At 46.8% G+C, this 134,289-nt stretch overlaps 2 protein-coding genes and 1 non-coding gene across 5 annotated transcripts; 2 read left to right on the top strand and 1 right to left on the bottom strand.

Annotated features, from left to right (window-relative positions):
- Positions 1–35,744: 35,744 nt before the first annotated feature.
- Positions 35,745–45,508, top strand: OSER1 (oxidative stress responsive serine rich 1). Of its 2 annotated transcripts, XM_070801727.1 has the most exons (5): positions 35,773–35,902; positions 37,786–37,894; positions 39,617–39,733; positions 42,585–42,698; positions 44,682–45,508. In XM_070801727.1, the coding sequence occupies exons 3-5, from the start codon at positions 39,657–39,659 to the stop codon at positions 45,364–45,366; spliced, it is 876 nt and encodes a 291-aa protein (XP_070657828.1). In that variant the 5' UTR covers positions 35,773–35,902; positions 37,786–37,894; positions 39,617–39,656; the 3' UTR covers positions 45,367–45,508. The 2 variants fall into 2 exon arrangements, with proteins under 2 accessions (XP_019827994.2, XP_070657828.1); XM_019972435.2 differs by lacking the exon at positions 37,786–37,894 and having other exon boundaries at positions 35,745–35,902.
- Positions 45,509–55,779: 10,271 nt separating this feature from the next.
- Positions 55,780–132,730, top strand: JPH2 (junctophilin 2). Of its 2 annotated transcripts, XR_011570228.1 has the most exons (7): positions 55,780–56,655; positions 81,333–82,113; positions 123,477–123,595; positions 125,500–126,227; positions 126,945–127,038; positions 127,683–127,858; positions 128,827–132,730. XR_011570228.1 is itself a non-coding variant. In XM_070801726.1 (6 exons), exons 1-5 carry the CDS (start codon positions 56,277–56,279, stop codon positions 127,023–127,025), a joined length of 2,088 nt encoding a protein of 695 aa, XP_070657827.1. In that variant the 5' UTR covers positions 55,781–56,276; the 3' UTR covers positions 127,026–127,038; positions 128,827–132,730. The 2 variants fall into 2 exon arrangements, 1 of the variants encoding a protein (XP_070657827.1); XM_070801726.1 differs by lacking the exon at positions 127,683–127,858 and having other exon boundaries at positions 55,781–56,655.
- Positions 67,437–67,509, bottom strand: TRNAG-CCC (transfer RNA glycine (anticodon CCC)). Its single transcript has one exon. It is a non-coding gene; the product is annotated as a tRNA-Gly (tRNA).
- Positions 132,731–134,289: the final 1,559 nt, after the last annotated feature.

The raw sequence follows: 134,289 nt of genomic DNA, 5'->3' as shown, positions 1-134,289 counted from the left end.
ATTCATGGGTGTGTGCATACTAAGTCGCTTCAGTCGTGTCCAACTGTGTGACCCCATGGATGGTAGCCCCTGGCTCTTCTGTCCATGGAATTCTCCAGGCAAGAATACTGGAGTGGGTTACCATGCCCTCCTCCAGGGGATCTTCCTGACCCTGGACTTGAACCCAAATCTCTTACGTCTCCAGCATTGGCAGGCGGGTTCTTTACCACTAGTACCACCTGAGAGGCCCCCGATTCATGGAACTTTACATAAATTCCCTAATATATTCTTGCTTGCCTTGCTGTATTTTATTTATCATTGAGCAAATAGATTCAAATAGAAACGTTAGCTTCTCAGTTTGCCCTCTACTGCCCACCCCAGGTCATGCTACCAAGGGCCCTTGAGCCCATCACCCCAGATCAATTAGCATATCTCTGGTGGAACCAGTGTCCTTTCTTCTACCAGATAACAGCAGTTCTGTGGTCCAAGAGTTTCCTTTTTGTGTTGGTTGCCAGGAACCTTGAAACCATGTTCTAGTTGCCACATCAACCTCCCTGGTTCAGCAAAATCTCTCTCTTTTTAAAAAATGTAATCAATTAACTTATTTTTGGCTGTGTGAAGTCTTTGTTTCTGCTCTTGGGATTTCTCTAGTTGTGGCAAGTGGGGCTACCCTCTAGCTGTGATGCTAGGACTTTTCATTGTGGTGGCTTCTCTTGTTGCAGAAGGTGGACTCTAGAGCGTACAGGCTTCAGTCATTGTAGCACGCCGGCTTAGTTGCCCCAAGTAGGCATGTGAAATCTTCCCGGACCAGGGATCAAACACACGTCCTCTTCTTTGGCAGGTGGATCCTTAACCACTGGCTAACCAGAGAAGTTTAGCAAATTCTCTTTTTATGAAAGTTTTATTTCTTCCTTAAAATGTCTTGTTCAGAGTTTAATTTTGCAAAGGACATGATATGTCTTGGAAAATTCAAAAATCTATGAATACAGGAGAGTAAGACCTTAGAAATTTGATCAGTGTGGAAAATCTCGGCCCCTATCTGTATCTTTGACCTGAATGCATACAGAGAGCCTGACTCAGAGCAGCCGCATTGAAATATGTATTATTTATCTCAACAAACATTAATATTAATCGTGTACTCACTATGTGCAAAACACTTTTTGAGGCAAAGTAATAAGACAGACACTGGTTTGTTGTTTGCATTTTTCACTTAGCAGCACATCTTGGAAAGAGTTTCCTACCAGCACAGGTATAACCCATACTTTATAACAGTTCATGCTGTGTGGATGCAACATAAATTGATGAATATATGTGCTGTCTCCAGTCTTTTGTTATAAAACAATGCCGCAGTAAATATCCTTATTCATATAAACTTATGCACATGTTTGAAGATAATCTATATGATAAATTTAAAATTGGAATTGCTGGATCAAAAGTATGTCTTTGCCAAAGTTCCCTCTGAAGAGGCTGTACCAGTTTATGCATGCGTGTCTGCTTCAGTCTCTTTGCAACCTCATGAACTGTAGCCCACCAGGCTCCTCTGTCCATGGGATTCTCCAGGCAAGAATACTGGAGTGGGCTGCCATTCCCCTCTCCAGGGGATCTTCCCAACCCAGGAATGGAACGCTTGTCTACTTCATTGCAGGCAGATTCTTTATTGTTTGAGCCACTAGGGAAGCCTATACCAATTTACACTCCCCTACTAATGGTCTATGAAACTGCCCATTTCTCTACACCCTTGACAACAAAGCATACTTTTAAACTTTTTTTTCATTTTCTATGGGTGAAAACGATATCTTGTAGTTTTTATTTGCTTTTCTTTTTTGACTTTTATTATAAAAAATTCCAACATATGAAACAACAAAGAAAATAGCTCAATGAACACCCATGAATCAATCACCAAGACAGAATCATTGTTAAAATTTTACAAGATTTGTTTAATTGGGGGTGGGTTGGTGCAGTGAGGACTTGAAGTATTTTGAAATAAATTATATGATATTTTGAAATAAATTGTATAATATTTCATTCATTAAATATTTTAGCATTACTTTGTATCTAACCTAGGTCATTTTTAAACATCATTTTCACATTTAAAAAGTTAAAAATAACATCCTAATATCTAGCTTAGACAGTAAGTCCCTTACATATGAATGAGTTCCGTTCCAAGAGCATGTTCATAAATCCAGTTTGTAAGTCTAACAAAGTTAGCCTAGGTACTCTATTAACACAATCGGCTATATACTACTACACTGTAACAGGTTTATAGTATCTTTCACATATAAATAACACATAAACAAACAGAAAATGAAGAAAACATTTTTAATCTTACAGTACAGTGCCTTGAAAAGTCATAGTACAGTACCGGGCTGTAGTACAGTAGTACAGTACAGCATCTGGCATTTGGGGCTGGCATCAAGTGTATGGTCAAGAAGCGTTACTGACCAGAGGAAAGAAAGCAGGTGGGAGATGGTAGAACTGAGGGATCAAAACAATAGGAGACAGAGGGCAAGCTGCAGTTTCGCTCAGGCCTGAGGTCAATGACACAGGTTCTGGTTCTTCGCTGGGTTCAATTCTACCTACCTTTCTGAAAAAAGGATCCAGCGATGTCTGGGTAGGAGCTCTCTTTTTGTCATCAGAGATGACACAGTAGCACCGGACTGCATTGTAAACAGCGGTTGCAACCTTCACGTCCCATTCTACATTCAGGTCCTATATCTCAAAAACTAACAATGCCTCCTCGAATAAAGAAAATCCTCTTGCCATTTCCTGCATTGTGGATCTCTTTGACTCTTCAGTGACTTCTTCCTCTTGTCTCTCTGCGTCCTTTCTTTGGGCCTCCAATTCCATCAGGTCTTCATTGGTAAGTTCCTCCTGGTGCACGGCAAGGGGTTCAGTGCAGCTGTCCTCTTGCAAATGTAGTTTGAAATAAAGATACTGTACTACTGTACTCTACAATACTGTACAGTAGAGTACGCAAAAGCACAACCACTTGTAGAAGATTTACACGTGTGACAGTGTACACCAGACATATGAACTAGGTAGCGTGATTGGACATGTGAATGCATGTTCGAATAAACTTTGAAAGTTCACAGCTTGAAGGTTCGTATGTAGGGGACTCACTGTATTTGAATTTCTCCAGCTGTACCAGGATGTCTTTATTCAGTTCAGTTCAGTTGCTCAGTCATGTCCGACTCTTTGCGACCCCATGAATCGCAGCACGCCAGGCCTCCCTGTCCATTACCAACTCCCGGAATTCACTCAGACTCACGTCCATCGAGTCAGTGATGCCATCCAGCCATCTCATCCTCTGTTGTCCCCTTCTCCTCCTGCCCCCTAACCCTCCCAGCATCAGAGTCTTTTCCAATGAGTCAACTCTTCGCATGAGGTGGCCAAAGTACTGGAGTTTCAGCCTCAGCATCATTCCTTCCAAAAAAATCCCAGGGCTGATCTCCTTCAGAATGGATTGGTTGGATCTGTTTGCAGTCCAAGGGACTCTTAAGAGTCTTCTCCAGCACCACAGTTCAAAAGCATCAATTCTTCGGTGCTCAGCTTTCTTCACAGTCCAACTCTCACATGTCTTTATAGCTGCTTTCAATCAAGGATCATGCAAAACAAGTTCTGTTCTAATTCTGTTAGATCTCTTAAGTCTCTGAATCTAGAATGGTTCTCACCACTCTCCTCCAACATTGACTCATGAAGAGACTGGACTGGTTGTCTTGTACAATGTCCCACTTTGGGATTTGCCTGATTGCAGGATTCTTTAACTTTTGGTGCGCCCCCACTTGCCCTGCCCCCTGTATTTCTTTAAACTAGTCCTTAGGTCTAAAGGATAGATTAGATTGAGGTTAAACTTTTTGACGTCAAGAATTTAATCAACACATCATGGGTGTTGCTGTTTGCTTTATCCTGTCTCTCACCAGGAGGTCCATGATGTCTTGCTGTCCCATTATTAATGATGCCAAGTCTGATTCAAGGGTAAGGTGGTGATCATGTCTCTCCCCAAATGTCTATTTTTCTTCTTCCATCAGAACCTGGAGTATCCAGTTTCTCATCCATGGATGGTCCTTGACTGAGTCAATAATTGGAGGTTGAACCGTGATTTTCTAATTTTGTCCTTTCAGTAGCATTTCTCAGCTGGCATTCTTCATTTGAATTTCATTAATTATGACTGGAGTTGACCATCCTCTCAAATGTTTAAAAGCCGTTTAGATTTCTCTCCCAGTGAATTACCTGTGTTTCCATGGGGACCTGGGCAATTATGGCACAGCGTGATGAGGGCTATGACCAAGATAGGAACATGGGGTTCAGATACAGCTGGGAAGGGACCATGGATCTGCCCCACCTAGATTCTGGACATGCCAGGGAAGGCTCTCAGGAGATGGAGGCTCCTGGTATGGGTTCCTCCAAAGCAGACCTTGAGACAAGAATTGAAGGAGAAGCAATTGATTTGGGAAATGAAGGAAATCCTGGAGGCAAGGGCAGGAAATGAGACAGGAAATCAGCCAAAGAAGGCGTGTTATCAAGTAACTTAGCACTGTGAATGTCTAGAGCTTAGTTGCCATGGGCAAATTCTAAGACCATTGTAAAGTACCTTGGCATTATCTGCTAAAGGAAGAGAACTCTTGTAATTGTACACCAAGTCCAGTTTGTCATTGGTTAAACGTTTGTCCTTGGGGGAGTGTTAATTTCCCAGCATTTCAGGCCTGCCTTGAAGTTGGCAGAGTGGATTCTAGTGACCACAAAAGCCCTTAGGCAACAAATGTGGGTGCTGCTAGCTGGGGTCAGCCAGCATGCACCAAAATGGTAAAAGTGAAGACATTAGGGCACCACCGGCATCTGCAGGGACCTCTAAGCAGAGACTTAAAGGATGCGGAGACAGGAGCCTGTTGAAGAGAAGATGGGGAACGGGATGTGTGCTCCAGGCAGAGAGAGCAGCAGGTGCCAGAGCCCAGAGGTGAGAGTTAGGTGAGCCTGAGGGACCAACGGACTTTCATGTGGCTGAGGGCAGAGGTGAGAGGTGAGGCCAAGTCAGACCTGTTCGCCACTTTTAGGACTTGTCACGTCATGCCGTCATGCCGTAGGCACTGGGGAGTCACTGGAGAGTTGGTTTTTAAATTTATTTTTGGCTGCTCTGGGATTTTGTTGCTGCACACAGGCTTCCTCTAGTTGGAGAGAGCAGGGCTGCTCTCTAGTTGCGGTTCGCAGGCTTCTCCCTGCAGTGATTTCGCTTGTTGGCAGAGCACAGGCTCTGGGACCTGCAGACCCTCCGTAGTTGCGGCACGTGGGCTCCAGAGCCCAGCTCAGTAGTTGCGGCACACGGGCTTAGTTGCCTCATGGCATGTGGGATCCTCCCAGACCAGGGATTGAACCCATGTCCCCTGCATTGGCAAGCGGATTCTTAACCACTGGACCACCAGGGAAGCCCACCTGGAGAGTTGTAAGCAGGGAAGTAACATCAGTTTAGGTACCAGAAACGTGCATACTGTCATGCCAATGGACTAATTCACATTGGAGGCTAGATGTTCCTTCCTCACTAGTGATGGGACTCCTGTCCTTCTTCCATGACAAGTAGGGATGGACTGGGCTTGAATGTGAGCTCAGGGCACAGTGAGATGGAGAGTCTTAGGGAAACATTTCACTTGGCCCCACTACTGGCAGATTTTAATGTATAATATATGTTTTGTACTAACAGCTCTGAGGGTTTCCCACGTGCCAGACACTGTGCTAAGCTCCGTACAGTCATTGTCTCAGTCGAGGTGACATTTTTACCATTCTGATAACACAGATGAGGAAATTGCTGCTCAGGTGGATGGAGTCATTATTAGGTCAAAGCCAGCAGCTAACAAACACCCAAGTCCATAGAAAATGGAATTATGATTGTCTAGACAATTGAGGGTTAAATATATGAGTAAATCCTTACAAGGGGACAATTTATATTCATTATAGGAGGAAGGTTACAGTTAAAAATGAGTTACAATGATATAAGTTACTATAAATTTTCTATGTAGCTTAGATTACCATAAATGTAAAAAGAAAATAAAAAGCAGGTTACCAAAAAAGTAAGTGGAATTCAATTTAAATTTTAAAAATATATGAATCAGGGAAGGATAGTCAATAAAAGTGGTTCTGTGGTTAGACTGAGGTGGGTGGAGACAGAGGTAAGAAGAAATGATGAGTGATTTTTTTCCTTCTTAATTGGATTTGCTGGTTTTCCTACCATTATTGTCTGAATTTTGCATCACCACAAAAATTCATATGTTGAAGCCCTAAGCCCTAGTGTGACTGTATTTGGAGGCGGGGTGTTTATGGAAATAATCAAGATACCTAATAGGACTGGTGTCTTTTAAGAGGAAGAAACACCAGATCTCTCTCTCTCTCTCCCTTTTCGAGCACCACAGAAAGGCCATCTGGGGACATAGTGAGGAGGTGACCTTCGACAAGCCACAAGAGAGATCTCCCCAGAAACCAACTGTAGCAGGACTTTGATCTTGGACTTTCAGCTCCCAGAACTGTGAGAAAGTACATTTCTGTTTTTTAAGCCACCAATTTGTGATGCTTTGTTAAGGCAGCCAGAACAAGATTAATACACCTACAACAGAAATGCATAATTTAAATATTTTCAAAAGAATTCAAAGTTGATTTAAAAAAAAAGATACTGCTGGATTTCCCTTTACTCCTGGAAGCAAAGCTGGTTTTGGTTCCCACACTACAGGCTTCAAAGAGGGAGGAATTAACGTGGTTTGTGTCTGACTCTCTGCAACCCTATGGACTGTAGCCTGCCAGGCTCCTCTGTCCATGTGATTTTTCTGGCAAAAATACTGGAACGAGTTGCCATTTCATACTCCAGAGGATCCTCCCCACCCAGGGATCGAACTCGCATCTCCTGCATCTCCTGCATTGGCAGTCGGAGTCTTTACCACTGAGGCATCTGGAAGCTGCTCTGTGTCCTATAGCCAGGCCCTTTACAGAAATCCCACAAGAAGAGTACTAATGTCCACACTTGACATGGTAAAACAGGCTCAGCAAATATGAAATGCCTAATCTCACATCACTATGTAGGGACCAGCCGAGCTCATGCTGGGCTCCAGGTCTACCGGATCCCCAGATACACCTGAGTTCTCTTCTCCTCCTACCACTGTCTGCATGGAGCAGGTGCTGAAATGGTCACAGACATGGGTGGTGTGGAGGTGGCCGACATCCTTCGGCCAGTAAGCATCAGTCAGGAGATTTTCCTTCCAAGTTCTGGGTAGGATGAATGGTTCTCCTGAAAGTTATTAATAGAAGTCACCTGAAGGAATTCACTGGGGAAAATCCTAACAGCAAATGCACCTAATGGCTACGTTTATTACATCAGGAGCCACTGACTCGGGAAGCTACAGGGATCAGGGAAATGCCATAAATGCCGTAAATATGAGGTTAACCAGGTATGAACCCACAGGGCGGGGTGGAGGCTGTGGCAAGTCATAGACCACAAGTCCCACCCTATGGGGCCAGACGCTTCCTATACTGCCTTACGGGAAAGCAACCCCAGTTGCCAGTTATTCTGGGTTTTCAAGAACTTGGAAATGCAGAGGTTTGTGGGAAATTGTTCAATTAAAATTTTTTTTTGTAGATCAAAAAAAAAGCCACAGGACAAGCATAACAAAACGACTTGTGAGTCAGAGTTAAACTCTCATACAGTTAGTTTGAAGCCTCTATTTTTGATAATTTAATTTTCCCACAATCCTGGAGGCAGTGTGTTAGTTAATGTAGCACTAGCCACTGTAACAGCTAAACTGCCAAGTCATAGTGACTTTATGCAGTTGAGGTTTATTTTTTCACTCATATTGTTCCAGTTAGCAGAAGGTGAGGAGAGAGGCAGGGAGTGCAGTCAATCTGCCTCTGTGGCTTCAAAGATCACCCAGGCATTGACATCCAATGGGCATTGATCACTAACGGGCAGATGGTGAAGAGAGAAAACTGAAGACCAGATGAGCACTCCTTACTCTGACCACCTACTGTTGGACAGAACGCTGTGGCCACCTCACTTGAACACAGATCAGAGCTGGGTATGTAAGTCCCTGGCCTGTGGCAGCCACTTTCCAACAACTCTATTCTGTAGACTCATCCACAGATCTTATCCATCCCTGCCTCAGGCAGTTATTATCATCTCTGGTTTATCAGTGGAGATCCAAATCCCAGAGAGGCAAATCGACCCATGAGAAGTCACATAGCCAGGAGCACTGTCTTTCCAATCGAGGAATCATTTTTCTATCTTAACCTTTCCCAAACTTGCCATCTCGTGAGCATATACAGATTGTTAATATACAGATTCCTAGCCGTCATCCCAGACCCTGAACTGAATGTCTTGGGGGAGAATGTGGTAACCTGTACTTTCACTGAGAATCCCAGGATGCACCCTGGAATTGTCTGGGGAACTTTGTGAAATGCTAATCTCTGGGTTCTAACGCCTAGAAACTCTGATTCAGTTGGTCCATAGGGAGGGTCCCTGACATGGACCTGTTGTCAAGCTCTCAGGTGACTCTGATGTGCAGCCAAGACTCAGAAACACTGCCTCTGGTCCCCAGTCTAATGGGGCTGGGGGAGATTTACAAACTAAAGCAGCAAGAGAGAGGAAAGAAGGAAGGGAAGCAATGAGGGAGGAAGAAAGGGAGGGATACCACGTGATTCTCAATCTTCAGAATCAGCATTAAAAAAAACAACAACTTTTGGCCACACCACATGTGAGATCTTAGTTCCCCAAACAGGGGATCCAACCCATACCCTCTGAGGTGGAAACATCGAGTCTTAACCACTGGACCGCCAGGGAAGTCCCAGAATCAGCATTTTAAAAAAAACTCTTCAAATGATTCTAACATGCAATCCATGTTGAGACCTACTGAATAAATGGACCAGAAGATTCTGATTCAGTAGGTTTGGGGTGAGCCAAACTTTCCTTATTTTTAAAGTGGAGACTGTGATTCCACTGCTCTAGAGCTTTGCTACTCAAAGTCTGAGCTGAAGTATCAGTGCATCACTGGGAACTTGTAAGAAGTGCAGACTCTCAGGCCCTACCCTCGACCTGCTAAATTAAACCCACAATTCAACAAGACCCCGAGGAGACGAGCACATACATGAATGGGAGAGGCACTGCTCTCAGGCTCACAAACTTTTTGTCGAGAGGACAGCAGTTTAGTCCTTCAATCAGGGCCGGTCCAGCTTCTCTCCCATCTCCACTCACCCCCTTTTGAGGCTGCAGAACCTTTTCTAGTGTCACCAGCATAGTCTATCCTCAAAAGGTAGACTATTCTTAAAGGGCTGGGCCTTGCTGCCCGCATACCATGGGCATCTGCTCTTGGACACTTGGTTAGAAGGTCTGGGCATGCGCACTGGTTGATGACTCAACAGGGGGCTTGCAGATCCCTCCTCCCAGGGCAGGACATCACAGATGTGAGACATTGACTTGAGGACCAGATCGTGGTTGCTTCACAGGAAGATCTTTTTATGGACTCCCCTGGTTTTCCAGGGGCTAAGAGTCCACACTTCCAATGCAGGAAGCCTGAAGTTCGATCCCTGGTCAGGGAACTAGACCCCACATGCCGAAACTAAGAGTTCATATGCCACAGCTAAAGATCCTGAGTGCTGAAACTAAGACCTGGTGCGTGTAAATTAATTAAATAAATATTTTTTAGAAAGAGGAAGACGATCTCTTTAGATCTGCAGGTTGGAGAAGGCAGACTTGTTTTGTGAGGTTCTGGGGCCAATCAGAGGAAGTCATAGGGATGGAGGTTGCAGTTAAATAGAAGGAAAAGTTTCAAACGAGCAGGAAGGGACTGAGTCAAGCAGAGGGAGCCTCTTGTTCTTGGAAGTTGAATGGCCTTCGTTCAGAGGCAGCTGGATGCAACCTCTGGATTGGATGTGAGCTTGGGGGAGACCCCTGCTTGAGGCTGAAACATACAGCCTTCCCTCCCCGGAAGGCAGGGAGGCTCGGTCAGGAAGTGAGAGGACCAAGATAATTCAGGGTTCCACTGTGCCCGTCAATCGTGAAGGCCATTTGGCTAAATACACACTATTTTTTGGTGCATGAAATAATTTCGCTGTACGTCTCCACTAGTTTGAAAGCTCAGTGAGATCAGTGGCTGGGCCGCTGGTGGGGTCCACAGCACCTGACATAGAGTCTGGCATGTGAGAGCATCTGCCCAGAAAATGTTTGTTGATGTAAATGTAAAGTGGCTGAAAGTGAAAAGTGAAAATGTTAAAATGGCTGAAAATAAGATTTAATCTTTTCTGTCTGTGAATGGTAATTTTTGTGCACTCCTTTTGTGTCCTTTAAAGCGGTTTTTGTCAGGTGTTCAGACTGAATTTTTCTTGTTTTCTCATTAAGTTCTAATTTTTTTTCATCTAGCCTCTCTCTACATGGTGAGAGAGGCCACCGGAATGGAGAAACAACTGAAATATCCTAAATGGCCCATGAGAGGGAGTTTGCTAAATCATTGGTGGGGGGCAGGGAACTTCCTTATCCATCCTAGGGTTAAAACTCCACACTGCTAATGCAGAGGGGCTTGGGTTTGATCCCTGGTCAGAGAACTAGATCTCCCATACCGAAAGTAAATATCTGGCATGCTACAAAGAAGACTGAAGATCCCACATGCTGCAACTAAGACCCAGCACAGCAATATTAAAAAAAATTATTCCTGAACTCTCTTCCCCCAAAGGCTATTCACCAATATATATTAAAAACTTCGTAGCTGGAAGGAGCCCAACAAGACATCAACAGCATGGTCTCTGGGTGTATGGTAGTATGAGTGTTCTCCAGGAATTTTCTATATGCTAGTTTTTGCTTGGCTCTATCTTCTGACTTTTTCTGTTCTGAGCATCTATTACTTTTGAGTAAGAAAAACTAGCCAACAGGAGCTGGACCTGTTCTAAACTTGATTTTCAATCTCTCATTTATTTTAGCCAGCTTTATCTAATTGACTGTATATTGTCACCTTGCTTATTTAACTTATATGCAGACTACATCATGAGAAATGCTGAACTGGATGAAGCACAAGCTGAAATCAAGATTGCTGGGAGGAAGATCTATAACCTCAGATATGCAGATGAAACCACTCTTATGGCAGGAAGCGAACAAGAACTAAAGAGCCTCTTGATGAAAGTGAAAGAGGAGAGTGAAAAAGTTGGCTTAAAACTCAACATTCAGAAAGCTAAGATCATGGCATCTGGTTCCATCACTTCATGCAAATAGGTGGGGAAACAGTGGAAACAGTGACAGACTTTATTTTTTGGACTCCAAAATCACTGCAGATGGTACTTCAGCCATGAAATTAAAAGATGCTTGCTCCTTGGGAGAAAAGCTATGACCAACCTAGACAGCATATTAAAAAACAGAGACATTACTTTGCCAACAAAGGTCCGTCTAGTCAAAGCTATGCTTTTTCCAGTGGTCATGTATGGATGTGAGTTGGACTATAAAGAAAGCTGAGCGCCGAAGAACTGATGCTTTTGAACTGTGGTGTTGGAGAACACTCTTAAGAGTCCCTTGGACTGCAAGGAGATCCAACCAGCCCATCCTAAAGGAAATCAGTCCTGAATATTCATTGGAAGCTGAAACTCCAATACTTTGGCCACGTGATGCAAAGGACTGACTCATTTGAAAAGACCCTGATGCTGGGAAAGATTTAAGGCAGGTGGAAGCCTGGCATGATGCAGTCCATGGGGTCCCAAAGAGTCAGACATGACCGAGTGACTGAACTGAACTGATCTAATTGACAATGTTTTTATTTGTGAAAATTTCACATTGGAAAAAAAAAGTTAATGTTACCAATAACCAATGAGCAAGGAAGCTGATAGCCAAAGAAGTAAAGGGCTTTCTGTGTCCCAGAGAAGCAGCTGGTCAGGGGCAGAATGCAGGCCCTGACTTGCTGATGGGCACTCTTTCCCTCACCGCGCTCCTTTCCCTGCCCTCTGGGAGCCTCCGACAGCGCTCTCTCTCTTCTTGTCTTCCTCCCTCTCTATTTCATTAAGTCACAATTCAGAAGTGTTTCAGATATCCATCATCCATGGCTTCACAGGCTGGCCATTCTGCTGTGTGGGGTCTGTGTGGATTCCAGAGACCAGACAGAGTCCTTAGCCCAGGCAGCCTCTTTCATCTGCCCTTTGCTGTGCTGTGCTGTGCTTAGTCTCTCAGTCGTGTCCGACTCTTTGTGACCCTATGGACTGTAGCCCGCCAGGCTCCTCTGTCCATGGGGATTCTCTAGGCAAGAATACTGTAATGGGTACAATACCCAGAAACTGAACCCGGTTTCCTACATTGCAGGAAGACTCTTTATCAGCTGAGCTACCGGGGAAGCACTCATCTGCTATTACTTCCTGTAAAACCACAGCAGGCTGCACAGCAAATGCACCGAACTGCTGACGGAAGTCCTGCCCACCCATCTAGCCCTAGGACAGGAGCTGTCTGCCCACTTCATAAAGCTTTTTTAAAATGTGTTTATTTTGGCCACTGTGCACAGCATGCAGGATCTCAGTTCCCAGACCAGGGATGGAACTGGTGCCCCTGCACGGGAAGCCAGATTCCTAACCACTGGACCACCTGTCTGCCCACATTTAAAGTCTGCTTTGGGAGCTCTGCGAAGGCTGAAGGCGGGCCTATGTATTTCTGCCACCTGGGACGTTACCTGGGAGGATCCAGGTAATACTGAGAAATCCTCCACAGGCACTTCCTCTAGGCTGGCTGTGGCTTGCTCTGAGCCAAGTAAAAGGAATGGGGCTCTTCTTCCTTGGCATTTTGGGTTGGGCTTGGGTTGGGCTTGGGATGGGGCTGTAGCCCTTTTTTCATTTGGATAAGGCCCAGTGGAGGTCAAAGCTAATCAAAGCTATGGTTTTTCCAGTAGTCATGGATGAGAGAATAGGACCATAAGGAGATCAAATCAGTCAACCCTAAAGGAGATCAACCCTGAATATTCATTGGAAGGACTGATGCTGAAGCAGAAGGTCCAATACCTGATGTGAAGAGCTAACTTACTGGAAAAGACCCTGATGCTGGGAAAGATTGAAGGCAAAAGGAAAAGGGGGTGACAGAGGATGAGATGGTTAGATAGCATCACTGATTCAATGGACATGAGTTTGAGCAAACTCTTGGAGTTAGTGAAGGACAGGGAAGCCTAGTATGCTGCAGTCCATGGGATCACAAATAGTCGGATATTACCTAGCAACTGGAAAACGACGACAGTGGCGGGAACGTGAGAGTGTCCCTGCTGCTCCAGAGCCCATGCCAGCAGCCCCAGGCTCTGCAGAAGCCCCGTAAAGGCTGACCATGCTGCCTGGGAGATGCATGGGTGAGTGGATCTCAGGTTTCACAGCTGAGAAAGGTGCCTGAGGATTTTTTTTTTTTTTCCTGGCTTCTGGGCAGATGAGTGCATGGCAGGTGTTCCGGGGGCCCTAAGGTCAGCCTGGGGATACATTTTGTCCTGGAGCCCTGGTCTGTGGTGAGGCATGTCTCTGGGCTAAAATGATTCTCGGAGGTGGCTCCTGGGCCTGGGTGTCTGCTGGGAGAAGGTGCTTTGCAAGAGCAATCAAGAAATTCTGAAGGCAGAGGATGGGGGACTTGAACCTGAAATACTGGCAGCTTTTCTGTTCTGAGCATCTATTCTTTTTGAATAAGAAAAACTAACCAATAGGCACTGGACCTGTTCTAAACTCTATTTTCAATTTCTCATTTGTTTTAGCCAGCTTTATCTAATTGACCATATTTTTATTTGAGAAAATTGTACCCATGGGAAAATGGACCAGACAGGAAGCAAGTTAACACAGACATACAAACCCCATCTAGGGTTTGTGGGACACCTCAGTTAATTTATTAACTTTATAAAAGGTAATGTATGCGGAAGCACCTTGGGCAGGAAACCATCTCCCACCAACTCAGAGAAATGTGTTAAATAAAAGTGACCTTATAAAAGGAAGGGCAGCCACAACAGACAGACTTAAACACACTCATCTCACTGATAGAGAGGGTGTAGGGAGGTGGGCCTGAGTGTGTAAATGGGCGATAATCTTTCATTCAGGCAACTTATCAGTGTGTTGCCGGAGACTTTAAACAGTTCATACCTTCTCACTCAAGTGTCCCAGGTATAAAATTCTACTCTAAACAAATAATCATTCTTACATACATATACACACACACGCGTTTTTATGTGTGTGCATGTGTGTGTGCCAAGTTTCTTCAGTCGTGTCCAACTCTGTGCCATCCTGTGGACTGTAGCCCACTGGGCTCCTCTGTCCATAGGATTCTCATGCCCTCATCCAGGGGATCTTCCCGACACAGGGACTAAACCCATGACTCTTATGTCTCCTGCAGTGCCATCTGGGAAGCCCTTTGATGTGTGTGTGTGTGTGTGTGTGTGTGTGTGTATGTTAGTAGCTCAGTCGTATCCGACTCTTTGCAACTGCATGGACTATAGCCCGCCAGGCTCCTCCGTCCATGGAATTCTCCAGGCAAGAATACTGGAGAGGGTTGCCATTTCTTTCTCCAGGGGATCTTCCCAAACCAGGGATTGAACCTGGGTCTCCTGCATTGCAGGCAGACTCTTTACCATCTGAGTCACCAGGGAAGCCCCCTTTTATGTGTATATGCACACAAACAAGGGTTTTTCAGCTCAGAGTTCTTCTCATTTTTATTGTTGTTTTTATCGAAGTATAATATACATACAAAAAAAATGCACATGTCCTAAGAGTACAGTTTGATGAATTTTCATAACTAGGAAGGCCCATGGACCCAGCACCCAGATCGAGAAACTGTATGTTATGAGCATCCCAGACAGCCCCTCTGCTCTACTCTTCCAATCACTTCTGCCCCCCACCCCCACCATGTAACCTTGACCCTAACTTCTTTTTTCTGACTTTTAAGAGCATCGATTAGTTCTATTTTTTGCTTTTTATATAAATGGAATATAAATGGTATGTGCTCTTTTTCAGAGTTCTTTATTATGAAAACTCACACACATACATCACACACACACACACACACACACACACAACTGTCCGAAAAATAAAGCAATGGTTAACTACAGAAGAAATTATATTTAAGTAATGGACTAGAATTCAGTCATTAAAATTAAAATTAAAGTCATTAAACTTAAAGTCATAAAGTCATTAACATTTTGGGGAATATTTTGTGCCTTGTAAGATGCTTCCAATAGTTAACAGGAAAAAAAGCAGAATATAAAACTGTATATAAGTTTATCGGCAATTAAAATAGATACACTAATAATAATAATAATAACAGCAGCTGACATTTGTTGGACACTCACCAGGAACCAGTCAATGTCCTCTTACATCACTCACTCAGTTCTGCCAAGTCCTCTGAGGTAGAGCTGCTATCATTAGCCCCATTTTTCAGAGCAGTAAATGGAGGTACCAGGCTTGGGCAGCATGCCAAGGCCACACAGAGGGGTAGATGTGGTGAAGTCAGACTTCTAACAGGGCCAGCCTGGCTCTTAGGCACATCACAACACTGTGACAAAATGCAGATGGGGGTCATCCCTGGGTACCGGCACTGGGGGAAAAAGTCTGCCGACGGCCACAGAGCCTCCCAGGGCTTCTCTCCTCAGAACCTGAATCCTGTGCAGAGGGGCACTGGGGGAGGGTGTCGCAAATGCGTGGCATCTGATGACCGTGCCCCAGAGAGGCTGCCTACAAACTCCTGGCACCTGGGAAAGGCTCTGTCCCCAGCCTGATGAGGTCTGGCCGATTCAGCGTTTTCTTCTGTTGAGTGAGCTGACCGCCTTGCAGTCAATTCCTTTTCCACTCAAGCAAATCAGAGTGGATTCCTGTATGCTCTGACACAGGTTCATCCAAGGCAGTGAAGGGGAGGTAAGAAGCGTGGTGCGGGAGGCCCCGGCACGGCAGAAGGGCGGAATAGAAGCCTGGGGAGGAGACACAACAGGAGAAGCAGCGAGGTTGGCCCTGGATGCAGGGACCACAGAAACTGGGAGGGGACTGAGTTAAGGAGGCCACGTCCAGTGTCGGAAGGTGCACAGAACTCGAGCAACGTTAAGAATTGAGAAAGGGGCTGCTGGATTCAGCAGCAAGGAAGCCTCTCCTGCCCTTGGCCACAAGCACTTCAGTGCGGATGGAAGTCTGGTTGATGAATGAGAATCAAAGAGGAAGAGACATTGACTGTGGTTCTAAAGGGGAGATAAGGACAGGTGTTTAAGGGAAATCCAGGTAGAAGGGGGCTCTGTGGGTTTGGGTTTTGTGGGTTGTTTTTTGTTTTCATTTTTTTTTTTTAATATAGGAGAAGACACATGGTGTGTTTACACGTACAGAAAAAATAGTGTGAGTTTCCCGAGAAGGTACGAGAGACAGGCACCAGAGTGACACTATGCTGGGGGGCTGGTCTCGGAGGGAAGACCCTCTGAGGAGGAGGAAGGGGAAGAGAATGGCTGCAGAGACAGGCAAAGACGAAAGGACGAAGGACAAGATCTCCATTGGCGTCTGAGGACACATAAAAAAAAAGGTGCACTTGTTTTCGTGTGAAACCTTTTTCTTTTCCCTCAAGCAGAATAAGACGCTCATGAATTATAGGTAAATGTCAACACTTGAGAGGGCAGACTGGGTTAGAGCACAGGCGGGGCAAGGAAAGGATTCTCAGGAGTCAAGGCTGAGCCAGGAAACCTTGACACAGCAGCTCAAATGTATCAACAGAGTAAGCTGAAGACTCTTTATCAAGACACAGCTTCATTCAAATTAAAAACAAAAAACAAACAAAAAAAAAACCGCCCTTGTGAAGTTGGTAGCTAAGTATGAGAGCCTCGAGGCTTTAGCTCAACAGCTTCAGAGCAGGACTTTTTAAATTTGCTGCTCTTGTTTTGCGTAGGTAAGACAGGGACAGGATTCAAAAATCAGAACACAAGGTCCAGGCAAAGAAGTCTGGCTGCCCCCACCCCACCCTTCTCTGACCTGCTTCTCTTGCTGTCCTGCACGTATTTTCATTCTTTATTCAGACATGAGTAACACAAATAAATATTCTTAGCTTGCATCTTTTCCCCTTCCTTCCTCCCTCTTTCTCCATTTCTCTTTTTCCTTTCCTTCCTTCCTTCCTTTCCCTTTTTCTTTTTACTGCCTGTATCTCGGAGGGCTCTCCTAAGTCCATGGAGAGCTTCCCATTTCCAGCTACCTACACTCCTGCACGCGGCTGCACCACAGTTTGGGTGTCTAGTCTGTACAGATGGACACCTGGGTTGTTTCCATACTTTTGCTCTTACAACCAATGCTGCAATAGCTAACATTTACACAAGTCATCGCATAGACGTACAGATGTCATCTGCAGGGTGGGGTTGCTAGACTTGTCACTTTAATACTGTAATCATGCAATCCCTCCAGCAATATCTGAGTTGCTTACTGCCCCCATGGCCTACCTCCAACCCCACCCGATGTGCAGTCAAACTTTGGGATTGCTGCCAACCAGAGGTTAAAATTGGTGTCTCTGTGCACTTTTAATAAGCATTCATCTTTTGCAAATTAAAACTGAGCATCATTTCATGTTTGTCACTTGAATTTCTTTTTCTGTGAACTATCTGTTTACATCCTTGGCTCCTTTTCTCTGTTTTGCTGCTGCAGAAGTTCTTAACCAGGGTTTTTTTTCAGAGGGTCTTGTGACTCAGATAAGGCTAAGAACTAAGGGATAAAAAGAACAATCACCCTAATCCAATACATATCTTGTGTTATACATAAGAGGATTTTTTTTAAGTTTTAAAAACATTTATTGAAATTTAATACATATACAGAAAAATGTAATTATACTATGTCACAGCTTGATGAATCTTCACAAACTGAACACACTCCTATAATCGACATGAGATCAAGAAACAGAATTACCAGCACGCCAGGAAATAAGTAATCCTCAATAAATAATCCCTCTGGTCCTCACCATTTACAGACTCTTTTCTTCTGTAGTTTTATTGCTTGATTCTATTTCTTGACCTTAATACCTTCCTGATGTCATCATTCAGTTTCCATGACAAAGCTGAACGAAACTTGAGCAAGAAGGCAAGTGATTCACAACTCTCAGTCTTCAACAGTTTTGAAAACCCACTCTACTCTGTACAAGGGTTTTATCACAATTACAGAAGGGACGATCTTAGGGCTCCCCCTGCTGGTGACCAGTTCAGTTCAGTTCAGTTCATTCGCTCAGTCGTGTCCGACTCTTTGAGACCCCATGAATCACAGCATGCCAGGCCTCCCTGTCCACCACCAACTCCCGGAGTTCACCCAAACTCATGTGCATCAAGTCGGTGATGCCATCCAGCCATCTCATCCTCTGTCGTCCCCTTCTCCTCTTGCCCCAATCCCTGCCAGCATCAGGGTCTTTTCCAGTGAGTCAACTCGTCACATGAGGTGGCCAAAGTATTGGAGTTTCAGCCTCAGCATCAGTCCTTCCAATGAACACCCAGGACTGGTCTCCTTTTAGAATGGACTGGTTTGATCTCCTTGCAGTCCAACGGACTCTCAAGAGTCTTCTCCAACACCACAGTTCAAAAGCATCAGTTCTTCGGCACTCAGCTTTCTTCACAGTCCAACTCTCACATCCATACATGACCACTGGAAAAAGCATAGCCTTGACTAGATGGACCTTTGTTGGCAAAGTAATATCTCTGTTTTTTAATATGCTATCTAGGTTGCTCATAACTTCCCTTTCAAGGAGTAATTTTATTTTTAAAATTTAAAATTTTTAATTTCATGGCTGCAATCACCATCTGCAGTGATTTTAGAGCCCCCCAAAATAAAGTTTGACACTGTTTCCATTGTTTCCCCATCTATTTCCCATGAAGTGATGGGACCAGATGTCATGATCTTCGTTTTCTGAATGTTGAGCTTTAAGCCAACTTTTTCACTCTCCACTTTCACTTTCATCAAGAAGCTTTTTAGTTCTTCACTTTCTGCCATAAGAGTGGTGTCATCTGCATATCTGAGGTTATTGATATTTCTCCCGGCAATCTTGATTCCAGCTTGTGCTTCTTCCAGTCCAGCGTTTCCCATGATCTACTCTGCATATAAGTTAAATAAGCAGGGTGACAATATACAGCCTTGACGTACTCCTTTTCCTATTTGGAACCAGTCTGTTGTTCCATGTCCAATTCTAACTGTTGCTTCCTGACCTGCAAATAGGTTTCTCAAGAGGCAGGTCAGGTGGTCTGGTATTCCCATCTCTTTCAGAATTTTCCACAGTTTCTTGTGATCCACACAGTCAAAGGCTTTGGCATAGTCAATAAAGCAGAAATAGATGTTTTTCTGGCACTCTCTTGCTTTTTCCATGATCCAGCTGGTGACCAGTAGTTACCAGGAAAAGCCTCCCATCTCCTCTCCAGGCTCTTGAGGATGCAGTTTGGGACTCGAGTCGCTGTAGACTTTCTGTGAACCAGTGCACAGGGGTGTCAAGTACAAATTGCCACTTACCTCTACAAGGATTAAATCATCTGCTGTTGCTGCTGCTGATTTTCAACACCCCCTGAAAGGAGTTCAGGGTGGAGAGCAGAAATGGGGCACTCTGCTCTGGGAAAAAATGGCAGAACAGGTCTTCAGATAGTTGGACACTTTGAGGAGCCCACTTTATGAGCCCAATTCCTGTATCTCTTCAAATCTAGAAAAGCACTAAAATCCTTCATGGTGACAACTACTCCTCATGATTAGCAGAAACTCTGCAAAAAGTATGTACTCGATTGCATGTACACCAAAATCACATATTTACTAACCTTCCCCCTGCCTCTTTGAGCCCTTTCTCAGAGCTGTCTGAAATGCTGTCTCCTGGGCTGTAGTCCTCATTTTGCTCCAAATAAAACTTAGCTCACAGCTCTCCTGTTCTGCATTTTTTAAGTCAGCAGAGGGATACAGTGAGGTCACTTAGCAAGGCAACCAGAAATCCCCTTTCCCTTCCCATTCCCTCAGTCAACATCTGAGAAAGGCAATGATAACTAATGGACCATAACAGCTTTGGGGGCTAAGAACAGAATAAGAAAGTGCAGTTAATCTTTGCTTCCCCACCTCTTGCCTCAGTTCAGTTCAGTCGCTGTCGTGTCTGACTCTTTGTGACCCCATAAATCGTAGCATGCCAGGCCTCCCTGTCCATCACCAACTTCCAGAGTCCACTCAAACCCATGTCCATTGAGTCGATAATGCCATCCAACCATCTCATCCTCTGTCGCCCCCTTCTCCTCCTGCCCTCAACCTTTCCCAGCATCAGGGTCTTTTTCAATGAGTCAGCTCTTTGCATCAGGTGGCCAAAGTATTGGAGTTTCAGCTTCAACATCAAGTCCTTCCAATGAACACCCAGGACCGACCTCCTTTAGAACGGACTGGTTGGATTTCCTTGCAGTCCAAGGGACTCTCAAGAGTCTTCTCCAACACCACAGTTCAAAAGCATCAATTCTTTAGCGCTCAGCTTTCTTTATAGTCCAACTCTCAAATCCATACATGACCACAGGAAAAACCATAGCCTTGACTAGACTGACCTTTGTTGGCAAAGTTAATATCTCTGCTTTTTAATATGCTATCTAGGTTGGTCATAACTTTCAAGGAGCAAGCGTCTTTTAATTTCATGGCTGCAGTCACCATCTTCAGTGATTTTGGAGCCCCCCAAAATAAAGTCTGACACTGTTTCCACTGTTTCCCTATCTATCTGCCATGAAGTGATGGGACCGGATGCCATGATCTTAGTTTTCTGAATGTTGAGCTTTAAGCCAACTTTTTCACTCTCCTCTTTCACTTTCATCGAGAGGCTCTTTATAGTTCTTCTTCACTTTCTGCCATAAGGGTGGTGTCATCTGCATATCTGAGGTTATTGATATTTCTCCCGGCAATCTTGATTCCAGCCTGTGCTTCTTCCAGCCCAGCGTTTCTCATGATGTACTCTACATATAAGTTAAATAAGCAGGGTGACCTCTTGCCTATTCTTCCCCAAACAAGGGACTGTTGTGAAGGGCCCTGCTGACTAATATTAACTTGTCAAAGGAGCCAACAGCCCAAGTTATGGGTCTCAAAAGCCAGCAGGCAAATAATTATTTACTGAGCAAGATGATGGATTGATCAATTGGCGGGCTCTCACTCACGCAGTAGATTCTGTAGCATACTCTGTGCCAGGTACCCTGGTCACATGATGCAATGCCACCGACGATGGGGAAATGTGAGGGCCAGGGGAGCACCAGGTATAGGGACATTCAACCCTGCAGGGGAAATAGAGGTTGGGGTGGGGCGGGAATGGGGGAAAGCTGGAAGAAATATGCTTCTTGCTCTCTGGAAGCTTAGAATCTAGTTAGAGACACAAGAAATGTATGAATAAAAGGCTAAAAAAAACTAACTTGAGGCGGTGCCTGGAGTTGAGAAATGTCACTTGGGACTCCAGGCACCTCACTTTGGAGCCCTGGAGATGGAGAGGGGCCCTGGGCTGACAAAGCTGAGAAGGGGTAGACAGAAGAGCTGGAAGCCCTTTAGTTGCTGTGAAGAATCGAAAAAAAAAAAAAGATGTCTAGGAAGCCATCAGGCCACTAAGTGGGATCTCAGGGAGGAAAGAGCTGGGAGGGTCATCGCCACCCAGGATATGTCCTTAGGGCTGTGGGTCCAAGAACTCTGCCGTGTCAGGGGCCCCAGATCTGAACAAATTCAAGGACATGGACTCAATGAATATTGGCTGGTGACCTAGAGATCTGATGCCAGTTTATTCATGTACAAAGGAAAGGTACCTTCCCCACAACTGGAATGCTTACTGCTTGCCTCCCAGGGTTCCCCCCACCTTTTAAAAAAAATATTTGGCAAAATATGAATGGCAACCCACTCCAGTGTTCTTGCCTGGAGAATCCCGTGGACAGGGGAGCCTGGTGGGCTGCAGTCCATGGGTCACAAGAGTAGGACACGACTTAGTGTCTAAACCACCACCACCATGAAGTCTTAGCTACTGGAACTCCAAGGAAGTAACCCCCAGCCCCACTTGTTTCTTTCCTCCTGATAGTTCCCACCTCTCCAGCGGAGGGGGGAGGGCCTTACCCTCCCTATGGCTTCATCGGCCACCTGTGTGCTGACTCCACAATCTCTTTCCAGTCCAAATCTCTCACTTGAACTTCAGACCCGTGTCTCTTCCTGATCCTTGGACACCTCCATGTGGCTGCCCCCAGAATCTCTCAAGGTCAATGTGTCTAAACTGAGCTCATCATTTAGAAGTATTCTATCACAGGAAGGTACAGCCCATGTGAGAGCAGACTCTAGCCTGAGCACCTCTGTTCAAATTCCAAATCCACCACTCAGCAGCTGTGTGACCTTAGGCACACAAGTTACTTAGCTTCTCTTGGCTTCAGTTTCCTCATCTGGAAAATGAAGATGATCCTTATTGCCAAATTCAGACTTAAATTGAAGAAAGCAGGGAAAACCACTAGACCATTCAGGTATGACCTAAATCAAATCCCTTATGATTATACAGTGGAAGTGAGAAATAGATTTAAGGGCCTAGATCTGATAGAGTGCCTGATGAACTATGGAATGAGGTTCGTGACATTGTACAGGAGACAGGGATCAAAACCATCCCCATGGAAAAGAAATGCAAAAAAGCAAAATGGCTGTCTGGGGAGGCCTTACAAATAGCTGTGAAAAGGAGAGAAGCGAAAAGCAAAGGACAAAAGGAAAGATACAAGCATCTGAATGCAGCATTCCAAAGAATAGCAAGAAGAGACAAGAAAGGCTTCTTCAGTGATCAATGCAAAGAAATAGAGGAAAACAACAGAATGGGAAAGACTAGAGATCTCTTCAAGAAAATCAGAGATACCAAAGGAACATTTCATGCAAAGATGGGCTCGATAAAGGACAGAAATGGTATGGACCTAACAGAAGCAGAAGATATTAAGAAGAGATGGCAAGAATACACAGAACTGTACAAAAAAGAGCTTCACGACCCAGATAATCATGATGGTGTGATCACTGACCTAGAGCCAGACATCCTGGAATGTGAAGTCAAGTGGGCCTTAGAAAGCATCACTATGAACAAAGCTAGTGGAGGTGATAGAATTCCAGTTGAGCTATTCCAAATCCTGAAAGATGATGCTGTGAAAGTGCTGCACTCAATATGCCAGCAAATTTGGAAAACTCAGCAGTGGCCCCAGGACTGGAAAAGGTCAGTTTTCATTCCAATCCCAAAGAAAGGCAATGCCAAAGAATGCTCAAACTACCACACAATTGCACTCATCTCACACGCTAGTAAAGTAATGCTCAAAATTCTCCAAGCCAGGCTTCAGCAATATGTGAACCGTGAACTTCCTGATGTGCAAGCTGGTTTTAGAAAAGGCAGAGGAACCAGAGATCAAATTGCCAACATCTGCTGGATCATGGAAAAAGCAAGAGAGTTTCAGAAAAACATCTATTTCTGCTTTATTGACTATGCCAAAGCCTTTGACTGTGTGGATCACAAGAAACTGTGGAAAATTCTGAAAGAGATGGGAATACCAGACCACCTGAACTGCCTCTTGAGAAACCTATATGCAGGTCAGGAAGCAACAGTTAGAACTGGACATGGAACAACAGACTGGTTCCAAATAGGAAAAGAAGTACGTCAAGGCTGTATATTGTCACCCTGTTTATTTAACTTATATGCAGAGTACATCATAAGAAAACGCTGGACTGGAAGAAACACAAGCTGGAATCAAGATTGCCAGGAGAAATATCAACAACCTCAGATATGCAGATGACACCACCCTTATGGCAGAAAGTGAAGAGGAACTAAAAAGCCTCTTGATGAAAGTGAAAGTGGAGAGTGAAAAAGTTGGCTTAAAGCTCAACATTCAGAAAATGAAGATCATGGCATCTGGTCCCATCACTTCATGGGAAATAGATGGGGGAAACAGTGGAAACAGTGTCAGACTTTATTTTGGGGGGCTCCAAAATCACTGCAGATGGTGACTGCAGCCATGAAATTAAAAGACACTTACTCCTTGGAAGGAAAGTTATGACCAACCTAGATAGCATATTCAAAAGCAGAGACATTACTTTGCCAGCAAAGGTCCTTCTAGTCAAGGCTATGGTTCTTCCTATGGTCATGTATGGATGTGAGAGGTGGACTGTGAAGGCTGAGCGCCGAGGAATTGATGCTTTTGAACTGTGGTGTTGGAGAAGACTCTTGGGAGTCCCTTGGACTGCAAGGAGATCCAACCAGTCCATTCTGAAGGAGATCAGCCCTGGGATTTCTTTGGAAGGAATGATGCTGAAGCTGAAACTCCAGTACTTTGGCCACCTCATGCAAAGAGTTGACTCATTGGAAAAGACTCTGATGCTGGGAGGGGTTGGGGGCAGGAGGAGAAGGGGACGACAGAGGGTGAGACGGCTGGATGGCATCACCGACTCGATGGACGTGAGTCTGAGTGAACTCCGGGAGTTGGTGATGGACAGGGAGGCCTGGCGTGCTGCGATTCACGGGGTCGCAAAGAGTCGGACACGACTGACTGATCTGATCTGAAGGATAATCACATGGGCCCATTGTGAGAATTAAAATGAGTCTTCTGAAAAGCTAAAGGAAAAGCATAGGATAAGCTAAAGAAGTATTAGCTTTTGTTGTGATATTGCACTTAATTGTGGTTCTTCGTCTGTCCTTTGTCAACTGGATTCGACACTGACATTAGAAACAGGCAACAGAAACTTCCCAGGAAGTACAGTGGTTAAGACATCACACTTCCAGGAGGAGCTAAGATGGCGGAGGAGTAGGACAGGGAGAACACTTTCTCCCCCACAAACTCATCAAAAGAACATTTGAACGCCGAGTAAATTCTGCAAAACAACTTTCGAATGCCGGCAGAGGACATCAGGCACCCAGAAAAGCAACCCAAGTCTTCGAAAGGAGGTAGGAAAAAATATAAAACACAAAAAAAGGGACAAAAGTGGGAGGGACGGAGTTCCGTCCCAGGAAGGGAGTCTTAAAAGAGAGGTTTCCAAACACCAGGAAACCTTCTCACTGCCGAATCTGTGCTGAGCCTTGGAAGCACAGAGGGCAACATAACAGGGAGGAAAAATAAATAAACAATTAAAACCAGCACATTGCGAGCCCTACGGTAACTCCCCCAGCAGAGAAGCAGCGCAGACGCCTGCACCCGCCATTAGCAAGTGGGGGCTGGGCAGGGAGGCGTGGCGCGGGCTGCATTGCAAGAATCTGGCCTAAATACCCCGAGCGCTATCTGAGCGAAATAATTTGGGCTACCAAACCAGATTGTGGGATATCTACCACGCGAAAAGCCAGCCCTAACCTATGACATCGCCAGGCCCGCGCACGGAACAAAGGACTGAACAGAGATAGCCGGCGGCAGACCATCCCCCTCCGGTGATAGGCAGCCAGAGCCGGAAGGGGACAATCGCAGCCCCAGAGAGACATTATCTATAAAACTGTAAGCAGGCTTCTTTGCTAACTAAAACTTCTTGGGGGTCTGGACGGTCAACATCTGCCTGAGAAGGTGTGCCGGTGCACACCTAGATAACCGAGCAGCAGGGAGGTGATAAGTCGCAGCAATCGCGCGCGCCAAACACCTCATCACCTGAGCTGCTCGGATCTGGGAAGGGCACAAAACGCAGGCCCAACTGAGAGTCTGCACCTCTGAGGACTACCCGAGTGCCTGAACCTGAGCGGCTTGGACCTGGGAAGTACAGGCAGCCCAGGGCCGGCCGTGGATGGTTCCCGGCGGAGCAACCTAGAGCCTGAGCAGCGTGGGCAGAGACTACAGGCGCCGTGAACGGGGGGCAGACCCAGTGTGGCTGAGGTGCTGCGAGCACACGCCAGTGTTATTTGTTTGCAGCATCCCTCCCTACCTCCCCTCAGCGCGACTGAACAAGTGAGCCTAAAAAAAAAAAAAAAGTGTCCTCCACCATCCCCTTTGTATCAGAGCAGAAACCAGACACTGAAGAGACCAGCAAACAGAAGAAGCTATAACAGAGGGAACTGCATTGGAAGCTACAGGCAATAGATTAAAACCATGTGGTTACTACCAACTACATAGGAAGGGGCCTATAGATCTTGAGAAATATAAGTCGGACCAAGGAACTAGCCAAAAATGAACTGAACCCACAATACTCACAACAAAACCGGAGAAAGTCCTAGATATATTTTTACTATTTGTACGATCATTCTTTCTTTTTTTTTTTTCAATTATTTTAATTAAAAAAAATTTTTAAAGTTCTCTATTATTCCTTTAATTTCCACTTTTATAACCGATTACTTTGCAAAAAAAAAAAAAGAAGACCCTTTTTTTAAAGCAAACTTCATATATATATATATTTTTTTATAATTTTTTGACCTTCCCCCCCCTTTTTTTTTCTTTCCTTCTTTAACATTGTATTTTTGAAATTCCAAACTCTACTCTAGATTTTTAACTTTTGCTTTTTGGTATTAGTTATCAATTTTGTACCTATATTTTCTTTATAATTTTTGCGACCTTGTTTGTGTTTGTTCATTTTTTCTCTTTCTTTTCCTTCTTCTTTTCTTTAACATCGTATTTTTGAAATTCCAAACTCTACTCTAGATTTTTAATTTTTGCTTTTATGTATTTGTTACCAATTTTGTACCTTTAAGAACCCAATCTTCAGTACCCATTTTTCACTAGGGAGCAAGATTACTGGCTTAACTGCTCTCTCTCCCTTTGGCCTCTCCTTTTTCTCCACCAGGTCGCCTGTGTCTCCTCCCTAACCCCTCTCTACTCTACCCAACTCTGTGAATTTCTGTGTGTTCCAGATGGTGGAGAATACTTAGGGAACTGATTACTGGCTGGATCTGTCTTCCTCTTTTTCATTCCCCCCATTTATCCTCCTGGCCACCTCTGCCACCTTCCTCCTTCTTCTCTTCTATGTATAACTCTGTGAACAACTCTGAGCGGTCCAGTTGTGGAATGCACGTAAGGAAGAGATTACTGAATAGCCCACTCTCTCCTCTATTGATTCCACCTCATCACATTTGGGTCACCTTTAACTCCCTCCTCACTCTTCTCTTCTCCATATAACGCTGTAAACCTCTCTGGGTGAAACAAGTTTCAGGGCAAGACATACCAAGCAAATTCTACAGCAGCAAGGAACACAGCCCTGAGCTCCAAGATACAGGCAGCCCAAAGTCACCCCAAAACCATAGACATCCCATAACTCATTACTGGACATTTCATTGCACTCCAGAGAGAAGAAATACAGCTCCACCCACCAGAACACCAACACAAGCTTCCCTAACCAAGAAACCTTGACAAGCCACCTGTACAAACCCACACAGAGCGAGGAAACGCCACAATAAAGAGAACTCCACAAACTGCCAGAATACAGAAAGGACACCCCAAACTCAGCAATTTAAACAAGATGAAGAGACAGAGGAATACCCAGCAAATAAAGGAACAGGATAAATGCCCACCAAACCAAACGAAAGAGGAAGAGATAGGGAATCTACCTGATAAAGAATTCCAAATAATGATAGTGAAATTGATCCAAAATCTTGAAATCAAAATGGAATCACAGATAAATAGCTTGGAGACAAAGATTGAGAAGATGCAAGAAAGGTTTAACAAGGACCTAGAAGAAATAAAAGAGAGTCAATATATAATGAATAATGCAATAAATGAAATTAAAAACACTCTGGAGGCAACAAATAGTAGAATAATAGAGGCAGAAGATAGGATTAGTGAATTAGAAGATAGAATGGTAGAAATAAATGAATCAGAGAGGATAAAAGAAAAACGAATTAAAAGAAATGAGGACAATCTCAGAGACCTCCAGGACAATATTAAACGCTACAACATTCGAATCATAGGGGTCCCAGAAGAAGAAGACAAAAAGAAAGACCATGAGAAAATACTTGAAGAGATAATAGTTGAAAACTTCCCTAAAATGGGGAAGGAAATAATCACCCAAGTCCAAGAAACCCAGAGAGTCCCAAATAGGATAAACCCAAGGCAAAACACCCCAAGACACATATTAATCAAATTAACAAAGATCAAACACAAAGAACAAATATTAAAAGCAGCAAGGGAAAAACAACAAATAACACACAAGGGAATTCCCATAAGGATAACAGCTGATCTTTCAATAGAAACTCTTCAAGCCAGGAGGCAATGGCAAGACATACTTAAAGTGATGAAAGAAAATAACCTACAGCCCAGATTATTGTACCCAGCAAGGATCTCATTCAAATATGAAGGAGAAATCAAAAGGTTCTCAGACAAGCAAAAGCTGAGAGAATTCAGCACCACCAAACCAGCTCTCCAACAAATACTACAGGATATTCTCTAGACAGGAAACACAAAAACGGTGTATATACTCGAACCCAAAACAATAAAGTAAATGGCAACAGGATCATACTTATCAGTAATTACCTTAAACGTAAATGGGTTGAATGCCCCAACCAAAAGACAAAGACTGGCTGAATGGATACAAAAACAAGACCCCTACATATGTTGTCTACAAGAGACCCACCTCAAAACAGGGGACACATACAGACTGAAAGTGAAGGGCTGGAAAAAGATTTTCCATGCAAATAGGGACCAAAAGAAAGCAGGAGTAGCAATACTTATATCAGATAAAATAGACTTTAAAACAAAGGCTGTGAAAAGAGACAAAGATGGTCACTACATAATGATCAAAGGATCAATCCAAGAAGAAGATATAACAATTATAAATATATATGCACCCAACATGGGAGCACCGCAATATGTAAGACAAATGCTAACAAGTATGAAAGGAGAAATTAACAATAACACAATAATAGTGGGAGACTTTAATACCCCACTCACACCTATGGATAGATCAACTAAACAGAAAATTAACAAGGAAACACAAACGTTAAATGATACAATAGACCAGTTAGACCTAATTGATATCTATAGGACATTCCATCCCAAAACAATGAATTTCACCTTTTTCTCAAGCGCACATGGAACCTTCTCCAGAATAGATCACATCCTGGGCCATAAATCTAGCCTTGGTAAATTCAAAAAAATAGAAATCATTCCAAGCATCTTTTCTGACCACAATGCAGTAAGATTAGATCTCAATTACAGGAGAAAAACTATTAAAAATTCCAACATATGGAGGCTGAACAACACGCTGCTGAATAACCAACATATCACAGAAGAAATCAAAAAAGAAATAAAAATTTGCATAGAATCGAATGAAAATGAAAACACAACAACCCAAAACCTGTGGGACACTTTAAAAGCAGTCCTAAGGGGAAAGTTCATAGCAATACAGGCATACCTAAAGAAACAAGAAAAAAGTCAAATAAATAACCTAACCCTACACCTAAAGCAACTAGAAAAGGAAGAAATGAAGAACCCCAGGGTTAGTAGAAGGAAAGAAATCTTAAAAATTAGAGCAGAAATAAATGCAAAAGAAACAAAAGAGACCATAGCAAAAATCAACAAAGCCAAAAGCTGGTTCTTTGAAAGGATAAATAAAATTGACAAACCATTAGCCAGACTCATCAAGAAACAAAGGGAGAAAAATCAAATCAATAAAGTTAGAAATGAAAATGGAGAGATCACAACAAACAACATAGAAATACAAAGGATCATAAGAGACTACTATCAACAATTATATGCCAATAAAATGGACAACGTGGAAGAAATGGACAAATTCTTAGAAAAGTACAACTTTCCAAAACTGGACCAGGAAGAAATAGAAAATCTTAACAGACCCATCACAAGCACGGAAATTGAAACTGTAATCAAAAGTCTTCCAGCAAACAAAAGCCCAGGTCCAGATGGCTTCACAGCTGAAATCTACCAAAAATTTAGAGAAGAGCTAACACCTATCCTGCTCAAACTCTTCCAGAAAATTGCAGAGGAAGGTAAACTTCCAAACTCATTCCATGAGGCCACCATCACCCTAATACGAAAACCTGACAAAGATCCCACAAAAATAGAAAACTACAGGCCAATATCACTGATGAACATAGACGCAGAAATCTTTAACAAAATTCTAGCAATCAGAATCCAACAACACATTAAAAAGATCATACACCATGACCAAGTGGGCTTTATACCAGGGATGCAAGGATTCTTCAATATCCGCAAATCAATCAATGTAATACACCACATTAACAAATTGAAAAATAAAAACCATATGATTATCTCAATAGATGCAGAAAAAGCCTTTGACAAAATTCAACATCCATTTATGATAAGAACTCTCCAGAAAGCAGGAATAGAAGGAACATACCTCAACATAATAAAAGCTATATATGACAAACCCACAGCAAACATTATCCTCAGTGGTGAAAAATTGAAAGCATTTCCTCTAAAGTCAGGAACAAGACAAGGGTGCCCACTTTCACCATTACTATTCAACATAGTTTTGGAAGTTTTGGCCACAGCAATCAGAGCAGAAAAAGAAATAAAAGGAATCCAAATTGGAAAAGAAGAAGTAAAACTCTCACTATTTGCAGATGACATGATCCTCTACATAGAAAACCCTAAAGACTCCACCAGAAAATTACTAGAACTAATCAATGATTATAGTAAAGTTGCAGGATATAAAATCAACACACAGAAATCCCTTGCATTCCTATACACTAATAATGAGAAAACTGAAAGAGAAATTAAGGAAACAATTCCATTCACCATTGCAATGGAAAGAATAAAATACTTAGGAATATATCTACCTAAAGAAACTAAAGACCTATATATAGAAAACTATAAAACACTGGTGAAAGAAATCAAAGAGGACACTAATAGATGGAGAAATATACCATGTTCATGGATTGGAAGAATCAATATAGTGAAAATGAGTATACTACCCAAAGCAATTTATAGATTCAATGCAATCCCTATCAAGCTATCAACGGTATTCTTCACAGAGCTAGAACAAATAATTTCACAATTTGTATGGAAATACAAAAAACCTCAAATAGCCAAAGCTATCTTGAGAAAGAAGAATGGAACTGGAGGAATCAACCTACCTGACTTCAGGCTCTATTACAAAGCCACAGTTATCAAGACAGTATGGTACTGGCACAAAGACAGAAATATTGATCAATGGAACAAAATAGAAAGCCCAGAGATACATCCACGCACATATGGACACCTTATCTTTGACAAAGGAGGCAAGAATATACAATGGATTAAAGACAATCTCTTTAACAAGTGGTGCTGGGAAAACTGGTCAATGACTTGTAAAAGAATCAAACTAGAACACTTTCTAACACCATACACAAAAATAAACTCAAAATGGATTAAAGATCTCAATGTAAGACCAGAAACTATAAAACTCCTAGAGGAGAACATAGGCAAAACACTCTCCGACATACATCACAGCAGGATCCTCTATGACCCACCTCCCAGAATATTGGAAATAAAAGCAAAAATAAACAAATGGGACCTAATTAACCTTAAAAGCTTCTGCACAACAAAGGAAACTATTAGCAAGGTGAAAAGGCAGCCTTCAGAATGGGAGAAAATAATAGCAAATGAAGCAACTGACAAACAACTAATCTCAAAAATATACAAGCAACTCCTACAGCTCAACTCCAGAAAAATAAATGACCCAATCAAAAAATGGGCCAAAGAACTAAATAGGCATTTCTCCAAAGAAGACATACAGATGGCTAACAAACACATGAAAAGATGCTCAACATCACTCATTATCAGAGAAATGCAAATCAAAACCACTATGAGGTACCATTTCACGCCAGTCAGAATGGCTGCAATCCATAAGTCTACAAGCAATAAATGCTGGAGAGGGTGTGGAGAAAAGGGAACCCTCTTACACTGTTGGTGGGAATGCAAACTAGTACAGCCACTATGGAGAACAGTGTGGAGATTCCTTAAAAAACTGGAAACAGAACTGCCTTATGATCCAGCAATCCCACTGCTGGGCATACACACTGAGGAAACCAGAAGGGAAAGAGACACGTGTACCCCAGTGTTCATTGCAGCACTGTTTATAATAGCCAGGACATGGAAACAATCTAGATGTCCATCAGCAGATGAGTGGATAAGAAAGCTGTGGTACATATACACAATGGAGTATTACTCAGCCATTAAAAAGAATACATTTGAATCAGTTCTAATGAGGTGGATGAAACTGGAACCTATTATACAGAGTGAATTAAGCCAGAAAGAAAAACACCAATACAGTATGCTAACACATATATATGGAATTTAGAAAGATGGTAACAATAACCCTGTATACGAGATAGCAAAAGAGACACTGATGTATAGATCAGTCTTATGGACTCTGTGGGAGAGGGAGAGGGTAGGGAGATTTGGGAGAATGGCATTGAAACATGTATAATATCATGTATGAAACGAGTCGCCAGTCCAGGTTCGATGCACGATACTGGATGCTTGGGGCTGGTGCACTGGGATGACCCAGAGGGAGGGTATGGGGAGGGAGGAGGGAGGAGGGAGGAGGGAGGAGGGTTCAGGACGGGGAGCATGGGTATACCTGTGGCGGATTCATTTCGATGTTTGGCAAAACTAATACAATATTGTAAAATTTTAAAATAAAATAAAATTAAAATTAAATAAATAAGCAACACAGATATAATGTAAAACACAGGGAAATATAACCATTATTTTGCAATAACTTTAAGTGGAGCTTAATCTATAAAAATACTTAATTGCTATGTTGTACACCTGACACTAATACAATATTGTATACCAACTAATCTTCAGTTTAAATTTTTAGAAATAAAAATAAGACTTCTAAAAAAAAAAAAAAAGACATCACACTTCCAATGCAGAGATGAGTGCATGTGGACTTGATCCCTGGTCAAGGAACTAAGATCCCATATTCTGTGCTGTGTGGTGTGGCCAAAAAAAAAAGAAGAGAGAGAAATAGGCAACAATACCCATTCAGTTGCTCAAACTAGAAAGCAAATTGTTATTGTTGACTTCCTCTCCCTGCCCCTACTATTCACATGCAACTTCTGATTTTTTGAAAATCAAAAGCTTTGATTTTAAAATAAATTTATTTTCAATCAAAAGTCATCTTCCTATATAAATTATTTCTGCAGTATAATTTGATGGAGTTAAGTCTCCTCTATTCAATCACTTTCCTGGAGAAGGAAATGGCAACCCACTCTAGTATACGTGCCAGGATAACCCCATGGACAGAGGAGCCTGGTTGGCTAGAGTCCATGTGGTTGCAAAGAGCTGGACACACTGAGCAACTGAGCACGCATTCAATTACTTATAAGATTCATGTAACAAGAAGGAAATACACTGTTGATGAAATTTTACAGCTACCTTAGCTTTCTGATGGGCTTCCCTAGTGGCTCAAACAGTGAACAATCTGCCCACAATGCAGGAGACATGGGTTCAATCCCTGGATTGAGAAGATGCCCTGGAGAAGGAAACGGCTACCCACTCCAGCACTCTTGCCTGGAGAATTCCCTGGACAGAGGAGCCAGGCGTGCTACACAGTCCACGGGGTTGCAGAGTTGGACATGACTGAGCAAATAACTTTCATTTCATAGATTCTGATTAGATGGCATTACTGTGTGCCTTAATACCAAGTCAATTTCCTGAACAGAAAGTCTCCACGTAAGTTCAGGGCCTTTTCTATGGCTAGAAAGATCCTGTGTTGCTGATGTAAGCGGCAGACTGGGATTCTGGTTCCCTCAGGTCATGTGGTTTGTGGCTTCTCCGTCATTCTAAGTCAGGAGGTACCACACAGTGAGTCAGGCCTGTATCTAATGACTTGAAATTTCAGGCCACATCACTGAGGTATGAGTTAACAGACTTTTGTAGAGGCTCTCACCTTCCAAATACTCCCCGAGAAGTGAGCCACATCCTCAGAAAGTATCCAACTTTATGATGGAAACATGCTTACCTAAAATGAAGCATTTAAAACCACTTTTTGTTTTAATATTTTAATGCCATATGGGTATAAATAAGATAAAATGAAGAATTCATCAAAACTGTATGGAGCACCTACTAACTTCCAGGATCTGTCTTAAGCTTTGGGAATTCAACTCATCTAGATACAGTCCTTGCCCTCAAGAATGTGTGGTTTTATCTGAAGCAATATTTTCAAACAGCTTAAGAACACATCTTTGGTCATGATGAAATTCACTCGGGAAATTCACTGAGGGGAAAAAAATGCATCATATTTTCCTGTTTCTTTTTTTTTTTTTTTAATAATTTTGGCCATGTGAGGCAACTAGAGGGATTTCAGTTTCCTGACCAAGGACTAAACCCTAGCCATAGCAGTTAAAGTGCCAAATCCTAACCACTAGACCACCAGGGATACTTTCCTGTTTCTTAATCTTTTCTAAGAGATGTTGAGAGATGGGCAGCAGTGGATGGCCAGGCTTTTGAGACTGTTTCAATCCTTATTTTGTCACTTTCTAGCACTGTATGACACAGGAAAATGGGCGACAGAACAAGTTACCTGAGTCCCAGTTATCCTCATCTGTAAAATGTGCAAAAACCACAGGAATATTAAATGTGCAAACATGTGCATGGCTGTTGCATAATGGAGGACAGCCATTATTAGCATTATTAGGCTTGATGTTGGAAGTTCGCAATTAACAGGTTTTTTTCATCCGCTGTCAGTTACTGAGCCTCTCCCACTAACAAGGAGATTTAGAATGTTTTACCCAGCGCCCATGGCATGCTTTAACAACCTTATCCAGTGACCTGTACATGGGTCAGGCCTTCCAAGATCTAGCTGTAGGTAGGTTAAATATATATTTTCAGCAGCCTATCTAGCTAGGTGATTATAGCTAAGGTATTGGGGAGTGGGAGGGTCCTGTTTTGGTTCTGGTGACAACTTCACATAAAGGTTGGGCCAGGACCAACTTTAGCTCATTCTATTGAGGAAAGCCATCTTTTCCCATATAGCGCTGATAGGTGCTCCGAGAGCTGCAGACGGGAGCTTGGGTGCGGTGAGGAGACATACAGCGAACAGCGAACTCCGAACTCCGAACTCCGCAGAACCACTCCTCCTGATGGAGGGAGTGGCAGCTGAAGGGAAGCCCACACCTTCTCAGCCTGTCATGAGTCATACAAATAGACAAGATACCTAAAAATCACCTACTTAGGTGACCTGCCTAAACCTTTTCGCAAAATTTAGTATGCAAGTGCGTCTCTCTGTCGAAATGGTCTACAGTTCTCCCCAGATTCTCAAAGGAGTCCATGGCTGGAAAAAAAAAAAAAAAACAAAAACAGAGATTCGCTGAAATAGTCCGAATGGAGAAACTGAGGCCCAGAGATAAAAAAGTGAGTTGCCTCAAGTCAAACAACAGGGGTATAGTAAAGGCATTTCAGTTCCGATTCCGGTGTCACGTTCACGGTTCTGACCGTGTCGAATACCTCCTTGATTTCTCTGCAGCCCTGGAAGATCCTTGGGAGGCGAGGGCTCTCGTCGGAGCTCTGGAGATGTCGCAGCAAGTCCAATTCGGGCGTAGAGGGGGCTCTCGCCAATCGCTCAGACGGGGTCCATTGCCGTGAAGATTCCCCCATCATGGCCTCACCCGGAGGAATCCCGCACCTTGTCAATTCCAGGCACCAAACACCAGGAGACCCGCAGAAGTGGAGGCGGCTGGCTGGTGAAGCACGCCCACTCGCTCACCTGACCAAGCTGAAGAAGCGGGCAAGCCCCAAAATCCCATCCCCAGCGAACCCTTCGCGGAGGGAGGAGCCAGGGAAGAGAATAACAGGAAATGACGTCAGGCGCACGTGTTTCACGAGGGGCTGGCGCCAGGCTTTTGAGACGCGCGGCCACGACCTCGCGCCTGCGCAGCCGCTGCCCTCCCCCGTCGCCGATTCCCCGAGATGGGAGGAGAAAGAGAAGGGGGCGGGGCGCGTGCCTGGGTGACGCAGGCGCAGTGCGACTTCGGAGGCGCTGGTCGTCCCTCCGCGGATTTGGATCCGGGTCAGTCAGGCGCCGCGATCTGGGAAAGACGTTCTAAACTGACCGGACTGGCTTACCGGAGCGCCCCTGCTGCGAGAAGGTGAGTACCCTGACGTGACGCGGACGCGCCGCGTCACCGCGTCTGGGCCTCCCGGCCCGGCCTGGCCACGGGCGGCTTCCTTTGGCCCTCCCGCCGCACGTCGAGCCGCGTCGCCCGCCGACGCTGGCCGCCTGGGCCGGGCCGTCCGGGCCGGGCCTGCGCCTCTCCGCGCCCCCTCGGCCACTGCGGCCTGGCCCTGCCAGAGGCTCTTCTCTCTCTCCCCTTCCCGCCTCCGCGGCCCCCGCGCCGTGCCTCCGCCCTCTCCCGCCGGTCCATAGCTTCCCCTTTTCGCCCTCCTCGGCCGCCCTTTGCCCCTTCCCGCCCTTTCTCGCTGGTTCCCGAGCCCCAGTCTCGTTGGCTGCCTCTTCGGCTCTGTTCCCGCCTCCTTCTGGATCCCTCACCCCTTTGGCCCGACGCAGGCCTCTCATCTTGGCCGGGGGAGTATCCTCAAGGGGAAACTTTGCAGCGGGAGAGCCCGGGCGGGTTCGGGCGCCAGACAGATCCCCACTTTCCGAACCGCCCCCCCAGGCCCTGACCTTTCCCCACCCCATCTTGTTTAACCTCGACCGACCCAGTTTCTGGGTGAAAAGAATTAACTTTGTGCTCTAGCAAAGCACAAAGCTCTTCTACACCGAGGGTGTAGAAGTTGAGTGGGTACAGAGAGACATGAACGTGTTTTGTCTCCGGGGCCGATTGTTGCAACTTCGTCTTGTTCGCGTCTTCCAGAGTTGCTGGACAGGATTTTCTTTTCCCGGACTCCATGCTTCCTGCTGGGCTGGGAAATTTTCTAAAAGCTTTATTTAACATTGTGATGACACGCTTACGCGCGGATCCTTTATTGATCGTTCTCAGGTCTTTTCAGGGTCCGGGAAATTTGGACCTAGGCTTGTGGTTGTTAGGTGGGCTTGGTTAAAATTGCAAGATATAAATAATATTGTGAGACTTACTCTTCGTTTGAAGTCAGAGAAAAGTCAGGAATTTGCCCTTTTGATGGATGAACTTAGAAGGATTTTGTGTTTTTGTTTTGGTTTTTTGAAAGGTTAAGGGAAACTCCGAATCCCCGTGTGATTTGACTTAAAGTAACTTTAAAAGTTTGACCTTTGCGGGGATTGTTCAATTTCAAGAAGATAGTGCAGTAAAAATCGGCAAGAACGCCTCCCATAAACTTAATGAAGATAAATCAAGTGTAAGATCCCCGGAGTTGGTTGTGCAGCTCTCGATTTGAGTGAATGGGAAGAGGGAGGAGCATGGTAAAGCCTTTTAAAGTTACAGACACGCTACTGTTTAGCTGTTAAGGTCATACCTGAGATTCACCTTTGCTCTGGGTTAATTTAACTGAGGGAAAAGATGAGTAATCAAAATGCTCGAAGTCTGAAAATAGTTTAAATGGAACTTCATTCCTAGAGTTTTAGTCGGTAGCCAGTCTTATTCTGGCCTGTTTTGGTTTGTAAATGATGGCTCTTTTAGTGTGCCAGTAAGAATGTTAGTGGAGTTTGTATTAACATCTGGAGGTCACTTACAGTATATAAATTAGCCCTGTATAATTAAAAGTTCCATATCTGAGTGCAAAACATCTTAGCACAGTGTTAGGGCAGGAGTGGGGTTCATAGTCCTGAGTTCACACCTACATGCCTGAGCATCCGGACTAGTGCTAAAAGCACAGCGTAGGGATTCTGTCAGTATTTGCGGAAGGAATGGATTCCTGCCTGTAGAATTCAGCAATGCATGTGTAGATGTGATGTGTGCTGATTTCTAGAGAGGCCCGGAGAGGGATTGTGTGGGGTCCAGAGGAGTGGGGAGACTGGCTCATATGATGTTCCTCTGTGAGGGCCAGCGTTTGGTCATAAAGTAATTGAGGAAAACTAATAAAAACTTTATTTTAGTTCTGCCAGCAGGAGGAATTTGTTTACAGCCTACAGACAGCACCGTTTTAGATGCTGTGGAGCTTCAAAAATAAGAGAATATCTGATCTTTGGCCATCCCTCTCCCCAGGTATATAGAAGACGTTATTGTGTATCTGGGAGAGGATCCTCCTCTAAATCTAGAACTGAATTAGTAGCCAGTGAAATACGGAATTGATATTGTTTCTTCACAGTGACGTACTGGTTAAATAAACCAGCAAAAATATCTGTGGGGAGTGTATTTCAATATTTTAAGAAGTTGAGGTGAAAACTAGATAAATTCTTTTGAGACTGTTTTCAGTGTTCTCAGAGAAGTCTGCCTAAAATACCTTCTACACATAAATAAAACAAATAGTCTTGATTAGTTGCTTCCTAATTCTGTCTCTGGTACTGCGTGGTTACATTAACAAACATATTATGACACTCTGACCTTTAGAATATTAGAGGTCTCACAATAACATCAAACCCACCCCTGAGAAATGAGCAGATATAAAATCAAAGAGGCTCCAAGGATCCAGGCACTATTCACTGGGAGAGTGCCCAGGGCGGGGTGGGGGTGGGGGGGATGGGGTAGCAGGTTAGAAATAGAGAAGGTGAAGTGAATGCTTAAAAAATTCCTCATTTTCTTATTTTTTTGTTTTACTTTTTTCTTTCTGATTTCCAGTAATATGTTTATAGAAACCATTTTCATTCTGGATTTGGTATCAGGAAAGTTTTTACCCTAAAAGTAAAAAAAATGGAGAGATTAGAGTCAGTGAATTGATTAACTTCTCTATTGTATCTCGTTGTTTTGGTTGGTCTGGGGCCCCCCCCCCGCCCCTCCCCCCCACCTTTTTGGTTTAAATATAAAAATCAGGGTGGGGGAAATGGAGAACTTTGGTTAATCAAGCTAGTTGATTAGGTAGAGATCATTTAAAGGCATATCTGTAGAACAATTTTAGTTTTTTTCCTTTATTTCCTGTCTCTTCAGCTACCTTTAAGATTTTGAGTTACAAGTAGTGTAGTTCATCTATTTTTGTGAGAGAGTATTAGAAGCTAAAGAAAGCAAAGGTATCAACCTTATAGATAGTGTGTGGAGTAGTCAGTATCATTGAAACAAGTTTGTAATCCTGCCTTGACAGTGGTAACAACTTGATATCTATCTGTATGATTATTAGGATGAGTATAAATACTCATATCTGCGTCAGGATTGCTTTAGAGAAATGCTGTCATGTGTCATGTAGTTATTCTTACCTGAAATGTTTAGAGTTAGATGAGACAAATACTCAGTAGTGGGTTTTTTTGTTGTTCAAAAATTTTTGTTGAAGTATATATAGTTGATTTATAATATTGTATTAGTTTCAAATACACAGGAAAGTGAATGTTTGCATATACATATATACACTTTTTAAGTAGCATTTTAAAGATCAGAATCTTGTAGACTAAGCTTTTCCCTTTTTATTTCCAATGCAATGATCATCTTTTCTGTAGGTTTCTAGACTTCTACAACTGGAAGGATTTCCCTTCCTGTTAAAAAGTATACAGAAACACAGATTTTAGGTAATGGTGATCTAATTTCCAAAACTGTGAAACAAGATGTTGTCTTCAAGTATTTGGACAGTTTAAATACCATCATAATAAACACATGTTTTCTGTATCATTTCATTTGTCTCCTCTTAAGAAATAAAACCTGCAGTTTCCTAATCATTGAAACTTCCTTTTAGAAATAGAAATTTGCACTCTATCCCACTAAGAAGCAATGGTAGTATCAGGAATACAGATTTTAACCTGTTTTCACTTTGCTCATTTAATTTTTCTTTTCTATTTTTTTTAGTATTAACGGGAACATCCATAATAGTGTAAAAACTTTCACAATGAAATCGGAAGCCAAGGATGGAGAGGAGGAGAGTCTACAAACTGCTTTCAAGAAACTAAGAGTGGATGCATCAGGGTAATTAAATATGAAGTATATTATTGGGGAATTGTTTACTAGATTTAAGTAGACATTTCCTCAGGGGAGCTCTTTCTCTTCTAAAGTTTCTTTTTATTTGTAGGAAGTATAAATGTTAATAGTGTGATATTTTACCAAATTCTGTATAACATTGTTATAAAAGAAACTCTTCTGTTAAATTTTGAGAAGTAGCTGCTCATTTGTATTCCAAGGTTGGGAATTATCCTTAACTTTAGTAGAGTACCGCTTTCCCTGCCCCCTGCCTCTTTTTAATCACACATTAGCAGTCAGTGTCCCATCAGAGAGTTCCTCCTACACCTCTAGGGAATCACAGTATTTTTCACTGAAAGTGAGTTGGTTCAATAGGAATCTCTGCAGACATTGTCAATTTCATGGGCTCTGATCGCTGAGCCTATCACTATGGAAACCTCTATTCATTAGGGTTCTGTCACTGAGATCAATAGTCTTGGACCCTTTGGTCAAACTAATTAGAGCACCTGCAGACCAGCTGCTGTCTGAATGTTAATATTTTCACCCTTTGCAAAATGTTCTATGCAGGACTCTTTTCATCCCCATTCTTTGCCCCAGGCCAGAAGATATCTTAAATTTTAATGGATATAACAATATTTCATTTCATGAACGGAAACCCAACTCAGCAAGGAGCAGTAATGACTTAAAATTTATTACTTATTTTACTATGCCCTCAATACTGAAGTACTCTGTACATATCATCTAATCCTCACTACCAACTTAGAAGATAGACAGTACAGAGTATACTGTATAGTTTACAGAGGAGCTACAGATGAATTGTCTTATAAAAGGTCACATTGGTAAGACGTGGTAGAGCCAGAATTTGAACCCAGATAATTTTTCTCCAGAACCTCTGCTCTTAACCATTTTTGTGAAGACAACATGAAGAAACACATTCAGTGCCTGGTGCATAGTAAAATTAAATAGATGTTAGTTGTTACAGCTGCCTGCCTATTGCTAATCCTGTTTTTGACCTACCAAATGAGAAAATTTATACTCATAGATTTGCACAGCAGCTGTTACAGGTGCTGACATTGTTTCCATGATACAGCAAGTATCTTCTAGTGATTTTGCCAATATGATCATCTTGCCATTAGAATTGATTAGTATTTGCTATTTTGGGAAGCAGAAACAAAGCAGAGAAACACATAGTTCCAGACTCTAGTCATAGTGTAATTTTCTGTGATTTCTGGTATAGACTATGCAAATCTATGCAATTTTTTAATCAGGAAAATACTTACAAATGCACAGGTATATGTAAATCCCTTAGTGTATAAATTTACTTAACTCTTGATACACAGACTTCTTTCCTGGTATTTTCATTGGAACATAAAATTAAGCTATTTCTGTGCCCCTAAAAATTACTTGGAACATAAAATCTTTTAAAATACTCTGTACAGTTTACGGTCCGATACTGTGTATTTGTAGCCTGCAGTCTACTGTGTGTGAAATTATAAAGAGGAGGAGCAGTGGAGAGCATTTCAGAAAACCAAGTAAGAGTGCAAGGGGTGAGTCATTACTGTGACTAGGCAGAATAAGACTTGTGTAGTGTGTCATGCAGTTCTAGTTGGTTGTTTGGAATTGTTGCTGATTTACAAATGGAACATGTGAGGTACTGACTCATAGGCTAACCAAGCCTTGCCAAGGAATTCAGCATGATCCTGTTGAACAGGTTTTGGTTCCTAATGGTATTTGTCTTATCAGGATAGACTCTATATATTTAATTGCAAAACAATATAGTTCTTTTTTTCAGACTGTATATATATATATCTTTAGCATAATACATGCTTATTTAAATCATAAAATGGATAAAAAAGTAAAAATCACACCTTACCATTACCACTGTTAGTATCTAAATCATCTGTAATATCACTGTTTTTACACAGTTGAAATCATAATATATGTACAGGTATTCATCCATGCTGTTTTCCCTTAATATTATAAGCATTCTCCCATGTCATTAAAGTTCTTTGTACGCTTTATTTTTAATAAATTCCTAATATCCCATTGTGTACCAGACACCACTAATTTTATATAGTATGGTATTTTCTGTTATTAGACATTTAGTTATTGCCAGCTTTTAAATTATGTTTCAGTGAGTGAGCATCTTGTTACTTAGTAGACTGTCTCTTTCTATAGGATACTGCAGTGCTGCAGCATGTGTAGTAGGAGCCCTGTGTGTGTGTGTATATTGAAAAGGTCCAGAATAATTTGATGTTAAATGTTAATGTTGATTTCTGGATTGTGAAATTAGAGTTGATTCTTTTCTCTTTTAAATTTTTTCATCTTCTTTACTGAGAACCCACGTTACTTGTGTAGTTTTAAACTGTAGAGATTTAACTGAATAATATTTCAGGTTTATTGGTTGTAAAAATCAGAATATTTTTGTATAAGTCGTATACTATTTGAAAAAGGATTCATTTAGATTGAGTCTCCCAGAGTTAGATTGAGTCTCCTAAAGTTTATCCTCCTGAACTTAGTCTCCACAGCTCTGGTTTGCCCACATAAAGTAAGCGGTCAGTGTCATTAGCATTCTCCCTGGACATACGGCCGATCTGCCCCAGATAAACAGTCTATTTATATCCCACTGCTGGTTATACTTAAGAATCATTCTTTGGCTTACAGTTTTGCAACTGTGAGCTCTTAGGGATCCTCCAAATTTGGTTTTGAAGGACAGTTTACAGTGAAAGCTGAGCAATTCTTGAGAAAAGCAAACTGAAAAGGCAATAAAGGTATTAACACAAGTTTCATTTGGGTTGGTGAGAGCAGTGTGTTCTTCTTGCGTGGTTTTCTAAGCAGTAAACTCTGTTCTTGTCTTCAGGTCCATAGCATCTCTGTCTGTTGGAGAAGGCGCAAGTGTCAGAGCGTCGGTCAGAGCAGCAGTAGAGGATGCCAAACCTAAGTCCGCATGTGCGTCTAAAGACAGTTGGCATGGGTAAGAACTTCTCACTGCACATGGTTTTTATCCCAGCACCTTAACGTGGTACTGGATTTTCTTTGCTGAAAATTCAAAAGAGAATGTCTTATGATACAGAACCCAAGATGCACCAATTAAAGAAGAGTCTTTCTTCTCATTGTGAATTTGCTGAGACTTGCTGTCTGGCCTGGTTCATAGTCAGTTTTTATAAATGTTCTATGTGTGTTTGAGAAGAATGGCTCTCCTCTCATCATTTTTAGGTTTTATAAATGTCCATTAAAGTAAGCTTTTAAATGTCTTATTTATAGGATCTTTTTTCAAATAATTCTGTTGGTGTTGTTAGCTTGGCCTATTAATAATTGAGGGGCTTGTTGAAGTCTCCCCCAGTGGAGTACATTCGTTTATTTTCCCTGTAAGTTCTATATCTTTGCTTTATCGTTTTGAAGCTGTTTTGTTTATAGCCTAGGTTCATGCCAGTTTAGAATGTTTTCTTCCTGATGAATTGAGACTTTTACTGTATTTAGTGACCTTCTTAATCCCCCATAATGGCTTTTGTCTTAAAGTCTGTTTTGTCTGGAGTTAAACTTACATTTATTTTGATTATTGATATATTTGGATTTGTTCTGCTCTTTTATGCTGTTTGTCCTGCTTTTTCTTTTTTATTTCTTTTGTTCCCACCTTCCCTGTCCTCCCCATTTGAAAAATTGTTTGAAATATGTTTGTTTTTCTCCATACCAGTTTTCCTTTCATTGGTTTGGAAACTACATACTTTGTTTCTCTTAGCCCTCCTCCTCAGAACTGTTTTGCTCCAGTCCCCTCCCAACCTGGTACTTCAGTTCTGTCAATTATTTTTGTCTCACCAGTTCAGTTTTATTTACCCTACTTCATTGTATTTAATTAGAGAGTGTTGGTTTAGATTCATCTCATGTACACTTCCTTTACTCTCACCATTGTGGCATCAGACCTTCCGTATAGGGTCACTTTCTTCCTAAAGAAGTCTGTTATTTAGTTAAAAAGGCGCAGTGGGGGTGTTTGCTCTCTGTTAGTTGTCCATATAGAATGTTTCTCTGAAAATGTCTTTATTTCATCCTTTTTCTTGAAAGTTATCCCTGCTTTAGTGAACCTGAAATCGTGGTCTTAGGTGGCAGTTGTTTTCCCTTAGCACTTGAAGGTATTGTCTTCTGGCTTCCATGTTGTTGTTGAAAAGCCTACTTTCAGACTTAATTTTTCTTCTTTCGGCAATAATCCATCTAGTCTCGAGCTGGTTTTAAGGTGTCCCTGTTGTTTTTGGTTTTCTCCAATTAGTTGTCCTGCTTGTGTGCTTCTTGTGTTTGTATTCTCTTGCATCAGTTCAGAAAATTGCTCGGCCATTATCTCTTTCAAGTTTGCTTGGCAATTTTGAACTTTTTTCTCTTTGCACAATTCTTATTAAATATTTTTTATAAAAATTACATAATGTGCCTGATAATTCCCAGTATCTGAAAACTTGAGAGTGTCTAAATCTGTTGTTCAGCTGTTTCCAGTGATAGAAATGAATTCTAAATCTGTCATTCTGTTGAATGAGTGATTATTTGTAGCATTAGCTACCCCCCCCCCCCCCACCCCGCCCCGCCCCGTGGTGGTACTGAAACTGCCTTGTTCAGAGCATGGAGCCCAGCATTGAGGTTTTTCTAAGTTGTCTGTGCAGGGTGCTTCCCCAAACCACTGGTCAGAGGTTCCTAAGACAAGGGTTGGGACAGGGCAGACAGGTCTTCTGCACCAAATGTTTGGTCTGAGAAACGTGACTTAAAACTACCCTTCACCTCTCCTATAGTAAGGGGGTGTTGGAGTTTTTGAGATGCACAGGCTCGGGCAGCTTGACAGTGGAGGTGGGCACACGTCTTTGTGGAGAACTTATTTTCACTCATTCACCAGAGAGGTGGCAATTTCCCAACTATCTTAAAAGATCTCTTTAGAAGAACACTGTATCCCAACATCCTCTTGTGTGTTTTTTCCTCTTAGGTCTACAAGGAAGTCTTCACGAGGAGCAGTGAGAACCCAGCGTCGCCGCCGTTCCAAGTCTCCTGTCCTTCATCCTCCAAAGTTCATACATTGCAGTACAATAGCTTCTTCCAGCAGCCAGCTCAAGCACAAAAGCCAGACTGACTCCCCTGATGGCAGCAGTGGGCTGGGAATTTCAACCCCTAAAGAGTTCAATGCAGGAGAATGCTCATCTTCTCTCGATACTAATCACACAGGGGCGGTTGCTGAGCCTTTGAGAACTTCGGTTCCAAGGCTCCCATCAGAGAGTAAGGAGGAAGATTCCTCTGATGCTCCCCAAGTCTCCCAAGCAAGTCTCCAGGCCAATGATCTCTCTGACTTTCAATCAGTTTCCAAGCTAAACCTGGGCAAGCCATGTGTATGCATAGGCAAGGAGTGCCAGTGTAAGAGGTGGCATGACATGGAGGTATATTCCTTTTCAGGCCTGCAGAATGTCCCCCCCTTGGCCCCAGAACGAAGATCCACACTTGAGGACTACTCTCAGTCGCTTCACACGAGAACTCTGTCTGGCTCTCCCCGTTCCTGTTCTGAGCAGGCTCGTGTCTACGTGGATGATGTGACCATTGAGGACCTGTCGGGCTACATGGAATATTACTTGTATATCCCCAAGAAAATGTCCCACATGGCAGAAATGATGTACACCTGAGAGCAAGAAGCTCCTTACTGTGCTTTAACCAATGAAGGGTTGTCAGAGAGTTAGTTAACAGCAGACCTTGCAGCTACTTTGTGTGAGAAGACATCTCCTTCTGCTCACTGTGCTTGCAATAAAAACTTTTCTTGGCATCTCAGTCAGTTAATCTTCGTTCTTTAAACTTAACTTTCTGAGTTCTTACATACCCACCAAGGTGAGCAGATCATTTAGAAATGTCCCTGGGGGTGAACAAACGGTCATTGCTTGACTGGTAGCAGCATATTTATGGTGAAAGCCTTTGAAAAAACCGTGCATTTTTCAGATGTGTGTTAAGATTTGGGTGCCAAGGAAAATGAAATGTGGTTTTGTAACTGGACTGAACATTTGTCATGCTGTAATTGCCAGCCCAGCGGTATTAGAAGTACATGACAGGTTTAAACCATGTCTGATTTACCTAAGATTTATTGTGTCTTTAAAGGTTTCCTATGTTATTGTTAAGCCAGAGATCTAAGGTTTAGATTCAATATAAATAAACTGGCTGGCCTGCCCTATATTGTTTGAGAGAATCATTAACCATCACCAAGCAAACCCCTGCTGGTGCTCTTCGCCCTGAGACACGTCACATAAGGTTTCTTCCGTGAGAAGCAGCTTGGAGTGGGCTGCTGCTTTGTGGGAGAGGGGTGTGATGTTGGACACTGCCATGTATCTGCTCCATCTCGCATTCTGGTATATATGGCATGTTTCAGTCACTTGCAGTATAGCTCTCATACCTCAGTTTCAAATGTTCTGGATGGATATCTCTTTGTACTGCCCTCCTACCCCAGCAGGCCCCAAAGAGAATTTTATCCATGCCGTGTCCTGTAATTAAAGGCCGACCAGGCCACAGCTCCCTCTAAAGTTTCGAACAAAAGTCTGTCCACAGTTTCCACTGGAGGAAGAACCCTCTCTTTTCTGGGTGGTTCCAAAGTGACATGCTGCCATATAAGGCAAGGGTACTAGTTTGCCATTCTCTTCTCGGATTGAATGTATCCAATGAATATACTCCAGTGTTCATTGGAAGGACTGATGCTGAAGCTGAAACTCCAATACTTTGGCCACCTGATAACAAAAAACTGACTTATTGGAAAAGACCCTGATGCTGGGAAAGATCAAAGGCAGGAGGAGAGAAGGGGACAACAGAGGTTGAGATGATTGGATGGCATCACCGACTTGATAGACATGAGTTTGAGCAAGCTCCAGGAGTTGGTGATGGGACAGGGAAGCCTGGTGTGCTGGAGTCCACAGGGTTGCAGAGAGTTGGACACGACTGAGCAAGTGAACTGAACCTAGGCCATTAGGGCTTCTGGTTATAAGGGCACCTATGGCCCCTCCCCCCACCCACTCCCCAACACAGCTAGTGTTTTGCTTTACCTTTTTTACTAGAAAGAAGTGGAGTAAATTGAGCTGAACATGTTACTTGAACTAAAATAGTTCTAAGTCTGTTAAGTCTTTTAAGGTTTTAGTTTGCTTTTCAAAGCAGCAGTCCAATTATTAATTCTGTATATTAACAGAACAGTCACAGGAGAAGGGTGAGTGAGGCCCGTTTTTTATTCAGAGTTGTTAGGAGGAGAGTCATAACTGAAAAGGACCAAGTTCCAATGGCTGAGTAACCTGTTGGAGAAATCCACACTTGGACAAAAACTTGGGAACTCCAGATTTGCAGGAATGAGGTGTAAGATTTACATCTCAGTCAGAATCTTCCTTTAAACGTGAATCTTGGAAGTCCAAGATCACTCAAACCCAGTTGGGCCAGCTTTAATATGTGTTCCTAATTGGGACAGTTGACCATTTGTGAGTCCAACTTACGGGACCAATGTTTGTTTGTCAGATGCATCCTGGAAAACAGATTCAAATTGTGGTTTGAGGGATTTTTACTCTGATGTTTTGGAAAGTAGCATCCTGATGTGTAACTTCATTGAACATATCTTCACTGAGTGCTGTCAACACAGTCATGCTATACCAGGTGCTGGGAATAGGACATCATATCCTTGGTGGAGAAAATGCTATGGAGAGGAGGATTAGGAGAGAGCAAGGGCTAGGGCAGTGGGAGGAGTTGCTGTTTCATTTGGAGTGGTCAGAGAAGCTTCCGTGAGGAGGTGACATCTGAGCTGAGACCTGAAGATAACGAGAGTGAGCCATGTGGATATTTGGGGGAAGAGCATTCCTGGCAGCATTCCTTGAAGCAGGCGAGGTCACAGAAGCATGGGTGATGGGCAGATCATGGAGACCCTCTTGGGTCGTTTTAAAGGCTTTGGTTTGTGAGGAGACAGGGAGCCTTTGAGGGGGTCTGGAGGACAGGAGAGACATCAGACTTGTCTTTTATAAAGACCACTGGCTGCTCTGTAGACTAAGAGGGGAGCTAGGAAAAGGAAAGGAAGGAGGCAGTCAGGAGGCTACTGCAGTGAATCAGACAATGATTTCAAGTGGCTCAGACCTTGGCAGTGCAGGAGAGAAGACCTATTCTGGAATTATTTTGAAGGTCGAGCTAAAGGGATTTACTGATGGATATAAGTGATGGATATAAGGATATGGGCTTCTCGGGGTGCTCGTGGTAAAGAGTGAGTGAAAGTCGCTCAGTCATGTCCGACTCTTTGCAACCCCCTTGTCTGTAGCCCCCGAGGCTCCTCTGTCCATGGGGGTTCTCCAGGCAAGAATACTGGAGTGGGTTGCTGTTCCCTTCTCCAGGGGATCTTCCCAACCCAGAATCGAACTCAGGTCTCCCGCATTGCAGGCGGATCCTTTACCATCTGAGCCACCAGGGAAGTTCAGCGGTAAAGAACTCACCTGCCAATGCAGGAGACATAAGAGACATGGGTTTGATCCCTAAGTCAGGAAGATCCCCTGGAGGAGGGCATGGCAACCCATTCCAGTATTCTTGTCTGGAGAATCCCATGGACAGAAGTGCCTGGCAGACTTCAGTCCATAGGGTCTCAAAGAGTCAGACACGACAAGCAATTTAGCATGTGTGCACATAAGGTATGAGAGAAGGATTGAAATTAAGGATGATTCCCAAGGTTTAATACAGTGGGAGTTGGCTGGAGGAGCAGATTTGGGAGGAGACTTTGGGAGTTTGGTTTTGATATCATGTAGAGATGCTGAGTCGGTGGTTGGATATGCAACTGAAGATCAGGGGTGGGACAGGCTGGAGATCCAAAGTTAGGAGCCATCAGGGTGTGGGTGTTACTGAAAACTCTGCTGGCAAAGGAGATCACCTAGAGAGTAAATGTGGATTCTCAGTAAAAGGACCAAGCTCTGGGTCATTTCCAAAGTCTAGAGCTCAGGGCAATGAGGAGGAACCTGCAGAAGACTTGTGTGGGAGCAGCCAATGAGGCAGGACAGAACCGAGAGACAAGCCCTAGGAGTAGAGTGAAAAAGCATCTCAAGAAGGGGGTTGTCAGCTGCCAAATAAGAAGGAAAGATGAGGGCACGTAGTTTGTGAGGGTGCTGGGCACAAAAAGATGAGCTGGAGTGCCAGGCAGGCACTTAGGAGGTATTCAGGCTTCTTTTTTTTTTCTTTTTTTTTGGAATGAAGATAATCTTTGCTTCAGACAGCTCATAGGTGGGGGAAGGAGTCAGCGTGTCGGAAGGCATGTAACCCAGCCAGATAACTTGTCTGGGAAGGTGAGGCTTCTTTAACTAAGTCTTCGGTGCTGAGAAGGAACGTGAGACCCGAGTAGATTTCTGTGTGCATTCCTCTCTGTTTTGGATTTTCAGTCCCTTCCTCTCCTCCCTCCCTAGGAAGCAGTCACGCTAGAGAAATTGAGGAGACAAGGGAAGCAAGTGACTGCACCTTCTGACCCAAGAACAACACTGTGGAGTGAGAAAAGCCTGCGAAAAAGAGAGAATGGGATAGCTACCTTTTAAAGCAATTTAAAATTCGTTCCAAGTTTAGTATATACGTTTCAAATGTAGAACTTGGTTTTTCTAAGAAAAATCTGTTGTAATGCACATGTGGCCACAAGGGGTCTCCCTTTCCCTGAAACTCACTGGTTTAAAGGGAGAGGCAAAGAAGTGATGGCTGGTCAGGTAAGGCCGGTACCAAATTGACCGAAAAAAATTGACCGAAACTTCTGGCTGTGCTGCACGGCCTGTGGGATCTTAGTTTCCCAACCAGGGATTGATCCCGTGCCCCCTGCGTTGGAAGCGCAGCATCTTAACTACTGGACCGCCAGAGAACGCCTCACTTAAACGGTCAAGAAATCAGTGTCCCTTTGCCAATAATATAATTTATCAGTTTGAAAAGGGGAAAACCACACAGGGTAATGTTGAGTAAATACACATTGGGAAAAGTAAGGAGTGCTTCAGTGTTAAGGTACTTAATATTTAAGGGGTGATTCTTCCCTTAAGCTTCCCTGGTGGCTCAGAGGTTAACGCATCTGCCTGGAATGCGAGAGACCCAGGTTCGATCCCTGGGTCGGGAAGATCCCCTGGAGAAGGAAATGGCAACCCACTTCAGTACTCTTGCTTGGAGAATCCCATGGAGGGAGGAGCCTGGTGCGGTACAGTCCATGGGGTCACAAAGAGTTGGACATGACTGAGCGACTTCACTTTCACTTTCTTCCCTTTGGTAATAATTTTATTAAGCATGATAGTGTGAAAAGCAACTTATTTTTTAAAAATTTATTTTATTCAAGTATAGTTGATTTACAACAGTGTGTTAATTTCTGCCATATAGCGCAGTGATTCAGTTATATGTACACATGCATTCTTTTTCATATTCTTTTCCATTATGGTCCATCACAGAATATTGAATATAGTTCCCTATGCCACAGTAGGACCTTGTTGTTTATCCACTCTATATACAATAGTTTGCATCTGCTAATCGCAAACTCCCCCCACATCCCTCCCTCACCCTGCCTGCTGCCTTGACAACGGTGAGTTTATTCTCTACGTCTGTGAGTCTGTTTCTGTTTCATAGATAACTTTATTTTTTGTCATATTTTAGATTCCACACATAAGTGATATCATATGGTATTTGTCTTTCTCTTTCTGACTTACTTCAGTTCAGTTCAGTTCAGTCACTCAGTTGTGTCCGACTCTTTGTGACCCCATAAATTGCAGCATGCCAGGCCTCTCTGTCCATCACCATCTCACGGAGTTCACTCAGACTCAAGTCCATCGAGTCAGTGATGCTATCCAGCCATCTCATCCTCTGTCATCCCCTTCTCCTCCTGCCCCCAATCCCTCCCAGCATCAGAGGAGTCTTTTCCAATGAGTCAAGTCTTCACATGAGGTGGCCAAAGTATTGGAGTTTCAGCTTTAGCATCATTCCTTCCAAAGAACACCCAGGGCTGATCTCCTTCAGAATGCACTGGTTGGATCTCCTTGCAGGCCAAGGGACTCTCAAGAGTCTTCTCCAACACCACAGTTCAAAAGCATCAATTCTTCGGCGCTCAGCTTTCTTCACAGTCCAACTCTCACATCCATACATGACCACTGGAAAAACCATAGCCTTGACTAGACGAACCTTTGTTGGCAAAGTAATGTCTCTGCTTTTGAATATGCTATCTAGGTTGGTCATAACTTTCCTTCCAAGAAGTAAGCGTCTTTTAATTTCCTGGCTGCAATCACCATCTGCAGTGATTTTGGAGCCCCCCAAAATAAAGTTTGACACTGTTTCTACTCTTTCCCCATCTATTTCCTATGAAGTGATGGGACCAGCTGCCACTTACGGAGTGATAATTTCTAGCTTCATCAATGTTGCCTCAAATGACATTATTTCATTCTTTTTATGGCTGAGTAGTATTTCCTTGTGCATATGTACCACATCTTCTTTATCCATTCATTTGTCGATGGACATTTAGGTTGTGAAAAGCAACCTATCTTGTGAGGATAATATTAATAACAGCAAACATTTGTTAGGTATTTAGTGTCTTCTGAGCCATTTTACAGGCTTCCCCAGGTGATGCTAGTGGTTAAGAACCTGCTTGCCAATGCACGTAGAGGTAACAGACCCAATGCAGACTTCACTGGGTTGGGAAGACCCCCTGGAGGTGGACACGGCAACCCGCTCCAGTGTTCTTGCCTGGAGAATCCCATGGACAGAGGAGCCTGGTGGGCTATGGTCCATAGGGTCACAAAGAGTCAGACATGACTGAAGTGACTTAGCATGCATGCACAAGTCTTTTTACACCATTAACTCACTTAATCCTCATCCAGCCATATAAGGTAGATACTATTATCCTTGAAACTGAGAATCCTTGGGAGGGATATTCAAGAGGGAGGGGACATATGTATACCTATGGCTGATCCATGTTGATATTTGGCAGAAAACAACAAAATTCTGTAAATCAATTATCCTTCAATTAAAAAACAAATAAATTAGAAAAAAACCCTGAGAATCCTTTGAGATAGGTGCTTTTACAGACAAAGAATTTGTGACTTAGAGAAATTAACAGATAGTCCAAAGCCACACAGCTTGTGAGGGTCAGACCTAGGATCTGAACACAAATCTAATTCCATAACTATCTACCCTACACAGTGAAGGCATGGATCTGTACATTATTATGAAACTGTTTCTTAATTTGAAAACCTACAGTGGTTCTTTACTGGGAATGAGAGTCAGATTTGTCCGAGGAGATTTTAAAAAGAATGCAAGTGCTGGAGCCTCCTCCCAGGACAATCTGGTAGGTTGGGGAGGGGGTGGGATTCCGGAATCTGTTCCCATTTTTACGTATCACAAGTGATTTTTACGTGTACCAGCCCTTGGGAGGAACCACTGTAGGGAGGCGTATGGATGAACAGTTGCTACACTTGGAACAGCTTGCTAGGACACAGCAGCCAGCCGCCCAGCCTTAGAACAGGATTATGCCGATTTGCTGGGCATTTAAACTACAAAGGGTTTTGAACTCAGAGTCCTCTGGCTTCCAGTTGGAGATGCTCTTTCCTCTCCCCTGGAGAGCGGAGGTGGAAAGAAACACGCGGTTTTCCAGGGTTGGTCAGAAGTGGCAACAGCAGAGTTCTACAGGGGCAGCATTGAGATGGTCTCAGCAGTGAACTGGGAGACCAGGCTGTCAGGCAACCTGCGGGGCAGGAGGCTGGGGTGAGTCAAAACCCAGATGAGACAGTCTTTATCTGCTGCTTTTTGCTGCATGTCTGCTTGGCAAAGAGCTCCGAGGCTGGGTGTTTCTATCTGGGGGTAAAATGTGGGCCGAGAAGGGTTCTTTAAGGCAGGGGACTGTGAAGAAGGAAGGAACCAAGTGGTAATAAGAACCAGGATCAGCTAAGGGTGAAGGGAGAGAGGCTTGTCTATCCATTTCTTAAACAAGGACACATCTTTGGTGGTGACTTGGTCTTCACAACCCAGATAATCACGATGATGTGATCACTGACCTAGAGCCAGACATCCTGGAATGTGAAGTCAAGTGGGCCTTGGAAAGCATCACTACGAACAAAGCTAGTGGAGGTGATGGAATTCCAGTTGAGCTATTCCAAATCCTGAAAGATGATGCTGTGAAAGTGCTGCACTCAATATGCCAGCAAATTTGGAAAACTCAGCAGTGGCCCCAGGACTGGAAAAGGTCAGTTTTCATTCCAATCCCAAAGAAAGGCAATGCCAAAGAATGCTCAAACTACCGCACAATTGCACTCATCTCACATGCTAGTAAAGTAATGCTCAAAATTCTCCAAGCCAGGCTTCAGCAATATGTGAACCGTGAACTTCCTGATGTTCAAGCTGGTTTTAGAAAAGGCAGAGGAACCAGAGATCAAATTGCCAACATCCGCTGGATCATGGAAAAAGCAAGAGAGTTCCAGAAAAACATCTATTTCTGCTTTATTGACTATGCCAAGGCCTTTGACTGTGTGGATCACAAGAAACTGTGGGAAATTCTTCAAGAGATGGGAATACCAGACCACCTGAACTGCCTCTTGAGAAATTTGTATGCAGGTCAGGAAGCAACAGTTAGAACTGGACATGGAACAACAGACTGGTTCCAAATAGGAAAAGGAGTTCATCAAGGCTGTATATTGTCACCCTGTTTATTTAACTTATATGCAGAGTACATCATGAGAAACGCTGGACTGGAAGAAACACAAGCTGGAATCAAGATTGCTGGGAGAAATCTCAATAACCTCAGATATGCAGATGACACCACCCTTATGGCAGAAAGTGAAGAGGAAATAAAAAGCCTTTTGATGAAAGTGAAAGTGGAGAGTGAAAAGTTTGGCTTAAAGCTCAACATTCAGAAAACAAAGATCATGGCATCTGGTCCCATCACTTCATGGGAAATAGATGGGGAAACAGTGGAAACAGTGTCAGACGTTATTTTGGGGGGCTCTAAAATCACTGCAGATGGTGACTGCAGCCATGAAATTAAGAGACGCTTACTCCTTGGAAGGAAAGTTATGACCAACCTAGATACCATATTCAAAAGAAGAGACATTACTTTGCCAACAAAGGTTCGTCTAGTCAAGGCTATGGTTTTTCCTATGGTCACGTATGGATGTGAGAGTTGGACCGTGAAGAAGGCTGAGCGCCGAAGAATTGATGGTTTTGAACTGTGGTGTTGGAGAAGACTCTTGAGAGTCCCTTGGCCTGCAAGGAGATCCAACCAGTCCATTCTGAAGGAGATCAGCCGTGGGATTTCTTTGGAAGGAATGATGCTAAAGCTGAAACTCCAGTATTTTGGCCACCTCATGTGAAGAGTTGACTCACTGGAAAAGACTCTGATGCTGGGAGGGATTGGGGGCAAGAGGAGAAGGGGACGACAGAGGATGAGATGGCTGGATGGCATTACTGACTTGATGGATGTGAGTCTGAGTGAACTCCGGGATTTGGTGATGGACAGGGAGGCCTGGCGTGCTGCGATTCATGGGGTCGCAAAGAGTCGGACACGACTGAGCGACTGATCTGATCTGATCTGATCTGAAGTGGCCTAAGTCATCGTGGGTTTCAGAGTATGACAGATAAGTTTGGAGTCAGATAATAATAGTTGAATGTTCTCAAATGCCTTCTGGGCTTTTTTTTTTGGTGATTTCTATCCTCCTCACTGCCACCCCCACCCCCCCATCTCTCACACACACAGACACACATACGCACAGCTTCCTGTGCTTGCTGGCTCCTCTCTTTCACAGAATTACTGTGCTCCTATTAACCCTGGGTTCAGCTGGGATTTCCATTTTTAAAAAATAAAACCCTAAATCTGTTATTTATTTATTAGTTTTGGCTGCACTGGGTCTTTGTCACTGCTTGAGGGCTTTCCCCTAGTTGCGGTGAACGGGCTTCTCATTGCGGTGGCTTCTCTTGTTGCGGACCGTGGGCTCTAGGCGCTCAGGCCCAGTAGCTGTGGTGCATGGGCTTAGTTGCTCCAGGGCATGTGGGATCTTCCAGAACCAGGGATCAAACCTGTGTCTCCTGCGCTGGCAGGCGGATTCTTAACCACTGGACCACCAGGGAAATCTGAAATTTCCATCCCTAGGTCTTGGCCACTGTCTCTCATCATGGAGATTTATTTGTCCCTTTTCCTGGAGTTCGGTGGGAACCTGAGGGCTGGTCAGCCCTTTGCTGTTGACCTTGCCCTAGGAGCTTTCTGAAATCTGGCCTCCCAGGCTCTCAGGAGAGCACAGCAAGAGAGAGCTCGGAAAGAGAATTAAAAAAAACAAAAACATGATCGTTGAGTATTTCTAAGACGATCTCCTGGCGATACAACCAGTCCTGCTGTGTCTTGGAACTAGAGAGCAGAGGGTGGGCTCCTCGCCCTTGAGAAGAGAGAAACGGAGTGATCCAGATGATGCTTCTTGAACGGGGCTCTTCCCAGGGGTTTTCCCAGGGTGCGGGGGGCAGGGCGGGAATTGGGTTGTGTCAGACTTAGATTCACTTTATCTAACCCCACTCTGTTTGCAGAACTTCACCTTTCTTCCCGAGTTCCCTCCTCCGCTTTCAAAAGCATATGTGACCCCATGCCCGTTCCTTTCTCTTTAGGTCACCAGATTCCTTTATGGGGTTGGCAGCGATGCTCTGATAGCCCCGGGTCCTGTCGGGGCATGTGAGTGGCGCTGGGGCTGAGGTTCGCCAGCTTCTACACTCAGGGGGATTTGAATGTGTTTCAGGACTGGGTCTTCCTCTCCCCTCCCTGCTGGACACTCAAGGGACCGGGAAGGTGGAAGGGAGCTCTTCTTTACACAAGAGAAGAAAAGCTGCCCGATCCGCCCTCCACGGCTACCCACACTTGGTTTCAGCTTCCCTTCCTCATCCCTCCAGCCACTCCCCGAGTCTGAAGCGCCAGCCCAGTTTGAAACACCCCTCCCGCTTTGAAGGAGGCTGGGCCGGCCGGGGGGTTATTTTGGGAGCAGCCTCTGAGATCCAATGGCCTTGTTAGGGCAACACTGACCTTTCCATCCCAGGAGGAGGGTAGGATTGGAGGGGGGCGGGGCAGGGCGCGGAATCACAGCCCGGCACACCCAGGGGGGTGGAGGAGAAGGGGGCCAGCGGGCTGCCGGGAATTCAGCCTCTGGGCTGGGGGCTGTCACAGAGGAAAAGTTCTCCTTTTTGAAGACAGACTGGGGACCCCTCCACCCCACCCTTCCCATTGCACTTCTTAAAGAGATCACAGCACTTTTTCCTTTGACTCCATGGGAGCCAGGTTGGGGACACTCCGTGGAGACTTCAAACCTTTCCTTTCCACTTCCTCCTCGGCTGGCAGCCTTCCTCTGGCCGACTGAGTGGGGGCCTCCCAGGCATGGCACTGACCGCCCGACCCAGTGCTGACTTGGCTCCTGGGTTCCTGCAGCCTCGGGTGGCATCTCGCTTCCCTCCTCCCGGGGCGCGGTGAGTCAGGGGGGCGCCCAGCCCTGAGCTGCTTGGAGAGAGTTGCTGGCACCCCCTCTCCCCATCACCTTCTCCCCCAAAGCTGGAGAACGGTGAGGAGGTCCGGGGCTACGATGAGATGAGCGGGGGTCGCTTTGACTTTGATGATGGCGGGGCATACTGTGGGGGCTGGGAGGGGGGCAAGGCCCACGGGCACGGCCTGTGCACGGGCCCCAAGGGCCAGGGGGAATACTCGGGCTCCTGGAACTTTGGCTTTGAAGTGGCGGGTGTCTACACCTGGCCCAGCGGAAACACCTTCGAGGGATACTGGAGCCAGGGCAAACGGCATGGGCTGGGCATAGAGACCAAGGGACGCTGGCTGTACAAGGGCGAGTGGACACACGGCTTCAAGGGCCGCTACGGGACCCGGCAGAGCAGCAGCAGCGGTGCCAAGTATGAGGGCACTTGGAACAACGGCCTGCAGGACGGCTATGGCACCGAGACCTACGCGGATGGAGGTGAGCCCGGCCTGCAGCCTGCAGACCTGGGGAGGGGCCAGATGGGGTGAGGAAGGTGGCGCAGAGTGGGGCAGGAGGAGCCAGGATATGATTTGCTGTGTGGCATTGGGCAAGCAGCTCCACCTCTCTCTGCATCCATTTCATTGACAGGAAAAGTGAGGCTAATAACGGAGCTGTCGAGAAAATTGGCAGACATGCTTGGTACAAGGCCTGCCATAGAAACACACATTCAAGACACATTCAATAAGACACCACTGCGACTGTGGCAGGCTAGGTGTACAAAGAGCTCTGGAATATGCTCCAGAAGAACTGGTGTCTAATGTCAATTTTGCTATGAAAATTATTTTCAGCCAGTAGATCATGAAGTGTTCGTTCATTCATTCATCAATCCACCCCCGCACCCACTCATGCATTTACCCATCCATCCATCCACCCACTCAGCCATCCATCCACTCATCCATCCATCCATTCACTCATCCATTCATCCATCCATCCATCTACTCATCCACCCATCCATCTATCCACCCAAGCATACTTTTGTTCAGTGAATATTTCTGTAGTACCACATTCACCAGGCATTGTAAAAAGGGTTAGAGGTAGAGAGAAGTAGGGTAGAGTCCATGGGTTCAAAGATATGCTTGCAGACAAACACTTATATGCAAGTACTCATAGTGTGCCGTGGCAGTAAAGGGAAGTTAGGTCTGAGGAGGTCATTGGAGGCTTTAGAGGAGGTGACATCGGAACTGCATCTTGATGGGAAGATTGTGTTTGTGAGGCTTGTAGACAGTGGTCTCAGGTATAGGACAGGCTCCTGACTGGGTTACCTACTGCTGGCTATCTGGTGAGGGCTCAACCTCCAATGTACCTGGATGTTAATAGGTTGTTAACAGAGTTTTCGTGGCACAATGGCTGGCTGGAATTGGACTAAATCTGGCTTCACATTTCCTAATTTGGTGACCTTGAGCTGTTTGCGGAACCTCTGCAATTCAGTGCGATTCAGGTGTTTATACTGGTCACTGCACAGAGCACTGGGGGTGAGCAGAGAGCAAACCTCACATGTTCCAGTTACCAAGTGGAGATGGTCCCCGCAGGCTTGCTGGGCATCAATGAGCCAGGCAAAGTGGTGCAAATATGCATGTGCAGAAAGTTCCTCCCCTTCCCTACCCTATTCCTCCTCCCCACACAGTGTGTGTTTGTGTGTGGGGAGCATGGATATGAGTCACAGGGGCAAGCAATATTTCTGGGAAACTACAGGCTGATGTCCCAGTATGTCTAAAATAGGGAAAACCCATTCATTCCTTCATAGAGTACCAATGATGTGTCAGGCGCCCTCCCGCAGCAAGTCCCAGGGTCCGAGGCAGTGAGCAAGCAAAGTCCTCAGGAAGCTCCCTGTCTAGTGAAGAAAACAGAAATAAACAGGAAAACAAACACAGATGCAATTTCCAAAAGTTACCTGTGTTACGGAAAAACTAGCAGAGAGGGAAGAGGGTAATTTTTTTTTTTTGGAGGGCGGGTGTCTGAGTACTAAGGTAGGGAGGACGGGAGAAGGAAGGAAAACCCCAGGCAGAGGGAATGAGATTGAAGAGGCTCTGAGGCGGGACTGGGCTTGGCACGTACGAGGAACAGCAAGAACGCCGGGGCAGTGGGAGAGGCGTGAATGAGGGGCACAGGCTGGGCTGCCGGGGCTGCTGCTGGAGATGTGGGCGGGCCAGGGCACGAAGGTTTGCAGGGCCCTGGGTTTTAGCCTAGGTGTGTCCAGGAGCCCTCCAGGCTAGGTCATCGGGAGGTCTGCCCCTCTGGTTTGTCAGAAGCCCATATTCTCCTCTCGAAAGAGACAGCCCCACATCCAGGGGGTCTGGAAACCTCAGAGATCCTCTCCCCCAAGCACAATCCTCCAAAATTAGACGTGGCCACTGCTTCGGAAAATCTCTTTAATCAACCTGTCATCAGTTTTCCCAGGGGTTGTTAAGGACCTGCCCTTTGCCCCATCCTGGGTAGCACTGAGGGGAATGTGGACAAATAAGATCCTGGGATTAGGGACGGCTGGGAGCCGGGCAGCCTTGGATCACCACCCTGCCCCTATCGTATTCTCTTGTCTCTTGGAGCTTCAGTTTCCTCATCCCTAAGATGGATTTATGCTAACCTCTCCTAAGCTTTCTCATGGGATGAATGTGCAGTTGCCATTATTACTATTAACTATCACTAATTCATCCAGTAAATATTTATTGAGTGATTATTAGGAAGCCAGCACTGGGTGGGCGGTGGCGGGGGATGGGGAGAGTGTAGAACTGAACAGGATGGGAGAGGTCACCCCGCCTTCCAGGGAATGTAACAAAAAATTGTGTTGGGTGCCAAGCAGGGACATGCTGGGGGCTAAGCGAGCAAGAAGCGGGTGGCTAATGAGACTGAGGCACTCAGGGAGGCCTTCTGGAGGAGGTGACAAGTGGGGCTCTGAAGTACAAAGTCAGCCAGGTGACAGTGGTGAGGACGCTTGCTCCGGGTGGTGAGAACACTGTACAAAGACTGAAGACCAAAGCTTGCTGTCCAGCGGAGATCAAGCTGAGATTTGTGTCTCATTCTCAGTTTTGAGAAGCATTGATCCAAGTGATAACACGTCTGCTTTCCTCCATTCCCTGGCTTACCTTGCGGTCTGGTGTTACAGGTGTCTGCCTGCTCCAAACCAAAGAGTAGCTTTCCAAACTGGAGCTGTCCACCCATTTGGCCAAATCAACTTAGTGGGTCATGACCTGCATTTTAAAAGAAAGGAAAGTATAGAACAGAACAGAATAGAAAATATCAGAGTGTTTCATAGAGAATGAGATTAAAGTATTGATTCCTGAAATGTTTGTTCAGTTGGAGATTATATATCTATATTTTGTGTATCGAAACATCTGTTTATATGTATATCATGATTCAAATGTATTTTTTGTTGCAGATCACAGTCAAAAAATAGGAATATTACTTTTGTAAAGTGACTTGACCTGACATCTTCATGGCTGCCCCAGTCATTCCTAAACGCACAGACCTTCCCTCTGCCCCTCTGCTTGTTGCTTTGGCTGGAAGTTCCAATTCTCTGGTAGGAAGGGGAAGGTAGTCCAGGCAGAGGAGTCTTCCAAACCCTGCCCTAAGCCTCCTGGCACCCCTCCCCCATCTATAGCCCCACATTCCTCCCCTGGCCATATATAGCAAAGCTAAAAATAGCTGCTGACTTAAAGCCCAAAGCCAGCACACCCAGCCCTTAAGTAGTAATCCACAGCTGCATGGCTGCCTGGCGGTTCCCACCCAAGACCCACAGACTCTAGGACTTGAAGGGCCACTAGTGATCTTGGTTTTCCTCTGATCTTGACCTGGGCCTGAGCCTAGGATTCCAAGGCCCACGAATGGCCTGAAACTGCAGGACTCTGTGCGTGGACTCTCTGTGTTTTTCTGGGAGATATTTCCTGCAAGAGCCATCAGATTCTACAAGTAATCTGGTGCTCAAATAAATTCCAGGACCATGGATCTAATTCAATAATCCCCTCCCCAAAATGTGCAGCAGGAAAAACAAGCCCAAGGTTGACATTTTTTTCCTCCTAAAGCTAATAATAGTTAACATTTTTGGAGTATGAACGATGTGCTTGGTCCTCATCTGGGCACATGGCAAGCATTGTGTTACTTAAACTTTCACTATAACCCTTACAGGGAAGTATTATTATTATTACCCCTATTTTATAGACAAGGACACTGAGATCGACAGTCCTCTAACTGATAAGAGGCCGAGATGGAATTTGATCATCATAAGTGACAATTAAATATTTTATACTGTAAATCAGCATTTTAACAAATGATAAACAACTACACAAAATAATCAAGACTGGCTACATAGTTTAGGGACACGGTGCACAACAAAAATGCGGGGCCCCTTTTTCAAAATTAAGAATTTCAAGATGGTGACATCAGAGCCTTAAACCAAGGTCAGGGCCCTTCTGAGCTCAGAGTCTTGTGTGAGTGTACAGGTTGAATGCCCATGAAGTTGGCCTTATTAAGACCAAGTAGCAACAACTGTCTTCTCCACTATTTGTTGAATCTTTACCAGTTTTTATTTTTTGGCTCCATTGGGTCTTAGTTGTGGCACTCGGGCTTAGTTGCCCCAAGGCTTGTGGGTTTTAGTTCCCCAACCAGGGATAGAACCTGTGTCTCCTGCATTGGGAGGTGGATTCGTAACCACTGGACCACCAGGGAAGTCCCGAATCTCTATTAGTTTTTACCAGACTCCGTGACAGTAGTAATAACCATCTCTACCATTTATGGAGTCTTTACTAGTCTTTATCAGACTATGTGCTAAGAATCATACATGTCTTATATTATTGAGGCTTCTTAATTCTCTCTTCTACTACACTGCTGCTGCTAAGTTGCTTCAGTTGTGTCCGACTCGGTGCGACCCCATAGACGGCAGCCCACCAGGCTCCCCCGTCCCTGGGATTCTCCAGGCAACAACACTGGAGTGGGTTGCCATTTCCTTCTCCAATGCAGGAAAGTGAAGAGTGAAAGTGAAGTCACTCAGTCATGTCTGACTTTTAGTGACCCCATGGGCTGCAGCCCACCAGGCTCCTCTGTCCATGAGATTTTCCAGGCAAGAGTACTGGAGTGGGGTGCCATTGCCTTCTCAGTGGCTTTCAAATTTTTATAATTATAACCCACTTTAACATATGTATTTTCTATTATAATTCAATGCATACATATAAAAATGTAAAACTGAAACAAGTCATTATGAAGTAATATTTCTCTCCCTGTATGCTATACTTGCTATTTTCTTGTATGTGATCTTATTGATAGAATTGGGCTTCCCTGGTGGCTCAGCTGGTAAAGAATCCACCTGCAATGTGGGAGACCTGGGTTTGATCCCTGGGTTGGGAAGATCCCCTGGAGAAGAGAAAGGGTACCCACTTCAGTAATTCTGGCCTAGAGAATTCCATGGACTGGATAGTCCATGGGATCACAAAGAGGCATCATGACTGAGTGACTTTCAATTGATAGAAATGTTATTTTCTCTTTTTGAGAGAATTAAATGATGCATTGTTATACATTAAATACTTAGAACAGAATTAGGCCTGTGGTTAGTGCTTTGATTATTACATGCTGAAGTGATGATATTTTTATGTGTAAGTGTGACAACTGGGTCAAAAAGGGAACCTTCTATGCTCTGGGTACAGATTTCTTTGTTTTTCCCAATGCTGACGGCTTCAGCTCATTTTAGCCTAAGTGAACACGGGAGCTAAATGAACTTTCCAAGCTAGAGCCCTAAGCAGCTCAGCTGGTAAAGAATCCGATGCAATGCAGGAGACCTGGCTTCAATCTCTGGGTGGAGAAGATCCCCTGGAGGAGGGCATGGTAACCCACTCCAGTATTCCTGCCTGGAGAATCCCCATGGACAGAGGAGCCTGGTGGGTTACAGTCCATGGGGTCGCAAAGAGTCAGACACGGCTGAATGACTAAGCACAGCACAGAGCCCTGAGTAATATCTGCTGTCACATGACCTGGGTCTGTGACATGTGTTCCTTGAAGAAACTTAACTTTCATATTTCTTTCTATATTCGCTCCCCAAAGGAATATCATTTTTATTGATCTAGGTGTCTATCTTTGTGCCGATATCATGATAGCATGGTTACTGGAACTTTAAAATAAGTTTTTATTTATTTTTGTTGTAAATTTTTTTTGGGTATAGTTGATTGACAGAGTTGTGTTAGTTTCAGGCGTACAGCAAAGTGAATCTGTTATACACCCACTCTCTTCTAGATTCTCTTCCCACACAGGCATAGAGTATTGAGCAGAGTTCCCTGTGCGATGCAGTAAGCCTCTCTTAGTTATCTGTTTTGTATTCAGTAGTGCATATGTGTCAATTCCAATCTCCCATAAAACAAGTTTTTCAATCAGAGTAAATCCTCCGACTTCTCTTGTTCAAGACTTTTCGGGTTATTCTAGATTATTTCCATTTCTGCGTACATTATAAAATCAGCTTGTCAATTTCTACCAAAAAGGCCTGATGGAAATTTGATTAAAAACACATTTGATGGATCGTGAGGAAGTATATTCAGCACAACGTCACAAGAACCAAAGGCAATTTGTAAAGAAGTTATTATGTTAACTTTTCACTAGAGAATTTGAGAGACTCATCCATACAGATCTGTGCAAACTGTTGATCTTGTTGCTTTTTTTAAAAAACTATTTAATTATTATTTTTGGCTATGCTGGGTCTTCGTTGCTGCGCATAGGCTTTCTCTAGTTGTGGCGAGTGGGGGCTACTCTTTGTTGCAGTGCCTGGATTCTCAGGGCTTCTCATTGTGGTGCCTTCTCTTGTTGCGAAGCATGGGCTCTAGACGTGCGGGCTTCAGTAGCTGCAGCTCGTGAGCTCTAAAGCATTGGCTCCGTAGTTGTGGCACCCAGGCTTAGTTACTCCAAGGCAGCTGGGATCTTCCTGGACCAGGGATCAAACCCATGTTCCCTGCATTGGCAGACAGACTGATAACCACTAGATCACCAGGGAAGTCTTTTGTTGCTTTTAAATTCTTTTTTTCTATTTTTTGGATCCTAGTTAGTTTTCTGACAATTGGATGCATTGTTCATACTGATGCATTCATTACATCCCTTTTATTCTGTCAGTTCAGTTCAGTTTATTCCCTCAGTCGTGTCTGAGTCTTTGCGACCCCATGGACTGCAGCACGCCAGGCCTCCCTGTCCATCACCAACTCCTGGAGTTTACTCAAACTCATGTCCATTGAGTCAGTGATGCCATCCAACCATCTCATCCTCTGTCATGGCCTTCTCCTCCTGCCCTCAATCTTTCCCAGCATCAGGGTCTTTTCAAATGAGTCAGCTCTTCGAATCAGGTGGCCAAAGTATTGGAGTTTCAGCTTCAACATCAGTCCTTCCAATGAACACCCAGGACTGATCTCTTTTAGGATGGACTGGTTGGATCTCCTTGCAGTCCAAGGGACTCTCAAGAGTGATTATGAGTAAAATAGTTAGAGAAAAATGCATTTGACTTTTACATCAATTTGGAGGGAGTGGACATCTAAACAGCAGTGAGCCTTCCAATCCATGGACATGGTATATATCCTTTCTTACTTACGTCTTCTTTAATTTCACTCAACAATGTTTTAGCATTTTCAGTGTCTTGCACTTTTTTAAAAAGTAAAATTAACAAGTATTTTATTTCTTATGATATTATAAATGGCATTTAAAATTTCCTTTTTCCTATTGTTCATTGCTAGGTTATAGACATAAAATTATTTTTGTACATTAGCCTTCAGTCCTTTTACATTACTAAATTAATTTCTTAGTTTTGGTGGGATTTTTTGGGGTTTTTTCCTTCAGATTTAAAAGGAACGTCTTTTAGTTTAAAAATTCTTGATCGCTGTTAAAGCTTAAGTGTAGAAGACCTAAGAGAATCTGATGGGACTAAAGGCATGTGTTACTTAAGCACTTGGGGCTTCAAGTGGCCAGATCTGGGTCCAAGTCCAGGTGGAGCCACCTCTTCATTTTACACACATGGGCATATCGTATGGCCTCTTTTATCTTCCATTTCCTTTTTTTCCACCAAGGCTGTCAAAATCTCCCTCAAAATATGGCTGAAACAATGAAACGAGATAATCCATGAAAAGGGCTTAGCGTGATGCCTGGCTCAGAGGAAGGGCTGAAACGTACACCTTCTTTTCCGAGTTTCCTTCGCAGACCAAAGGGCGAACTAATTCAGGATGGTCTGAACCACAGCTGCCTCTGGGGAAAATATCAAAACCCAGCTTTTGACTTTGGAGCACTTAAGCAGCCAAGCCTTTGACTTGCTTAGCTCTGCGCTGGGCCCTGCCAGTGCAGGTGGAAGCCACGTCAGGTGGATTCCACTGCGAATGTAGAATCAGCATAATTGAACCTCATCTTGAAAATCTCACATCCCAGTTCACAGCCAGGGGTCAGCGTGACAGGCAGCTGGGCTACTGTGATGGCAGCTTCTTGGCATTTATCTGGGCCTCCAGGGGAGCAGAGCGGACCCTGAGTAAGACAGGGAAGTGGACGTCATTAGTCCTCCTCTCTGCAGCTTTGTTCTCTCGGATGCATGTGTCCAGCTGGCCAAATCTCCCCAGACGTGCCCCTGTCCAAGGCCAGGCCCTTGGCATTCATCGAGCTGGCATGTTTCCAGTGCCTGCTAATTCCGTGTCCCCAGCAGCTGTTCCCTGGACCAGCCCTGGCTGCCACACCTTTGTGAGGAATGTCCAGCCTCATTTTCTAAGGGCCCTGGTTGAGGGCAGAGTGTGGGGTGAGGGAGACAGGCTTGCTTCCTGCCCTAGACCTAGTTCTCTCCTATCCCTTCCCAAGCTGGAGCCACAGAGTAGGTGGGTTAAGTCTGGTCACGACTGATTCCCCTACTCACTCCTGCATAGTGGTCACTCCTGAGTCTAATGGCCCAGACCTGCCTGGCAGAATCCATAGGGCAACCCAGGGACAGTAGGAACTCCAGAAGCCCCTCCCCCCTGGCAAGGAGTGAGCACCTCGTGCCTGGAAGCATTCAAGCATATGATGTGCTGCTGACCACTGTTTGAACTGTGTGGAGTGGGGGCCACCCCAAGGCCTGACGGTGGCCCACAGCTCTGTGTTTCAAGCACCATATTTCTCTTTCTTTTATTTGTAATACAACTTGAATCCTTTATGTATATCATCTTAACAAAGTGATCAAATTTCACATTGCTGATGACAGGACAACCTGGCAACAGGGCCCCTTGGTGGGATGTACAGAGAAGGCTGTCACTTCCCTTGTGTAATATTCCTGTGGGGCAAGTGTGGAGAGAGGGCTGTTCATGCAGAGCCTAGGAGGCCATGGTAAGAATCTGGCTTTGATCCTGAGAATAATGGGGGCTATAAAAGTGACATGGTTTGGGATGGACAGGTATACACTGGTATATTTAAAATGGATAACCAGTAAGATCTCACTGTATAGCAGAGAGAACTCTGCTTAGTGTTATGTGGCAGCCTGGATGGGAGAAGAGTTTGGGGTAGAAGGGATACATGTACATGTATGGCCAAGTCCTTCTGCTGTCCACTGAAAACTATCAGAACATGGTTAATTGGTTATACTCCAATATAATATAAAAAGTTAAAAAAATTTTTTTAAGTAATATGAGGGAATTTCCTGGTGGTCTAAAGGTTAGGACTCTGATTCCACTGCAGGGGGCACTGATTCCATCTCTGATCAGGGAACTGAGATTCCTGCATGCCTCATGACCAAAAAAACAAAAACAAAAATGACTTGCTCTGCTTTTGTTTAAAGGGATTGCTTTGTGTTGGGAGACTGGGGGAGGAGACGGTGCAGAAAGGTAGAAGAATGGAGATCGATTAGAATCATTTATTGCAATGATACAGTTCAGATGCCATGATGCTTTGGACCAGCCTCTTGGGGCAGCAGAGGTGGGGAAAAGTGGTTGAACTCTGTGTCAACCACAGAGTTTGAAGGTGGAACTGATAGATTGGCCTCGTGGGTTGCAGAGAGGGTGTGTGGAGAGAAAGAGGAGTCAGGGAAGGTTTCAAGGCCTGAGCTGCAAAGGATGGCATTGCCCTGAGCTGAGATGGGATGAGGATTCAAAGAGGTAAGGTCAGGAGCTCAGTGTTGGATACTGAGGGTGAGGGATGCCTGTTACACAAGCCACGTGGATGTAAGGGTTGTGCGCAGGCCTGCACACAGACAGGGGCCTCGGAGCGACCAGTGGGGCGTCTGAACCCAGACCCTCTCCCCTTGATCCCTTTGCGTCCCCCACCCTCAATTATTCCTGGCTTCCTAGGCCTTCAGCATGGCCGAACTGACCCAGGACCTGGCAAAGTTGCTTTCCTCCAGGCTCCAGGATTGTCAGCATCCAGGCGGTGTCACTTGATTAATCCCCTGACTCCTGTGCAAGCTAGGAGAGCAGCCTCTATGTGTGGGGGTGGTGGAACCCTGCAGGTTACCGGGACCTGTTATATACACCCACTGCAAACCAATCCTGATCCCAGGAGCTGGTCGCCCATGCTCACAGTCCCTCCACTTTGGGTCCCCTGGTGGTAATCTTGGAAAGTGGAAGACAGTGGAGCTTTGATGGGAGGGAGCATTTGGAGGCCATGGGAAGAGACATTGGTGCCACCTTGCAGGCGAGCCAAAGAGCAAGGCCTTGGGATGGTTACAGCAAAAACGGAATGTTGTCTATACAGTCACCCAAAGGGACTGTTCAGTGAATCCATGAGACCATGCCAGGAAGGACTAAAACCATTAAAAAGACAGAGTTCCAGTGGTTAAGACTCCATGCTTCCACTGCAAGGGGTGTGGGTTGGATCCCTGGTCCAGGGAACATAATCCCACATGCCAAGTGGTATAACCCTCTGAAAAAAATAGAAGTGAAACTATACTTCAATAAAAACTTTTTTTTTTTTAAGAGAGAGAGGGGAGGAAAAAAGAGACAGATTCACCTATATTTATACAGAAAGGAATCTAAAGCATTTTAATCAAACAAGAGCAACTGGACGAATATTTATTGAGTGCCTACTGTGTGGGGGGCAGTGTTCTCATTGAGAGGGAGAGTGGTAGCGTGGGGAACAGCTAATCTTTTAGTCCGCTTGTGCTATGCATAGGCTTGTAAATAAGCAGAAGAAATCCTGGAAGGACCAAAATTGTTAACAGTGATTACTCCTGGGGAGACAGTACAGAGAATTTTTTTTAATAATTAAAGAATATGTATTTATCTATTTGGCTGTGCCAAGTCTTAGTTGCAGCATTTGAGATCTAGTTCCCTGACCAGGAATCGAACCTGGGCCCTCTACATTGGGAGTGCAGAGTCTTAGCCACTGGACCACCGGGAAAGTCCCAGTACAAAATGTTTTAGTTTAAATACTCCTCAATTGTTTGAATTTTATGCAGTCAACCTGTGCAACTGTGTGATATTTTCAGAAGTGCCTTCCCTTCAACAGATGAACAACACTTATGCTAAGAAGCCTTCAGGTACGAAAAGACTTTGGGAGCTCTAAGCAGAGCCCCCCAGAATCTAGGCTCAGATCCTAGATAGTTTCCCTTTGTTCCACCCCACTCTGGGGTAGGCTGCTCTTCAAGGCAAGGCAGGAGTGAAAGGGCAAGCCAGGCAGGTGATCTGTTCTTTAGTCCCAGCTGAGCCACTGCCTGGCTGTGTGACCTTGGGCAGGTCCCTCTACCTCTCTGTGCCTGAATTTCCTCTCCTGCATAATGAGGGGCTGAACCACACTTACTCCTAGAGGTAAGTCAATTTCTCTTATGTGCAACATCAGCTACTTGACTGTGGCTTCTTGGAGATGCAGTGAAGGGAGACAGCATGGCCATGTTAGGAGTCAGCATCATGATCGATTAGCAGTGTCTGCTGTGGACACAGGATGGATGGGAAATAGGTAGCCCACATGATAGGTGACTTGTTGCCTTGGACTAGATGCTCTTCAAGCTGTGCCCTTCTTGGAACTGAAATAACGTCACTTACCCCTGCACTGAGGTCATCTATGACCACATGGTGCATGTGCAGATAGCAGGAACATGCAGTTAGTATTGGCTACAGGGCTGCCACTAGCTCCTACTGATGCATGACAGCCCATTGTTAAGTTTTCAGGAATGTTGCAAACTGGCTGTTTAACTGTTGGTAGCTTGATTGGCCATGGGAGGAATATTTAGATGACAGAAATTGGTTAACACTGTGAATGAGGGTAGGGCTTCCCAGGTGGCGCTAGCGGTAAAGAAACTGCCTGCCTGTGCAGGAGATGTAAAAGATGCAGGTTCGATCCCTGGGTTGGGAAGATGGAGCCTGGTGGGCTACAGTCCATAGTGTTGCAAAGAGTTGGACATGACTAAAGTGACTTGGCATGCATGCACACACATGAATCAAAGTTGTTTTTCCAAGGAGCTGTTTTACCAGCATGCCATGAGCACTGCACTAATTAATATGAAATGCCCTTGTCTCCTTCTCACCCAGATTTAGGTGACCAACCCTCCTGATCTGCCTGGGAACTGTCCTGTCCTGGCTTTAGTACTGAAAGTAGTAAAGTTTCTTGGGAAACTCCTCGATCTCGGGCAAATGGGGAAGACTGGTCACCCTGCAATCTTTTCCTAAGAAGTGAAGGGAGCCAACATCTGTTGAGAGTCTGAGGTCTCTGCTAGATAACTCATACTTTACTCACAGCAACCCTGAAAAGAAGCTGGCTCTGCCCTTGCTGGGTGGAGATACATTCAAAGAGAACTTGTCCAAGGCCAAGTACTCATGCACTCAATTGACAGTATCTGCTGAATGCCTAGGGGAGAAGGCAATGGCACCCCACCCCAGTACTCTTGCCTGGAAAATCCCATGGACGGAGGAGCCTGGTGCGCTGCAGTCCATGGGGTTGCTAGGAGTCGGACACGACTGAGCGATTTCACTTTCACTTTTCACTTTGATGCATTGGAGAAGGAAATGGCAACCCACTCTAGTATTCTTGCCTGGAGAATCCCAGGGACAGGGGAGCCTGGTGGGCTGACGTCTCTGGGGTCACACAGAGTTGGACATGACTGACGTGACTTAGCAGCAGCAGCAGCAGCTGAATGCCTTCTATGGGCCAGTCATCACACTGAGGGTTGGAGATGCTGTGATGAGCAAGGCAGTCTTGGTCCCTGCCCTCAGAGCATACATTATAACAGTAGAGACCAGCATCAGACAGTTATTTAATTACAACATGGTATTTGTAATTTGAAGGATAAGTTAGAAGGGTTTATGAGCTGATGATGGGTGAACCTAATCTGGTTGGGTAATCAGAGAAGGCTTCCTGGAGGAAGTGATATCAGCCTTGATGCTAAGATCTGAAGGATGGGTGACCGGAGGACCACACTTTTGTGCCAGGCAAAAGGAATATCGAGGACTTCCCTGGTGGTCCAGCGGTTAAGAATCCACCTGGCAATGCAGGGGACACGGGTTTGACTCCTGGTCTGAGAAGATTCCACATGCCCTGGGGCAGCTAAGCCCAAGAGCCAAAACTACCAGGGCCCACACTCTAGAGCCTGCATGCTACAACTGCTAAAGCCCATGTGCCTAGAGCCCCTGCTCCACCACGAGAGAAGCCATTGCAATGAGAAGCCTGCGCACCGCAACTGGAGAGTAGCGGCCCCCGTCACAGCTAGAGAAAGCCCACACAACAGCAAAAATAAATACTGTTTTTATAATAAAAGGAATATTGAGTGTAAAGTCTTGGAGGTGGGAGCAGAGCATTTGTGTTCGAGAAAAGTGGGAGCACAGAGACTCAGAGGAAGAATGGCGTATATGAGACAAGGGTTGGCAGGACCCAGGCCATGAGGGTTTCCTGGGTCACAACGAGGAGTTTGAATTTCATTCTTACAGGGGAGGCTGTGGGACACCATCAGACATCCCTCAGGACCAGGGTCCTCATTCCCCTATTTGCCGGGAGTGTGGGCTGCTGATGGCTCATAGCTGGGCACTGCCTTCTGACAAAAGGAGGCACCGCCCTCTGGGGTTAACCCATAGTTAATGAGCTGATGCTCGAGTACAAAGCCTCCTTGTTTCAATTTCAAACTACTCTGAAGGTCATACCAGCTCCAGTGACCCCATGGGATCTGTTCAGCTTCTTCCACTTATGGAAACCTGCTTCCTCCCTTACAGGTGTTTGTCCTGAGAGTCCCCCTCCCGCCAAAATCACCCACATGCAGTCTCAGCCTCAGAATCTGTTTCCTAGGGGACAATCCTTCCTCAAGGCACTGGGAAGCCATCAAAAACCAGGTTTTATGTGATCAGATCTGCATCTTAGAAGGGAGAGGACTCTGGTGGCAGCGAAGGGTGGATTGAAGTGGGTATCCCGGGAGGCAGAGACTAGGGAAGATGCTGTTGTCTCTCCAGGAGAACTGGTGCAGCCGAACTAGGTGGATGGGATGGAGATGAAGAGAAGGGTGTTTTGGGGTATTAAAGAGAGATTCAGAGTCAGGTTTGTTTCTGAAGCCCAAGCAATTTCCATTATTCTTTGCTGCCCCTAGAGATGCCTCAGGCTTGCTTGACTTGCTCTTGCTGGGACACAGGGTCCACAGTCATTACCAAGGTGGGTTAGACCTAAGCTGGGATGGGTCCCCTCTACTCAAGAGCATCTATGTGGGTGTCCATGGTGTGGGCATGTGTGTTCACCATAATGTGCATACCTGGTTTGCCTGGTCTGATTTGGGGGTGCTTGGACAAGAGCTATGACCATTGGACTTCCTGGTCCTCACTCCCCTACCTGTCATGTATATGCATGCCAAGTTGCTTTAGTCGCGTCTGACTCTTTGCAACCCTAGGGGCTGTAGACCCCCAGGCTCCTCTGTCCATGGGATTTCCCAGGCAAAAATACTGGAGTGGGTTGCCATTTCCTACTCCAGGGGATCTTCGCGACCCAGGGATTGAACCCACATCTCTTATGTCTCCTGCATTGGCAGGCAGGTTCTTTACCACTCACGCCACCTGGGAAGCTCCAAGAGTTGTCTTCCTTTGAGCCTTGAGAAGAACTTGGTGTGTGTGTGCCAGGTTGCTTCAGTCGTGTCTGACCCATCTGAATCTGTTGATGAGGCTTTCACCGTCCTGCCCAAAGATCTTGAGCTAACTCCTAAATAGAGGACCTGGGGAAAAGGATCAGGGAACACTGTTGGACAAAACAGACAAGATATTGACAAGATAGCAGCTCTTAGTGGTATGAAGTGATGAGTGTTTGGAGGAAGGAGGTGGCCTGGGTAGTTTTCTGAAGCAGGTGGCTTTGAAAATGGGCTTTAGTGGATTTGGAAGACAAAACTGAGAAAGTGAGCTGGGACCAGGTCATGCAGACACACAGGACTGTCAGTTGAGGACTTTCATGGACAGTGGGGACCCCCAGAGAGGAGCCTGTCCTGATTCCTTCCTCTCCATCTCTCGTCAGTCCGTTAGGGACACTGATATTTGGATCTCAGACAGTTTCCTAGAAATAGGCAGGTGTCACTGGCCAGAGGGAATGGTTTTCTCAGTGTCTAGTCTGTATTTGGCAGAGAAGGCAATGGCACCCCACTCCAGTACTCTTGCCTGGAAAATCCCATGGACAGAGGATCCTGGTGGGCTGCAGTCCATGGGGTCGCACAGAGTCGGACATGACTGAAGCGACTTAGCAGCAGCAGCAGCAGCAGCAGTCTGTATTTGGAGGCAGAATTCATGGTCTGATCCACATATCTCTTCTCTGTCTCAAAGTGGACTCTGTGTCTTCTAGACTCCTCGAGGGTTTCTCTCTCTCTCTTTTTTTTAATCACACTTTTATTTTCTTTATATACTTTTAAAAATTTTATTTTTTATTGAAGGATAATTGCTTTACATCCCTGTGGGTTTCTGAATAGTTGTACTTCTTTAGGGCTGAGATTTGGGTGAAGGCTTCTGAACCTTTAACTTGTAAAGGGTGTTCTCAGGTTCTTAGAGGTGCCGAGGAGGCACTGGTCTGGTTACTCAGCTGTGATCTCCAACAACTGCCACACTAGTATGATCATGAGCAAGTCATTTACATTTTTTATTTCAATTTTCCAAGCTGTAAAATTAGAATGATTAGACCTGTATCTCTTAGGATATTTTTTTCTGTCTGTAAGTAATAGAAAGCGCTAACTTCCAAATGACCTAAAACCAACACTTCCCAATAGAAATATAATGTGGGCTCCAAATGTAATTTAAAATTTTCTAGTAGCCACATTTTAAAATGTGAAATCAATTTTAATCACATATTTTTTAAAAATTGGTGGAAAATTGCTTTACAATTACACATCTTCTATTTAACTTGTTATCCCAAAAAGTATCATTTCTACATGTAATCAATATACAGTTATTAGTGAGATAGTTTACATTTTTTTCTGTACTAAATATTTTCAATCCAGTGCTCAATAACCACATGCAGCTAGTAGCTACCATTATTGGGCAGCACAGATCTTTTTTAATAAGAATATTTCTGATTGCACATAACAACACTCCAGAGGTAGGGAAGTCTCAGGATCAGTTAATTTGAAGGTGCAATAGCACCAGCAAGAACCCAGACTCCTGCTATCTTTTTGCTCTGCCATCCACAGAGTGTGGGTTTTGCTCTCAGCTAGTTACCCTCTGGCCACTGCTCCAGGAGTCATGTCCACATTCAACAACATCCAGCAGAAAAAGAGGGTATGTTTCTCCCCATGTATCTCTTTATAAGAGCTATGAAACCTCTCTTGTCTCCCTTGCCCCACCCCACTAGCCAACTTACCCTCAAGTCTCAAGGTCAGATTTCATCACACGCTCACGACTAATCCAATCACTGGCAAGCTGGAGAGACTTTAATGCTTGACTTAGAGCAATCAGGATTTGCCCCTGGATTGAGAATCTTTCTCAGAGACACATGGGAGGAATAGTGAAGAATTAAGAAAAATTCTTGAAGAATAATTCTTCTGGGGACTTCCCTGGTGGTCCAGTTGCTAAGACTCTGCATTCCCAATGCAGGGGGCCCAGTTTGATCCCTGGTCAGGGCACTGGATCCCACATGTCCCAATTAAGACCCAGAGACCCAAGCACTGCCATATATATATACATATATATATATATATATATATAATAATATATTTAAAATAGTTTATATAAAATATATAAAATAATTCTTCTGGCATAGTCTCACAGTCAGAAAAACTCATTTCATTTAACCTCCTCAAATTGTCTTGACTTCAGAATTTTTTTTCATGATAAACTATTAACACCAGTTTTGAGAAACACATTTTTTGAGAGCCTGCCTTAATAGATCATTAGGTTGTATAGCTGGAAGAATCTTCTAGGCTATATATCTCTAGTTTGGCCTCTTGTGGTCTGAACAGAATGACCTGCACCTACCACATTGGGAAAATTCCAGCGGACCGGGTAGAAGACAGAGTCCCCAGTGACTCAGGTCAGAAGCATCCTTTACTTGAGAAAGAAAAACAAAAGTGCAGTGTTGCCCTAAATAAACTCATCCAAACCTTGGATTCACACCCTATGGGAAAGTCACACATCAGGGTACTGGCATACACAGGCTTTTATTCTCCTTGTCTTAGTTTCAGTTACCCATCTGGTATCTTCTTTCCTGAGATGGACCCATCTCTTGGTCACAGCAGATGTACTCACACTGATGTTTAAAATCGAAGTAGAAGCCCTCTAATCTGATGTCATTGATGCCAAATGCAACTTGGTTAACTGAATGTTAGTGAGAGCAGAGAAAGATTTTTAAATGATTTATAAACCTTAAGGGGAGAAGGCAATGGCACCCCACTCCAGTACTCTTGCCTGTAAAATCCCACGGACAGAGGAGCCTGGGGGGCTGCCGTCTATGGGGTCGCACAGAATCGGACACGACTGAAGGGACTTGGCAGCATAAACCTTAAGATATTCATTTTTTATTTATTTTCTCAGTGCACTGTGTGGCCATCGGATTTCAGTTCTCCGACCAGGGATCGAACCCATATACCCTACATTGGAAGCTCAAAGTCTTAACAATTGTACTGCCAGGGGAAGTCTCTTGTGATATTTATTTTAATTTATATCACATTTAGGTATGTGCTGTGTTGATTCTGTGACCCCATGGACTGTGATCCCCCTCCAGAGGATGTTGCCAACCCAGGGATCCAACCCAGGTCTCCCGCATTGCAGGCAGATTCTTCACCATCTGAGCCATAAGGGAAGCCTGAGAATACTGGAGTAGGTAGCCTATCCCTTCTGCAGGGATCTTCCTGACCCAGGACTTGAACCAGGGTCTCCTGCACTGCAGGCAGATTCTGCACCAGCTGAGCTACCGGGGAAGCCCTGTCACATTAGGTACAACGTGTAGATATTCAGTGGAGTTTCTCATTGTCTGCCTTCCGTTCCTGTAACATATCATTTACAATTTCTGGTTTCTGTTGGTTTCTTTAAAATGGAGCAAGAAATTAAATTTAATTTATAAATTAAAAATTTATATTTTTTTCCCATTCTTTTATAGTTAGCCCATTCATGGCAAGTTTGAGAGCGATTTTTAAGGAACTCTCTCCCTTATGAACATCCAAAAACATTCATCTTGTTTTTGGAGAAGTTAGACTCTCTCTCTGTATACTCATAGTACACTGGTTTAGAGAACAAATGTTAACAAATAACAATATTTCAATAATGAGTCCGGGGCTTCCCTATTGGTGGTTAAGAAGCTACTTTGCAATGCAGGGGATGTGGTTTCGATCCCTGCGCTGGGAAGATTCCACATGCCTTGGGGCAGCTAAGCCTGGGGACCGCAACTACTGAAGCCTGCACACCCAGAGCCTGTGTTCCGCAGTAAGAGAAGCCACCTCAGTGAGAAGCCCACCCACTACAGCTAAAGAGTAGCCCTTGCTCACCACAGTTAGAGAAAGCCTGCACACAACAACAAAGATCTGGCGTAGCCAAAGATAATTAAAACAAACAAATAATGCGTACAATAGAAGTGAATACATTTAGGAACAGTTAAATAGACAACTCCACATGTGGGAACAGGGGCATGGATCTGCTAGAGATCAAGCTGCCAATGGGTGCATCAGGGTGCTAAGGGCCTCAGTTAGCAGGCTTTACAACAGAGGGACAGAGCATGCTGGCTGAGGTCAGTGGAGAACGTTGACAGAATGCATATTACAATCATCTGATATGCTTTCTAGTATCCAGGTCAATTAAGCCATAAACTCTGGCCCCGGAGGGGTGGATCTTATACTATAGATATGGTTTCCAGAAACTCCTCCATTCTGTGTGTAGGGGGCCAAGTCTCACTGATGAACAGATTCCCCAAATGCTCTTCCTCCCAAGGACAGACGCTCTGAGGCCTCCCTGATTCAGAAGTGTCCCCAAACCAGCAAAAGCTGGGCATCCCAGGACACAAGCCCGCTTTCTTACAAGCACGCAGACCTAGGGAGAAAACCAGAGCTGGTCTCATTCTCTCCCTCTAAGTTCTCTCTGTCCTTCCTGGCTCCTCTTCATCTTCCCAGTTAATCCTTTCTGGGCCAGCTTTTCTGAGCAAAGACTTTGACCTGCCAAAAAGCTAGCCTTTATTGAGCACTTGCTGTGTGCTAGCTGCCTCACATAGAGTTCACTTAATCTTTGGTCAACCAACCCTCCCCATTCCACTGCCAACCAAGAACTGGATGGTCATCTCTCTGGATCACACTGCTGGGGCAGCCTAATGTTTATTCCTGTGCTGCTGCTGCTAAGTCGCTTCAGTTGTGTCTGACTCTGTGCGACCCCATAGACGGCAGCCCACCAGGCTCCCCCGTCCCTGGGATTCTCCAGGCAAGAACACTGGAGTGGGTTGCCATTTCCTTCTCCAATGCATGAAAGTGAAAAGTGAAAGTGAAGTCGCTCAGTCGTGTCCGACTCTTAGTGACCCCATGGACTACAGCCTACCAGGCTCCTCCGTCCATGCGACTTTCCAGGCAAGAGTACTGGAGTGGGGTGCCATTAAATCAAATCTATCGCTGGCACTAGACTCCAAGCCCCTTGAGGGCAGGGACCACATCTACTTATTTGCACTGCATCCCCAGCACCTAGGCCAGTTCGTTGCCAACACTTGATTCAAAGGAATGAGTGAAAAGCCACAGGAAGGAGGTATCATTACCTCCATGTTATAGTTATAGACATAACTGAGACTTAACTGGCTTCAATAACTTATGCATGTTTTAGAACTACCCAGTGTCAAGAGTTATGATTAAAACTCAGGTTATTCTTTTTACTATAATTTTATGTATTTATTTAGTTTTGGCTGGGCTGGGTCTTCGCTGCTGTGCAGGCTTTTCTCTAGTTTTAGAGAGTAGGGGCTACTCTCTAGTTGCAGTTCTCAGGCTTCTCGTTGCAGTGGCTTCTCTTGTTGCGGAGCACGGGCTCTGGGTCACGTGGGCTTCAGTAGTTGTGGTGAGCAGGCTCTAGAGCACAGGCTCAATAGTTGTGGCACATGGGCTTAGTTGCCCCGTGGCCTGTGGGATCTTCCTTGATCAGGGATCAAACCCGTGTCTCCTGCACTGGTAGGCAGAGTCTTTCCCAACCCAGGTTATTCTATACTAAACCTGAACAAGGATTGCAAGGAAAAGGCACTATTTCGGTTTTATTAAACTGAGGAGTCTGGCCTGTATATTAGGATGGCATTTACTGTGGTTATAGCCTTCATCAGTTTTTTACAAATATCCCAGTAACTCCCAGAGTTAGTCGTGAATATTCTCGGCAGCCACTGCCAGTCCCAACTGAGAATTTACTATACGCTGAGTTGTGAGGGAAAAGACAAGATACAGTTCCTGACCATGAAAGAACAGTAAGGTTCATTCAGGAGATGCTCCCAGGTTCCCCAGATGTTCACTCAGGGCTTCCTTATGCCTGGGTACTGTGTAGATGATGAGATCATGGCAAATAAGCAAGATAGGATCCCATCCCTTCTTGGAAGCCACAGTCTGGTAGGAAAGGCTTAAGGTGAATAAACGATGATAAACATTGTTGGCTGTGACTGCACACAACGCCCAGAAGTACTGACATCATGTGGCAGTATCTGGTGGGGGGTGGGGGAGGGCTCAAGAAATCATCCTAGGTGAAGTCAGATTTAAGCTGAAGCTTGAAATGTCACTAGAAGTTGACTAAGGGAGGAGAGAGGAGAAGAGCAAACCAAGAAAAAGAGGGGAGGCATGTGTCAAGGCCCTGAGGTAGGAAGGCGAGTATTCCTGGAGAGCCATTCAGGATGAATCCGGAGAGGTGGGCAGGGGCAGCCCACGTCAGGCCTTGCAGGCTGCTGAGAATCTTGGTCCTTACCCTGCAGGCAAGCCCTGTAATGTCTACAAGTTCAAGTGAGGGGCCATCCCAAAGGGTATGAGGAAGCACTTCCTTACACAGAGGGCCCTTCTCAGCCAGATGGCTCTGGGTGGGTTCCCCTCTCCCTCTTTGGATGCATTCTTCCTGTCCCCAGAGAGAACTGTCCTGTCTTAGAGAGAGTCAGGCAGGGAATGACCCCAGCACTTGGCTCTTCCCCTTCCCAGGGCCCTGTCACTCCCAACCTCCCCTGGGTGTCTGCGCTTCTTGTCACTTGCTTATAAGTTTCCTAATATAGCCTGGCCGTTTCCTCCCCAACTGGAGGCCAAGAGACACTCTCCTGTTGCAATCTCAGTTTTTCTTAGGCTTAAAGGGGCCACGTCAGCCCATCTCATGCCAAATTTAAGCTAAAGGTAGATTGGTTGATTTGATTTCACAAGCTATTCAATCCAGAGATTAGCTTTTTTCTTTCCTCCAGTTTACTATCTTCTCTGTCCTGTTCTTGTCTCATTGTCTGTCCACAATGTGCTGTCTCGTCCACTTCTCTGTCTCATTTTTTTTCTTTTTTCTTCTGAGACTTTTGGAAGGAGCACAGTCAGATATGGATGTGAGTTGTGACACTCTGCATTTATCACTCTGCATTTATTAACTGTGTCATGTTGGGTGAGTCTTATGAGAGCCATTATAAACATCTCTCTGGTCATTTTTGCAGATCCATTTTCAGCTGGCTAGAGCAGAAAGAAGAGAAAATAGTTATAAAATTCATGCTACTCACTCATTCCTTCAACAAATATCTATTGAATATTGTTATTCAACAATATTTATTGAATAGTATTATTATTTTAGGTACTAAGGATACAACAGTGAACAAAAAAGAATGGAAATCCTGCATTTATGGAACTTACATTCTACTAGGGAGATGTGCCGTGTATGTGTGTGTGTGTGTGTGTGTGTGTGTGTGTGTGTGTGTGCTCAGTCATGTCCAACTCTCTGCAACCCCATGTAGCCTGCCAGACTCCTGTCCATGGGATTTTTCAGGCAAGAATACTGGAGTGGGTTGCCATTTCCTTCTCCAGGGAATATTCCCGACCCAGGAATCAAACTCCCATCTCCTGTGTCAGCAGGTGGATTCTTTACCACTGAGCCACCAAGGAAACCCAGGGAAGATAGTCAAAAAACAAAAGAAAAAGCAAAATATATGTAATATTAGATATGCTATGAAGGAACAAAAAGCAAAGAAGGAAGGGGAAAGAAATTTGGGTGGGTGTTAGCATTTTACTTATTTTTACAAACATTTATTTAGTTAGTTGCATTGGGTCTTGATTGCAGCACGTGGATCTTTGTTGCGTCGTGCAGGATCTTTTGTTTTGGCGCAGGGACTCTCTAGTTGTGGTCGCGGGCTTTGTTGCTCTGCGGCATGTGGGATTTTAGTTCCCCGACCAGGACTCGAACCTGTGTCCCCTGCATTGCAAGGTGGATTCGTAACCACTGGACCACCAGTGAAGTCCCAGGCAGATTGTAATTTTAAACAGGGTGGTCAGGTAAGCCTCAGGGAGCAAACACTTCAAGGACATTGGGAGGGAAAAGAGTTCCAAGCAGAGGGAACAGCCAATGCAAAGGTATGAATGGGAGCATGCCTGTTGGGTTGACCTTAGGGGTCCCTTAGCAGCCATCCTGGAGAAGGCAATGGCAACCCACTCCAGTACTCTTGCCTGGAAAATCCCACGGACAGAGGAGCCTGGTAGGCTGCAGTCCATGGGGTCGCGAAGAGTCGGACACGACTGAAGCAACTTAGCAGCTGCAGCAGCCATCCTGGGTATTTGTTGGGAAGCCATTTGGTTGTTTGGTTAATCAGGGCTGCATATCAGCTTGTGTTTAAAACACAGGCTCTGAATTGCCCCCTCACTTCAGCGAACATGCTGTGTCAGGCACTGTTCTGTACTCCAGGCACAAAGATGGAGGCAGAGAAATGGCTTTCAGGGGTGCTGCTGCGGGGAGGAAGATCCAGAAGGCAGAACAGGTGTTGGGGAGCTGGGAGGGGAGGTGACAAGTTGGAGATGCTGTGTCACATCTGGGGGCACCTGTCTTCAAGGTGGAGCTGCAGAGGGGAAGAGGTTGGGGATATAGTCAGGATAACCAGCAAGAGATAGGTGGCAGTTATAAAAGCACCAGATGATGCAATCCCCCAGGGAGGACAGGGGAGGGCGTGGGAGGTCTTAGATGGAGGGAGGTCTTGGATGGAGCCCCAGGGAGCACAGCCCCTTAGGATGGGGGTGGAATATGAAGTTATTTTGTAGCTTTGTATCAGCTTGTTCATGCAGCTAGGTGACCACACACACTAGCACAACTTTGCAGAATCACAAAATCACACTCATATCTTTTCCTTCATAGTTCATCAGCAATATTAACTCATTTAAACCTCCAACAACCCTATGAGGTTAGAGGCAACTGTTAATCTGTTCTAACGGGTGAGACAGCTGAGACACAGAGAGGTTAAGTCACTTGCCCAAAGTTACACAGCTAGCAAGGGCCAAGGCAGGATTCAGACCCAGCAGCCTGGCTCCGGAGTCTGTGCTTCTAACCACTACTCTCTTCCGCCCCTCTATGCATGTCACAGTCACGTGCACAGATTCTAGTTCCCAGGAGCTCATGTGTTCATACTCATGGACACGCAAGGCCTTCCTGCTAATAGCTCCCTGTACACGCCACTATCCTGCGTACATGTAGTGTCAATGGTCTCAGTTTCATTAATGCGCCCAACCTCACACCCTCACTCAGCATCGGGTGTCTCAATCTCAGATTATGTTGCACTTCAGCACTCAGATGGCCTTTCGTACTCAGATCTCACACATACCCGTAATGTCACCTCCGCTAGGCACTCACGCCATGTGTACACACGGCATCAGACACACATGAGCCTATACAGTCAAAAGACACTGATATTCATGCCCCCAACCGTCTTCTCTACACATGGCCTTGCACAAATACACACTTGCCCATGCCCTCCAACATTCATACCACCATGAAAACACCGCCTTAGCCATTCATGACCTTGGACCTTCACTTCACCTTGAACACCAGGATAACCATGCACAAACATTTAACCTTACATACAGAGCCTTGCCTGCTCACAAGTTTGCACTTTTTGATCCTCTAAGTCTTGCACCTTTACAACTTTACCTGTCCTTGCACACTGAAGACCGCAGATGCTCTCATAACCTTACATACATCTCATGATGACCCGTTGGTGTGATCTCGGTCACCCTCTGTGCACACACTGCCTTGCACACTCATGCTTCCACATGCTCCCCTACCTTGCACACTCACACAAATGCAATTTTCACACTACCTCACAAACTGACTGTCTTACCCACTGTCCCTCTGGCACTTTTCATTTCTCTTGTGTGATTCCATTTCTACGCACGCTCAGTTTACTTCACACTCACAGAGCCTCACCTGCTCACTCTTCACTTAAAAAGGCTCTCTCAACCTCACTCTGTTTGGCACACTAAAGACCCTAGTGTGTTCCCACCAGCAGAAATACACACACTGTCTGCTCATGTCCTGGCACACTCGTGTAACTCCATGCACTCGAGGGACCTCGCCTGCTGGCACAGCTTCACACACTGATGCCCTGCGCCATTCCACCTCACTCCATCCGGCATGCTCGTGACCTTGACACGTTCCCACCAATGGGACTATTCACACCACTGCATCAACGCCTGGCTTTCAGGCATGTGTTCTCACACACTCAGGCAATCTCAACCCTCGGAGGCCCGCTGGCTCCGGTCACTCCACATCCCCTGCCCCTCGACGGCCCGGCCGTGGCACGGTCGGGCTCCCTGGCAGCCCTGGGAGCCCCACTGACCGTCCTCTCCTCGCCCGCAGGGACGTACCAAGGCCAGTTCACCAACGGCATGCGCCACGGCTACGGCGTGCGCCAGAGCGTGCCCTACGGGATGGCCGTGGTGGTGCGCTCGCCGCTGCGCACGTCGCTCTCGTCCCTGCGCAGCGAGCACAGCAACGGCACGCTGGCCCCGGACTCGCCCGCCTCGCCGGCCGCCGACGGCCCCGCGCTGCCCGGGCCGGTCATCCCGCGCGGCGGCTTCGCGCTCAGCCTCCTGGCCAACGCCGAGGCGGTGGCGCGGGCGGCCAAGGGCGGCGGCCTGTTCCAGCGGGGCGCGCTGCTGGGGAAGCTGCGCCGCGCCGAGTCGCGCACGTCCCTGGGCAGCCAGCGCAGCCGCGTCAGCTTCCTCAAGAGCGACCTCAGCTCGGGCGCCAGCGACGCCGCGTCCACCGGCAGCCTGGGCGAGGGCGCCGACGAGGCCGCGCCCTTCGAGGCCGACATCGACGCCACCACCACCGAGACCTACATGGGCGAGTGGAAGAACGACAAGCGCTCGGGCTTCGGCGTGAGCGAGCGCTCCAGCGGCCTCCGCTACGAGGGCGAGTGGCTGGACAACCTGCGCCACGGCTACGGCTGCACCACGCTGCCCGACGGCCGCCGCGAGGAGGGCAAGTACCGCCACAACGTGCTGGTCAAGGGCACCAAGCGCCGCGTGCTGCCGCTCAAGAGCAGCAAGGTCCGCCAGAAGGTGGACCACAGCGTGGAGGGCGCCCAGCGCGCCGCCGCCATCGCGCGCCAGAAGGCCGAGATCGCCGCCTCCAGGTAGGACCCCCGGGCGGGGCGCGGATGGGCAGCGTCCCACTCCGGGAAGGGTCCCGGGCCAGCGCAACCTCAGAGGCCCTGTTCCTGCTTCTTTCACCATCAGGGGTTTCCCCCCAAGACTTTATATAGCGGGTTTATTGGCGGTGCTTCGGGATCTCATGTCACCTGTTCACCCATCCATTCATTGTCCATCCATCATCCATCCATTTATACACTCGATTCTTCCCACCCACAGCTTCACACACTTCACCAATCCCTCCCTTCACTTAAACCTTATGTTCACCCAACTTTTATAATATTGACCTAAACAACCATCTCTCTACCCAACTGTCCATCCCACCCACCCAGCCACTTAATTTTCTGTTTGCTCATTCTATCACCCAGTTACCCATCCAACCACCCAACAACCTATTCAACCACCTAGTCGCCCATCCAGCCACCCTGTCATTCATCCATTCATCCACCCACTTCGCTCACCCAACTTCTCTACTACTCACCCTAGCAATCCCTCCATTTGCCCAACTCCTCTATCCATCCATCCACTCAGCCCCTGTATAACATCCACCTTATCCACCCAACCATTTCTTCATCTATCCATTCAGCTTTCCATCTTTACACCCACTCAACCAAGCACTCACCCCCCCATCCATCCACAACCATTCTTCCAACCACCCAGACACCCGTTCAACCACCCATCCATCCGTTCATCCCCAGCACCCACATTCACTCAACTTCTCCCGTCTGCTGAACCACCAGCCATCCTAACATCCAACCATGCATCCATTTACCCGACCACCTTCATTCATCTGATTTCCTCCATTTATTCACTCACCCCTTTACCCAGTCATGCTTCTGTCTACTGAAACAACATCCGCTTCTACCACCTGCCCAGTCATCCAGCCATCCACTCATTATCCATCCATCCAACCACCTTCATCACCCAAACAGACCCAGCAACCCATCCACCTGTCCATTCTCTCAGCCACCTCCACTGACCCATCCCCCAGCCCTTTGTCCATCCACTCTCCATCCGCTTAGTACCTACGCTTTCATCCATATTCGAGCCCCTCTATGTCTTCTCACTGTACTTCAGAAAAAGTTCCAATATTACCTTCAAAAGTTTATAATACCTGCTGTGTGCATGGCATTCTTTTAAGTGGTTTACAAATATCTACTCATTCAGTCTCCTTCATGACTTTGTACTATTTTTATCCCCATTTTACAGATGATATAAATGAGGCTCTGAAAGATAAAGTTGCAAATCACCCAGGTAGTGAGTGGCCAGGTAGTAAGTGGTTCCTCCCCTCCTATCCAGCCTCAGTTTCTACCATCGTATCCTAGGACCTGGATTTTTGGCTCTGTACTAGTCATACTGGCCTTTCATCATCCTTCTCTAGTTCTACCTGTCCGAAGGCTTTTGTTCCTGCTGATTCCTCTGTCTGGACTACTCTTCCTTCCTCTTGCTGCCCCTTAATTTCTATTCCTCCAGAGATCGGGTCAAGTCTGACCCCCATATAGAGCTGATGAAGCCTCACCCCCTGTCACAGCCTGACTCTCACTCAGCTGCATAGATGTCTTCTTACAACATTCACAGTTGCAACTTTATGCTGCTTATATTATTTGTTTATATTCTAACTCTTATAATGGGCTTCCTGTGAGCCAGTCACCATTTTGATGTCTTCACGTATGTGTGTTAGTTGCTGAGTTGTGTGTGACTCTTTGTGACCCCATGGACTGTAGCTCACCAGGCTCCTCTGTCCATGGGATTCTCCAGGCAAGAATACTGGAGTGGGTTGCCAGTCCCTTCTCCAAGAGATCTTCCCAACCCAGGGATCAGACCCAGGTCTCCTGCATTGCAGGCGGATTGTTTACCATCTGAGCCACCAGGGAAGCCATCAGGGATGTATCAGATCAGATCAGATTAGATCAGTCGCTCAGTCGTGTCCGACTCTTTGTGACCCCATGAATCGAAGCACGCCAGGCCTCCCTGTCCATTACCAAATCCCGGAGTTCACTCAGACTCACGTCCATCAAGTCAGTAATGCCATCCAGCCATCTCATCCTCTGTCGTCCCCTTCTCCTCCTGCCCCCAATCCCTCCCAGCATCAGAGTCTTTTCCAATGAGTCAACTCTTCGCATGAGGTGGCCAAAGTACTGGAGTTTCAGCTTTAGCATCATTCCTTCCAAAGAAATCCCAGGGCTCATCTCCTTCAGAATGGACTGGTCAGATCTCCTTGCAGTCCAAAGGACTCTCAAGAGTCTTCTCCAGCACCACAGTTCAAAAGCATCAATTCTTCGGCGCTCAGCCTTCTTCACAGTCCAACTCTCACATCCATACATGACCACTTGAAAAACCATAGCCTTGACTAGACAGACCTTTGTTGGCAAAGTAATGTCTCTTCTTTTGAATATGCTATCTAAGTTGGTCATAACTTTCCTTCCAGGGATGTATAGTAACTCATTTCATTTTTACAAGGTCATGAGGAGGTAGGCACTGCTGTTAATCCCGTTTTGCAGGTGTTGACGAACTGCGGGGGCAACAGAGGGTGTGGCAGGACAGCGGTGAGAGGTACCAGCCTGTCCTCGTGCCGAGAACCCTCCTGCTGGCGGCTCGACATGGCCTGGGATGGAGGCTTTCACACTGTAGTCTTAAGGGTTAAGCAGGAGCAGGGCTGAGTCTTAGCTCTTTCATCCTTCAGCTCAGACCTGAAAGACGGGCAACTCAGTTTGCCCATCTGAACTTCCGTTCCCTGTCTGCGATGCCACCATTTCTTACGTGTATGTTCTTGGCTAAATCAACCTCAGTTGTCTCATCTATAAAAATGGGTGGGTCTGAGGGTTAAGAAACATAGTCCGTATCCAGTGGTTCACAGCTCTGTCATGGGACGAGTTCTCTCAGAAGCCAACTTTGAGATGGAGATGAATATGCAGGAGTTTACGGGCATATTCTGAGGACCAATATCTGGGGAAGGGAAGGAGGCAGGACTGGGCAGAGGGTCATGCTGGGCTGCAATGCAGTCTCCACAGTGCCTCAGCAGACCCCAAGGGGCGCCCTGCAGTGGAGAGGACCTTCAAAGTTCTCCCAAGTTGAAGTGAGGGAGCTGGATCTTTGGAGCCTCTGCATTGAATCCAAGCTGACCTCCAGAAGGCACATGACCTGGGGCTGGTCGGCTCTCTCTAGCTAGTGGCCGTCCCTGGACAGGACTGACAGTAGGTTGTACTCTGAGCAGCTTGAGGGCAGGAGGAGGCGAGAAATAAATCCTGGGTTTTGAAGGGGAAACTGGGTGGCACATCAGAGTACCCACCGCTGTGCTGGACACCTAGCCAAGGGCTCCACAGATGCTAGTTATCATGACCTTCCGTGAATCCGTTTTACAGATGTGGAAGCTGAGACCCAGAGAAGGAAGACAGTGCACTTCAGGCCACCCGACAAGCAAGTGAGAGAACCAGGGCTTCAGCTCCTGGATTTCTGGTTCCAAAGCTTTAACCGGCACATTTGCCCACTCTAAACATTGTAAACTTTTGGTTGCTAGGAATGTGTGAATAGTTACTGTCATTAAGGCAGAAAGAAGGTATGGGTGATTTTCTTAAGATTTCTTGGTCAGGGGCAGAGCCAGATAGTCATATGATTTATTGGATGCTTTTAGGAGCACTTTATAATATTTATTTGGCTGCACAGAGTCTTAGTTTGCAGCACACGGGATCTTCAATCTTTACAGCATGTGGGATGTAGTTCCCTCACTGGGAATTGAACCCAGGCCCCTTGCCTTGGGAGCTCTGACTCTTACCCAGTGGATCACCAGTGAAGTCCCAAGGGGTCACTTTTTAAAAATAGTACTTTGATGTTGGAATCATTGTAGGATTACTGAAGAGCTGCAAAGGTAGTACAGGGAGTTCCCATATACTCTTAACCCAGATTCCTCTAATGTCAACTTCTTTTATTACAGTGACACATTCATCAAAGCCAACATTCATACCTTACTGTTAACTAAACTTCAGACTTTCAGGTGGTGTCTGCTGGGTTTCTCTGCTGTCAAATTACCATTTTATCCTCCCCCTAATTTAATCTCTGGATCCCAGACATCCAGTTCAGCCCACACTCAGAAGGGTCTGGAATTAAACCTCTGCCTTTTTGGAGGGTAAAGTATCCATATACGTAACTAGAAATTCTTCTGTATGGAAGATTTGTCTCTTCTCTCCAAAGGAACATTTAAAGTTATTATGCCAAGTGTATATAGTTACGACAGGCATAAGCCAAGGCTGTCCTGTGCCAGCCTGGGGCTCCAAAGAGCTTAAATGAGGTAAGAGCTTAAACTCTTGATTTGGAAGTCCATGAGTTGGAATTCTGGCTCTTGTATTGAATTGCTGTGTGACCTTGCCCAAGTCGCCTCACCACTCTGAACCCTGGCTCTTCTTTCTTTCCTGGGTTTGTTTGGGGGAGTAGATGAGATAATGCCTGAAAAATGCCTGGCACAGAGCAGCCAACAGCAAAGCAGTCTTTACCATCGTTTAACATGTTCGATTTTAAAGGTGATGAAATGGAAGCTTGCAGAAAAGGAGGGATTTCCCCAAGGTCTTCCCCTGCTGGGGACAGAAGCTTGCCCCTCTCCGCCCGCCTTGCTTTCCCTACCCTCCCTGTCCTTTCTGCTAAGGCTGTGCCCTTGAACATGAAGACACTGAGCTCCCTCCAAGAAGGCTGCCAGACCCATGGCTGGGCACTGAGTCTTAGGAGTGAGAAGGTGGTGCCAGCTTCCTCCATGTGGTGCCACTGGGAGGGGAGGTTAGGATTCCTTATCCTGGATGCCCACAGAGCTGGTGGCACTGGGGTGGGGGTGGGGAGTGTGGGTAGCTGCTTGACTCGGTTTTAAGCTCAGATTGAATTTCCAATTAAGGGAATCTTTGGGTTAGGAGGAGCCTCGCTCCCGGGGGCTTTGTTGAGTAATCAGGCTGCAGAGAACAGAGAGCCTTTCTCCCAACCTCCTTGGCCCAGGCAGCCTGGGGTTTCTCTCCATTGTGGCCTCAGATTGTCTGCTCTGGGCTTGAAAGGAACTTCTCAGCTCAAAGTCTAGGACCAGGACTGCTTTCCCAGGGAGAAGGGAGAGAGCTGAGATGTCTCATTCCCTAAAATGTGCTCTAGATTGAAGGCGACTCTAGCTTTGCGCTGTCCAATATGGTAGCCCCTGGCCTTGTGTGTCTGTCGAGGTCTTAAAGTGTGGCTGATACAAATTGAGATGCACTGTAAGTGTGAAGCAGACCCTGGCTTTCAAAGACTTCATAAGAAAAATATGTAAAGGAACCTAGTAATAAATTTTTATATTGATTACAGGTTGAAATGTTTATATTTCTTGCGGGGGAGGGGGCGGGGATGTGGACCATTTTTAAAGGCTTTGTTGAATCCACTTACAGTATTGCTTCTGTTGTGTATGTTCTGGTTTTTTTTTTGGCCATGAGGCATGTGGGATCTTAACTCCCCAACCAGGGGTTGAACCTGCAATCACCTATGTTAGAAGGCGATGTCTTAATCTCTGGACTGCCGAAGTCCTGAAATGATTATATGTTAGATATAATGGGTTAGAGAAAGCATATTATTGTAATAAATTTCACTTGTTTCTTTTAACATTTTTGAATGTGGCAACTAGAAAAGTAAAAAAAAAAAAAAAAAAAAAATTGCATGTGTGTCTCATGTTATACTTTTCTTGGGCAGTGTTGCTCCTAGACCCATTCAGGGCCCTAAGGAGATGGTCCAGCTCCTTCACTGACCAGTTAAGGAAACTGAGGTACGGAAAGGGACAAAGAAAGGCTCATAGCCACTAGGTGGTCAAGGGGGTATTAGCTTCAGGGTTTCTGATTTTGTGGCTACTCTCGCTTTTTGTAATGCCTTTTAAGGTCATGGATGCTGGGCTGTGGAAGGAAGCTGGGATGTTTGAGGAGGCATCTCAGCCCTTCTGGTTGTCATGCCAACACCCTGATAAACGGCTCCCTTCTGGAAGGAGCACAGGGAGAGGTTCTGAGCACAGGGAGCTTGCCCTCTGCTGCTGCCGCCCATATCTTGTCTTCTCTGCAGATTGCAATTCTCTTATGTCTAAAAGGAAATGAATGTTTACCTCGAAACGTTTTCACAAAAGTTAAACCAGATACTATATACGCAGCATTCAGGACAAGGGCCAGAAGTAGGAAGCACTCAATAAATATTAGCTGCTGTTGTCATTGTCTAGGATTCTTGTTGTTATTGCTGTCATTGTGCCACAGCAGCAGAGGCAGGGGCTGGCCCGCAGGAGTTCTCAGCCTCCCCGGGGTGTGACGTTTGCAACATCTCAGGTTCTGGACCATGGTGGCATCGGTGTGACCCTGAAGATAGGGTCCCCTGAACACATGTGTTCTCTGCTCCTCCACGTCCCCACCCCGATTCCCACCCACTCCCTGACTGACCCTGGAAGTTCCCAGGTTGAATGCAGGGTTAGAGTTGGCGTTGTGAGTTGCTGAGAGGTGAATTTCTCAGATGAGCAGAAGCTAAGAGCTTGGCAAGCTTAGAGCCAAGAGCTTGGCTATGACATTGGACAGATACAGGTTTGAATCTGCGTTCAGCTTCTTACAAACCGTGTGACCTTAAGCAAGTTACCTCACTTCTCTATGCCTCACTTTCCATTTCAGTCAACTGGGAATCACATTCTCTTTCAAAGTATTGTTGCAGAGGATAAAAGAGATAGCCCATGTAAAGGGCCTTTGCTTCGAAAGCGTCCAAGGAGGTGTACACTGTTAACAATGAATTGTGTTATAATGAGTCATTCTGTACTGATCTGAGTCTCCCTTGAGAATGATATTAATATCAGCTGGAGGGAAGCCTATCATCTCTCACGGTCCCAAAAACAATTTCCCAGGCTTGTATTTCTGCAGGCCACAGTCCCAATTTTTGCTACATCCACATATCACCTCTGTTTTCCAATCTCAGTCATTTCAGTCACTCAGTCGTGTCTGACTCTCTGCGACCCCATGAACCAGAGCACGCCAGGCCTCCCTATCCATCACCAACTCCTGGAGTCCACTCAAACCCATGTCCGTTGAGTCGGTGATGCCATCCAACCCATCTCACCCTCTGTCATCCCCTTCTCCTCCCGTCTTCAATCTTTCCTAGCGTCAGGGTCTTTTCTAATGAGTCAGCTCTTCGTATCAGGTGTCAAAGTATTGGAGCTTCTGCGTCAGCATCAGTCCTTCCAATGAATATTCAGAATTGATTTCCTTTAGGATTGACTGGTTTGATCACCTTACAGTCGGAGGGACTCTCAAGAGTCTCCTCCAACACCACAGTTCAAAAGCATCAATTCTTCGACTCTCAGCTTTCTTTATGGTCCAACTCTCATATCCATACATGACTATTGGAAAAACCATGCTTTGACTATATGGACCTTTCCAATTTAATCTCTATCTTCAAATCAACTTACTTTAACATATGTACACTTACTGAAAAGGAAGACTTTGGAACACTGTTAAAAATGAGAGACCCATATCACGGGAGGTTCTGAAAACAGAATGCTATTCAAGTCTGAGGTCAACCTGAGGTCAACCTTAAGGCCAAAGATGCTAAGCCTGAAGTCTGGTCCCGTTTTGCTGAAAAGAGACATTGGCTAGAGATTGACAGGTGTGAGAGACCTGTAAGCACCTGACCAGGGTTGGTCCTTGACTAACAAAAAGAACGGGTCTGGTGCTATTTCTTCCCTTTTTTTTTTATGAAGAGTTTTTATTTATTGATTTAGTTTTGGCTGAACCGGGTCATCATTCCTGCTCACAGGCTTTCTCTAGTTGCAGTGAGTGGGCTTGATGTGGTGGTTTCTCTTGTTGCAGAGTGTGGGCTCGGTAGTTGTAGCTAACGGGCCTAGTTGTCTGGTGGCACTTAGGGTCTTCCCAGACCAGGGATCAAATCCATGTTCCCTGCCTTGGCCGGCGAATTCCTAACCACTGGACCCCCAGGGAAGTCCTGGCGCTGTTTCAGGCTGTGATTTCACATCTGCCAGCACTCATTTCCAGCCCCTCCAGGTTTTGCAGACCATCCTGGGAAGAGGGGCTGGCCTTGGACTAGGGCTAAGTTTTCCCATGTTTGCGCCTGATTATTTAATTTTTGTTTAACAAGGATCTATATAGTTCTTATTTTTAGGATCCAGAAGGATTCTAAGTACCTTAGTTATATTAACTTAATCCTCAGAACAACCCTATGAGGAAGGTACTATTATTCCCATTTTACGGATGAGGAAACTGAGGCACAGACAGATTGAGTGTCTGAATCAAGGTCATTCCTCTCAGTAATGGCAGAGCTGGAAGTTGAGACCCCAGAGTCAAGAGATCTGGTTCTAGAATGGCCTTAACCATAACCTAACCTTTAGCTGGTTTTCTTTCAGAAGTGTTGATTAGCACTTACTCTGGGCCAAGCTTGTACTGGGACACTGGGCACCCAAAGGATCAGCATGGCTAGCCTCCTCTGGGGACTCACAGCCTAGTGGACAAGACAGGCTGGAATCTGACACGATCAGTGGTGTGTTAGAGGAACAAAGAGTAACTATTTGCCCCAGAGGTGGTCTGGGAGATTCCCTGCAGGTTGTGGGTAAGTCTGCTTAGGAGTTTGCCAGGTGGAGAAGTGGGAGAGAAAGGTCATTCCAGGTAAAGCCACGGAGGTAGGAATGTGTGTGGTTTATTTTGGGAGCCATGAGTCATTGGCAGGGGTGCCATGGGTGGGGAAAACGATTAGAGATGAGGCTGGGAAGGCAGCTTAGGGCCAGGTGAGGACGGCTTTGAACGCCGGGTAAAGGAGTTTGGAACTTACTATGCAGCAGGCACTGTTCTAAATGCTTAGCTAAATCCACTCATCTAATTCTAACTGTGGCACATAGAGACTGTTAGAACATACTCCAAGTCACATAGGTAGATCCATTATTCTGGCCCCAGAGTCTGTGATCTTACCTGGGACAGTTTCTGCCACTTTAGATAGGTAATTTCTCTCTTTGCTCTTTTTCTTTTCTTTTTTTTTTTTACGTTGTTCAGAACAGCATACTTGCTGAAATGTAAGGAAATTCAGAATGATAGAAGATAAAAACTAATAAAACATCTTTTCTACTTCCGTTTTGATTGTACCTTTAAAGTAGCCACTGTTAACACTTCACGCATAGCATCATTCTGTTTACCTATTCTGGTTTGTGATTTTTTGTTTTTATTTTCCACAACCGAACTACCTACATAGTGTTCTTCATTTTGCTTTTAAACTTCATTTTGCTTTTGTTTTGAGATCTCGTCATCGTGTGTACATATTGCCTTTGTCTTTTTAACAGTTGCATAATATTCCACAGTTTGGATGCGGCTTGGCTTATTTAACCAGATCTCTCATGACGGAGATTGAAAGCATTTCATGTTGTCACAATTACAAACAAGGCTGCATTGAACATCCTTGGACCCATGTTCTTGCTCATGGATCTGGTTAAAGGGATGGCTCAGCCAGGTACCCTATCCTCTCAGGGCTACTCAGGCATCATTTGAATGCATTGGAAATATAAGGCCATTAGCCCAGGTCTTTGCAAGGGACTGACTCTTGACATTCATGGTCAAAATGTAAATTCAGTGGTCTCTCCCCTGAAAAGATCTGTGATACCCTTGAGTGGATTAACACAAACAAACACCCCTATCTAAGGTCCCACTGCCCCCTCCCCATATATGTTCAATAGGTATTTAAGAGTAATCATTGCAAGGCATGCCAAGTTGTTAGCCTGCTGGGATGCTCCCATGTCTCTGCCTGTCATCCTTGCTCGCACAGATGTACTTTTATGGGTTAAATTCCTAGAAGTGGAATTGCTGAGTCAAAAAGAATGTGTGTTTTAATTATTATCAGAATCCCAGTTCATCTCCAAAAATGGTTGCACCAAATTTATAACCCAACCCAACAATGTATAAGAGGGTATTTTCCTCACACCATCATCAGCACCATGATTATCAGTCTTTTGCATCTTTGCCAAATTGTTTGAGGACAGTCGGGTGTTCCATGAACCCAGTGGTCCCTGTTAACTTGTCCAGGCCCACAAAAGCAGAAATTCTCCCTTGTTCTATTTCCAGCTGACCTCCAGAGATTCCTGGATATGGGGTTCCATCAGGGAGGATTAAATGCCCAGGGGGTGGCCTCAACATGTTGGAAGGGCCCCAAACCCCGGATTCCTGCCCCCGCATCCTATCCCTCTTCTGAGAAGTGCCAGATGGACAAAATCCCCTTGCTCCCAGAGACCGAAGCCCAGGATGAATGGAATTTCCTGAGTTGTCAGAGCTGGATTCTCATGATATACACGAGGCAGCTGTGACTCTAAGGCCTCTGAGCCCAGTGGTCTAGGGAGAGAGAAGAGATTGCCTGGGTCCCTGGCAGCAGGGCGATGTTCAGACTGTAGGGCAGAGTGTTTGGGGGAGCCAGGCCTTCGGAGCTCGGAGAGTGGAGGTGCAGAGAAAACACTCAGCATCACTCCCATCAGTCCTCAGACAAAGCTAGTCAGAGGATGCCACCCAACGTGTTCATTTAGCAGATGGAGAAACTGAGGCCTCAAAAGGGGCAGTGACCCAGAGAGAGGAGCATGGCCAGAGGACAGAGTTGGGGGGCTCTTGCAAAACCTCACTTGGTTTCTGGGTCACGTTTAATAGATCAACCAGGAAGAGGACAGGGATCTGGGAGGTGGAAAAGAGCATTTTATCTCCCCCCCGCCTGGCCCTATAAACTGTGGTTCAGTCTGGCTCTGGAACCTTTCCAGCTTGATATTTCAGCCTAAATAGCAGTCAGAGAACAGACAGGCCAACAGCCTGCACTTTGGGGAGAAAGATCACCTTTTTGTTGCAATGCCAGGGTTTCCCCATGTCCCAGTAGAAGGTCCAACCCTGCGAAGCCAGTGCGTGGCCCTGACCATGGCAGCTGAGCTGGGCCTCAGTGCAGCAGCTCCAGGGACTCGGGGGGCATCACTGGAAGGGCCTGGACACCGGGTGTTAGAATAACAGTAACGGTGAGAATGATAGTGGTGGCCATACGGCCAAGTGCTTGAGGGCTCAGACTCGGGGCCAGGCTGCCTGGGTTCTAGTCCTGGACACTTGATAGCCTTATGGGCAAGTAACTTCCCTCCAAAGTTTGTCTCTCCATTTCTGTTTTTCTTTAATTTTTACCATTATAGTTTATTTTATTCATTTGGCCACAGCAGATCTTAGTTGCAGCACGTGGGATCTAGTTCCCTGACCAAGGATTGAGCCCAGGCCCCCTGCATTGGGAGTGTGGAGTCTTAGCCCCTGGGCCACCAGGGAAGTCCCTCTGTCCCTCCATTTCCTCATCTCTAAGATGGGGATCATGAGAGGACCAGCCTTGGGCGCATGAGAGGATCGAGCCCTTAGGATGGGGCCAGGCACAGGTCAGGGCCACGTTCTGACCACTGGGTACCGGACTCTGTGCTAATTCCCTTTTATACGCATCATTTCATTTAATCCTCATGAAAGTGTTAGTTGCTCAGTTGTGTCCGACTCTTTGTGGCCCCATGGACTGTAGCCCCCCCACCCCCAGGCCCCATGGACTGTAGCCCAACCCCCCCCCCCCACCCCCAGGCTCCTCTGCCAATGGAATTCTCTAGGCAAGAATACTGGAGTAGGTTGCCATTTCCTTCCTCCGGAGATCTTCCCGACCCAGGGATCGAACCTGGGTCTCCCGCATTGCAGGCAGATTCTTTACTGTCTGAGCCACCGGAATGGAGCCAAATCCTCATGAGGGCAGTGCTATTTATTATAGTAACCCATTTCACAGGTGAGGAAACTAGCCCAAAGTCCCCAAGTAACTGATACAACAAGGCTTAGATTTTCTGATCTGGACTCTACCCTCCTAAGCACTGTTGGAAGAAAAAGTCTTTGAGTGCTAACATTTCAGGTTACTATCCTGCCAGTCAGATATTCCCTGCCTTGACCTTGGTGCCTGGCCAGCCATCCTTTTGTATGGCAGAGCAGTTGAAAGCCTGGGGAGGTGAAGAAATTGAGGTTCAAATCCCGCTCTGTTTCTCTCTCTCTCTTTCTCTCTCTCTCTTTTTTGGCTGTGCTGGGTCTTCACTGTGGCACAGGGCTTAGTTGCCCCGCAGCATGTGGGTTCTTAATTCCCCGATGTGGGATCTTAGTTCCCCCACCAAGGATCGAACCAGCGTCCCCTGCATTGCGAGGCAGATTCTTAACCACTGGACCACCAGGGAAGTCCCCCACTCTGTTTCTTGCAGACATTATGTCCTTTGTCCTTCCTGAGCCTCACTTTCCTCATCTGCAGAATGGAAACAGTTAACAGCCTGGCCTCCCACGTCGTGATGAGGGCTAAATGAGATGATGTGTGTAGAGGACTTTATGCAGTCTCGGTGTTAGGTAAGGAGAGGCCCTGGCCAGCTTTATCATCGTTCTTCTTAACCAGAGAGTCAGGCACGTGGAACTCAGTGAGGCAGGCTGGCATTTCCTCCAAGCTTCATCCTTCCCCAAGCGCAGGCTGTTTCACTCCCCTGGGTTTCCAAAGCCCAGTCCAACTTCCACTTGACTTCCTAAGTCCACACCAGTGGGTCCCTGCCATTGGGAGAGCAGTTAAAAATAAAGCCCAGTCTTCAAATCCTTCAAGTAAACACCCAGCTCTCTAAAAATAGCATCTTTTTGCCACAGGTCTCCAGAGCCAGGGCGGGCTTGCAGGATGGAAATTGGCGAGCCTGGTTCTCACAGACAGGCAGGCTGGGGCCAACTGTCCATCACCCTGCCTTGCTGCTGAGCTTCTCAGCCTGAGGGGCAGCCAAGGGCCCCTTGGAGTCTACAGCCTTAAACTGGCCACCAGCGCCTCTCACTGTGCCACTGTAAGGGCCCCTCATCAGCTCTTCAGTTTTCTTCCTGCCCTAGACTCTGCTCAGTAGCTGGAGTGAGATTTTAAAATGTAGACCTGGGGACTTCCCTGGTGGTCCAGTGGTTAAAAACTCCAGGCTGCCACTGCAAGGGGTACAGGTTCGATCCCTGTTTGGGGAACTAAGATCTGGCACGCACTGTGGTGCAGCCAAAGATTAAAAAAATAAATAAAATGTAAGCCTGACCATACATATCACTCTTACGAGCAAAACTTTCATGGAGTCTTCAGTTTGGTTTCCCCTGAAAGCAGAGCCTGAAACGAGGATCTGGGTGCAGGAAGTGGATTTGGGAAGTGATGCTAGGAAGGAGGAGGTGAGAGGAAGTGGGTGTGGGTAGAGAGAGACAGAGAAGAAGGAAAAGCAAATATAAATGTGTGTCATGGAGGCATGGTGGCAGCCATAGGAACTGGGTTGGATGGGGACTTCAGTACAGAACGCTTCTGAGACTGTGCCCCTGTAGAATGGCGGGGAGGGAAAGTGAGCAAAGCCGTATCCTCTGGCTCCAGTCTCCACTCACGGCAGGTTTCTCTGGGGCATAAATCCCCTGTCCTTTCGGGTGCGCTTGCATTTGGGGTGGGTTGAACGGGCCTCCCTCCTGCAGCATCAAGAGCAGGCTCTGGGCAGAAAGCCTGGATGGGACCCTGGCCATGCCAGAGGCATCTTCCTGTGCGTGGAGCTGTCCCGAAAAGCTATGGATGAAACTGGGAGTTAGACTGAGGGGGTGTGATGTGGGCATCGTGGGTGTCTGCCCTTCGGAGAAATTTCAGATTCCTTGCTTCGGCCCCCAAGACCCTTCTTGTCTGGCTCAAGCTCACCCCCACCAGCCCCATCTCACACCACTCTCCCCATCACTCACCTCCAGCCTCAGTTCCTCCAAAGGGCCATGCTCTTTCCTGCCCTTGGTCCTTTGCACATTCTGTTCCATGTACCTAAAATGCTTTTCCCTTACTCTTGGTCTTGCTAACACCTTCTCATGTATCAGACCTCACCCAGCTCAATTGTTTCTTCCTCAGGGGAGCCCTGAGCTCTTTCCTAGTCTGGGTTCCCTGTTACATGTTTCCTGTGCGCCCCAGCCTCAGCTGCCTCCCCCACCATTGTCCTGACTCATTCTGTCTTCCCTGCTGCTTTGTCCATTTCCAGAGCACGGGGACCCTCACTGGCTGTGTTCACTGCCAGGTCCCAGCAAACGGCACAACACCCAGCACTTAGTGAGGCTCAGGAAGCCTTGTTGACTGATTGATAGGTAGGTCTCCAACAGCTCGTAAGGGGAGGCACCCTCCATTTGACTCAGTTAAGCTTTCAATCAAATTGAACAAATATGTATTGAAAAGCAGAGACATCATTTTGCCGACAAAGGTCTGTATAGTCAAAGCTATATATGGTTTTTCAAGTAGTCATGTACAGGTGTGAGAGTAGGACCTTAAAAAAGGCTGAGCACTGAAGAATTGATGCTTTTTAACTGTGGTGCTGAGGAAGACTCTTGAGAGTCCCTTGGACTTCAAGGAGATCAAGCCAATCCATCCTAAAGGAAATCAGTTCTGAATATTCATTGGAAGGACTGATGCTGAAGCTGAAGCTCCAATACTTTGGCCACCTGATGCGAAGATCTGACTCATCAGAAGAGACCTTGATGCTAGAAAGACTGAGGGGCGACAGAGGATGAGATGGTTGGATGGTATCACTGACTCCATGGACATGAGTTTGAGCAAACTCAGGGAGTTGGTGAAGGACAGGGAAGCCTGGCGTGCTGCAGTCCATGGGGTCTCAAAGAGTCGGATATGACTTAGTGACTGAACGACAACAACCTACTGTGTGCTAGGGAGTGATGTAGATACTTAGGGAGGAAAACCTCAAGATCCTGGCCTACATGGAGTTGCATTCTAGCTGGGGAGACAGCACAGCAGACATGAATAAATTTTAGAGCGTGTGGGAGGGGGCAAGTTGCCTTTCTAAATATGTGACATGAAGGAGTTGAACCAATTAGCTAATGGAGTACCTGAGGGGAGAGCATCCCAGCAGAGGACAGAGCTAGGAGGTGCCTGGAATGTTCTAAAAGCAGCAAGGAGACCAGTGTGACTGATGTGGAGTGAGAGAAAACCATAGTATAAGAGGCTGGGGAGAGTGCAGGGGTGAGGTGGGGACAGGTCACTCTGCTAATGTGGGGGCCGCTAGCCACATGTGGCAATTTATTCATTTATTTTTAACTTGAGGGTAATTGCTTTACAGTGTTGTGTTAGTTTCTGCTGTGCAACACATGAATCAGCTGTGTGCTAAGTCACACCAGTTGTGTCTGACTCTGTGACCCTGTGGACCCACCAGTCTCCTCTGTCCATGGGATTCTCCAGGCAAGAATACTGGAGTGGGTAGACATTCCCTTCTCCAGGGGATCCTCTTGACCCAGGGATCGAACCCATGTTTCTTATGTCTCCTGTATTGGCAGGCAGGTTCTTTACCACTTGCACCATCTGGGAAGCCTTGGATCAGTTATGCAGTGCTGTGCTTAGTTGCTCAGTCCTGTCTGACTCTTTGTGACCCCATGGACTGCAGCCCGCCAGGCTCCTCTGTCCACGGGGATTCTCCAGGCAAGAATACTGGAGTGGATTGCCATGCTGTCCTTCAGGAGATCTTCCCAAACCAGGGATCCAACCCAGGTTTCCCGCATTGCAGGCAAATTCTTTACTCTCTGAGCCACCAGGGAAGCCCAAGAATACTGGAGTGGGTAGCCTATCCCTTCACCAGGGGAATCTTCCCAACCCAGGAATTGAACCAGGATCTCCTGCGTTGCAGGTGGATTCTTTACCAGCTGAGCTACCAGGGATCAGCTATACATGCATGCTGATCATGTATACATACATGCCCTCCCTCACACAACACACACACACACACACACACATCTGCTCCCTCTTGAGCCTCTCTTCCACCACAACCCCCATTCCATCCCTCAAAGCCATCACAGAGCACGAAGCTGAGCTCCCTGTGTTATACAGCAACTTCCCACTAGCTCTCTATTTTACACATGCTATCGGAGAAGGCGATGGCACCCCACTCCAGTACTCTTGCCTGGAAAATCCCATGGATGGAGGAGCCTGGTAGGCTGCAGTCCATGGGGTCACTAAAAGTCAGACATGACTGAGCGACTTCACTTTCACTTTTCAGTTTCATGCATTGGAGAAGGAAATGGCAACCCACTCCAGTGTTCTTGCCTGGAGAATCCCAGGAACGGGGGAGCCTGGTGGGCTGCCGTCTATGGGGTCGCACAGAGTCGGACACGACTGAAGCGACTTAGCAGCAGCAGTGGCAGCAGTATATGGGCTTCCCTGGTGGCTCAGAGGGTAAAGAATCTGACTGCAATGCAGGATGCCTGGGTTCGGTCCCTGGGTTGGGAAGATCCCCTGGAGAAAGAAATGGCAACCCACTCCAGTATTCCTGCTTGGAGAACCCCATGGACAGAGGAGCCTGGCGGGCTGCAGACCGTGGTCGCAGAGTCAGACGCCACCAAGCACGGCAGTGTGCATGTCACTGCTGCTCTCCCAGTGTGTCCTCCGCATCCTCCCCCTGCTGTGTCCACAAGCCCGTTCTCTATGTCTGTGTCTCTGTTCTTGCACGTGTGGCAATTCAAATGGCAATACACTGAAATGAAAGTGCCATTCTTCAGTCTCAGTAGCCACATGTCAAGGGCCCCCTGGCTATCGGGTAGGACAGCACAGATGTGGACTGTTGCCCTTATTGTTGAACGTGTAGACACAGCCTGGGTGGGGCCTTTCAGGTCATCGCAGGGCAGCAACCTGGCCCACACATGGCTGGGCACACATCCTGGGGTCCTTTCTTCACCTCTCAAAGTGGGCATGATTAAAGCATGCAAGGCCATTTGGTCCAGCCCCAGGCAATGTCAGAATGCCTTGCCCATCATCCTTGCCAAACGGCCCTTCGGTCACTGCCTCTGTGTCTCCAGGTGGAGGAAACTCACTCCTCTTGAGCTGGTCCAGACCAACTTTGGACAGCCTTGGCTTTAAGATTGGCTCAAACCAGGAGAATGCTCTGCTTCTCTGTCACTTCAGTTCATTGATCCCAGTCCTGCCCTTGGGGACTGTGTGGGTTAGAAACGTGTTCAGCTGCGGGTAGCAGTACTTGTCTTAAGCACTCGACTTATCTTCTCCCAGACCAGAAAGACAGTGCAAGGCTGACGTGGCAGCTCCAAGATGCCCTGGGGGCCTACCTCCCTCTGTCTTTCCTTTCTGCTCTCCTTAGAAGGTGGTTTCTGGCCTTGTACTCAGACATGGCCACGGCACCCCTAGCTCCACCTTCATATCCGGGGGCAGAATGCACCGGCATCTCTTGATAGGGAAAGAAGCCCACCGGGGACTCACATCTTCTTCTGCAGAGTGGATCACATGGCCTTCCCTGCATGCAAGGGATCTGGGAAGGTGAATATTTTTAGCTGGACACATTGCTTCCCTGAGCAAGGTTACACTTCTGTTAGGAGGCAAGAAGGGGAAGAATGGATATTTGGTGAGCGACTAGCAGTGCCTGCCCCGGACGTCCCTGGGGAGATGCAAAGATTATGATCTTAACACCTTCAAGAGTCTTCTCTGGTCTAAACATCTCCAGCCCCTTTCCTCAGCCCCTGTTTACAAGCCTTGTTGCTTTTTCCACATTCCCAGGTGGAGAAACAGAGGCACAAGACATCCTTTAGTGATCAGGAGCATGGATTTTGGGGTCAGATGACACTGCTTCATTCAACAGGTCACTCTTCTTGAGCTTCAGTTTCCCTGGCCTTGTAGTATGGTGGCAACTTCCCAATGAGGGTGTTGTGAGGCTAAAATGAGATGGTTTATGTCAAGTACTAGCCACAGGTTTCCCAAATGGTGCTAGTGGTCAAGAACCTGCCTGCCAGTGCAGGAGACATAAGAGATGCAGGTTGGATCCCTGAATCGGGAAGATCCCCTGGAGGAGGGCACGGCAACCCACTCCAGTATTCTTGCCTGGGGAATCCTCATGGACAGAGGAGGAGCCTGGTGGGCTACACTCTGTGGGGTCGCAAAGAGCTGGACACGACTGAAGCGACTGAGCATGCGTGCACCGTAGCCCCGGCGCCTGGCATACAGGTGTCACTCAGTAGCGGCATTTGTCATTATTATTATAACCATGCTTCTTCTTCAGTGATTCCTTCGGGTGTTGTTGAATGAGGAACCAGAGAGCAGCCCAGACTGGGGACAGCCGTTCTCCTCCCGTCTCCAGGAGGGGTGTGGAGTGGGACCACAGTCTGGGGAGGGGCTGCGTTGGGGATCCATCTCTCTAAAGCCACCTTTGGCCAAGCCGCATCCCTGGTAAGGGCGATCGCATGACTGCCCCAGCGCTCTTCCCATCAGTCCCCACTCCATGCAACCCTGTCTGGGAAGGGGTATCACCCCAAGGTCACAGAAACCTGCTGCCAACCCCGTGACCCCACAGGACTGGCAGCAGCCTTGCCAGAAGCCTGGCCAAGGCTGGGGGCCCCTGAGCTCTGACCCAGCAGGTAGGCTCAGAAATGTCACCAAGCAAGTCCTGTAGCTGGGAATTTGTCAGATGCCCCCCGGGACAGCCCCCACCCCCACCGGGTGTCAGATGTACATAGTTCTTCCCTGAGCGCCCCAACTGGTGTGGTTATAGACGCAAGCACTCCGTGCCAGAAAAGTTGGCCCTGGAGCCCCAATTATTCATTCTTTTATATTTTTAATTGCTTGTACATTCATGTGGTTCAAAACCCCACTTTTAGGCAAAAATGGAAAGTCTCTCTTCTTCCCTTGTTGCCCTCTGGTTGCTTGCTCCACACTCCCTGGTCAACTGTTATTTGCCGTTTTTTCTTTTCCTTCCAGAGTTACTCTATTAAGGTGGAACTTCATTTGACCTGCAAAATGGCAGTGTCCTGTCGTGCCATCTAATACAAGCAAACCTGTAGGTTTCTGTTTTGCTCTCTCTGCCTCCAAAGGCAGCATATTATACATACTTGTCTGAACCTTTTTTTCTGTTTAATTTTATTTACTTATTCATTTATTTATTTTTGGTTGTGCTCGGTCCTCGATGTCGCTCGGGTTTTTCTCTAGTTGTGGCAAGTGGAGGCTACTCTCTGGTTGCAGGGCGCAGGCTCCTCATCGAGGTGGCTTCTCCATTGCGGAGCACAGGCTCCAGGCTGTGGGGCTTCAGCAGCTGCAGCTCATGAGCTCAGTAGTTGCAGTTCCCAGGGCTCTAGAGCACAGGCTCGTTGGTTGCAGGTCACAGGCCTGTGCTCCATGGCACGTGGGATCTTCCTGGATTGGGAGTCAAACCCGTGTCTCCTGCATTGGCAGGTAGAGTCTTTACCACTGAGCCACCAGGGAAGCCCTGAACCTTGCTTTTTTCTCTTTGCTATGTTTATATATCAGAGAGCTTTCCTGATCTTTCTAAATAAAGAACTTTTCCGCTTGAACTCCCGCATAGTATTTCATTGTATAGCTGAATCATCGTTTGTTGAATCAAGCCCCGGTTGTTGCAGGGATTGTTTAGGTAACTTCCAGAATTTTGCTCTGCGAGATAAAGCTGTACATTCATCATTTCACCCGTGGATCAGTATATGTCTAGAATAAATTTCTCCAAGTACAGTTACCGGCCAAAGTCTCAATAGTGGTGGTGGTATTCTGTCATCCCGTCCATATGGTGTGAGGGTGAGACGGCCTCTGCCCCAACCTGCTGAATGACCCTGGGCAAGTCCCTGCTCCCCACTGGTCTCCGTGTCCTAGGTTGCTGAACTGTCCTTTCCTTGTTTTGGGGAAAAACAGCGGCCCAGATTTGCCTGTTTGTCTTGGCCTTCCCCATGCCCGACCACGTGCACATTGTTACCATGACTTCTTTGGGAGATGACTTCAGCCCGGACTAAGGCCACGGGAGCCTCGTGAGGTCTGCATGGAAGAGCAGGCAGCGGGACCAGCATGAGCAAAGGCCAGAGGTGTGACCCTGGGGGGTGAGCCGGAGTTTCCCAAATGTCGTTCACTGATGTACCTTCCCAAGCCGAACCATGGCCATATATACCCTTTGGGTTACTATTTCTTTACTATTTAAAAAAAAAACAACAATCTTCCTAAGCCTAAATTTATTTATTTTTAATTTTTTTGGACATGAACACACTTCTTTATTTATTTATCTATCTTTGGTTGCACCAGATCTTCGCAGCCTCACGTGGGCTTTCTCTAGTTGTGACGACTGGGGACTGTTCTTCACTGTCGTGTGTGGGCTTCCCATGTGGCTTCTCTTGCTGTGGAGCAAGGCTCTAGATGAATGGGCTTCAGTAGTTGCGGTGCAGGGGCTTGTTAGTCGTGGCTCGTGGACCCTAGAGTGTGTGGTTTCAGTAATTGCATCGTGTGGCTCAGTAGTTGGGGCCCGAAGGCTCTAGAGCACAGGCTCAGTTGCTTGGTGGCATGTGCCATCTTTCCAGACCAGGCATTGAACCTGTGCTCCCTGCATGGCCAGGCGGATTCTCATCCACTGCACCACCAGGGAAGTCTGAAACTTATTTTTATAAAGGATCTTTAGATCATTACCATAGGTCGAAATCCAGTGTTACATAAAGAGGAGTTAGTGGGAAAAAACAAAAAGAAATAATACCACAAGAACACTAGAACACACAACACAAGAAAAAGAAAAAAATACAGTGAAGCAAAACATCATTCAACTGTCCCCCCTAGGGTTGCCTACTAAAAGCTCAGATCAAGGCTACTTGCTGCTCTGGTCTCTCTCTGTTAAAAAATGGAATATAAGACTCATTAAGAATATATAAGGGGCTTCCCTGGTGGTCCAGTGGCTGAGAATCCATGCCCCCAATGCAGGGGACCTGGATTTGATCCCTGGTAAGGGAACTTGATCGCACATGCTGTAACTAAAAAAAAGATCCTGCATGCTACAACTAAAGATCGAAGATTCAGCAAATAAGATCTGGAGCTGCCAAATAAATAAATATTTGCCAAGAGGGAAAAAAAAAAGATATATAAGCATGAAATGAGACTTTCTTTTTGAAGAAATCAGAATGGTTGACTTTGAATTTTAAAGGGCCAGTATTATCCGATGAATGTCCTGGTACCACCTATCATTTTTGGTCCTGTCAGTAGTAAGCTTTTGAGTCACTGGCCTGAAAGATTTCTCCTCTCCCTCTTTCCAGAGCCTGAAAGGGAGGGACAGCCGGTCTTTAGAAGGGCAGCTGGACTCTGGAGTTGTGGATGGGAGGAGCCCAAGCTTAGGCATTATACACAGTAGACGTTCATTAAATGCTCGGCAGTGACCGACTCATTAATGAGCCTGTGGGGCTCTTTTGAAAGAGGGATGGGCATTCAGACTAACGGTGCCTTCCTGAATCTTGTCCAAGAAGAGGAGGTGTCCTGCTCTCACTCTGGCTTCCAGTGGCGAACAGTTGACCTCCTGGCTGAGGCTCGCTGCGGGAGCCCTGGAACAGAAGCCCCCTCTCCCCCAGGCTGGAGAGAAGATGCACAGGAGTCCCTTTGTCGTCTTTCCTCATCTGCTTCTGTCCCTCCGTTTGTAAGAAACCAGCAAACACACAGACACAGAACACATCCAGCAAAGTTTATGTTTCACTCTTGTAAAATCCAAAATGGGTTCTCTTATCAGTGGGCAGCTCTGTTCCGTGCAATGATTCAAAGACCCGGTCTCCTCCAGTCTTGTAGCTCTGCTGTCTTCCACATGTGGCTTCCAAGATGATCACGCTCTTCTGCGTCCAGCCAATGAAAAGGAAAAACGCATTGAAAGAGGAAGTGGAAGGTTCTTATTGGCCAGGAAGTAAGGCGCATCATGTCTTCTCATATTCCATTGGCCAGCATCTGCATGGCCACACTTCCCTGCAAGGGAGGCTGGGAAATAGTCCAGGCTTGTGTTCACGAAGCAGAGGAAAGCAGTTTGGTGAAGTGACATTGCCAGGTTATTTTTCTCAGTTTCATGAAAATTGTGTGTGTGTTTTAAACAACCTTTCTTTGCCTTGACTCCTGCCCTTCCCTCTATTTTTACCACCTTTTCTTCCCTTCTTTCTTTTCCATCTGACCAGCTCAGATGGAAATAAGAGTCAGAATTGAAAATAAGACTTTGTCATTTTCCCAGGACTACACGCAGGGAAAAGAAAGGATGCCTATATACAGCCTGGAGGGATCCCCTTCGCTTCCCCAGCTCAGTCACAGAGCAAATTGCAGGTTTTATACTCTGACGCTGCCTGAGACCCACTCAGAAATTGTACTGTGATAAATAGGGAGGGGAGATTTTGTGCTTGGAGATGGCAAATTTAAGTGCTTTTTGTCAAGAGAGCTAATAACGTGTTTTTCAAAGGGATGGGGCGGGGTGGGGGATTGTCCAGGTAGGAGGTAAGACATAATTTGAGTCTGCTGAGACTGTTAACTTTTTTCTAGTTCATGTCTAATTTGAGAAGTAGTATGCTGATTAAGTAGCTCTTGGAGGGGCTGGCGAGTGGGGGACGGAGTTGAACTCTGCTTCCTGGAGTTTGCCAGTTTCCATGGTGTAAAGATGGCTATGGCTGATCTCAAGCTACCAGTGTCCTGTCAAGAGCTTGCCTAGGTCACCTCCAGTACATGCTTAGTACCAGGCTTGATTTCTCCATCTCTTCTCTGTTTCAGGCTGTAGCTCAGAGCTCTCATCTGCAGGCAAGTTTACTATGTTTCTTCCTCTTCTGGGTTCCCTGTTTTCAAAAGCCTGAACTTGGGACTTCCCTGGTGGTCCAGTGTTTAAGACTTTGCCTTTCAATACAGGGAGTGCAGGTTCCATCCCTGGTTGGGGAGCTAAAGATCCTACATGCCTGGCAGCCAGAAAACCAAACATGAAACAAAAGCCATAATGTAACAATTCAATAAAGACTTAAAAGAAAATAGTCCATATTTTAAAAAAAACCAAAAAACAAAAAAAACCAAACCTGAATTTTCTCAACTAGATTATTTTCCTGTAGATTTTCTTTACAGGTCTATAAGATCCTTAAGGCCAGATTTCTGGTTTTAAGTTTCTTTTTATTCCCGTTATGTTGTCAGATGCCTGCACTTAGTAGGCACCTAGGGAATGCTTATAGAAGACAGGCGAAAAATAGGTAGGCCAGGAGGACAGAGAAGGTGGGGTTGAAGATCCTGGCCGGGAACCCAGACCCTGCTCTGTGACTTACTAGGAGAGTAACTTCAGGCAAATCCTTTCACCTGTCTCAGCCTGTTTCCTGTAAAAAAGCTCCTTTGTTTTCCTCTGCTCCAGCTCAGCCAGGCCTATTACTGGCTTATAAGTATTATCATAATACTTACGATAATAATATTTATAATGGCTGCTGTTTATTCATTCAACAAATTTTTATTAAGCACCCACTGTGGGCCAGGTCCTGTTTTTGGTGCTGGGGATTCATCAGTGGACAAAACCCCTTGTAGAGCACGTGTTCTCTGTTTGCGACCTGCCTGTGAACAGAACGGAATTTCACAGGCTCCATCGCATTTGGTATTCGGGCAACCCTGAAGGGCGAAGGTATTGTTTGCTCCATTTTATTGCTGTGGAAAGTGAGGCGATGTAGATTGTGTGAGTTGCCAGGGGTCAGCCAGCGCGTTAGGGGTGGAGATGAAACTTGGACCCTCAATTCTGGTCCAAAATCTGGTTCCTGAGGTCCCCTTCCTGCCCACCTCTCTGCCTTTGCTCTGCATTTGATCTGCCAATGGTTACATCCCTAGGGTCCACCTTTGACCTGACCCCTCCCTGATGGTGTCTTTTCTGTCTTGAATCCTGTCCCCAAATCCCCTCTTATTATCTGACCAACTATGGCTGGTCACCGGGAATGGAATCCTTTACTTCTTTATTTTGCTTCTTCTGATATTTCTTTCTCCTCCCCCTTCACCCCAGGGCCCAGGTACGAACCCACATAAAAAGCTCAATAGATATGTGTTAACTAATGCATTGAAATCCTTTATGTTTTTCTTTGACTCCAGCTCAAATTTCAGTTTCACGTGTCTTCCTCCTGGGAAATCTGAAGGCCAGATCAGTGTGCTGGATATGCTGTTCACCTCTTGCAGGGCTTGCTTACAAAGATGACATATGTAGTCGCTGGCGGTGACAGTTGGCACGTTAGTTGTGGTCAAGTCTGGGACGACCACGCGGCCTCGTGTGCCCGAGATTGCCTTGGATTGTGCAGGGTATACTTATAAACAGCTCCCGCTTTCACCCTCAGGCACCCTGGTTTAAATGGTAGGCTCTCCCGTCGGTCACCCTGAACAAATCCTGAGGACACGACCTCCTCCTTGCTGCTCTGAGCACTTTGCAAAACCAGTGTACTTAGTCCTCCCAACCCTGAGGTGGGTGCTGTTATTCTCCCATTTCACAGATGGGGAAATGAAAGCCCAGAGTGGTTAGGTAACTCGTTCAAGGTCACACAGCTAGGAAGAAGCAGGGCTAGGATGGGAACTCCGGTCATCTGGTGCCAGAGTTCCCCTGCTCAACCCCTGCCTCAGCAAGAACTTCTCGAAGACGTCTTCCCTGGCCCCATGCTCTGGACTAGCTGTGTCTGCCTTCCCCCACCCCACCAGGAGCAGGTGTGAGTGCTGGGGCCTGGTGTGGGGACGGGGAGACAGCAGCATGGTCAGAATCTCCGCTGGGGCCCTCACACCTGACACAGTGCCCGAGGCCAAAGAATATCTCTGGAAATGCTTTTCGAACCAAGGGATGCAATTTTCCAGGGTTGGGGCTGGGTTGGCCCCTCCCTGCAGTTTCTTCCTCTCCATGTGGCAGCCGGGATGCCAGCCCCAGGAGCAGATGGAGCTGCCTGGAATTCCTCCGGAAGGCTCCTTAGCAGTTAGTTATCAGAGCGGCCTGGGCTGGGGGAGGGGGTGTTGGGGACTTTGGGGGCTGCTCTGGGAAAAGCTGGAATGCCATACCTGGGGAGGGGCCGGAGGCGGGGGAGGGTGCTGGGCGGGCGGGCTCAGCTGTCACATTCCTCCGGCTCGCAGAAAGCTCTCCTGGACGCCTTGTCCTTATTTAGGCAGGAGATGTCTGCTGACTCGAGTCTTCTGGGATGCCATTGCTGGCTGGCTCACCGGGGGTGGGGGTGGTGGTGGGGGTGGTGGGGGTGAGCCGAGGCGGGGGGGGGCGAGTGAGGGAAGCAGAACACACCCAGACCCAGGTCACCAGTAGACCCAGGTGGGAAGACCAACCCTGGGGAAGAAGAATCAGTCTCTAATAGTAGCAGCTACCATTTATGGGGTTCCACTATGCGCATGCTGGGCTAGTCTGTAAGTTCTAGGAGATAGATTTCTTCTGTTCATTGTTGTGCCCCTAGATCTAGCCCAGGACTTGGCATGCAGTAGGCACTTAGTAAATGCTTGTCATGATCAAATGAATGTACACTTCACATGGCACAGTTCACTTGATCCTCACGGTACAGTTCTAAGTGCAATTACTAACCTGAGTTGTTGTTCACTTCAGTTGTGTCTGACTCTTTGCCACCCCATTGACTGCATGCAGCGCACGAGGCTCCCTGTCCTTCACTGTCTCCTAGAGTTTGCTCAGATTCTTGTCCACTGAGTCGGTGATGCTATCTTTCCATCTTATCCTCTGTCTCCCTCTTCTCCTATGGCCCTCAGTCTTTCTCAGGGGTCTTTTCCAGTGAGTTGGCTCTTCTCATGAGGTGGCCAGAGTGTTGGAACTTCAGCTTCAGCATCAGTCCTTCCAATGAATATTCAGGGTTGTTTTCCTTTAGGATTGATTGATTTATCTCCTTACAGTCCAAGGGACTCTCAAGAGTCTTCTCTAGCAGCACAGTTCGAAAGCATCAATTCTTTGGCACTCAGCCTTCTTTATGGTCCAACTCTCATATCTGTACATGATTACTGGGAAAACCATAGCTTTGACTATACAGACTCTTGTTGGCAAAGTGATTAACCTGAGTTACCGATGGCGAAACTGAGACTTGGAGGGGGTTCCATGACTTGGCAAAAGTCGTACAATTTGGACGTGAAGGAGGTGGGGTTTGAAACCAGGTTGTCTGACTCCAACACTAACACATGCTTTCTTTGTCTTATTTTGGTGTTAAACACACTGGAATTCTCGGCTTTCCTCCTTTATTGACTGTGTGAGTGGGACAGATTACCTAACCCTGTCAGCCTTAGTTTTCTTGTAAAATGGGGATTGATAGTGATGTCTACTTTAGAGAATATTGTGAGGATACAATGAAATAATACATGCAAACGTCTAAGCACAGTGTTGACACATAGTAGGTACTCAACAAGTATTGATTATACTATAATGTAATCAACTAGTCCCCCCTTCTTGCTTTGGCTTCATTTCCAGTGTTTTGCTCTTACAAACAGGATTGCAGTAAATACCCTTGTATGGGTGTCATTTTGCACAGTTTGAGTATGTCAGTTGGTCGGATTCCCAGAAGAGGAAGCACTAGCACAAAAATACATGGATGTTGGGACTTCCCTGGTGGTCCAGCGGCTAAGGCTCTGTGCTGCCAATGCAGATTGGTATCAGGTTCAACACCTGGTCAGGGAACTAGATCCTGCATGCTGCAAGTAAGACCCGGTGCAGCCAAATGCATAAGGAAATACGTATTTTAAAAATAGGTAGATGTTAAATTTCAAAAGAAGAAAGGTTAGGTGGTCTGAAATGATAAACATGAATATGTGGAAACACGAAAAATTATGTAAGTAAGAAATGTATAATAGTGAAAGCTAACACTTTCATACTACTATAGGATAACTACTATGTATACACTGCATGTAAGGCACTGTTCTAAGCCCTTTCTGTATATTAATTCCTTTAATTTTCATAACAACCCTATGAAGTATTATGATCCCAATTGTATTAGTTGTCTATCACTGGATAATAACTTATGCTCAAACATAGCAGCACGAAACAGCACACATTTCTTATCTCACAGTTTCTGTCCATTTGGTATCAGGACACAGCTCAGCTGGGCCCTTTGGCTCAGGGTCTCCCACGAGGCTGCTGTTGGTCAGGGCTGTAGTCCCATCTGAAGGCCCCACTGGGGATGGATCCACTCCACCCTCATGCACTTGTTTGTAGGAGGATGCAGTTTCTTGTGGGCATTTGAACTGAGGCCCTTGGCTTCTCACTGATGTTGGTGGGAGGCTGTCTTCAGTTCCTTGTTATGAAAGCTTCCCCAGCATGGCAGCTTGCTTCATCAAGGCCAGCAAGAGTCTGTTATCAAAAGCAAAGTTGCCGTCTTTTGTAAACTAGTCATGGAAGTGACATCACCATTGTCATGGTCTTTTAGTTAGAAGCCCATCACTGAGTTCAGCCCATACTCCGTAGTGGCAGGGGGTGGGGGCTGAATCCCATAAAGGTGTGAATACCAGGAGCCATCTGAAAAATCTTCTTGCCATGCTCACTTTTCAGAAGAAGAAATGGATGCACAGAGAGGTTAAGTGATTTGCTCAGGCCACACAGCTAATGTCTAACTCAGGGATTCAGACTTGGGTAGCATGATTTCAGATTCCATGCTCTTAAATTTTGGGCTTTACAATTAACAGTTGTTCATAAAAGGCTCAAAAGAAGGCTCAAAAGCTAACATAGCCGTTGTTTTAGCACAGTGGGTTCACAGTGCTGTTGCTTCGATATTACTTTTCTCATAATTAACAAAATGTGATTTTAAAATCTGGCTTAGGCTTTTTGTTTTTTAAAATATTTGTTTATTTATTTGGCTGCCCAGGGTCATAGTCATGGCCCATGGGATTTTCGATCTTTGTTGTGGCGTGTGAACTTAGTTGCGGCATGTGGGGTCTAGTTCCCTGACCAGGATTTAACCTGGGCTCCCTGCATTGGGAGTGCAGGGTCTTAGCCACTGGACCACCAGGGAAGTCCCTGGCACAGATTTTTTAAAAAGGAAGCTTCTCTGTACAGCCAACTCATGCAGAAAATGCCTCACTGCTGAGAGCTGGGCTTCAGATTGGACTGTAGAGCCCAGTCCCATGTCGGGAGGTGGAGCAAGGCCTCATGTCCCCTCTCTGTCCATTCACTGGCTGCCATAGTATAGCCAGACCTCAGTCATATGTAGTCATCCAGGTGATCCCAGTTTCCAATGGACTAGCCTTTCACTGGGGAAGTTGATGGTGTCCCTGCTGGTAACCATTAGCTCTGGACTCTCAGGCAGGCAGGATGCATGCTAGGGATGCCCAGGCCCCTGGGGGATATAGCATAGTTGTAGCCAGTTCCAGCTGCTGGGCTCTTCTGGCTTAACTGCAGTGTGCAGCAGATGCGTGGGTCAGCAAAGGGTCTGGTGCCAGACAGACCTGGAGTCGTGTTCCAGCCGGCTCTGGACCTCAATAGCTATGTGTGAGTGATTGTGCTAGGTCGCTTCAGTCATGTCTGACTCTTTGTGGACCCTGTGGACTGTAGCCCACCAGGCTCCTCTGTCCATGGGATTCTCCAGGCAAGAATACTGGAGTGGGTTGCCATGCCCTCTTCCAGGGGATCTTCCTGACCCAGGGATCAAACCCACGTCTCTTACATCTGCATTGGCAGGCCAGTTCTTTACCACTAGTGCCACCTCAATATGTGCTGCACTCAGTATGCCAGCAAATTTGGAAAACTCAGCAGTGGCCACAGGACTGGAAAAGGTCAGTTTTCATTCCAATCCCAAAGAAAGGCAATGTCAAAGAATGTTCTAACTATCGCACAATTGCACTCATCTCACACGCTAGTAAAGTAATGCTCAAAATTCTCCAAGCCAGGCTTCAGCAATACGTGAACCGTGAACTTCCAGATGTTCAAGCTGGTTTTAGAAAAGGCAGAGGAACCAGAGATCAAATTGCCAACATCCACTGGATCATGGAAAAAGCAAGAGAGTTCCAGAAAAACATCTATTTCTGCTTTATTGACTATGCCAAAGCCTTTGACTGTGTGGATCACAAGAAACTGTGGGAAATTCTTCAAGAGATGGGAATACCAGACCACCTGACCTGCCTTTTGAGAAACCTATATGCAGGTCAGGAAGCAACAGTTAGAACTGGACATGGAACAACAGACTGGTTCCAAATAGGAAAAGAAGTACGTCAAGGCTGTATATTGTCACCCTGCTTATTTAACTTATATGCAGAGTACATCATGAAAAATGCTGGGCTGGAAGAAGCACAAGCTGGAATCAAGATTGCTGGGAGAAACATCAATAACCTCAAATATGCAGATGACACCACCCTTATGGCATAAAGTGAAGAGGAATTAAAAAGCTTCTTGATGAAAGTGAAAGTGGAGAGTGACAAAGTTGGCTTAAAGCTCAACATTCAGAAAACGAAGATCATGGCATCTGGTCCCATCACTTCATGGCAAATAGATGGCGAAACAGTGGAAACAGTGTCAGACTTTATATTTTGGGGCTCCAAAATCACTGCAGATGGTGATTGCAGCCATGAAATTAAAAGACGCTTACTCCTTGGAAGGAAAGTTATGGCCAACCTAGGTAGCATATTCAAAAGCAGAGACATTACTTTGCCAAGAAAGGTCCATCTACTCAAGGCTATAGTTTTTCCAGTGGTCATGTATGGATGTGGGAGTTGGACTGTAAAGAAAGATGAGCACTGAAGAATTGATGCTTTTGAATTGTGGTGTTGGAGAAGACTCTTGAGAGTCCCTTGGCCTGCAAGGAGATCCAACCAGTCCATCCTAAAGGAGATCAGCCGTGGGATTTCTTTGGAAGGAATGATGCTAAAGCTGAAACTCCAGTACTTTGGCCACCTCATGCAAAGAGTTGACTTATTGGAAAAGACTGATGCTGGGAGGGATTGGGGGCAGGAGGAAAAGAGAATGACAGAAGATGAGATGGCTGGATGGCATCACCGACTCGATGTATGTGAGTTTGAGTGAACTCTGGGAGATGGTGATGGACAGGGAGGCCTGGCGTGCTGTGATTCATGGGGTCACAAAGAGTCGGACACGACTGAGTGACTGAACTGAACTGAACTGAACTGAGTGTCACCTGGCAATGAGCCATGGGCAAATAATTTCCTGATCTTTCCTTTCTTCTACACAATGAGTTGCCTGAGGATGGCATGAGATCACACAGGTTGCTGCAGTTTCCTGTTGCTTCTGTAACAAATGACCACCAACGTGGGGGCTTAAAACAGCACAGACTTACTCTCTTACTGTTCTGGAGGTCAGAAGTCTGAGATCGGTCTCAGTGGGCTAAAGACAAGTTGATGACAGGGCTGGTTCCTTTTGAGGGTTCTGGGAGGAGAATCCAGTTCCTTGATTTTTTAGCTTCTTAGTGGCCGCTGCCATTCCTTGGCTTGTGGCCCCATCCTGCATCTTCAAATGGCATCACTCTCATCTCAGTTTCCATCATCACATCATCTTCTCCTCTCCTATGGTCACATCTGCTCCTGCCTCCCTCTTATAAGGACATGTGTGGTTACATCTAGAGCCTGTTTGTCTAACCCAGGATAATTCTTGCATCTCAGGATCTTCAATTTAATCACATCTGCAAAGCTCCTTTTGCCGTATAAGGTAACATTCACTGGTTCCAGGGATTTAGGACCTGGATATCCCTGGGGCCATTATTCAGCTGACCACATAGGTCAAGTGTCTGGCACATAGTTAGCACTCAGTAAACAGCAGCTTGTCACTCTGCCTCCTGCATAGAGACTGGAGGATGGGAAGGGGTGTCACATACACACTCACACATGGTGAAGATTTCCCAGCTGGGCTGGTGATTCCTTTTCAAGAAGAGGAGAAAGGTCTTTGTAAAACATAATCTGGAAGCGTTCACCTCCACGGCCTGGGGATTTCAGTCTGGGCTTCCAAGGTGGGGAGGTTCTGCTTAAGCTCTTAGGGGGTGGCACAGCCCCCCAGACTCAAAACCCATACCCCTCCACTTCAACTAAAACAAATCAACTTTTTAAAATGTTAAAACACTTGCATAGAGCTTTCTATGTGCCAGGTTCTATTCTAAATACTTTATGTACGATAATTCTACAACTCTGTGAGGCAGGGGCTATTCATATCCCCACTTTACAGATGGAAAAAAAAAATCAAAGTACAGAGAATTTATGTCACCCACTGTGAAAAAACTGCTCTTAACCACCTCAAATACCAAAATATTAAAAAAAATCTGTTTATTTTTCATATTCTTTTGTGCTGATGAAGCCATATTATATTACATCTTTTAAAAAATTATTTATTTGGCCGCACCAGGTCTTCATTGGGGCATGTGGGATCCAGTTCCCTGACTGGAGATAGAACCCCAGGCCCCCTGGATTGGGAGCACAGAGTTTTAGCTACTGGACCACCAGGGAAGTCCTCTACTACATCTTTTATATATTTATAATATATGATATGAAAATAAGAAAATGCAGATTATGAACATGTAGCTCACCACATGGGCTTCCTCCTGCCCTGTAGCCTTTTGTGTATGTTTGTTCTCAAAACTTTTCACCTTGTCTTATCTTTCCTACCAAACTCTAGATCCTTCCAGAGCAGGGGCCATTTCTGGCGTAATGTTCACAATAAAAATAATGGCCAAGTGACTTAACCCCACTGTGCCTCAGTCTCTTCATCTGTAAAATGGTTGTAGTGCCTGTCTCCTAGGGCAGTATGAACGCTTAGTTTATTTCCCATTTTTCATTATTAGAAGTAGTCTTCCTAGATGTAAATGTAAAAACTGAACTATAAAGCTCTGAGAAGAAAATATGGTAGTAAGTTTTTGTGACCTTGAGTTAAGCAAAAGCTTCTTAGATGTGATAGCATCAGTATAGGTAACAAAAGGAAAAATAGATAAATTGGAAATCATTAAGCTTAAGAACTTCTGTGCTTCAAAGAACACCATCAAGGAATTGAAAAGACAATAGAATGGGAAAAATATTTGCAAATCCTATATTTGATAAGGTACTTGTATCTAGAATATATTGAGAACTTTTACAACTTAAAAAAATTGCAAACAGGCAAAGAATCTAAATAAACATTTTTTTTCCTAAGAAGATAACATAAATGGTCATTAAACATTTAAAAACACATTCAACATCATTAGCCTCCAGGGAAGTGCAGATCAGAAGTACAATGAAATGAGCCTCACAAACCATTATGTGACTAAAATTTAAAAGTGGGTAATAATAAGTGTAGACAAGGGTGTAGAGATATCAGAACCCTCATGTTACTAGAAGAAAGTACAATGGTGCACTCAACTCAGAACCAGTCTGAAAGTTCCTCAAAAGTTTAAAAAGAGCTACAACATGACCCAGCAATTCCACGCCTTAAGGTGTACACCCAGGAAAAATGAAAACCTACATCCATCCCCAGACTTGCACAGGAATATCCATAGTAGCATTATACGTAGTAACCAGACGGTGGAAACATTCCAAATGTCCTTCAGCTGAGGAACAGATAAACTAAATCTGGTTTATCCACACACACAGCGGACCATTATTGGCAATGGAAAGGGATGAAGTACTATACTATGCTACAAACTGGGTGAACTTTGAAACAAAGTTTACATGACATATCCTGCTACAAGAATACCTATTTAAATACCAATTTGTTGGCAGTCCTTAGACTTTTGGAAGGGAGTTGCTGGTAAACTATCTTATGTGCCCAGTCACTTCAGTTGTGTCCAATTCTTTGTGGACTGTAGCCCACCAGGCTCCTCTGTCCATGGGGATTCTCCAGGCAAGAATATTGGAGTGGGTTGCCATGCCCTCCCTTCAGAAGATGTTCCCAATCCAGGGATCAAACCTGAGTCTCCTGTGTATCCTGCATTGGCAGGCAAATTATTTACCACTGAGCCACCTGGGGATCCCCAAACATTGTTATAATAATAACCAAAACTGTAACAATAATAATAGCTAATATTTGTTAAGTGCTCAGTTTATGCTAAGTACTCTTGTGCAATCTCATTTCAGACTCCCAGTAATTTTGTGAGGTAAATGTTATTAACCCCATTTCACAGTTGAGGAAACTGAGACCAGGGAGCAAAAGTCAGAATGTGATGGACTGGAGCTTGTACCCTTTACCCTTCTGATGAGTGTTTATTCATTTATACTCCTTATACCATTTCTCCAGGATAGGTGCTGTTATTATCCCCATTGTACAGATGAGGAGACTGGGGCTCAGGGGCCTCAGGCTTGCCTGAGAGTATAAGGAGCAGAGCCAAGGCTACCAGAGCTGTCCCTTCTTAGCTGCTCTGCCCTGTGGCTTAGCGACTTTGCTCTGCCCCTGCCCCGTCATCTGCTGATTTTCAGAGATGCTGCACAGTTGATTTGGAGGGGCTGCATTAGGTTGGGAGCTCTTCAGATGCCTGTTGGATCTAATTTATCCCCATCCCTAGTACCAGCATGTGGAGGACCTGGTCCAGTTAGTACCAGGAAAGCGCCAGCTCAGTGTAATGGGGAAGAGCTTGGGCAGGTACACTTTCTAGCTGTTTGACCTTGAGAAAGTGACTTCACCTCTCTGAAGTCACTTGTGTAAAGGTGATCACAGCACAGAACTGGGCACAAAGAGCTCAACCAATAGTAGACTAATATTATTAATTAGAATATTAGGAGAGACCATTGTTGAGTGGATGCATTAGAACAGAGGTGGGCAAACTTTTCCTGTAAAGCACCAGATGGTAAATGTTTTTGGCCTTGCAGGTCATGGACTGCTGTGGCAACCATTTCAGTTCAGTTCAGTCGCTCAGTCATGTCCGACTCTTTGCAACCCCATGAATTGAAGCACGCCAGGCCTCCCTGTCCAACACCAACTCCCGGAGTTCACTCAAACTCATGTCCATCGAGTCAGTGATGCCATCCAGCCATCTCATCCTCTGTCATCCCCTTCTCCTCCTGCCCCCAATCCCTCCCAGCATTAGAGTCTTTTCCAATGAGTCAACTCTTTGCATGAGGTGGCCAAAGTACTGGAGTTTCAGCTTTAGCATCATTCCTTCCAAAGAACACCCAGGCCCGATCTTTTTCAGAATGGACTGGTTGGATCTCCTTACAGTCCAAGGGACTCTCAAGAGTCTTCTCCAACACCACAGTTCAAAAGCATCAATTCTTTGGTGCTCAGCTTTCTTCACAGTCCAACTCTCACATCCATACATGACCACTGGAAAAACCGCAGCCTTGACTAGACGGACCTATGTTGGCAAAGTAATGTCTCTGCTTTTAAACATGCTATATAGGTTGGTCATAACTTTCCTTCCAAGGAGTAAGCGTCTTTTAATTTCATGGCTGCAATCACCACCTGCAGTGATTTTGGAGCCCCCAAAAATAAAGTCTGACAGTTTCCACTGTTTCCCCATCTATCTGCCATGAAGTGATGGGACCAGATGCCATGATCTTCGTTTTCTGAATGTTGAGCTTTAAGCCAACCTTTTTACTCTCCTCTTTCACTTTCATCAAGAGGCTTTTTAGTTCCTCTTCACTTTCTGCCATAAGGGTGGTGTCATCTGCATATCTGAGGTTATTGAGATTTCTCCCGGCAATTTTGATTCCAGCTTGTGCTTCTTCCGGCCCAACGTTTCTCATGATCTACTCTGCATATAAGTTAAATAAGCAGGGTGACAATATACAGCCTTGATGTACTCCTTTTCCTATTTGGAACCAGTCTGTTGTTCCATGTCCAGTTCTAACTGTTGCTTCCTGACCTGCATATAGGTTTCTCAAGAGGCAGGTCAGGTGGTCTGGTATTCCCATCTCTTGAAGAATTTCCCACAGTTTCTTGTGATCCACACAGTCAAAGGCTTTGGCATAGTCAATAAAGCAGAAATAGATGTTTTTCTGGAACTCTCTTGCTTTTTCCATGATCCAGCGGATGTTGGCAATTTGATCTCTGGTTCCTCTGCCTTTTCTAAAACCAGCTTGAACATCTGGAAGTTCACGGTTCACGTATTGCTGAAGCCTGGCTTGGAGAATTTTGAGCATTACTTTATTAGCGTGTGAGATGAGTGCAATTGTGCGGTAGTTTGAACATTCTTTGACATTGCCTTTCTTTTGGATTGGAATGAAAACTGACCTTTTCCAGTCCTGTGGCAACCGCTTAGCTCTAGACAATAGTAAACAAATACATGTGACTCTGTTCCAATAAAACTTTATTTATATGGACACACATTTAAATTCTGTATAGTTTTCATGTGTCATAAAATTACTATTTGGGTTTTTTTTCACAGCTTTAAAAAGTATAATAAACATTCTTAGCTCACAGGTGATAGAGAAACAGGCTGGATATGGCCTGTTGCCCTAATTTGCTGACCCCTACAACAGAATGTGAGTTCTACAAGGGATTTTAAAAAAATCTTTATTTATGTTCTTTGGACTTCCCTGGTGGCTCAGTTGGTAAAGAATCTGCCTGCAATGCGGGAGACCTGGGTTCAATCCCTGGGTTGGGAAGATCCCCTGGAGAAGGGAAAGGCTACCCATTCCAGTATTCTGGCCTGGAGAATTCCATGGACTGTATAGTCCATGGGGTCGAAAAGGGTCAGACACGACTGAGTGACTTTCACTTAATTACTTATGTACTTTGGCTATGCCGGGTCTTAGTGTGGCAGGCAGCATCTTAGTTCCCGGACCAGGGATCAAACCCGGGCCCCCTGTATTGGGAGCATGGAGTTTTAGTCCCTGGACCACCAGGGAAGTCCCCCTACAAGGGATTTTTAGATACTTGGCTTGCTATCATAGCCACAGCACCCAGAAAATTCCTAACATATAGCAGGCATTCCATAAAGTTGCATTAACTGAATAAATCTGGAAGTCAAAGTGGGTCTGAAGCTGGCCCTTTAAGGCTGGGAGGTGGAAGGAGGGAAAGGAACATTCCAGATGGGGGAACAACCAGAGCAGAGGAGTCAGGGGTGCCTCCTGTGGGTGCCCCTGCTTTGGCCCAGTAAAGCCATCAGAGCTTGATGGAGACGCCTGGGCAACGAGGCCAGCTATTCCGGGGTGGTGAGGGGTCCAGGGTGGGGAAGGGAGACAAGAGTGAGGGTCGACACTGTCGGGAGTGCTCCCACTGGGTTATGGCCCTGCCCTGTCCCTGGGCCACCACCAGCCTTATTTTTAACCTGCTGACGAAAGAAAATCTGATGAAATCAAGAAGGGTGACTGATCCTTGCCCCACCCCCTGCCCCAGTTACTGCTCCTTTCCTTCTCTACAGAAGGGGCAGAGCCCTCCTGGGAGACCCTCCCCAAAAGCCCCTCCCCAAGTGGTCATAGGAAAAGAAATGGTGCCTGCATTTCCCTCGCAGGCCCTGGATTCAGGGAGGGAGCCTGGTGCTTGAAGGGAGACCCTCAAGGCTCCTGGATGGTTGAGCAGGCTGGGAACTGCCCAAGAGAGAGCTGGATGTTTCTATCTGTCCAGCACAGGCTTCTCAAATTTTAATGAGCAGTGGAAGCAGCTGGAAGGCTTATAAAACACAGATTCCTGGGCTCCTCCTGAGAAATTCTGATTCAGTGGATCTGGGGTGGAGCCCCCCCAATCTGCATTCGCAACAAGTGCCCAGGTGATGAGGGGTTGGGGTCTGCATGGATCACACTGTGAGTGCCACTGGACTAGAAGATAGCCTCTGGACCGCAGCACTTCAGCCTGCCGTTTACCTGGTAAGCTGCCAGATACACCCCATCAGGGCCGCTTCAGCGCTTCAGGGCCGCTTCAAGGCTGGGTAGCCTTGAAGGCCGTGCTAAGCACTTTGGACTTTACTTTCTGCAAGATAGGAAGCCTTGCAGAGACTGTCAGCAAGAGGTGAGGCAAGCAAGCTGTGTGTGATCGGTTGTAGGGAGTGAGTCTGGAAGCAGGGAGGTTACAGAGGGCAGAGGGGAACCTGGCAGGAGGAGCCATGGAAAGATGGAGAATAGGCAGATCAAGAGCCTCGGGGGGAGCAGGAGAGACAGGAGTTGGTGGTGCTTGTTTGTGAATATTGAAAGATGAGGAAGGAGGGTGTGGGAGACACTGGGATGCCTGGCTTGAGGGCTAGGGAGCTGAGGGGCCATTCCTGAGATCAGAGGCATTGGAGCGGGGCTGGTAAGGTATTCAATCAGTCAAGGGTGCCTCCTTCAAGCCCAGCAGCCTTTATTACCTTTATTACAGAGGGGGCTGTGTGGCCATCCCCCTCTGACCCCTGTTCTGGTTGCCCTGGAGGGTCCATTGTTGATCCTCTAGAACCTTCCAGGGCTCAGTGTGAAGACTGCCATTCTGGCCTGAAGAGTCCGTCCTGCAACACAGCTTCCCAGGAAACAAGCCTCATCCAGCTCACACCACCAAAAAAGGACATTTTCTCAGTTTGAAGGTTTGCCCAGTCTTTCCCCTCCTCCCCCACCCAACCTGGGGTTTCAGGTTTCCAGGGAAGTGTCTCTGAAAATTTAGATCTTTGAATCACACATACCCATGTACAGGCAAACGTGTGTCTGGGGTTGTGCATGCACTACATTTTTTCTCTTTTTTTAGTTTTTAATTGTATAGTTGATTTGCAATATCATGCAAGTTTCAGACGTGCAGCCCAGCGATTTGATTATACATATGTGTGTGTGTATACTCTTTCAGATTCTTTCTGTAGTTTCCTGTGCTATACAGTAGGCCCTTGTTGGTTCCACAGTTGGTTTCGGTGTAACAAGTGTTATCTTTCTCCTCCTTTTTCTCCTCCTCTTTCTTCTCTACCGCTGCCAACACCCTCATCAACACCATCATCATCACCATCACCACCATCACCACCACCACCATCACCATCCCTCAGCCCCATCCCGGGCTAAACACCTTCCTATGTTGCTTCTCAGCCATTCACATCAACTCCAAGAGAGGAGAATTATCATCCTACAGACGCAGAAACTGAGGCACAGAGAGGCAAAGCCATTCACCCAAGGTCCTAGAGTCCTTGTAGGGTTGGGACTAGGGGGAGGCGAGTGAGGTGAGTCGTAGAAGTGCACGGTCTGGATTTGGACTTTATTGACATTTTTTTCATAACTTGTTCATCAAGGATTATTGCTGCATTAATTTTGACTTTAAAAAATATTGCATTCAAGTATTGTTTATCTGGATTACTGAGGTGTTTAATTTTTTTTGGTCAGCCCCCTAAATTTTGAGCCCGAGGTGAATGCATCATTTGCACCCTAGCCCCAGCCATGGCCGAGCCAAAGTTAGAATCCAGGGCTGCTGATTCCAAAAGCCTGCTCTTTATTCTCTATGCTGCCCCTTGCCCATGCAGGTGTACATGTATGTATGCGTGCATTCTTTTATGGATTCTTTCGTTCAGTATAATCTTATTTTCTTCAGTAAACATTTCTGTGGCAGTGGAGGGGCTTAGAAACCAGACAGTTCTGGGTTTGAGCTCCACTACTTATTATTACTTTGGCTGTGCTGGGCCTCTAGTTGTGGTGCCCGGGCTTCGCCTTGAGGTGAGTGGGGCTTCTCTTGTAGACCAGAGATCTGGAGCCTGCAGGGCTCAGTAGTTCCTGTGTGTGGGAGGAGTTGCCCAGCAGCATTGGAATCTTAGTTCCCCGACCAGGGATAGAACCCATGTCCCCTGCATTGGAAGGCAGATTCTTAATCACTGGACCACCAGGGAAGTCCCCCACTACTTACTATTGAGTGGACGGACAAACCTGTGACAAAAGGCACAGACTCTAGGCCCAAGAAACCTTTGTTTGAAACCTTGCTTTCACTTGCTGGTTGGATGAGTTGTAGGTGGGCTCCTTAAACCTTCTTGTGCCTTGGATTTCTCCTCTGTAAAGAGGGATGATGGGCCACAAAGAGTACTTGGGAAAATGAAATGGATTAATTTCTATAAAGCTCTTGGCATGTTGTAAATGCTTTGTAAATGTCAGTTGTTACTTGGCATCCTTGAGCAAGGTATTGCTCTGAGACTCAGTTTCCCCACCTGTGGAGTAGATTCAATAAAAGCTACCTCCCAGGCAGTTTTGAGGATTGTAAGGCGTAACGTAGGCAAAAGGCTTGGCACCTGGAGGGAGCTTAGTAAACTTCATCTCTAGATGGGGCTCAATTTGTGCTGGAGATACACGCAGATCAAATCCCCAAGGAAGTGACTCATCTGCTCATGGGGACACTGATTGGACCTTTCAGTTCCCCAAAGACATGACGCTTGTACCCCCTCTCAGGACCTTTGCACATGCCCTTCCCTCTGCCTGGCTCACTGTTCCTGCCTCAGTGCTGATGAGCCAATCAATGGATGTATCAGTTTCAGGTCTCAACTGTCACATCCTCGAGGAAACCTTGCCTGATCCCCCCCTCCACCACTGATCTACATCAAGCCTTCCTGTTGGACATTTTCATCACATTCTATACTCTTCCTTTATGGCACTTCTCACAATGGCACTTAATTGTGCTGTGCTTAATCGCTCAGTCATGTCCGACTTTGCGACCCCACGGACTGTAGCCCCGCAGGCTCCTCTGTCGGTGGGATTCTCTAGGCAAGAATATTGGAGTGGGTTGCCATGCCCTCCTTCAGGGCATCTTCCCAACCCAGGGATCAAACCTAGGTCTCTAGCATTGCAGGCAGATTCTTTACCGTCTGAGCCACTACGGAAGCCCAAGAATACTGCAGTGGGTGGCCCATCCTTTCTCCAGGGGAACTTCATGACCCAGGAAGTGAACAGGGATCTCTTGCATTGCATGCAGTTTCTTTACCAGCTGAACTACCAGGGAATCCCTTTTATTTGGTTACATTATATTAAATAATTTTGGTTGCTTGCGTCCAGCCCATCTCCTCCTTTTGAAAGGCGCTTGTCTTGCCCCTGGAATCTTGGCTCCTGACCAACCACGGCACACTCTTCAGAGCAGCACAGGGTCTGGAATCATCTTGCCTGGGTTCAAAATCCCAGTTGCTGCACTTAGGGACTCTGTGACCTTGGGCAAGTTACTTACCCTGCCTGTGCCTCAGTTTCCTTTTCTGTAAAATAGGGACAATAATAAGAGCACCAGCTTCCTAAGGCATCATGATGATTACATGAGATAATCTTTAATTTCTTTACCTTGAAGTCCATTGGTTAGTGGGGCTGTTAATATTTTTGTAGGTGCTTTTCCTAGTTAGGTTAGATTAACAGCTGAAATAAACATCCCCCAAATCTTAGGCGCTTAATGCAGTAGACATTTAAGGCTTGCTGAGTTTAATGTTTAAATTTAATGCTCAAATGTTGAATGTTTAATATGAAACTGTTGGGGAGGTGGGCTTTGCTCCATGCAATAATCATCTGTGGACCCGAGTTCCTTCCACCATGTTTCTTGACCCTGGGGGCCACGGGGGTTCTGTGGATAGAATTCAGCGAGTCTGTGAATCTGGATGCTGCCTTAGGTTAGATTCCCTAGAAGCTGAGTCTGAGATGAGGATTCTTGCACTGCCGATTTTTGGAGCAAGTGCTCTCAGAAGCAAGGGAGAGTGAGAGAGGCAGGCTGGGACATAGAAGTAGCTAAGCAGGGATGTGTTCTGGAGTCCTTCAACCTCATCCCACGGTGGGGCTCTGGAGCCTGAGCGGTACCTCAAGAGTTGGTTCCTCTTGGGGCAAGAAGGGGCTGGCTGGTGTCAGTAGTCATTGGTTATAGGCTCCTTGGGTTGGGGAGGGGTATGGACCTTTGGAACAAGGTAGCTTCTTATTGGTTGCAATTCTCTGAGACAGCAGTGAGCCATCAGCAGTCAATTCAGCAGCCAAGGGTGGGTGCATTTGCCCAGTGAAGGGATCCGGACAGGGAAAACCACATCTCTATTTTTACTGACGTGTAACTGAAATTTAGTATTTTCTTCAATTACAGAAGTCGGCAATAAATCACAGTAGTATTAGCAGTATCTCTGACTTTGTCACTCATAGAAATCACATATATTTTCATGCCACATTCCTGTTGTTGCATGTATCCTTGAAATATCCTTTATGCTAATCTATACTTTTAAGTTATGGTGGTCAATAGGCCTGCTGAATATTTTGTTTCATGTGTTTATAAAGAAGAATATACATTCTTATATTACAGATTTGTTCCTTTAAATATTCTGGTAACAGTGTGTCAGTGTAATTGCATGTCTTTGTAATCCTGTGTAATTTATGCATTTTAAAACAGTATACCGAGAAAGGGTCCAGAGGTGTCACCAGGTTGAAAAGAGCTGTGACACAAATGAGGTTAAGTCCCTTGTTCTGGGGGCTTGGCTTCTGCATTTTACCAGCAACAGCGGAGAAGAGAGAGGACACTGTGGATTACAGGACAGGTTTTTGTGGACCATGCCTGGAAATGGCATCATCCTGTCTTCCCACAATGCTTTAGCCAGTCACCTGACCACACCTAACCCCAGGGAGGCTGGAAAATGGAGTCCGTCTGTGTGCCCTGAGAGAAGAGGAAATGGTTGGGGGAACGCACAACAGCCTGGACCACAGGGCTTAATAAATATTCATTGACAGCCCAAGTGAACAAAAGTGTTGTCCACGGTGTCTCACTGTGGGTGGGGGAGGAAGGGCAGAGAGGGTTGGTTCTCTGGAGGGATCCTGAGACTCCACCGTGTCGTCTCCTTAGGACAAGCCACGCCAAGGCCAAAGCTGAGGCAGCAGAACAGGCTGCCCTGGCTGCTAACCAAGAGTCCAACATTGCCCGCACTTTGGCCAGGGAGCTGGCTCCAGACTTCTACCAGCCAGGTAGGGCCAGCCAGGGAGGGGACTGGCCAGGATGGGGTGGGGAAAGTCTGTGGGGTGGGGATGGGGAGGTGGACACCTTTTTCTTTGCTTGGTGGAAAGCTGAGATGCTTCACTGGGTCCACACATGCCTGTGAGCATCTGTGGGCGTGGTGCAGGCATGGGGTGGGATGAGTCAAGGGGACTCAGGCTGAGATTGGGGTGGTAATAAGAGGTTTCCCCAACTGGAGCCTGTCTCCTCTCCCTGGGGAATGAGGCTGCAGAGTGAGGAGGACCTCCTGGCTCTGATCCAGACTTTGCCCTTGAATACAGTGGTGGGAGTCCATCAGAGTGGGCGACTGGTGCTCTCCATGTTGAAGGGTTTTGGAGTCGCTAAGAGTCCGGCACGACTGAGTGACTTCACTTTTACTTTTCACTTTCATGCATTGGAGAAGGAAATGGCAACCCACTCCAGTATTCTTGCCTGGAAAATCCCAGGGACAGAGGAGCCTAGTGGGCTGCCGTCTATGGGGTTGCACAGAGTCTGACACGACTGAAGCGACTTAGCAGCAGCAGCAGCAAGGCAGAAGGAAATGGCAATCCACTCCAGTATTCTTGCCTGGAAAATCCCATGGATGGAGGAGCCTGGTAGGCTGCAGTCCATGGGGTCGCGAAGAGTCGGAGACGACTGAGCGACTTCCCTTTCACTTTTCACTTTCGTGCATGGGAGAAGGAAATGGCAACCCTCTCCAGTATTCTTGCCTGGAGAATCCCAGGGATGAGGGAGCCTGGTGGGTTGCCGTCTATGGGGTCGCACAGAGTCGGACACGACTGAAGCGACTTAGCAGCAGCAGCAGCAGCAGCAGCAGCAGCAGCAGCAGCAAAGGAGGCTAGATACAAGACCTCAGAGTGCAGATCTCAGCCCGGCAAGAGGAGTCGCGCGTCCCATCACAGTGCGCCCCCTGCTGGTCCCAGGAAGAGCGACGCTGGCTGGCAGCCTCCGCCTTGGGTAGTCATAGCAACAGCTGTCACCACGTGCTAGGTTCTGCGCTCAGCATTTCACAGGCATTTTTTTTCCCCACTCGATTAATCTTAGTTAGTATTTATGAAATAGATATCATTAGGCCTGTTTTTCAGATAAGAGAATGGAAAGAGGCCGGTGTGACCATAAAGAGCATAAACTCTGGAGCCAGACAGCCTGTGTGCCAGCCCCTGCTCCGCTCTTGGTCAGCTGGGTGACTTTGGGCAAGGCATTTTACCTCTCTGAGCCTCCTTTTCTTCTTATGTGCTGCTAAGTTGCTTCAGTCGTGTCCGACTCTGTGCGACCCCATAGACGGCAGCCCACCAGGCTCCACCGTCCCTGGGATTCTCCAGGCTAGAACATTGGAGTGGGGTGCCATTGCCTTCTCCGAGTTCTTATGTGCAGTGGAGGCTAAATAATAGCATCCACCTCATAGGGTTATTCCGGAGAAGGCAATGGCACCCCACTCCAGTAATCTTGCCTGGAAAATCCCATGGATGGAGGAGCCTGGTAGGCTGCAGTCCATGGGGTAGCAAAGAGTCGGACATGACTGAGCGACTTCACTTTCACTTTTCAGTTTCATGCTTTGGAGAAGGAAATGGCAACCCACTCCAGTGTTCTTGCCTGGAGAATCCCAGGGACTGGGGAGCCTGGTGAGCTGCCGTCTATGGGGTTGCACAGAGTCGGACACGACTGAAGCAACGCAGCAGCATAGGGTTATTCAAAGGAGTAAATGAGTTAGTATTGGGGAATGGCTTAAAAACAGTGTTCTTGGCACCTGGTGGCTGCAGGTCAGTGCTGGCTGAGTAAGTTGAGGAGACTCAGCGGGGTTGGAGCGGCTTGCCCAAGGTCAGCCGGTGCGGGGACCCAGCTTCGAATCCCACCTCCCCTTGTGGTCTCCCCGCAGGTCCGGAGTATCAAAAGCGCCGGCTGCTCCAGGAGATCCTGGAGAACTCGGAGAGCCTGCTGGATTCCCCCGACCGGGGCCCCGGCGCCGCGGGCCTCCCGGAGCGGCTCCGCGAGAGCCCGGAGCTGCACGAGCGGGAGACCCCGGCGCCCGAGGGTGGCCCCCCGTCGCCGGCCGGGACGCCCCCGCAGCCCAAGCGGCCCCGTCCGGCCGCGGCGTCCAAAGACGGCCTGCTGAGCCCAGGCGCCTGGAACGGTGAACCCGGCGGCGGCGGCGGCGAGGGCAGCCGGCCGGTCACGCCGTCCGACGGCGCGGGTCGCCGCAGCCCCGCCCGGCCGGCCAGCGAACGCATGGCCATCGAGGCGCTGCAGGCGCCGCCCGCGCGGCCCGAGGAGCCGGAGGTGGCTCTGTACCAGGGCTACCACAGCTACGCCGTGCGCACCGCGCCGCCCGCGCCGCCGCCCTTCGAGGACGAGCCCGAGCCCCCCGCCGCCGACTCCGTGCCCCCCTCCCCGGCCGCAGCCGCCGCGCCCGGGACGGCGCCCCCGCCCCGAAGCCCCGCGCCGGCGCCCGAGAGCCCCGCCAAGCTGGAACCCAAGCCCATCGTGCCCAAAGCCGAACCCAAGGTCAAGGCCCGCAAGACGGAGGCCCGAGGGCTGACCAAGGCTGGGGCCAAGAAGAAGGCTCGGAAGGAGGCCGCAGCGGCGGCAGAGGTCGAGGTGGAGGAGGTGAGGCTGCTGGTGGAAGTGGCGGTGGGGGTGGGGGTGGGGGGAGGGGGGCGGGAGGGGCGGGGAGCTGGAAGTGGGATTCGGGGGGCAGATGACTGGGGGACCAGGATGATGGCACAGGACAGGGCAGGGGGGAACCCCTGCCGGGTTGTGGGCTTAGTTAGGTGCAGCCTGACCCAGGGTTGCAGGCAGAGTGCCCCCACCTTGGGCAGGGGCTGGCCTCTGTACAGTTGTCTGGTCGCTCCTTTGGAGGAGGCGACTAGGAGTCCCAAGCAGCTAGGCTGTGGGCTGCTCCTGTTTATGAAGGATCTAGGCTGGGCTCCAATAGCCTCTACTACATGGTGTAGCAGGGAGGGCTTTGGGGGGATGGAGGAATGGTTCATTAAGGGGGTGAGTCCTGGCCCTCTGGCCTTGTTAGGGGAGCAGGAAGCTACAGTGCCAAAGACTGAAGCTGGGCTCAGAGGGCCTGAGAGATGCAGCCCCAGAGGAATTAGCAGTGGGTACGGCCATGTACTTGGATTCCAGTCCAAGCTCTGCCCTCTGTGTGTCCTGGGATACGTTCTCGATCTCTCTAGACCCTGAGCAGTTTGGTTGATTATTTCCTCCAGGAATCCTTCCAGCTCGGATGGTCTGTCCAGGTGCTGGACACTGCAGAGGGTTGGGGTGGGGGAGTGTGCTCTCCTGGGGACTCAGGCAGCCTGTCTCCGCTGTTCCCAGGTCCCCAACACCGTCCTCATCTGCATGGTGATCCTGCTGAACATCGGCCTGGCCATCCTGTTCGTTCACCTGCTGACCTGACCTTGTCCCCCAGGTGAGGCCGGGAGGAGAGCACGGCAGTCTCTGGGGAGGAGAGTAAGGGCCTGCTGGGCCACTGTCTTGTGGTTAATTGAGGCCCACCCCCCAGCAGGGGCAGGGACCTAGAGTGTGGATTTGAGAGATCATCTCTCCCCAGTGCGCACACACACATGCACGCACCCTCGTTGGCCCAACGTGCACAGAACACTGGCTGGCTGTCAGGTGAACGCTGGGGGCTTCATTCATTCACGAACTCACCATTCATTTGTTGTGGTTGTTGATTAGTCCCTAAGTCGTGTCCAACTCTTTTGCGACACCACAGACTGTAGCCCTCTAGGCTCCTCTGTCCATGGGATTTTCCAGGCAAGAATACTGAAGTGGGTTGCCATTTCCTTCTCCAGGGGATCTTCCTGACCCAGGGATCGAACCCGTGTCTCCTGCACTGGCAGGTGGATTCTTTACCCCTGAACCACCAGGGAAGCCCATTTAACCACCCTTTACTGAGCGCCTGCTCTGCTGGGAATAGGGACACAGCAGGGACACATTCCTGCCCTAAGAAATGAGGCGAACGTGAAAGTAAACCTTTAACTTACGGCTCATTGTGTAAGAGTCTTGCAGTTTAAACATTAAGCAGAATAGTTCCTGACCTCCTCCCCACAGAGCCCCGGAAGTCTAGACTGAGGTCGCCCGGGATGGCCGGATCCTCTTTCCCTGTCCTCTGGTTCTCTCTTGCTCGCACTCTCCACCTGCCTCCCTCAGTCCTCTTCCTGAACCCTGCTGTCAGTCAGTCGGTTCCATCAGTTGGTTTTCTCCCCGTGATGGAGCTCAGGAGCTGGGTAAGGTCCGGTGAAAAGGAAGTGGGCAGGGCTGGGGTGAAGGAAAATGGCCCTCGCTGGTCTCAGGGTGAAGTAGCCACGTGCATGCGTGCTAAGTCACTTCAGTTGTGTCCGACTCTTTGTGATCCTGTGGACCGAAGCCTGCCAGCCTCCTCTGTCCATGGGATTCTCCAGGCAAGAATACTGGAGTGGGTTACCATGCCCTCCTCCAGGAGATCTTCCCGACCCAAGGATCCAACCCATAGTCTCTTAGGTCTCCTGCACTGGCAGGCGGGTTCTTTACCACCATCACCACCTGGGAACCCAAAGTAGCCACAAGGCAAATCAAATCTTCCTCATACTAGGACCAGCCTTTACACTGTGAATCCTGTGTTTGGTGCTGCTAACAAGACTTGCTGCCTCTTGCCTTGCTCCCCTCAAAGATCCCCTCCCTTGACTCTAGCTTAGTATGGGCCGGGGGTTCCTACTCAGTCCCAGAGGAGAAGGAGAAGGGTAAACAGCCAGTGACAATATTAGCCTGGTAGGTGCTGCCCTGGGAGCAGATGCTGGCCCCAGCGGGGTCCGTGTTTCCTAGGGGATCTGGGAATGGTTGCAGCGGGGACTGCCAACTTCCTGACCTGAAGGATGGTGAGGGGCGAGCCAGATGGCAGTGAGGGAGGGGAGGAGAGGAGGGCAGCATGTACCAGGCAAAGGGAACAGGCAGAGGCAGCCTCCAGCAGGGCCTTTCATGGGCCAAGGAGGGGCCTCTAGGGCTTGTCTCTGGTCCCACTGAGTCAGAGCCCAAGGCCAAGGCTTGCGGGCTTGCAGAGGCAGGGATGGTGCTGGTGATAGAGATCTTGCCCCAGAGAGGATCAGGCCTGCTCCTTGAACCCTGCCCGGAGCCTGGCTCAGCCTCACCTCCACCCCCGGCCCCTGCCTTCATCCCTCCTCCATCCTTCCCTCACCTGGACCTCTTTTCTTCTCTGCAGAGCCAGGAGTTCCTGCTGAGGATGCATGGACCCATCTTTTGCAGTGCCAGGCAGGGCGGCTGAGGAGGACTGGACCCGGTTGCTGGGGGTCCACTCGCATCCACACCACAAACATTGAAGGAGGCTTCCCGTGGCATCTGTGCCCAGACACAGGCAATGCCCAGAGGAAGAGAAAAGTGCTGGGCAACGTCCGGGAGCTCTCTGCCCAGTGGCAGGGAAAGCCCTGAAAGAAGAGCCCTGGTCTTGAACTTCCCAATCTGCTCCATCCCCCATCCCCATCCACTCCCTCGCCTCCACCCCTACCCTAGGTCACCCCCTCCCCAGGCTTTTTGTGTTTTGGGAGAAGTCACCAAACCAGGATGTTAAATCCCAGCCCCCTCCTTCCTACCCTCCCTGGCTTTATTTTAAACTTCTGAGGCCTCCCAGGCAAGCGGAGGAAGTGACGAGATCCCTGTGGTGGGTCATGGCGGGTGATGCTCTCAGCCCACCAGCCCTTCTTGTCTCAGTCCCGACCCCTCCCATACTCTGTCCCTTGCTTCCAGATGCTCAGGATGACAACAGAGGAAATGGACATCTTCTGTTTGAATATCCCAGAATACAGTGCTTCTGTCTCCTCCCACCGGTCCAGTTAGCTTCCCTCTGGACCAGCAGGCGAGGGGGAGACGTGAGGGTTTGGGACCTTTGGCTGGGAAGCCGCTGACCAGGTGGCCAGGGGGCGGGGTGTGTGGGGAGAAGGGCTGAGGGGCAGTTAGGATGGCCCTGTTTCTGAGGGCACCTGAGCCTGGGGCTGGCATTACACATGGGGGCTTCGAGGATGCTGAGGGTGAGGAGAGGTCACCCTGCAGGAGCCGTGGGGCCGGTGAGATAAAGCCTCAGGGATGCCCGTGAACTGGTTTGTCCGCTTCCGCTCCCAGGGGCCACCGCAGGCTTGATTGGTGGGGGGTGCTGAGCATGGAAGCCCAGGCAGCTTTCGCTGGGGCAGACTCTCAGGCCGATGCTGAAGAAGGCTGCTTGTCAGCCAGCGTGTCCCAGGGAGAGGGGAGCAGGTGTGGGGTTCCTGCCATCTGTGATGAGCTCCTCGGCTTGCTTGGCAGGAGCCGGTCTTTGCATGTAGCCCCTTTCCAATGTGCTGTGTACCATTCTGGTTTCTCCTGTCCCTGGTGCTGGCTGGGAGTGGGTGGGGGCTGTGGCCTCGGCGCTGGGGAAGGATGGAGGGCCAGTGGTCCAGGCCCCTTTGAGCGGGGGGAAGGACGTGACCAGGACATTTAAATTGAGTTGGAGGGGAGCAGCTGCTTTTCTGTCTTTGTTTCTCTGCTCCTTGGGGGCTGGGGCAGGGGTAGTCTGGCCTCCCCCCGGGCTTGCTCTTTGACCTAAAGTTTGTTTCTGATGGGGTCAGCTTTCCCTTCCTCCCTCAATACTTGGGAACCTTCCTTCCAACTCCACACTTACTGTTTCAAGCACTGCTGGGGCCTTGAGCTTGTTGGATTGCATTTCTGCCGAGAGGAGCCTGTGGGTTCTGCTGTCCTCCAGGGCCTCCGCCATCGTGTGTGGGCTTTTCTGGACAAGTAGGGCAAGAGGAGGGTGGGCCGGGGGTGCTTCTCAGGGGAGACAGGCTCCAGGCCTGGGCTCTGAGGTCGCTGTCTGGGGTTTTTGGTCTGGCTTAGGGTTGGGGATAAGCCTCTGGCTACCAGGGCTCCTGGGTGGGGTCTTGTTTGGGGGTTGGTATTTGGGGTGAAGGTTCAGGAAGCTGCCGTCTATGCAATAATAAACTTGCATCTGCTCACAGGCTCTGCCTGGGCTGTGGGGTCTGCTTGTGGCCTCAGGATGGGGGACTGGTCTGAGGAGGAGGAGGGAAGCTGAGGACCCTGGGTCATGCTGGGTCAGGCCCTGCCTCTCTTACAGTTTCCATAATACCTCCTGTGTGTGCACTTGCTCAGTCGTGTCTGACTCTCTGCAACCCCATGGACTGTAGCCCACCAACCTCCTCTGTCCATGGGGTCAGCTCGGCAGGAATACTGGAGTGGTTTGCCATTTCCTCCTCCAGGGGATCTTCGCAACCCAGGGATCGAACCCATGTCTCCTGCAGCTCCTGCATTAGCAGGCAGATTCTTTACCATTGCACCACCTGGGAATACCTCCTGAGGGGTGGCTGAAAGGCTTCAGTCCTGACAGGGGCTCCCCAAAGGCCACAGACCTTCTAGGGAAGACCTTGGGTTTGTAAAGCCAACTTCTAAAAGATTCCCTGAGCAGCATATAGCAAAAGAAAGAGCCTGCCTTTTGGAAAAAAATCTTTGGCCACCCACCCCGCAGGATCTTAGTTCCCCAGTCAGGGATGGAACCTGTGCCCCCTGCTTTGAAAGTCTTAACCACTGGACCTCCAGGGAAGTCCCAAAAGAGCCAGCCTTTTGAGATTGGCTTCCCTGGGCTCTAGTCCTGCTTAGGATACTTACTTCACTTCTCCGAGCCTCAATTTCTCATCTATAAAACAGAGAAAATACTACTACCTCCTGGGGTTGTAGTGAGGATAACTTTAAACATTAAAGCTCATATAAAGCCCAGTAATTGAGAGCAGTAAGTGCAGACTTCCCATTTTGGGGTCATTATTGCTGTTGACCTGAAGTACAGTCATTAGCCCTCTCACAAGCTTCTTGCATTTTAATTGAAACCCCAGAAACCTCGAGTGGGTGGAGATGATTCGGGCTCCTGTCAGAAAGTCACAGAGCGTCTCAGTCAAAGGAAGGACCTATAGGCCATCATCATAGCTTCCAGAGGCTTAGATGGGAGGAGAGACTTGCCCAAGTTCACACAACAAGCCAGGGGTGGGAAAGCAATTATCTTGACTTATTTTAGTGGCTAAGTCAAGCCAACAGCCCCCATGAGAATTGGAGGGGAGGGTCCCTCACCAGTAGGCTTGAGTTCAGGCAGGTTCCAGAGTTCTTTGGTGCTCAGGAGTCCTGGCTGTCTGCCCAGTGTCATCACTGACTTACTGCATGCCAGAGACCCCCTCTTTGTAGGCCTTAGTTTCCTCTTTGCCAAGGAGACCGTCATCCCTGCCCCATTGCCTTCTTTACAGGTATCATGATTGTGAGCATCCGATGAGGTAGCTCATGAGTGGTAAAGAGGTTGTCAAAACCCTGGAATAATCCAGGGGTCCCAAAGAAAAAAGATGGGTTTGGAAGGACCGCAGGGGCGATGGAGGGGGTGGGGGTGAGGAGGGAGGAGTTGTACTCTACAGAGGTTTGAATAAAGTGCACCAAGAGAAGGGGGGAGTGGGCAGCCAGCCCAGTTGGGGGGATTTGCAGACTGGCCCTGTGTGTATGTGTGTGTGTGTAAAGTGGGAGTGTGAGGTGAGGGGGCAGGCAGATGACAGCCTTCTAATCCCCTTGAATGGTTTGGGGTGGTGGGGGAAAGCTCATTCCAGAGCCGGCTGGAACGAGGAGTCAGGTAAGGTTGGTTGGAGTCCGGCGCCCCCTGGGGGCTGAAGCGCAGCACACAGCCTGGCTGGTCCCCTTTTCAGCCTTGGCCACTGACACCTCTGGAAGTTTGTCCTCCGCTGCCAGGTCCAAGGTCCTTTGAAGGTGTCTTGTGCCATAGAGGAATTTAAAACCACCTCGTGGATGTTAACCAGGGCCTGTGATCACTACTACTGCCTTGGAGTCTTGGCAGGACTCTTCCAAGGCAGAAAAAAAGATGGGGGACCTGGGAGCTGTGGGATCCAGATGAGGGATTTGTGGCAAGATGAAAATTTTCATAATTTCTGATGAACCAACAAAGGATCTGACTGTGCTGGGAGAGATGAAGGCCCAGATGATGACTTTTGGCGGCCTCAAGCCTGAAAAAGTTCTGTGGTGCACCCTCAAATGTGTAGCTCAAAATAAACACAATACCAAACTAAAACACAAAACTTGCATGTATGCTGAAATTCAGGTAGCTCATTTTTCTTTTGTCCAAAAGACTGTCTCTAGAGGTGAAACTTCTCCCTCATGAGTGCTTCTTGGCCGTACGGCCCCTCCTCTGAAAGCGAGCAGATTACTTCCTTCAAGGTCGCTTCATCAATATGAGCTGTTACCCTATTCTTAGTTCTCCACTTGGCAGTGGGGCAGCATGCCCAGGGAGCAAGTGGAGGCTCCTCTTCCTCGTTTTCCAGTTGGAAAGGGCTTCTGTTTGCCAGAAAAAGAGCCCAGGACCTTGTAATAGGTATGAGCAGGATATGGGAAGAGAAGCAAGGCTGACATGGGAGGAACTGTTTCAGAGGGGGCTGAAGCAGGGAGACCCTGTGGTCTGAGCCCCGGCCTTGCCTCGGGCTCTGCAGGGGGGGGGCGCGGTGTGGAGAGTGGAGGGGGGTAGATAGTGAAACAAGTGAAGTATTTATTAGAAGGAAAAAAAGAGCACTGTATGTGTGGATAGACACACAGGCAGACTCGGTTGCAGAGTTGCACCCTCATGGCAGTTTAAATCACTTACGTGGAGCATTTCTTCCAGTTTTCCTTTGGCTAATCATTTTGATTTGCCTGGTTCCTGTTTGTATATCTCAGGGTCCTCTCACGTGCGCACATGCATCTCTTAGCCAAGATGGATTCTGCTGAAGAAGCCCCTGTGGGTAGCTTGGCATCAGCATTACTCCCCTTTTGACCTCTAAGAACCCTTTCTGCGCATGTGTAGTCAGGGAGGTCTCTTGACATTGAGAATGAGAAGTATGTGATCTGTTATCTTCTGTCTGGGCAGGGCCCAGCCTCCTCGCTCAATTGTCCTGCCATTCTCATCTTGAAGTATCGGTCCACAGGGTACGAATCTCCAATTGCTTCCCCTGTGTGCAGGGGCATCTACCTCCTGCTTCACTCCTTGCCTCTGGCCTCTGAGAAGGAAGGAAGTCCCCCCTCCAGGCAGAACAGCAAGTGGGGTGGAGGGTGTGTGTGGAGCGAGCGGGAGGGGGTAATGACACACAAAGTGTCTCCCAGGCCCCTCTGGTCTGGGAGGCAAGAAGCTGGTTCATTCGTCCTCACCTGGGCATTTGACACAGGATATTAGTTATTCTTCCAGGGGAGTTTTCACCTGAAAAGTGAAGTCTGGAGGGAGCAATGCATTATCCAAAGGAATATTTTACTCTAGAAAAATTTCAGGTATCCACAGGGTATCTTTTCTGGCCAAGTGCTCCGAGCCAAAGAAACAGCTCCTCACTCGTACCCAAAAGAAGAAAAAATAAATAATCACCCACCCATTTCCCTTCTCACATGAGGGAGGGATATTAGCAGTCTGTGGCCAGTGGTGTTCTGGGTGCTAGGATCGTAGCCAGCACTTATTAAGAGCTAGTAATATCACTTGCATGCCAAGTGATATTATATTGTTTCATTAAATTGTCAGAGCCATGGGCTTGCTTAGTGGTCTTGTGGCTAAGACTCCACACTCCCAATACAGGGGGACTGGGTTTGATCCCTCGTCAGGGAACTAGATCCCTCCTGCTGC

This window comes from Bos indicus, chromosome 13, assembly GCF_029378745.1.
Source record: "Bos indicus isolate NIAB-ARS_2022 breed Sahiwal x Tharparkar chromosome 13, NIAB-ARS_B.indTharparkar_mat_pri_1.0, whole genome shotgun sequence".
Lineage (NCBI taxonomy): Eukaryota > Metazoa > Chordata > Mammalia > Artiodactyla > Bovidae > Bos > Bos indicus.
Note: the sequence above shows the minus strand (reverse complement) of the source record. Positions and strands in the feature narration are given on the sequence as shown.

Bases quoted from the DNA above. Each gene is read 5' to 3' on its own strand.
- OSER1 (XM_019972435.2), top strand. From the start codon at position 39,657: ATGAAATCGGAAGCCAAGGATGGAGAGGAGGAGAGTCTACAAACTGCT. The intron at 39,734-42,584 runs GTAATTAAATAT...TCTTGTCTTCAG, and splicing joins CTAAGAGTGGATGCATCAGG to GTCCATAGCATCTCTGTCTG. The intron at 42,699-44,681 runs GTAAGAACTTCT...TTTTCCTCTTAG, and splicing joins TCTAAAGACAGTTGGCATGG to GTCTACAAGGAAGTCTTCAC.
- JPH2 (XM_070801726.1), top strand. From the start codon at position 56,277: ATGAGCGGGGGTCGCTTTGACTTTGATGATGGCGGGGCATACTGTGGG. The intron at 123,596-125,499 runs GTAGGGCCAGCC...GTCTCCCCGCAG, and splicing joins TCCAGACTTCTACCAGCCAG to GTCCGGAGTATCAAAAGCGC. The intron at 126,228-126,944 runs GTGAGGCTGCTG...CGCTGTTCCCAG, and splicing joins CAGAGGTCGAGGTGGAGGAG to GTCCCCAACACCGTCCTCAT.